Here is a 121,896-nt window from a genome sequence, read left to right as displayed (position 1 = left end):
CCTTAATGATGCAAGATTTAAGCCTCTGTCTTCCGCCTCAAGGTTCCCAGTCCCCGCTGCTCTCTGAGCTTTACCAGGGAGCCCAAGGGAGGGTAACACCAGTCTTTAGAACACCAGCGACCCAGCGGGCCTACAGCTGGCGGGCCCGACGACTCCGCGCCCGCCGCCCCTCAGCAAGCCAGGCCTCCAGAACCCGGCAGTCCTCGCCCCACCTGCAGCCAAGAGCCCCGGCCTCAAGATGGCGGCGGAGGCGGAGCCTGCGCGGCCGCCCCGGGGCGGGGCCTGTGACCGACGTGGCCGGGGGCGGGGTCAGACTGGGGGCGGTGCCAGCGGCCCAGCTCAGCCTGGCCGCCTCGGCCCAGGGGCGGGGGGCTTCGGCGGTCCTGCTGGAGCTCTCTTTTCTGCGAGGCAGGTTTGCGCCGTCGCTCCCTGGAGACGTCATGAAGTCCCCGGTTTCGGACTTGGCCCCGAGCGACGGCGAGGAGGGCTCGGACCGCACACCGCTCCTGCAGCGCGCCCCGCAGGCGGAAACCGGTGAGTGGCGGCGCTATCCAGGGGGGCTTCGGGAGGGTGGCGGTCCCAAGGTGGAGGGTGTCCAGAGCCGCTCAAGCCCTCGGGGGCTGAGATCGGGGAGCCCGATGAGGGCCCCCTTCAAGCCTCCGTCTTCTCGGATGCCCAGAAGCCCGCTGCCGGGCCCGGGAGGTGAGCGGCGCCGGGAGGCCGGGGCCGGGCGGAGGCTCCGGCGGGACCTCGGCAGGTGCAGCCCCGGGAGTCTCGGCAGGTGCAGCCCCGGGGGCCTCGGCAGGTGCAGCCGGCGGGCTCGGGCGAGGACCTGCTGGGCGCCGCGGGCGCAGGGCGCCGGGCGACCTTCCGTAGTATTGAGCTGGGGACCCTGTGGAAGAACGAACTGGGGGAGAGAACCTTGGAATGAATGGGCAGAGGGCGGAGCGGAGGACCCCGAGGAAAAAAGCGCCCTGGGGAAACCTGCAATTGAAAGCTGGAGGGCGGGACGGAGACGCGGACTCTTCCTTCTTGTCACTGCCAGCTTGCCACAGCTGCTGGTCCTCCAGCATGTGATCTGGTAGCTAGCTCCTTGGGCGTGGAGACAAAAAAAAAAAAAAAGGGACTGGGGTTAACTTTGTTGCGTATGCGGAGGGAAATTATTGGATAACTCAGCGAATATCTTGAAATTGTGCAGTAAAAGTTACGGCATACATTCCCCCTCCCCCCCCCCGCCCCCCCGGTATAGTTAGTTGTCTACGATGAAGTCGTAGCAATCTAATAAGTTAGGAAACGGGTAGGCTATCCATAGATAGGCTCAAGATAGGCTATCCACAGAGCGCTAAGGTAATTTGTCCAAAGCCTTGCAGCAAATAGAAAAGGATGTATAATACTTCACAACGCATCTTCCCTGAATTTGGGGAAATTAAAATATTTTGCTCTCATGCTTCTTTAAAAGAAATCAAAACTAAAGAATAAACCACTTTGCATGCATTCTGTAGTTTCAAAGATGCATGCTTGAGAAACAGAGCTGAATTAGAAATTTAACTTTTCTTGACCAAGAGCAGTATAACCTTTTAAGTTTGTTTTTAACATTACCAGATGGTGGCAGTAGAGGTAGCAATATTATAGCTCCATCTGGCAACTAGGTGTTTATTTTTGTGGACACTCAGGGTAAGCACTGTACCGTAGTGGCCTTTTATCTGGAAGTCGGACTTAGTTCCATAAACTGATCTTTTTTCATGACATATGAATTAGATTTCTATAATCCTCTTCTCTGAAATAATCTAGTGCGGAAACACAGAAATAAATGCCGTCATAAAGATATTCCCTAGAAACTACTATATTCTATTACAATTGGGAAATATATATATATGATCAAATTTTAGCTCAGATGTTAAACAGAGTAGTTGTCAGGAAATGCAGATTAAAACCACAATGAGCCATTACACGCTTACTAAAATAGCTAAAGTTAAAATGGCCAAAGATACCAAATACTGGCAAACTTATGTAATAACTAGAACTCATATTTTGCTGGTAAGAGTGTAAAATGGTACAAGTACTTTGGAAAACTGGCAGCCTATTAATATTTTAAAGGTAAACATGCATGACCATAGTACCACATAATGTTTATAGCAACTTTAATTCATAATATCCATAGTTAAAAACTGAAAACAACCTATCCATCAATCCATCAACAAATGACTGGATAAACAAATTGGGGTATATTCACACATACTCAGTGATAAAAAGTAACAACTGACACACGTGATGTGGCTAAATCCCAGGCACAAAGGAAACCACCATGTTAATGTAGCTTTCGGTCAGTATGAAGTTCTAAACAAGCAAAACTAATCTGTAATAACAGGAAGCAGATCATTGGTTGCATGGAAGCTACAGGCAGGAAGGAGTTGCCTGCAGAGACACTAGGGTACTTTTTGGGGTGATGGAAAAATTCTGCATCTTGACTAGGGATCACAGATATATACATCTGTCAAAATTCACCAAACTGTACACTTGAAATGGGAGCATTTTATTGTGTGTAAAATATACCTCAATAAAGTAGATTAAAAAAGAAAATTTTCATTCCTTTTGGGAAATAGAATGAGATGGAAATGAAATTTGAAAACAGTCCCTCCTTGATTCATGGGTTGAGTGTTCTTGTATAGATCTTAGCCCTGTTCCTCATGCCTTGAGGTGGCTGTCTTTATTATAACCATTTCCCCTCTTATTTTTACTCTATACATTACCTACAGGAGAGGAAAAGAAGATAAAAATAGCAGCAACACATTGTTATTTTTTGCTACTTAAAATGTAAGGGTTTTAGAGAAAAGTTTCAAGGTGTTGCATTAGTCAACAATATTTTAAATTAAGCTCTGTGCCTGGTGTGCTTTGACAAAGACAAGAGAGGAGCAATGGGAAAGACAAAGATGGGTATAACAGCTTTATAAGAGGCACCAGGGGTTACCTCCTCTTCTCGCTTGGTAGTGCCCCGGTCCTAGCTTCTGTGCATCTAATAGGAGAAACAAGATGACTATTAGTTATATTTTTATTTAAATTATGTTCTGTATGTTTACTTTGCATATTTCAGACATTGTAGGTGTTTTAAAAAAAAAACTTTCCATCCAAAATTAGCTTTTTAGTGGTGCCTGAAGGAGGAAATCTTCAGCTGACCTTAAAATCTCTCTAAATCTGTATGTTTATATACGTTTTGGCCTTCCCTGGTAGCTCAGTGGGTAAAGAATCTGCCTGCAATGCAGGAGACCCTGGTTTGATTCCTGGGTTGGGAAGATCCCTTAGAGAAAGGATAGGCTACCCACTCCAGTATTCTTGGTCTTCTTTGGTAGCTCAGCTGGTAAAGACTCTACCTGCAATGAAGGAGACCCTGGTTCGATTCCTGGGTTGGGAAGATCCCCTGGAAAAGGGATAGGCTACCCACCCCAGTATTCTTGGGCTTCCCTGGTGGCTCAGATGGTAAAGAATCCACCCACAATGCAGGAGACCTGGGTTTGATCCCTGGGTTGAGAAGATTCCCTGGAGGAGGGCATGGCAACCCACTCCGGTATTCTTGCCTGGAGAAGCCCTGTGGACAGAGGAGCTTGGTGAGCTACGGTCCATGGGGTCTCAAAGAGTCCAACACGACTGAGCATAGTATGTATGTTTTACTTATCATTTATGTTTGTTTTGGAACAAGTGTATATGAAATTAGCAGTATCTTCTCTACACCTATGTGTATAGTTTTGTTTATCAGAAGAGATAACAAAAGCTGATAAAATGTTAGTTATAACGTTATACAGCAGTTAAAACACCTTAGAGGCTAAACTACCATCTGGTGGGCATCATTTTATATATAAACAACCAAGAGCCAAAGAGATTAAGTTCCCAAAGATTGCTGTAGCTGTGTTAAAGTCTAACCAGAGTTCTAGATTTTAGTCCCATCCTCCTTCCTTGTCACAACACTGCCACATTTGTATAACATTTGAGAAATTCCTATTTGCAAAATGCTTAATCATTTTTGGTGACTTCACAAATTTGAAAGTTCAGCACTCACTCCATCATGGATAAGAGGACATGGTTTTGTTTTATAGGTAGTGCTTTTTTATTAAGAGAGCTAAAATTAAGGTATATTTCTATAGTTTTAAAGAACCTCTCAGGTTGACAGAATATGACAGAATTCTCGGTAACCTGACTGGTTTGCCTTTCAAGCATTTTGTTTTTCCATAGCCAGCTAGATTTCAGAGATGAACACCAAAGTAATGGGAGACATTGTGTTGCTGCAGATGTCATTGTTTCATTCTTTTCTCTGGCTGAGTGATATTCCATTGTATATGTGTATCACATCTTCTTTATCCATTCCTCTGTTGATGAATATTTAGGTTGCTTGAATGTCCTGGACACTGTATAGAGTGTTGCAATGAACACTGAGGATGCATGTATCTTTTTGAATTATGATTTTCCCCAGATAATATGCCCAGGATTAGGAATGTTGGATCATATGGTAGCTCTATTTTTAGTTTTTTAAGGAATCTCTGTACTGTTCTCCATAGTGACTGTATCAATTTACATTCCCACTAACAGTGTAAGAGGGTTCCATTTTCTCCACACCCTCTTCAGCATTTATTGTTTACAGACATTTGGATGACGGCCATTCTGACTGATATCTGGTTTGTAGTTTTGATTTGCATTTCGCTATTAGTGATGTTAAACATCTTCTCATGTGCTTTTTTAGTCATCTGTATGTCTCCTTCAGAGAAATGTCTGTTTAGGTCTTCTGCCCATTTTTTATTTGTCTTTTGTTTTTCTGAGCTGCATTAGCTGTTTGTGTATTTTAAAGATTAATCCCTTGTTGGTTGCTTCATTTCCAGATCTTTTCTCCCATTTTGAGGGTTGTCTTTTCATTTTGGTTATGATTTCCTTTGTCATGCAAAAGCATTTAAGTTTAATTAGGTCCCGTTTGTTTATTTTGGTTTTTATTTCCATTTTCTCTAGGAAGTGTATCAAAAAAGATCTTGCTGAAATTTATGTCAAAGAATGTTCTGCCCATGTTTTCCTCTAAGAGTTGTATAGTGTACAGTCTTACATTTAAGCCTTCAGTCCATTTTGAGTTTATTTTTGTGTGTGGTGTTCAGGAGTGTAATAATTTCATTCTTGTGCATGTAGTCGTCCAGTTTTCCGAGCACCACTTATTGAAGAGACTGTCTTTCTCCACTGTGGATTCTTGCTTCCTTTGCCACAGAGTGGGTGAACATAGGTGCCTGGGTTTATCTCTACTTTCTATCCTGTTCCATTGGTCTATATTTCTGTTTTTCTGCCAGTCCCATACTGTCTTGAATACTGTAGCTTTGTATTCTAAAGTCAGGGGGCCTGATTCCTCTAATCTAGAGATTGTCACACTGAGTGAAGTAAGTCAGGTAGAGAAAGACAAATATCATATTATATCGCTTATATGTGGAATCTAAAAAAGGGGGATACAAAGGAACTTATATACAAAACAGAAATAGAGATATAGATGAGGAAAACAAACTTACGGTTACCAAGAGGTAAGGAGGGAGGGATAAATTGGACAATTGAAATTGACATGGACACTGCTATATATAAAATAAGTAACTATGAGGACCTACTGTGTGGCACAAGGAACTCTACTCAGTACTCTGTAATGACCTATATGGGGCAAGATTCTAAAAATCAGTGGGTATATGTATATGTATAACAGATTCACTTTGCTATACCCTTGAAAATAACACAACTTGTAAATCAGATCAACTATTAATATACCCCCCAAAATGTTTTTAAGTGATGGGGGGAAGGAAGGCTTAGTGCTGATAAACCAAAGGAATGTATAGATTTTTCTGCTTAATTTAGATAGGAGGGAGGCAGGGAATTAGGCACACACATAAAAATTCCATTCCTCACACTTCCCACCAGTTGAAGGTTTATTTTTGTATGAATGAAATGTGTCTTGTATTTGATTAAATGGACTTTCAGAATACTGTTTGCACCGAAAATATGTTCATTCATGTTAGGAAAAGTCAGTTTTAGATCTCCTTAGACATTTCTTTGTGTTTAAAAGCATCTGGAGGCAGGGTGCCTAATTGCCAATCCTAGTTTCACTACCTAACCTAATCTCTCTGTGCCTGTAAATCAGAGAAAATAATATACCTAACTCATAGGGCTATTGTGAAGATTAAATAAGGTAATAGAAAGTGCTTGGAATAGAGTTTGGCATATAGTAACTGTTAATTACTATTATTATCATCAGTTAAAATTGGATTTTGCATTCCTCAGAGCAGCTGGCACCAAAAAAAAAAAGAGCCCCATTCTTCATGTCACACACTATTGGAACTTTATTTTCTAGCTTATAATGGCACATCCTCTGCTTTATTTCATTTCTTTGTTGTTTTGTTTTGTTTTTTGCCTCTACTATTCTTTTGGGGCAAGAGGCAGATGGTTACATTGAAGGTTCAGTTATACAAGCTTTGTATAGTACACACAAATATAACTTGTGTGTAATTACCGTCTTAAATATAAGGTATGGAGTGCTCATAGACAGCAACCATATTGCAGGATGAAGGGACGTGGCCTTGGGTCATGTTCTCATAATCAGTGTTAACATATTAAAGTAACTGAGTCCATTCTAGCGGTTTTTTATTTTTCTCTTTCAGAGTATAGATTTAAACAAGGCCTACATTTAATGTTGTGTGTTGGTTGCTCAGTCGTGTCCGACTCTTTGTGACCCCATGGGCTGCAGCCTGCCAGGCACCTCTGTCCATGAAATTCTCCAGGCAAATACATTTAATATTGTTGCATATATTTTAAAAATTAATATATTCAGTGCCTAACAGGAAAAAAATTAACTGAGTCCATTTTAATGGAATTTGTTTTCATGTAAATAGATATTAATTTGGGAACTAGGAATAAATAAAGACTTATCAGGAGTGGGTTACCCATAAGACAGGCTGTGTGTGTGTGTCTGTGTGTCTGTGTGTTAGTTGCTCAGTCATGTCCAACTCTCTGCAACCCCATGGACTGTATGTAGCTCGCCAGGCTCCTCTGTCCATGGAATTCTCCAGGCAAGAGTACTGCAGTGGGTTGCCATTTCCTTTTCCAGGGGATCTTCCCAACCCAGGGATTGAACCTGGGTCTCCTGCATCACAGGCAGATTTTTTACCATCTGAGCCACCAGGGAAGCCCAAGACGGCTAAGATTAGTTAAATATTTACCTTTTTTAGAAGCAAAATTTACTTTAACCATTTAGATAGGAACTCTTTTTTAATGCAGTTCCCTGGCCAAGGGGTCACTCATCCAGGCCCCCTCCTCTAGAGAAAGTCATCATCTTTGCGTAGGTCCGTGCCCTTGCCCATGAATTTTCCACCTCAGCCTCAGCCCCTCACCACCACTCAGTACGTCTCTGCTCCTCAGCCAGGCCCACTCGTCCCCAGGGTCAGACCCTCCCACCGTGAATGGAGGCCGGGCATCCTCAGGTGTTCACCAGCCTGCACTCCCCTCAGGCACCTCCTTACTCCAGCAGAAGCCCGGCCTTCTGGGCTCTCCACTCCAACTCCTCACTGCTGTCTGTTACCTACAGCAACTGGTGGGGTCACTTCCTTCATACTCTGCACTGTTGCTCCCAATCACCCCTCAACTCTCAGGGCCATTCAGCTAGACCACTCTCCCTCACATGGTCTCCCCCTCTCCCATTGCCCAGCCCTTTGCTTCATTGATCATAGGCTTTACCCACCCGACACACTTCCATCTCCTCTGCTCTAATTCCCCACTGTTATCTCGAGTGGCTTCTCACACACATCCCCTCAAGTTCTCAGACTCAGACGTGTCTGATGACTTCCTTCCCTCCTCAGTCACCCCTTGGACTTTGTCAGCTCCCATAACTGCCTTAACCTCAACTAGAATTCCTCCCTTCCTGCCTGTGTAACTGCTCCACTTTGACCTCTCTCTCATTCCATCTGAACTTTCCACCCACTGATGCCTCATTTATTTTTATGGAAGATTTCACATGGATCCAGAAGTAGAGAGAAGGTGTGTCTGTTTTATCTATTGTCAAGAGAACTTCATAGGTAGAACTGTGAACTTCCATCAAGAAACCCCTCTTGGAACTTCCCTTGTGGACCAGTGGTTAAGACTCTGCTTGCCAAGGCAGGGGACATGGGTTAGATTCCTGCTCCAGGAAGATTCCACATGCCTCGGGGCAACTAAGCCAGTGCACCACAGTGAAGGGTAGCCCCCACTCCCCACAGCTAGAGAAAGCCTACATGTAGCGATAAAAGACCCAACACAGCCAAAAATAAATAAATCAATAATTTTTTTAAAGATACACCTCTCGACTTTTTCACGCTCGCTTAGTCGTGCCCAACTCTCTGCAACCCCGTGGACTGTAGCCTGCCAGGCTCCTCTGTCCATGGAATTTTCCAGGCAAGAATACTGGAGTGGGTCACCATTTCCTCCTCCAGGGGATCGTCCCAACCCAGGGATCAAACCTGCGTCTCCTGAATTGGCAGGTAAGTTCTTTACCAGCTGAGCCACTGGGGAAGCCACACTCTCTACTTTTAAGCCCCCTAAATATTTGTATGCCAACTCTTGCAGACACTGCTCTCGGCATTGAAGGTAGACAGCAGTGAACAACATAGCTGAAAAGCTCCTGCTTTCACTGAGCATTCAGTTCAGTTCAGTTGCTCAGTCGTGTCCGACTCTTTGCGACCCCATGAGCTGCTGCATGCCAGGCCTCCCCATCCAATACCAACTCCCGGAGCCCACCCAAACTCATGTCCATTGAGTCAGTGATGCCATCCAACCCTCTCATCCTCTGTCGACCCCTTCTTCGCCTGCCCTCAATCTTTCCCAGCATCAGGGTCTTTTCAAATGAGTCAGCACTTCGCATCAGGTGGCCAAAGTATTGGAGTTTCAGCTTCAGCATCAGACCTTCCCATGAACACTCAGGACTGATCTCCTTTAGGATGGACTGGTTGGATCTCCTTGCAGTCCAAGGGACTCTCAAGAGTCTTCTCCAACACCCCAGTTCAAAAGCATCAATTCTTCTGCACTCAGCTTTCTTTATAGTCCAGCTCTCACCCTGAGCATTAGCCCTCTCCATTTTGCTTGCTTCTGGAGTCAGAATCACACTCCAGCACTTTATTTTCTTGCTCATACTCTAAACTCCTTTAACCTCTTACTTTGTCACCGCATCCGTCTCAGTATGAGCTATCTGCCTACCTGGTGCTTGCCTCTGAGTACAGGCAAGGTGTGCCTCAAGGTCAAACACAAGGGCAGATTGTTCACCCCAGTTTTGGGTGGATGTTCACTTACTGAGCAATTCTGTATGTTTCACCGGGAACGTCACACCCCCACTCTCTTCAATAGCTTCTTTTTCATCTCTTAATTTCTCATAAATGAGAAATAACCTTGATACCTAACATACATGCATGCCCAGTGGCTTCAGCCATGTCCAACTCTTTGCCACCCTGTGGACTGCAGCCCGCCAGGCTTCTCTGTCCATGGGATTCTCTAGGCAAGAATACTGGAGTGGGTTGCCATGCCCTCCTCCAGGGAATGTTCCTGACCCAGGGATTGAACCCACACCTCCTGTGTCTCCTGCACTGCAGGCTGATTCTTTACCCACTGAGCCACCTGGGAAGCCCTGATTACCTCCCTTCCTAATATCCAGAGAAAGCATTATAATAACAACAGTTCACAGTAATTGAAGCATATTATGTGTGTTCTAAATATTTTATATGTACAACCCCAGTAATCCTTATAACCATAATCTAAAACATTTAGACTGATAATTGAGCTCAATCATTATTGCCTGTTGTTTTTGTTATTAAATTAAGAAACCAGTGTTCCACTCAGTTACTGCAGCATCATAGTCCAGCCCCATCAGGTCAGCTGCTGTTTCCTGCTCCTCTTTTTTATATTAACTTGTTTTTAATTTTTATTTTTTTTTAAATTGGAGGATGATTGTTTTACAATGTTGTATTGGTTTCTGCCATTATGACAACTCGAATCAGTCATATATGTTTACATTCCCCCTCCCTCTTGAGCCTCCCCCCGCTTCCCACCCCACCTGTCTAGGTCGTTACAGAATACCATGCTGGGCCTCCTCTGTGTGTAGCAGTTTCCCACCAGCCATCTCTTCTCCACATGGTAGTGTATATGTGTCATTGCTCCTTTCTCAAGTCGTCCTGTTCATCCGGCCCTGTCCTTCCCCTGTTGTGTCCACGAGTTCGTTCTCTATATCAGTATCTCCATTTCTCCCCTGTTAACAGGACCATCAGTACTATTTTTCTAGATTCCATATATATGATGAGTTAAAACATGATATATTTTTTTTCCTCTTTCTGACTTTGTTGCTGCTGTTCAGTTGCTGAGTCGTGCGTGACTCCATGTGTGACCCCATGGACTATATATAGCACACTATCCTTCACCGTCTCCCGGAGTTTGTTCAAATTCCTGTCTGCTGAATCAGTGACGCTACCTAACCCTTCCTAACCTTTGCTATCTAACCCTTGCTATCTAACTGATGCTTCAGCCCTTCCAATGAATATTCAGGGTTGATTTCCTTTAGGATTGACTGGTCTGATATCCGTGCAGTCCATGGAACTCTCAACAATCTAGCAGGGTGGTATGGGGTGGGAGGTGGAAGGGAGGTTCAAGGGGAAGGGGACGTAGGGGTACCTATGGTAGATTCACTTGATATATAGCAGAAACCAATACAGTATTGTAAAGCAATTATCCTCCAATTAAAAATAAGTAAGTTTTTTTTTAAAAAAAGAGTCTTCTCCAGCACCACAATTCAGAAGAATCAGTTCTTTGGCACTCAGCCTTTTTTATGGTCCAACTCTCCTATCTATACATGACTACTGGAAAAAACCATAGCTTTGACTGTATGGACCTTTGTTGGCAAAGTGATGTCTCTGCTTTTTAATATGCTGTCTAGGATTGTCATAGGTTTCCTTCCAAGGAGCAAGCGTCTTTTAATTCCATGGCTGCAGTCACCATCTGCGGTGATTTTGGAGCCCAAGACTTAATAACGGGTTCTTGGTTCAGCCACCTCACTACAACTGACTCAAATTCATTCCCTTTTATGACCATTGTATATATGGGCCGCATCTTCTTAATTCATTCATCTATCAATGGACATCTAACTGTGATCAGAAATCTTTCAACAAACAAAAGCCCAGGGCCAGATGGCTTCCTGCCCCTTTCGTGCTCACTCCTCTTGTTTCCACTGTGCTTGCCCTGCCTATGTTTGCATCACTCTCCCTCCGCTAGCCTGCCCGTGGCTTCTTGCTTACGGATGACGATCCAGTGCCGTGTTCCTTCTCCCAGAGGTCTTCCTTGACCATCCCCGACCCCACACACAGCATGCTCACGTCCCTCTTTAGTCCCGCGTTACACACGTGTGTGGATTGTAGCCCTGTATCTCATCGGTATGACGTTCTCCAGGGTAAATGGGAAAGGAATTCTCTGTTACTGCCTGCCCTTCAGTAACTTCATCGAATCTACACACAACCCAGTGAGGTGGATGGCGGTCACCTCATTTGGCAGCGGAGAAGCCTGATAATGGAAACTCTTAGCGGCCGTCCCCCAAGACGCACCACCAGTGAAAATCAGAGCTGAGTTTCCACCAGCAGGTCTGCTTTGATCTAAATCAGCCTGTGTTCTTTCAGCTACACCTACTTCACATTCCTAAGTTGAAACCATGTTTTAGAAGCTGCCGTTTGTTTTGATGGGTGCTCCACTCGTTATGCAAGCATGGTTTTACTTGGAATTTGATTTCTGTATGGCGGGTGCCCAATGAATGCACTCTCTCATTGTCACGCAAGCGCACTTTTCTTGGACCAGGTTCAAACACTGGCCACATTCACAGGTACATTTTGCTCTGTCACCATGCGTTCCTTTATTCTTGTCATACTTTCTTGAAATAAAATCTTTCCAACTGATTTGTAATCTACAACCATTTTTTTAAAACTGGGAACCATTTATTTGTAATATTTCTTAAAACCTCATAGTCATATACTTTGTGACTTCTGTGTTGGCGTTTTCTTTTCTGATTATTGAATGTGCCTCCCAAAGTTAAAATTGCCTCATCTGTAACTACTAGGTCAGATTTTCAAGTAATTGCATTGGTAATTTGAAATCGTTTTACTCATTTTTTTCTCTACTTCCCAAGTTTCTGGCACCAGGGATGGGGGAAGGGATAGTTAGAGAGTTTGGGATGGATGTGTACACACTGCTGTATTTAAAATGGATAACCAACAAGGACCTAATATATAGCACAGGGAACTCTGCTCAATGTTCTGTGGCAGCTTGGATGGCAGGGAAGTTTGGGGGAGAATGGATACATGTATATGTGTGGCTGAATCCCTTTGCCACCCACCTGAAACTTTAACAACATTGTTAATCGGGCTATACTCCAATACAAAATAAAAGGCTTAATTAAAAAAAAAAAAAAACCATGCCTTGTAGTTTGCAAACTGTCCTTAATTAAACAGCTGCCAATTTGCTTGGGGTGGAGAGCAAGAGTAATTAGATTCAGGTGACAGAGGCAGTGTGAATGAAACTTTAGAAATAGAGTTTCCACAGGTCTGGATTGAACTGTGGCAGGTGGTGCCACAGTTCAAACACCAGCTCTACTCTCGAGAAACGAATCAAGAATGCCAAACGAAAAATTCTCTGTTAAAAGATGCCAATCTTTCATAAAGCTAAAATTGATAGCAGTTGTTAAGTGTGTGAGTGCTTACAGAGAAGTGAGTTGGATTACAGTACATTAATATACACTCAGTGCAGTTGTGCTGTGTTCATTAAATCTGTATCTGATTTAATGAATGGTACAGATCTGAATCTGTACCAAGACCATTGTACTGTGAAAAATATATCCTTGTGCAAAGCTAGGTCAGTGAAAATACCAGGATTCCTGAGTAGGAAACAACAGGCATATGTGTGTGTATATGTGTGTATTGTATTTGTATATGTGCATACCATGCTAATATATCACTGCCAAATAAAAGCACACCTATATCCATATGTATGTATTTAACTTGTCGTTAGCGATTGAAATAGATTTTCATATCTTTAAAAACACTCAGTGTTGGCCGAACTTACAGTGTAAAACCCTGGATTTGCCACTTTGTGGTTGTCACTTGGGGTCAGTCACCCTTAAGTCAGCTTGCTGAATTCTTATCTCCCTTCCAGTTCTTCCACTCAGTAAAAGAAGAAAAGCAGAGACAGTAGGTGCATACACCTATAATTAGAGGGAAAAAAATAGGTCAAACTCCTCCTGTCATATGATCTTCCTTTAACAGGTTTCTCCCACCCACTCTGCCTCTCCTTCTGTGTGTGTGTTGGGGGGGACACTTTCTTACTGCGCTTTTTACCGTGGGCCCTTTAAGCAAGACCAACCGAGCAACTGTCACGGGGGCTGCAACTGTCATAGAGTCTGCAAGTTTGCTTCTGGATTCTTAAATACATATAGTTCAGGAAAGGCTTAAGCATTAATCATGGCTTCTGATTCAAACCCAGCCTCTGAGGATGGTTTTCAAGGTAAGAAATTGATCATAGTGTGTGGCGGGTGGAGAGGGGGAAAGGGGGTTCATGCCCTGTCCTTAGCAGAAAGTTTTTTATGCTGAGATGTGTTTATGGTGAGAGATGACTACTAACCCATAGTTAGTATTATACACGGTATGCTGAAGAAGGACTTACTGGCCATGTTTGAGATAGTTTTTCAGCAATAGCAATGCCATTAAACCCCTTTACCTGTGTTTCTCTTATCTTGTCAGCTGACAGGGATTGGGGTTTCAGTTTTGACTCCAGAATGCAGATTTTTCTGAGCAAAGTTAATAAAACCAGTGCCTCCATGTTTTAAGAAACCATCTTAGAGTTCAGGCTCTCATATGTTAAATGTTTATCAAAGCTACAGATACCAGAACAAATTCTCCTTGATAGATGTTTTTAGGTATACTTCATCTGAGAATATTCTCAGAAAAATATTCATAATTTACTAACTTGGGTACATCTAAGAAGTGACCTTTTTAATGATTTAGACAATATGATCTAAGTTATTCTTTTCATGGAAGTTTTACCCCAAGTCTTTATTTCAGCTCCAGTGTGCTGCTCTGCTCGTTACAACCTAGCATTTTTATCCTTTTTTGGTTTCTTCGTTCTCTATTCATTACGGGTGAATCTGAGTGTTGCACTAGTGGACATGGTGGATTCAAACACAACTGCCAAAGATAACAGAACGTCCTACGAGTGTGCAGAGCATTCTGCTCCCATAAAAGTTCTTCACAACCAAACGGTGAGTGCTGTTTTTTCAAGCAGACGATCTTAATCATAAAATACTTCCAGGTAAACATATTGATGAAAACATTGAATTTGTTTGTCCTACAGAAACACAAATTCTTTCTTCATGTGAACCTGAATCATTTTCTTTCGTGTTTTCCCAGTCACTGGTTAGCTGCTGCTGCTGCACCCTGATCTGTTTGAAAAGTGACTTTTCAGTTTCCTCCATAAACATGCCATCCTTGAAGAGAATTTGGAAAAACCTGTCTGGCATACTGAGAAGCTAGATTGGTTTAGATGTCGCTAAATAGTTTTTATGGGAACAATATTTAATAGCTGTACTCTTTAAAAGGTTCCTGTTGCAGGAGAACTTTTTAAATTTTATTTATTTTTGGCTACACTGGGTCTTTGTTGCTGCGTGGGTTTTTCTCTGCTTGCAGCAAGTGGGGCTCCTCTCTAGTTGGGGTGCTCAGACTTCTCATTGCGGTGACTTCTCTTGTTGCGGAGCAAGGGCTGTAGGATGCGCGGGCTTCAGTAGCTGCGGCACATGGGCTCAGTAGTTGCAGTTCCCTAGACTCTAGAGTACAGGCTCAATAGTTGTGGTGCTTGGGCTTAGTTGTTCCACGTTATGGAGGATTTTCACAGGCCAGGGATCGTTGTCTGGCTGATTCTTTACCACTGATCCACCAGGGAAGCCCTCTGTTGCAGAAGAAGTTAAAGAATCTCAACTACAAGGGTGAAAAATAAGAATTCATCAATTTCTTTTCAAAAATCTATAACCTGTCTCACCTAAGCCACTTACAGCGTATTCTAGTGGAATTGATGAGTGCTTGTTCATCATTTGTTCAGAATTGAGTTTTACACATATTAAACATTTTATTTTGCATGGAGACAATACAGGGGGGAAAGGCTGGTGTCCTTTTACAAGCATATTTTTATCCATCTCCAGTGCTCATCAAAGAGCCAGCTCCTACATTACGTGAGTCTTCTCTGCCATTTACAGATGAGAAGACTTCCCTCTTCTCAAACAGGGAAGAGGGTTTCTGCCCCCAAACAAGCACACATACAAAAATAATGACATCAAAAATCTTTTCGTTGGACTTTGATAATGCTATTGAATTCATGTTAAGGGTACATATCACCCACTTTCCCCACCTCAACCTGTAACTGCTAGATACTTCATGAAGGCCTGGAATTTTACAGAGAAGCTACAGAATGGTACTGTAAACAAAAAGAATTATGGGTTTGCTTTGTATTTTTCCTTTCCACAAGTTCTTCTGATAATTCAACTACTTGAAAAGTTTTTAGTCACTAATTGTGTCCGACTCTTTGCAATCCCATGGACTCTAGCCCACCAGGTTCCTCTATCCATGGAATTCTCCAGGCCAGAATGCTGGGGTGGGTAGCCATTCCCTTCTCCAGGGTATCTTCCTGACCCAGGGATCAAACCAAGGTCTCCTGCATTGCAGGCAGATTCTTTAGCATCTGAGCCACCTATCTGCCCTGCTGCCCTGCTGCTTCAGTTGTGTCCGACTCTTAGCGACCTCATGGACTGCAGCCTACCAGGCTCCTCCGTCCATGGGATTTTCCAGGCAAGAGTACTGGAGTGGGGTGCCATTGCCTTCTCCGCTATCTGCCCTATATGCACAATAAAAAGAAATCCTGAATGGTTCTTAATCCTAACATGGGTTAGGTTACATGGCTACGTGTTCTAAAGATTCAGATACCAAGTTGTCAAATCTTCATATTCGGACTTCCCTGGTGGTACAGTGGATAGGAATCTGCCTGCCAATGCAGGGAACACAGGTTCGATCCTTTGTCCTGGAAGATTCTACATGCCGTGGAGCAAATAAGCCCGTGAGCCACAACTCCTGAGCCTGTGCTCTGCAATAAGAGAAGTCACTGCAATGAGAAGCCCATTCACCACAGCTAGAGGGTAGCCCCTACTCCGTGCAACTAGAGAAAGCCCATGCACAGCAACAAAGACCCAGCACAACCAAAAATATAAATAAATAAAATTTTAATGTCTTCGTATTCACCTTACTGTGTGCTGCTACTAGTTAAAAGACATTTCCTACTCACATGAGGTTTCTGGCTTGGTTTAAATTCTTGCTCTGTTGTACTGCTCTATATCCTTTTTTAAGTGCTTGCTCTGAAAAAGGGAGACATTATATTTTTGCATACTAGTAGCTAGCATTAAGTGATTACTTAGTATGTGTCAGGCCTTATTTTAGGTGCCTTTTCCATTTAATCTTCCCAGGTTACAAACCCAGTAAGTAAGAGAGCTGGCCTTGAACCCAGGCCTAGCTCTAAAGCCTGGCTTATCCTCTGAAGTATCCTGATCAGTAACTTTCTGGATCAACCCTCTGCCTTTTTGGAGCCTTCTTTGTCACAAAACATCTACAATTCATCCTGTAGTCTAGTTTTATAAAATAGCAAGCATTCCTGCACATTATGACTTTCGATGATTTTCCATTCGCTCCTAGAACCTGCATGTCTGTATCACATTGACTCACCCACCCAAGAGGAAGTCCTCATGTTCTTCAGCCTCCATCAGTGGTTCTGGGCAGTTTCCTGGTAGTCCAGTGGTTAGGACTTGCTGCTTTCACTGGTATGGCCTGGGCTCAGTCCCTGGTCGGGGAACTAAGATCTCACTGGCCTCACAGCCAAGAAGCAAACGAACAGGAAGAAAAAGAACAGTGGTCCAAAATTGCATTTATACATACTCACATGCCAGTAAGAGAAAGGAGCCATTTTATCAAGATGTTAAAAGGCTGGGTTTTTTTTTTTTTTAATTTTTTATTTGGTGGAAATTTTCTTTACAATGTTCTGTTGGTTTCTGCTGTACAGCAATGGAAATCAGTCATAACTATATACATATCCATAACCTCCCTCAGCTCCCCCCATCCCACCCCCTCTAGGTCATCACAGAACGCCAGGGTGGGCTCCCTGTGTTCGGTAGCGACTTCCCACTAACTGTTTATTTTACACGAGTGTGTATATATGTCAATGCTACCTCCTCCATTCATTCCCACCCTCACTTTCCCCTGCTGTGTCCAGAAATCCATCGTCTACTAGTTTCATCAGTACCATTTTTCTAGATTCCATATATATATGTTAATATACGATACTTGTTTTTCTCTTTCTGACTTACTTCACTGTCTATAACAGGCTCTAGGTAGAAACCTCAGGCATTGTTAGTGGGAATGTAAACTGATGCAGCCGTTATGGAGAAGAGTGTGGAGTATTCCTTAAAAAAAAAAAAGAGGACTAAAACTACCATATGACCCAGCAATCCCACTACTGGGCAAATGCCCTGAAAAAACCACAATTCTAATAGACATATGCACCCCAGTGTCCATTGTAGCACTATTTACAACAGCCAGACGTGGAGGAAACGTCCATGTCCATTGACAGATGAATGGATAAAGCTGTGATACATAAACACGATGGAATGTTACTTAGCCTTAAAAGACTTTTTTTTTCCCCCCTATTCTTTATAGGGTAAAAAGTACCAGTGGGATGCAGAAACTCAAGGATGGATTCTCGGGTCTTTTTTCTATGGCTACATCATCACACAAATTCCTGGAGGATATGTTGCCAGCAAAAGTGGGGGGAAGCTGCTGCTAGGATTCGGGATCCTTGGCACTGCTGTCTTCACCCTCTTCACTCCCCTCGCTGCAGATTTTGGAGTCGGAGCCCTCGTTGCCCTCAGGGCACTAGAAGGGCTAGGAGAGGTACGCTTTTTTCTCTCTTATTTTTCTTCTTACCCCTTCTCACTTTCTTATCTTCTTAAAGATATCATTCTTTGGCATGAGCATGAGCCCAAAAAAATGACACTGAAAGATAATAGGGATTTATTTTTTAACTAAAACCTGATTAAACCATAAAATAACATGAGTAGATTTTTGTTTGTGGTCGATGAGATCTCCAGTAGAAGCACTCCAAAATTAGAAGCTTTACTCAAAGACCAGAGAAAACATTTTCTAGGGGACACTTCGTAGCTCCCCACTGCTGCCTCTTACTGAGGAGATAGGAAGTGAAAAAGTGTTAGTCTCATTCAGGCCTTAAATAAGTAGAAGAGTAAAGTTAACATTGAGAGGAATTGCTTTATATCTGTGTAGGAAAAACACTGACTGCAGTAGTAAAATCCAGTCATATAATAACGGCTAAAAAACTTTGGAAATTGCCAAGTGCTATTTAAATTTAAGCTTTGGTCACTCATCTGAACGATCCTTATAAAATAGAGGTGTACCAAATACACTCTTCTTGACTACAAAATAAAACTAGCCCCCTAATACCAGGTTCCTCTTCTCCTTACCTAAGTAAAATACCTGTTTTACAGAAAAAGGCACAGAAGTTCTAAGAGGTTAACTAATCTTTCTGAGGCTACAACAGGTAGTGAATGGCCAAGGAGAGCAGTGAACCCACCACTTTGAATCTACCAGAATCTATTCCTTCCTGTTAGCTGTAGCATCTCTTCTCCCAAGTCTCTATGGACCTCCCTGCTTTCGCTGTTATATTTCTCCATTATCAGTAATTGGTATTTTTTTTAAATCGAGTTGTAATAGATGTACAATATTCTGTAAATCTCAGATGTACAACATTAGTCATTCAAAATTTTTATGGATTATACTCCATTTGTAACTATTATAAAATATTATATTCCCTGTGATATATAATTTTCTGACAGCTTATTTATTTTATACCTAGTGGTTTGTATTAATACCTCTTAATCCCCTGCTCCTATCTTTCCCCTCCACTAATTGGCATTTACCAGGCTGATTATGACCAGAAAACTTAAAAAAAAAAAAATACTATAAACACTCTAATTGAGTGTTTTTTGGTAGGACCATTTTTCCTGTTGATTGGGGTGAATTTGAATTTTCTTCTAGTATCCCACAGTATTAGATCAGTATGTTTAAATTATGTATTGGTTACATTTCCATTTCATTCAGGCCTTAAATAAAGTAGATGAGTAAAGTTAACATTGAGAGGAATCCCTTTATATCATCACTCAATACATTCTATTTTTTATAACCCTTACCTTGCAGTCAGTCCTTAAACCAGTTGACAGAATCCACAAATCTTTGTTCAGATTTTTAAAGTATTTCAGTATGAGGTATTTTCACTCAACACTGTAAAGGCATGTCACTCCAGGAAACCTGATTCTGGTTTGAGTCTTATCCAGAAATTTCTCTTGCAACAAAATACTCAACCGAATTTAAAACATTAACAAAACGACTTTGTATTTCATCAGAAATGCCTTTTTCCCTTCTCAGGGTGTAACATTTCCAGCCATGCATGCCATGTGGTCTTCGTGGGCTCCCCCTCTTGAAAGAAGCAAGCTTCTGAGTATTTCATATGCAGGTGAGATACCCATTTTTATAAAGATTTTTGCTACAGTTTGTTATCTACACATCAACCTTGGGGGAAAGGTATACACCAGAATCATGCAACGTCAGGTGTTTCCTTTGGGAAAAAATAGCTTTGAGGATACAACTTTGTTATTAGTGGTTTTCCTTGGCTCACTAGCATATAGCAATATGGCATAATTGACAACTGTCGTTTTCTTCATCTACCATCCTTTATTTCAAACCATGTTGCCTTTTCAGATGTTTGTATAGAGAATGCTTTAACAGAACAAAATCCCAAAAGAGCTGGAGAATTGAATACTTGTGTCCTTAAATTGTGATTTCTGGTTTGATCATCTCATAAGCATGTCATGACTTTCAATCCCTCCCTTCAGACACCTTTTTTTTTTCCCTATGCATTATTTGCTATCATTTTGATCTAGAGGTAAGATAGCATGAGCTTTATATGTGAATTATAATTCCTCCAGCTCACATACTGAATGAAAACTTTTTGCCCTGACGGCTTTTAAATGCAGTGGTTGAGAAAGACCTCTCTTGCAGTGGCTTTTAAGCTAAAATCTGAAGAATGAGATGAACCAGTCATGCAAAGGGCAAAAAGGAAAGCATTCCAGCCAATCAGAACAGCATGTACAAGGACTGTCAGGCAGGAAGTAACATAGTTTCAAAACAATGAGAAACACTGTAGATGTCTAGAACCCTGAATAAAAGAGATAACAGCAGAGGATGGGGTTAGAGAAATAGACAAGAGCCAGATTACATCAAGGCCTACAGGTCACAGGGTTTTTCCTCTCTGAAATGCAATGGGGAAATATTTTACATGAGAGATATGATCTCATGTACATTTTAAGAAGATTCCTCTTTTTTTTCTTTTAAGAAGATTCTTACAGCTGTGTGGAGATCGATGTAAGAAATCTGATAAGAAGCTCAAGAAGAGGCACTATCCGTGGTTCTCCTTTGCCTATTAAATAAAGTCTGTGCTCAAACGAGGGGTCAAGAGTCTTTCTGGTCATTACCACTTCCTTTTAGCCAGCCTAGTCCCTGGCATATAGTGCCTGGCAGGGAGCAGATATTCAACAACTATTCTACCTGTTTCTCTAGCCTTTCTTTTCCTTTCCTTCACCCAGTTGAAGTTCCCAGTCCCACTTGCCGCTTTCCTACTTTCATTCCTTACTCACCGTGTTACACCTGCCTCTATATCTTCTTTCTTATGGGACCAGATCTTGCTCATCTTTTCAAAGTCCCACCACTGCCTCTTACATCTTTTCCTGACCTCTAGAGGTCAGAGGTTATCTGTCCTAACTTTGAACTTTCATATTGCTCTGTGACACTCAACACTTTCTAACATATAATAATTATTTGATTATATTTACTTACTCTATAAGACTAAAACTTGAGACCAGAAACAATGTCTGATTATTTTACCTCACAGTGTACCTACTAAGATGTCTTCTGTCTGGTGGTTAAAATGAGTTTTAGTACTTATTTATCTGATACAAATGTGTGTAATGTATTTGGAGCAAATTAGATTACTTAAAGCTTCCCTTAAGAGAATGGATTATTTAAATTTGTATGTGACTAACTCAGCTCCTCTGGCTTCCCTGGTGGCTCAGTGGTAAGGAACCTGCCTGCCAGTGTAGGAATGGAGTTCCGTCCCTGGGTCAGTAAGATCCTCTGGAGAAGGAAATGGTAACCCACTCTAGTATTCCTGCCTGGGAAATCCAATGGACAGAGAAGCCTGGCGGGCTACAGTCCGTGGGGTCACAAAAGCATCGGACATAGCTTAGTGACTAAACAACAACAAACTCAACTCCTATGAGATTTTCTTTTTTAATTCACGTATTTCTTGCTGCCCTGGGTCTTCACTGCTGCAGGCGGGCTTTCTCTAGTTACAAGTGGGGGCTACTTTGGAGTTGCAGTGCGCAGGCTTCATTGTGGTGGCTCCTCTTGTTGCAGAGCACAGGCGCTAGGCCCACGGTCTTCAGTACTTGCGGCTGGTGTGCTCAGTACTGTGATGCATGGGCTTAGTTGCTCTGCATCATGTGGAATCTTCTAGGGCGAAGGATCAAACCAGTGACCCCTTCATCTGCAGGCGAATTCTTAACCACTAGACCACCAGGGAAGCCCCACCTTTGGGGGCTGATCGCTCTTTTCCTCATAATCTATTATCCATCCTCTTAGGCAGTAGACCTGTCCCCTATTTGTTCATTTTTCTCCAAAGTTTACAAAGTTTTGTTGTTGTTCTAGGAGCACAACTTGGGACAGTAGTTTCTCTTCCTCTTTCTGGAGTAATTTGCTACTATATGAATTGGACTTATGTCTTCTATTTCTTTGGTAAGTTTATTCAAAATGTAACCTAAATTATGATGTGAGAGGTCTGAAATGTAATAGAGGTTTAATAATTGGTTAAAATATGTATATGCCAACTCACTGAAATAACCATCTCCTAAACCACAAAGCGCTGAAACACTTACTGATAACCTGTTTTTCAAGTTTATGTGGTTAAAATGATCTGGCTAAGCTGTGACTGGCTGTTAATTTTGGAGTATTTGTTCAATAGAAAGTGCAGTTGAATCCAGGACTTAAATGCTACACTTAACTACAAAAATTGCTATGTCATTTATTATAAAAATGTAAAATTTGAAAATATTTCTTCTCAAGGAAACTAGAATACTCTCACTTGGTAATTTTAATCTTTTTTGTTTGTTTGTTTAGCCCCAAGGCCTTTCATTCCTCAGTCTCAACAGCAGGATGATACACGTTGTTAATAGGGTAGATGCCACCAAAACATTTATTCAGGAAATATGTCTGCAATCAAAACAAATAAGTAAACAAAAGCAGATACCTATGGGAATAATAGATCGTAGACATTTAGTTTTTTAAAGGTTTTGTCTGGTAGACCCTGTTAGGCAGTCATGTGGTCAAAAGTTGTTCGCTTTAGGTGCAAAATTCCCATTATAAAATAAATAAGACTAGGTTTGTAATGTATCGCCCAGTGATATTGTAGTGCATACTTGGAAGTTGCCAAAAGAATAGATCCTAAAAGTTCTTATAACAAAAAAAAATTTTTGTGTGGTGACAATGCTAGACATATTGTGCTGAAGTTTATAATTACATAATTTTTTTCAAGACATAAGTTTACTTGCTGCCTTGGTACATTCTGATTTCATTGTAACTATTATTTTTCTGTTTTAAGGCATTGTTGGAATCATTTGGTTTATTTTATGGATCTGCTTAGTTAGTGATACACCAGAAACTCACAAGACAATCTCCCCCTATGAAAAGGAGTATATTCTTTCATCATTAAAAAATCAGGTATGAATTTTGGCACATTTAAAAAAATAATTTCGGAAAGTTTTTTTTTCAGGTTTAAGATACCAGTTTTTTAATGAATATTTCTGTTGTGCACACTCTAGTCAAATTAACATACAAAGTACTGCTTTCCCCAAGATATTTTAATTCTTTCTAGCTTAAATCTATGAAAAATTACTTTTCATTTTAAACCTTCTAGAGTAATGATTTTCAAGTGACTGTCTTTCTTCTTAGGAGAAAATAAGATGTGTTATCTATAAGAGGAATCTTACAGCTACATTCTAAATGTTTGTTCTTAGGAAACTAGTGTGTTTTTATATGTGTTTTAAATGAGTGTGATTTAACAAGGCCAGCACATTTGCTAGGCTATATAATTTTCTCCTCTAGAATAGACCTTTAGAAAAAAATTTATATACACTAAAGTAAGATTTGCTTCACTTAGTTGAGCACAATAGCAAATCAGAAATAAAATCTGTCATAATTTAATACAGTAAATTCTCAAGCCCTGAAGATAAAATATTTGTCTTTTAGTGGGAATAAAAGAAGAACCTGAAAACATTAGGAAAAATTAAAATACACAGTCTTTTCTTTAGCATTATTAATGGCTTCATTGTCAGTTTATTGGTTTAAAGAACATAAAATATTTCATATAACACTTTTATTCCCCATCAAGTTATTATTATTGATATTTTCAATTCCCCACCTCACCCCTGGCTGGTACAATTGTTCTTTTATTCTGTTCTGTTTTACAATCATAAGAGTCAGTGATTTGTTGTTCTTGTTGTTATTATAGTTGATTTACAGTGTTGTGTTCCAGATGTAGAGCAGAATGATTCAGTTTTATATATATATACTCTTTCAGATTTTATTGTAGGTTACTACAATATATTGAATACAGTTCCCTGTGCTATACAGTAGGTCCTTGTTGGTCATCTATTTTCTTCTTTTTTAAATTTTTTTAATTGAAGGATAATGGCTTTACAGTATTTTGTGGTTTTCTGCCATACATCAACAAGAATCAGCCCTAGGTACACCATGCCCCTTCCCGCCCAAACCTCCCTCCCGTCTCCCTCCCCATCCCACCTTTCTGGGTTGTCACAGAGCCCCTGTGTGAGTTTCCTGAGTCATACAGCAAATTCCCGTTGGCTATCTATTTTACATGTGGTCATGTAAGTTTCCCTGTTACTATCTCCATACATCCCACCCTCCCCCTCCTCGCCTCCCCTTGTGTCCATGGGTCTGTTCTCCATGTCTGTTTCTCCATTGCTGTCCTGAAAATAAATTCATCAGTACCATCTTTTTAGATTCCATATATATGCATCAGTATATGATATTTATATTTCTCTTTCTACCTTACTTCACTCTGTATAATAGGCTCTAGGTTCATCCACATTAGAACCGACTCTAATGTGTTCCTTTTTATGGCTGAGTAGTATTCCATTGTATGTATGTACCACAGTTTCTTTATCCATTCATCTATCAATGGACATCTAGGGTTACTTCCATGTATTAGCTATTGTAAATAGTGCTGCAATGAACATTGGGGTACATATGTCTTTTTCGTTTCCTCAGAGTATATGCCTAGTAGTGGGACTGCTAGGTCATATGGTGGTATTATTCCTAGCTTTTTAAGGAATCTCCATACCATCTTCCATAGTGACTGTAATCAACTGACATTGATTTACATTGATTACAGACTTTTTGATGATGGCCATTCTGACTGGTGTGAGGTGGTATCTCATTGTAGTTTTGATTTTCATTTCTCTAATAATGAGTGACGTTGAGCATCTTTTCATGTGTTTGTTAGCCACCTGTATGTATTCTTTGGAGAAATGTCTGTTTGGGTCTTTTTCCCACTTTTTGATTGGATTGTTTGTTTTTCCGTTACTGAGTTGTATGAGTTATTTGCATATTTTGGAAATTAATTCTTTGTCAGTTGTTTCCTTTGCTATTATTTTCTCCCATTCTGAGGGCTGTCTTTTCACTTTGTTTGTAGTTTCCTTTGCTGTGCAAAAGCTTTTAAGTTTAATTAGGTCCCACTTGTTTATTTTTGTTTTTATTTCCATTACTCTAGGAGGTGGGTCATAGAAGATCTTGCTTTGATTTATGTCATCTAGTGTTCTGCCTGTGTTTTCCACTAAGAGTTTTATAGTTTCTGGTCTTACATTTAGATCTTTAATCCATTTTGAGTTTATCTTTGTGTATGGTGTTAGGAAGTGTTCTAATTTCTTTTTTTTTTTTTTGCACATAGCTCTCCAGTTTTCCCAGCACCACTTATTAAAGAGGCTGTCTTTGCCCTGTCATATATTCTGCCTCCTTTGTCAAAAATAAGGTACCCATAGGTGCGTGGGGTTTATTTCTGGGTTCTCTCTTTTGTTCCATGGGTCTATATTTCTGCTTTTGTGCCAGTACCATACTGTCTTGATGACTGTAGCTTTGTGGTATAGTCTGAAATCAGAAAGCTTGATTCCTCCAGCTCCATTCTTCTTTCTCAAGACTGCTTTGGCTATTCAGGGTCTTTTGTGTTTCCTTATGAATTGTGAAATTTTTTGTTCTAGTTCTATGAAAAATGTCATTGGTAATTTGATAGGGATCGCATTGAACCTGTAGATTGCATTTGGTAGTATAGTCATTTTTCACAATGTTGATTCTTCCTACCCAGGAACATGGACTATCTCTCCATCTATTTATGTCATCTTTGATTTCTTTCATCAGTGTCCTGTAATTTTCCGTATACACGTCTTTTGTCTCCTTAGGTAGGTTTATTCCTAGATATTTTATTCTTTTTGTTGCAGTGGTGAATGGGATTGATTCCTTAATTGCTCTTTCTGATTTTTCATTGGTAGTATATAGGGATGCAAGTGATTTCTGTGTATTGAACTTGTATCCTGCAACTTTGCTGAATTCGCTGATTAGCTCTAGTGATTTTCTCACGGTTTCTTTTGGATTTTGTATGTGTAGTATCATGTCATCTGCAAACAGTGAGAGTTTTATTTCTCCTTTTCCAATCTGGATTCCTTTTATTTCTTCTTCTTCTCTAATTGCCATGGCTAGGACTTCCAAAACTATGTTGAATAATAGTGGTGAGAGTGGGTACCCTTGTCTTGTTCCTGATCTTAGAGGGAATGCTTTTAGTTTAAACCATTGAGAACAATGTTTGCTATGGGCTTAATCATATATGGCCTTTACTATGTTGACGTAGATTCCTTCTATGCCCATTTTGTGAAGTGCTTTTATCAGAAATGGGTGCTCAATTTTGTCAAAGGCTTTTTCTGCATCTATTTATATGATCAGCCCCTGGAGCTCACCCCGCTGTGTTGCGGGGCTCGTGTGCCCTTGTCTCAGCTTCATGGGCCCGGCCTTTGCATCACGGGCTTGTGTGCGCTCGTCTGGGCTCCCCGGGCCCATCCTCTGCATCACCGGCTTGTGTGCGCTCGTCTCGGCTTCCCGGGCCCATCCTCTGCGTCACGGGCTTGTGTGCGCTCGTCTGGGCTCCCCGGGCCCATCCTCTGCATCGCGGGGCTTGTGTGCGCTCGTCTGGGCTCCGCGGGCCCATCCTCTGCATCACCGGCTTGTGTGCGCTCGTCTCGGCTCCCCGGGCCCATCCTCTGCGTCACGGGCTTGTGTGCGCTCGTCTCGGCTCCCCGGAACAATCCTCTGCATCACCGGCTTGTGTGCGCTCGTCTGGGCTCCCCGGGCCCATCCTCTGCATCACCGGCTTGTGTGCACTCGTCTCGGCTTCCCGGGCCCATCCTCTGCGTCACGGGCTTGTGTGCGCTCGTCTGGGCTCCCCGGGCCCATCCTCTGCATCGCGGGGCTTGTGTGCGCTCGTCTCGGCTCCCCGGAACCATCCTCTGCGTCACGGGCTTGTGTGCGCTCGTCTGGGCTCCCCGGGCCCAGCCTCTGCGTCACGGGCTTGTGTGCGCTCGTCTCGGCTCCCCGGGCCCAGCCTCTGCGTCACGGGCTTGTGTGTGCTCGTCTCGGCTTCCCGGGCCCATCCTCTGCGTCACGGGCTTGTGTGCGCTCGTCTCGGCTCCCCGGGCCCATCCTCTGCATCACCGGCTTGTGTGCGCTCGTCTGGGCTCCCCGGGCCCATCCTCTGCATCACCGGCTTGTGTGCACTCGTCTCGGCTTCCCGGGCCCATCCTCTGCGTCACGGGCTTGTGTGCGCTCGTCTCGGCTCCCCGGAACCATCCTCTGCGTCACAGGCTTGTGTGTGCTCGTCTGGGCTCCCCGGGTTCATCCTCTGCGTCACGGGCTTGTGTGCGCTCGTCTGGGCTCCCAGGGCCCATCCTCTGCGTCACGGGCTTGTGTGCGCTCGTCTGGGCTCCCAGGGCCCATCCTATGCATCGCGGGGCTTGTGTGTGCTCGTCTCGGCTCCCCGGGCCCATCCTCTGCGTCACGGGCTTGTGTGCGCTCGTCTCGGCTCCCCGGGCCCATCCTCTGCATCGCGGGGCTTGTGTGCGCTCGTCTCGGCTCCCCGGGCCCATCCTCTGCGTCACGGGCTTGTGTGCGCTCGTCTGGGCTCCCCGGGCCCATCCTCTGCATCACGGGCTTGTGTGCGCTCGTCTGGGCTCCCCGGGCCCATCCTCTGCGTCACGGGCTTGTGTGAGCTCGTCTCGGCTCCCCGGGTCCATCCTCTGCGTCACGGGCTTGTGTGCGCTCGTCTCGGCTCCCCGGGCCCATCCTCTGCGTCACGGGCTTGTGTGCGCTCGTCTCGGCTCCCCGGGTCCATCCTCTGCGTCACGGGCTTGTGTGCGCTCGTCTCGGCTCCCCGGAACCATCCTCTGCGTCACGGGCTTGTGTGCGCTCGTCTGGGCTCCCAGGGCCCATCCTCTGCATCGCGGGGCTTGTGTGCGCTCGTCTCGGCTCCCCGGGCCCATCCTCTGCATCGCGGGGCTTGTGTGCGCTCGTCTCGGCTCCCCGGGCCCATCCTCTGCGTCACGGGCTTGTGTGCGCTCGTCTCGGCTCCCCGGGCCCATCCTCTGCGTCACGGGCTTGTGTGCGCTCGTCTCGGCTCCCCGGGTCCATCCTCTGCGTCACGGGCTTGTGTGCGCTCGTCTCGGCTCCCCGGGTCCATCCTCTGCGTCACGGGCTTGTGTGCGCTCGTCTGGGCTCCCCGGGCCCATCCTCTGCATCACGGGCTTGTGTGCGCTCGTCTGGGCTCCCCGGGCCCATCCTCTGCGTCACGGGCTTCTGTGCGCTCGTCTGGGCTCCCCGGGCCCATCCTCTGCGTCACGGGCTTGTGTGCGCTTGTCTGGGCTCCCCGGGCCCATCCTCTGCATCGCGGGGCTTGTGTGCGCTCGTCTCGGCTCCCCGGGCCCATCCTCTGCGTCACGGGCTTGTGTGCGCTCGTCTCGGCTCCCCGGGCCCATCCTCTGCGTCACGGGCTTGTGTGCGCTCGTCTCGGCTCCCCGGGCCCATCCTCTGCATCACAGGCCTGTGTGCGCTTGTCTGGGCTCCCTGGGCCCATCCTCAGCATCGCGGGGCTGGTGGGCACTTGTCTTAGCTCACTGGGCCCACCCTTTGTATCACAGGGTTCAATTTTTATATATAGCAAACCAGGTAATAATTAAACATTTACTCATTCACGTTTCTTTTTAAGTTTTATAATTTGCTACAAAGGTCACTATAAGCTGCTGAATTGTCAGAAATATGGCACCCCTTGGTCTTCGCCAAAGGTTGGCAGAAATTTAGGAGGTATCATCAATGTAATAAAGTTACTTTGAGATCTCCGTGTTCTTTGAGATATCAATTAAATGAATACCCATTTTTCGCCCACTGAGGAACAGATTAAAAGAGTAATGCATTGTAAATGAATCTTGCCACATAAAATGTAATGTATCTTATATATACAGTAGAATATTACTTGGTCATAAAAAAGAATGAAATTTTGCCATTGCAACAACATGGATGGACCTGGACGGTATTTTGCTTTAGTGAAATAAGTCAGATTGAAAAAGACAGATACTGTGTCTTTTCATTTATATGTGGAATCTGAAAAATGAAACAAGTGAACAAATATTAAACAGAAACAGGCTCATGGATACAGAGACCCAACTAGTGGTTAGAGAGGGAAAAGTGGGTGGAGGGGGGCCAGGCAAGGTAGTTGACGGGAATTAAGAAGTACAAATTCCTAGGTATAAAATAAATAAGTAACACGGATGTACTTACTGTGCGGCACAGGGAACATAAGTCAACATTGTGTAATAGCTTTGTATTGAATTTTGAATTATTCTTTTGTACACCAGGAACTAATAATAATATTGTAAGTCAGTTATGCTTCCATTAAAAAAAAAAAAAAAAACTTGGTATGTTTTCTCAGCATTATTAATAACTTGCTTCTTCTCAGATTTCATTTTTATCATTATCTTCACTGACTTATGAAACTTATTTAGATTTCTTTTTTAAAGAGAGCTTCAAATGTGCCTATATCTGTCCATTATCCAAACCTAAGGTTAATCTGTTTTTCCATATGCTTCAGAAATTGAAATATTCAGAAGCAAGAGGAATTAAGAGAATTAGGTTTCCTAGAACTTCAAACTGCATTCTTAAACCAGATGACATTGTAGTTGAAAATGTCATAAAATACTTTGCTACATGAAGCTCCGCTTTTAATCCAATAAATGGATCCAATAAATGTTTGGCATCTGCTGTACTTCATTCATTCCTTAAACACTTTTTGAGAGCTTACTATGTCCTAGGTTCTTTGTCAGATGTGTGTGTGCTTAGTCGGTCAGTCAACCCCTGGACTGTGGGCCGCCAGGCTCCTATGTCAGTGTGATTCTCCAGGCAGAAATACTGGAGTGGGTAGCCATTCCCTTCTCTAGGGGATCTTCCTGACCCAGGGCTCAAACCCAGGTCTCCTGCTTTGCAGGCAGATTCTTTACCATCTGAGCCAGTAAGGAAGCCCCTCTTTGTAAGGTACTGAGGACCAAGAAATTGATAATCAGAGAGAAGAAATGAACAGGACATGGTTCCTGTGGGACCTGTGATATCCAGAGGGAGACAGATGTGAATGGACAGAATTTCAGGCCGACACTGCTGTCTACAGGTTACATAGTCCATCTTTGGTACAGAGAAGGCCAGAGTCTTCAGCCAGCCTGGGGATGATACTCTCCTGCCAAGGACTGTCAGCAACTTACCTGTAGTTGAACAAAAGGATTTCTTTCTTTCTTTCTTTCTTTTTAATATGGAGCATTACATGAATTTGCATGTCATCCTTGCATAGGGCCCATGCTAATCTTCTCTGTATTGTTCCACTTTTAGCGTATGTCCTGCCAAAGTGAGCATGGGATTTCTTGCTTTGTGGCAATGAAGAAGAAACCACACCATGAGGAACGAAAGGGCATCTCAGTGAGAGAGCTGAAGGCAGCTTGTTACAGTTTAGATTTGTGTTACTTGACTGTGAGGAGGGTTTAAAGAATCGCTGTTTTGCTCCAGAATTGGTGTTGTGAGAAGGCATTAGCGGTTCTGTGGCTGAGGATCTCAATTTTTATCTAGAAGGTGGGACTGAGGCTATAACTGGCAGAGAAGCCACAGTCACGTTAGCCAGGAGAGAGTTTTGCTCTTTTGTGTGGTTCATACATTCTTGTTTTCATCTGTGCTCAGAGGTGATCAAGGTGTTGTCTATCTGTCTCATTCTAACGTTCTTATTTTTTCATTTTTTAAGATTTTATTTATTTGTGACCGTATTGGGCCTTCCTGGCTGCGGGCCCTCTCTAGTTGTGGCAAGCAGGGACTGCTCTTCATTGCGGTGCATGTGCTGCTGTTTGCGGTGGCTTCTCTTGTTGCAGAGCATGGGCCCTAGAGCGCTGGCTCAGGAGTTGTGGCACATGTATTTAGTTGCCCCGCAGCATATGGAATCTACCCAGACCAGGGATCACAGTCATTGTGAGCATGCTGTGGCCCAACTGTTAGAAGCAGACCATCTCAGGTGAGAGCAATCAGAGGCTGCTTGTTTCTTTCTTACTGGTAAAAGCTTCATCTGAGCAATCTTGAAAGAAAAGTTGGAGTTAACTAGGCACATTGGGAAAGGGAGAGATGTGTGGGCATCCCCGGGCAAGGATGTGGTATAAGCAGATTCTGAGGAGAGAAAGTGATAATCGCCAGGAATCAGGTATTGCTTCAGGTAAAAGGCAAAGGCAGAGAGTGGCAGAAGCCTGATCATGGAGAATCCTGTATGTCCCACTGAGGAGCTTAGACTTTATCCTTTAGGCACTGGAATGCTGTGAACTACTTGTAAGCTTGATGCTGTTAAAGTGCTGCACTCAGTAGGCCAGCAAATTTGGAAAACTCAGTGGTGGCCACAGGACTGGAAAAGGTCAGTTTTCATTCCAGTCCCAAAGAAGGGCAGTGCCAAGCAATGTCCAAACTACCGCACAATTGCACTCATTTCACATGCCTTTGACTATGTGGATCACAACAAACGTGGAAAATTCTTCAAGAAATGGGAATACCAGACCACCTTACCTGCCTCCTGAGAAACCTGTATGCAGGTCAAGAAGCAACAGTTAGAACCAGACATGGAACAGCAGACTGATTCCAAATTAAGAAAGGAGTACATCAAGACTGTATATTGTCACCCTGCTTGTTAAACTTACATGCAGAGTACATCATGAGAAACGCTGGGCTGGATGAAGCACAAGCTGGAATCAAGATTGCCGGGAGAAATATCAATAACCTCAGATATGCAGATGACACCACCCTTATGGCAGAAAGTGAAGAACTGAAGAGCCTTTTGATGAAAGTGAAAGAGGAGAGTGAAAAAGCTGGCTTAAATCTCAACATTCAAAAAATGAAGATCATGCTTCTGGCCCCATCCCTTCATGGCAAACAGATGGGGAAACAATGGTTTGATCCCTGCTCTGGGAAGATCCCACATACCAGGGAGCAACTAAGCCCATGAGCCACAACTACTGAGCAGCAACTACTGGAGCCCGCATGCCTAGAGCCTGTCCTCCTCAACAAGAGGAGCCACCTCAATGAGAAGCCCAGCTCAACGCAACTAGAGAAAGCCCACGTGCAGCAACGAAGACCCACCATGGCCAAAAAATAATGTAAATAAATAAAGCTTTAAAAAAAACGTTGGAGCAGATTGCCATTCCCTTCTCCAGGGGCTCTTCCTGACCCAGGGGTCAAACACAAGTCTGCTGCATAGCAGGCAGATTCTTTACTATCTGAGCCACCAAGGAAGCCCTATTACAAAACAGTGACTCACAATTTTTAAAGGTTATGCTGCATTTATATTTGTATAAAATATTGGCTTTATAAAACTTTATAAAAATATTGGCTGTATTCCCCATGTTGTATAATATATCCTTGTAGCTTATTTTATACCTAATTGTTTGTACCTCTTTACCCCCTGACCCTATAATTGCCCCTCCCACCTTCCCTCTCCCTAGTGGTAGCCATTAGTTTTTTCTCTGTATCTATAAGTCAGCTTCTTTTTTGTTATCTTCACTAATTTGTTATATTTCTTAGATTCCATAAGTAAGTAATACCTTGTCTTTCTCTGTCTGACTTATTTCACTTAGCATAATGCCCTCCTAAGTCTATCCATATTGCTGCAAATGGCAAAATTTTGTTCTTTTTTTATATAACTTAGTACTATTCCATTGTGTATATACCATATTTTCTTTATCCATTCATCTGTTGATTCCCACTTAGGTTGCTTCAGTTTCTTGGCAGTTGTAAATAATGCTGCTATAAACATTAGGATGCATGTATCTTTTCCAATTAGAGATTTTTTTTTTTTCAGGTAGGTACTAAGGAGTGGGATTGCTAGGTCATTTTAGTAGTTCCCAGTTCAATTCAGTTCAGTCAACTCTGCAACCTCACGGACTACAGCCTGCCAGCCTTCCCTGTCCATCACCAACTCCTGGAGCTTGCTCAAACTCGTGTCCATCTAGTCAGTGATGCCATCCAACCATCTCATCCTCTGTCGTTCCCTTCTCCTCATCTTTCACCTTCATCAAGAGATTCTTTAGTTCTTCTTCGCTTTCTGCCATAAGGGTGGTGTCATCTGCATATCTGAGGTTATTGATATTTCTCCCGACAATCTTGATTCCAGCTTGTGCTTCATCCAGCCAGGCATTTTGCATGATGTACTCTGCATATAAGTTAAATAAGCAGAGTGACAATATACAGCCTTTCCCAATTTGGAACCAGTCTGTTGTTCCATATCCAGTTCTAACTGTTGCTTCTTGACCTGCATGCAGATTTCTCAGGAGGTAGGTAAGGTGGTCTGGTATTCCCATCTGTTTAAGAATTTTCCACAGTTTGTTGTGATCCACTCAATGGCTTCAGCATAGTCAATAAAGCAGAAGTAGATGTTTTTCTGGAATTCTCTTGCTTTTTTGATGATCCAGTGGATGTTGGCAATTTGATCTCTGCCTTTTCTAAATCCACTTTGAACATCTGAAAGTTCACAGTTCACATACTGTTGAAGCCTGGCTTGGAGAATTTCGAGCATTACTTTGCCAGCATGTGAGATGAGTGCAATTGTGTGGTAGTTTGAACATTCTTTGGCATTGCCTTTCTTTAGGACTGGAATGAAAACTGACCTTTTCCAGTTCTTATGGCCAATGCTGAGTTTTCCAAATTTGTTGGCATATTGAGTACAGCACTTTAACAGTATCATCTTTTAGGATTTGAAATAACTCACCTGGAATTCAATCACCTCCACTAGCTTTGTCCATAGTGATGCTTCATAAAGCCCACTTGACTTTGCATTCCAGGATGTGTGGCTCTAGGTGAGTGATCACACCATCATGGTTATCTGGGTCATGAAGATCTTTTTTGTGTAGTTCTTCTGTGTGTTCTAGCCACCTCATATTAATATCTTTTGCTTCTGTTAGGTCCATATTGTTCTATTCTTTATTATGCCCATCTTTACATGAAATGTTCCCTTGGTGTCTCTAATTTTCTTGAAGAGATCTCTAGTCTTTCCCATTCTATTGTTTCCCTCTATTTCTTTGCATTGATCACTGAGGAAGACTTTCTTATATCTCCTTGCTATTCTTTGGAACTCTGCATTCAAACGAGTATATCTTTCCTTTTCTCCTTTGCCTTTAGCTTCTCTTCTTTTCTCAGCTATTTGTAAGACTTCCTCAGACAACCATTTTGCCTTTTTGCATTTCTTTCCTTGGGGATGGTCTTGAGCACTGCCTCCCGTACAATGTCATGAACCTCTGTGCATAGTTCTTCAGGCACTCTGTCTATCAGATCTCATCTCTTGAATCTATTTGTCACTTCTACCATATAATAGTAAGGTATTCGATTTAGGTCATACCTGAATGGTCTAGTGGTTTTCCCTACTTTCTTCAGTTTAAGTCTGAATTTGGCAATAAGGAGTTCTTGATCTGAACCACAGTCAGCTCCTGGTCTTGTTTTTGCTGACTGTATAGAGCTTCTCCATCTTTGACTGCAAAGAATATAATCAATCTGATTTCGGTATTGACCATCTGGTGATGTCCATGTGTAGAGTCTTCTCATGTGTTGCTAGAAGAGGGTGTTTGCTATAATCAGTGCTTTCTCTTGGCAAAACTCTGTTAGCCTTTGCCCTGCTTCATTTTGTACTCCAAGACCAAATTTGCCTGTTACTCCAGATATCTCTTGACTTCCTAGTTTTGCATTCCAGTCCCCTATGAAGAAAAGGACATTTTGGGGGGTGTTAGTTCTAGAAGGTCTTGTAGGTTTTCATAGAACCATTTAACTTCAGCTTCTTCACCATTACTGGTTGGGGCATAGACTTGGATTACTGTGATAATGAATGGTTTGCCTTGGAAACAGAGATCATTCTGTCGTTTTTGAGATTGCACCCAAGTACTGCATTTCAGACTCTTTTGTTGACTATGAGGGCTACTCCATTTCTTTTAAGGGATTCTTTCCCACAGTAGTAGATGCAATGGTCATCTGAAGTTATTTTTAGTATTTTGAAAAATTTCCATATTGTTTTCCACAGCAGCTACGTCAATTAACGTTCCCACCAACAGTGTACAAGGGTTTCCTTTTCTCCACATCCTCTCCAACATTGGTTATTTGTGTTCTTTTTTGATGACAGCCATTCTGACAGATGTGAGGTGACATCTCATTGTGGTTTTGATTTGCATTTCCCTGATGATTAGTGATGTTGAACTTCTTTTAATATGCTTGTTAGCCATCTGCATTTGCTCGTTGGAAAAATGTCTGTTCAGTTCTTCTGCCTATTTTTTAATCAGATTCTTTATTTTTTTATGGTGACTTGTATGAGGTATGTATATATATTGGGTATCAACCCCTTGTCAGTCATATCATTTGCAAATATATTCTCCCATTCAGGACTGTTTTTGTTTAGTTGATGGTTTCCTTTGCTGTGAAAAAGCTTTTGTGTTTAATTAGATCCTGTTTATTTATTTTTGCTTTTATTTACTTTAGGAGATAGATTCAAAAAATATTGCTACAATTTATGTCAAAGAGCATTCTCCCTTTGCTTTCCTCTAGAAATTTTATGCTTTTCAGTCTTATATTTAAATATTTAACATTTAAATATTTTACATTTTAATTTTTACATTTAAATATTTAAATATAATTTAAATGTAAATATTAAATATATTTTATATTTTATATTTTATTTTATATTTTATATTTTATAATATATATTTTATTTTATATATATAATTTATATTTTAATTTTATATTAAATAAATATTAAATGTAAATTTAAATGTAAATATTTAAATTTAAATATTTTACATTAATATTTTAATATTTACATTAATATTTTTATTTTTGTGTATGGAGTAGAGAATGTTCCAATTTTTTCTTTTACATGTAGCTGTCCAGTTTTCCCAGCACTATTTATTGAAGTATCTGTCTTTTCTCCATTGTGCAGACTATCTTTTCTCTTTTATCATAGAGTAATTAACCATAAGTGTGTGGGTTTATTTTTGGGTTTTCTATTCTGTCCCACTGATCTATGAGTCTGTTTTTGTACCAGAACCATACTGAGTTTTTATTACTATAGCTTTGTAATATAGTCGGAAGTCAGGAAGCATATTCCTACAGCTGTTTCTCTTTCTCGATTGTTTTGGCTGTTCAAAGTCTTTTATTTTTCCATACAAACTATTAAATTATTTGTTCTAGTTCTGTGCAGAATGCAGTTGTTGTTCTGATAGAGATTGCATTGAATTGGTACATTGGTTTGGGTAGTATGGTCATTTTAACAATATTAATTTTTCCAGTCCAAGAACATGGTATATAGAGGTCTCCTTTTTAATAAATTGTTAACACATTACCACTTTACCCATTGACGTTTTCTTTCCTCAGGAGATCTAGTATTGGTTTTTTGCTTTTATTTTTTTTTCTTTACTAAGTCTTTAGGACAGGATATTTTATAACTGTTATGCTTCTCTTCTACCTTTGTGAAAGAGTATACAATTTTGCAGTCTTATGAAGCAAATAAGGGCTTTGGCTTGAATATTTAGTTGCTCTAACTTAGAACATGTGTTTCACGCAGCTTTTTCTAAACCAATTTGTTGTTTCTTACATTTGACAGGAAAACATTTTTTTGTGAAGTTACACATAGAAGATACTCAAATGTTATTGATTGACCTTACCCTTCCTATTGTCTAGAAGATTTTGTACATTTGACAACGAATACATTTTTGTTCTGTGCTTTTGTGCTTCAACTGGTATTTAAAAAAGCTGTTTGAGCTATTATTACTTATTTAATGATACATTCTCTGTATAAGATTCAAGATATCATTGATTATTCCTTCAGAAATTCCCTTACTCAAATATCTTAAAGAATTTGCTCTCAAAATATTGGCTGGGCAGATTATCTGAACAGCTAAAAAATTTCCTTTCCAGTATATTTTCATCCATCAGCAGTGGCATTTTAGAAGAATGTGGAGCTCTGCTAAGAACTTTTGTAATGCGCTTTGCCAACATTTAAGTATAATGAAGCCAATAGAGTGTGTGACATTGCATGATTGACAGGTCACCTCTGATAATAGCAAAAGATAATTTCTTATCTAGAACATCAGAAAAAGCTGTTTTGTACTTTATTAAGGTCTTGCCTTCAACTTTTGTTGTCCGTTATGGTAGCCACCAACACTTGTGGTTATTATATTTTAATTTAGATTAATTTAATTAAAAATTCATTTCCTCAGTCATACTAGCCATATTGCAAAGGCTTAATAGGGCTACTCTTTACCAAATTGGGCAGTGTAGATATAGAACATTTCTGTCACCATAAGAAGTTCTATTAGACAGGGCTATCTTAAAATCTTGAAGGATTTTTTTAATGTCTGCCACAGCTAATTGGATAGTTTATCCTAGAAACATTTAAAAATTCATTGTTAATTTGAATGTTTTATAAATGAAGGGTTTTCCCCCTAAAATATAACTTATAGTGTGGAGATATTGTAAATTGATCTCATAATTCTCATTCGGAGAAAAGAAAGCTGTTGTTTTATACCAGTTTACAAATGAACACTAACATTTACATATCATATTCTTCTTTCCAAATTTCTGACTCTGTGGGCTTCATATTCATGTAATAAATAGCTATTGAGATCCTGCTACATGTCAAGCTTATATGTTTGGCCTACAACTGGTCTTTCCCCCCAACCCAGCTTTATTAAGATAATTGACATTATGTTTAAGATATACACCTTGATGATTTGCTATACTTAATTACAAAATTGGAGAAAGGAACAGCAACCCACTGCAGTATTCTTGCCTGGAGAATTCCAGAGGAACCTGGCGGGCTACTGTCTATGGCGTCGCAGAGTCGGACACGACTGAGCAGCAAATACACACATGCACATGTTACAAAGTGGTGCCCACAGTGGGGTTAGTTAACACCTCCATCATCTCAGCTGATCACCATTTCTTTCTGTGGTGAGAACATTTAAGATCTACTTCCTTAGCAGCTTTCAAGTACATGATAGAGTAGTGTTAGCTATCGTCACCATGCTGTACTTTAGACCGTAGGAGTTGCTCATCTTGTAACTGGAAGATGAGTTTCCCCCTCTCTCCAGCCCCTGGCCACCACCATTTTTTCTGTTTCCATGAGTTTTGACTTTTTAATTAGTTTATTTATTTAGTTAGTTTTTGACTGCACTGGGTCTTTGTTGTGGCATGCGGGCTTTCTCTGGTTGTGGCCAACGGGGGCTACTCTTCGTTGCCGTGTACAGGCTTCTCGTTGCGGTGGCTTCCCTTGTGGCAGGGCTTGGTCTCTGTTCCACATGTAAGCTATACAGTATTTGTCTTTCTCTATATAACTTATTTCAGTTAGCATAATGCCCTCAGGGTCCACATGCGTTGTCACAAATACGAGGATTTCCTTGTCTAAAGCTACATGTCTAAGTCAATATTTTCCAAGGGTTCCCAGACCACGGCCAAGAAAGGCTGAAGCTGGTTGACAAGTTACTTCAGGGTTCACAGCTGGGACCAAGATCCTTTTGTCTTTTACCCAATGCACAGGCATGCAAAACCCTTACCGGGTCCCTCAGCATATGTTTGTAGATCCCACTGCCCCTGGAAAAGCGCTTTTGTCTGTGGGTGGATGCCAAATTGTTGTTGGGGGTGGGGAACAGTGGATACCAATAAGGGGCATATTATTTGGCCATCTTGCTGACATCACTGTCCACATATAGCTGGTCATGGTTGATTCTCCAAAAAAATCAGATTATAGAAAATTCAATTGTTAGACTGTGAAAATATTCTGGTATGGCTCAGTTTGCTTCAATTTTCCTTCATTTATATTAATATAAGCAAGATTATGCCTAAATACTGGTGAAAAGCTACAGAAGCTATTATCGGAGCCCTATATTCTTCTAAAGCATCACCGTCAGTAAGTGTAAATACGTAATCATAAGCATGTCTTTAAATTATTACATATTTTACATCAGATATATTTAAGTTATTTAGATCAGATACATTTAGGCTCATATTTTTCAACACAGGAGTATGATTTCATTTCTTTTGTGAGTTTCAAAGCCATGTAAAAAGAACTATATTCCAAGTTCCTTTAAATGCTAAATTCTCTAGACTGGTTTTTCCCTTCCTCTTTGTCCTAAGATTTTCAAGCAGGGGGTGATAGAGCTCAGTGCAGCACGGGGGAGGTTGCAGAATTCTTTACTACAACTGCTGCTGTGTTATGCTCAATCGTGTCCAACTCTTTGCAACCCTATGGACTGTAGCCCGCCAGGCTCCTCTGTCCATGGGATTCCCCAGGCAAGAATGCTGAGTAGCTTGCCATTTCCTTCTTCAGGGAATCTTCTTAACCCAGTAATAGAACCGGAGTCTCTTGCATCTCCTACATTGGCAGGTAGATTCTTTACCTCTAGCGCCACCCGGGGAAGCCCCAGTTATTACAACAGTGGATCCCAAAGTGTGCTACACTTTGAAATCATCCATGGATGTTTCAAAAATATGGCCACCTACCTCCTACCCATCTCCCACCCACCTCCCAACCTGATTTAATTGGTCTCGGTTGTGATTTTGGCTCTGGGGATTTTTAGCTCTCCTGGTGATTCTAATGTGCAGCAAAGTTTGAGAACCACTGCAGTGTAGAATCACCAGGGAAGCCTTTTAAAATATACACGTTGGCCTTCCACTCAGAAGTTTGACTTTGGTTTTGAATCAGCAAGTCTGGGGTAGAACACAGCCAACTGTAATTTTGAAGTGCCAAAGGTGATTCTGAAGTGTAGCTGGAATCAAGAACCACTGCTATATAAGAATAATTGTCTCCTCTCTTTCTCTTCCCACACGTCCCCTACATCTTTGATACATGGGGGGAATCAAAAGAGCATATCTACCAAATCAGATCAAAAGTCCCTAGAAAAAAAGGCCCTAAGGTTAATACTGGTTCTTCCCCTTTTTGAAATAATAGCGCACCCTAGGGGCGGAAACATAGATTGCTCCAGCTTTTGAAGAAGACAGAGCAGAGTCTCAGTATACGGGAAACCTAAGGCACTGATTTCTCAGGCCAGTGGTCTCCAGGCTTTACTTAATCATGTGTCAGTAAAGTGGGGGTCTTACCTGGTGGTCCAGTGGCTAAGACTCTGTACTCCCAATGCAGGAGGCCCAGGTTCGATCCCTGCTCAGGGAGCTGGATGCCACATTGCCACAACCCAAGATCCCAAGTGCCACAACCAAGACCTGGTACAGCCAAGTAAATCAATACGTTTTTAAAAAATACAGTGTGGGGGACAACAGTCTGGACATATGCATATTTTTATGGTTATCTACATGCACTTCTGTACTTTCATACATTATAAAATTTACATAAAGACAGACTCTTTAAAGGATGGGTAAGATGAAATAAACAATATATACATAAATTAAAATTTTAATAGAAAAAGCTTTTTGTCACTTAAAAATTAATAATAATACATTGTTTAATGGGAATAGTGTGTTTGAATACGGAGTATTGATGAGCCTGCCATCATTTTGTTTGGTGTGGTAGCTGACAAAGGGCTCATGAAGAAAAGTGTGAACTCTACTATTTTCTTAGCATTCACTCATGCTTACGTCATTAGACTTCTGTTTACCTTCTCAGATGAATCTTTTGAAGACTTTTTTTTGTCTGCACTGGGTCTTCCTTGGTGCGTGTGGACTTTCTCCAGTTGGGCCAGCAGGGGCTGCTCTCTAGGTGTGGCGCACAGGCTTCTCATTGCGGTGGCCTCTCTCGTTGCAGAGCATGAGCTCTAGGTGTGTGGGCTCAGTAGTTGTGGCAAGTGGGCTTAGCCGCCCTGCAGCCTGCAGAATCTTCCCTGACCAGCAATCAAACCCAGGTCCCTGGATTGGCAGGCAGCTGCTTAACCACTAAACCACCAGGGAAGTCCTTGTTAATTCTGTAGATCTGTTTTCATTAAAACTGGCTAATGAAACCCATAAATCCATTTTGAGAGGCAGGTATAAACTAAAGTGTGCTGTGATACTACACCGAGGGCAGACCAATAAGTAAGGGCACCGTTAAACCCCTTTTGATTGGGGAAATCAGACAATATGTGATTATCTGACATATTCCAGAGCCAACCTATTCGCTAAATATGAATAGAGCTTAATTTCTTGTTTTAAAATGAGTATCGTGAGTATGGATAGGTCTAGTATGCCTTTCCACGCTGTGGAAGATCATCTTGCTATCCCTGGGATGTTTATACCCTGCTTTGAAGACCGTTACTCCAGATGGCTACATAAAAAACCTTTTATTGCACAGTTCTTATAAATCACTATAATTGAATAAAGATTGGAGAATGAAATATGAATTCTAATAGGACTTCCAGTCTCTTACCTTGGCCCTTATGTCAGCCTCTGAATTTGATTATTATTAAACTGTCCTCTATTTTTAAGATGGAGAAATTAATACTTCAGGGGACTTCTGACACTTATAAGGCATTTTTAGTTTGACCTTTGAGCTCTAAGATTAGATTTCTGTTTTTTTCTTCTAATCTGAATCATGGAGTTTCTATTGCTATTTAAAGAGTTGTTTCAGAAACCTAAGATTTACTAGCCAAGATTGATAATGTGTTCTAGATGAAACTTTAGCTGATAAGATACAGATTTAAACATTGCTGTGCTGTACTTAGTCGTATCCGACTCTTTGAGACCCCATGGACTGTAGCCTGCCAGGCTCCTCTGCCTGCGGGGATTCTCCAGGCAAGAATACTGGAGTGGGTTGCCATGCCCTTCTCCAAGGGATCTTCCTGACCCAGGGATCAAACCCAAATCTCCCACATTGCTAGCAGATTCTTTACCATCTGATCCACCAAGGAAACCCAAGAATACTGGAGTGGATAGCCTATCCCTTCTCTGGGGGATCTTCCCAACCCAGGGATCAAACCAGGGTCTCTTGCATTGCAGGCAGATTCTTTACCAGCTGAGCTACCAGGGAAGCCCAAACGTAGCTGTAGCTTATCCCAATTACACCTGGTTTTTGTTTGTTTTCTAGCTGTCTTCACAGAAGTCAGTGCCATGGATACCCATGCTGAAATCACTGCCACTTTGGGCTATTGTAGTTGCACATTTTTCTTACAACTGGACTTTTTATACTTTATTGACCTTATTGCCTACTTACATGAAGGAAGTCCTAAGGTTCAATATTCAAGAGGTAAGAAAAAAATAAGCATCTACTTCTTATAGAGAATATACAGAATTTGTTCCTGTCTATGTGAAACTCAGTTATTTTGCATCTTCCGTTTTACTTTGGTATACTAAATTCTAGAGACTTCTCTTTTTAGCTTTGCTTGTTCCTTTCCTCTATGTGTGTTAACTCTTGATTCAGCGTGTCTTGGCTAGTACCCCCTTTAACTGTGAAGGTCTTACTAGTGCCCAGTAACATGCCAGGATCTCAGGTGACAAATACAGGTGGTACTGTGTGTGTGTGCGTGTGTGTATGTTAGTCACTCAGTCGTGTCTGACTCTTTATGACCCCGTGGACTGTAGCCCACCAGGCTCCTCTGTCCATGGAATTCTCCAGGTAAGAATACTGGAGTGGGTAGCCATTCCCTTCTCCAGGGGATCTTCCTGACCCAGGGATCGAACCCTGGTCTCCTGCATTGCAGGCAGATTCTTTGCCGTCTGAGTCGCCAGGGTAGCCCTGCAGGTGATAGAGTATTCGCTTCTAAAAGGGATGGTGGCAGGACTCTGCTGGCAGCCAAGTGGGGTGTGGGAAGACACAAGATTATTGTGCAGAGGGTGCTCTGTAGTGCTCTCTAGGCATTGGCAGAGCTATAGTTGTAAAGCTGTCTAAGTCAGACCTCCCGAAAACTGTCAGTTCCTTCTGATCTCATCAAATGGAGACAATTCCTATTATCTCTGTGTTGATGGATTTTGTCTCTAAAGAAATTGAAGAAAAACATAAAGAGAAAAAGGCATAGTTTGTAAGAAAACTTGGTAGTGTTTTTTGTCTTCATATGAAGAATGAATCAAAGGCATAAATGTTAGGAGATAAAATGATAAAACTCTTAGAAGTGTACATCTTTGTGACCTGGCACTGGACAACAGCTTCTCACATATGACCCCAAAAGCACACATGACCAAAAGAAAAAACTGATAAGTTGGGCTTCATCAGAATTGAAAGCTTTTGTGCCTCAAAGGATATTATCAAGAATGAAAGCCCACTGAATGGGAGAAAATATTTGCAAATCATATACTTGATAAGGATTAAGTATTCCAAATATGTAAAAAATTTGTACAACTCAATCATAAAAAGATAAGTAATCCAATTTTTTAAATGGGCAAAGGATTTAAATAGACATTTCTACAAAGAAAATATGCAAATGACCAATAAGCCCATGTAAAGATGCTGAACACTATTACTCAATACAGAAATGAAACTCAAAACCACTTCATGCCTATTAGAATCAAAAAAAATAAAATAAAACAGAAAATAACAAGTGTTGGTGAGGATGCAGAGGAAACAGATCCCTCATACATTGCTGGTAGGATGTAAAGTGTAGCTGCCATGGAAAACAGTTTGGCAGTTCATCTGAAAGTTAAACGTAAAGTTATTATGACCCACTAATTCCATTCCTGAGTGTATATCCAAGAGAACTGAAAACATATGTGCACGCAAAAACATGTACATGTACACAAAAGCTTAAAACATCATTATTCATAATAACCAAGAGGTAGAAACAACCCAAATGGTATCAGCTGATGAACAGATAAATAAAATATGGTATATTCCCCCATTCCCCCAAGAACTGTTACTGAGCTAGAGGGGAAGCCCTGGAAGAAAAAGCAGCAGCCTGGGTGGTGAATGTAAAGACAGTAAGGTTGACGGCAAAGCTGCAGTGGTTACATGGACCTAACGCTATCAACACTGTTAAAGTGAACCTTTCAGTCACCTCACTTCCAAAGCATTCTGAAAACATTGGCCACGTGGACCAAACCTTAAACTTCACCTAGACAGCTAAGCTGTGAAGAACTCTTCCAGCTACTTTTGAAAAACAAAATCCATTATACTGAAATATATCCACCAATTGCATTCAACTGAACTGAGGCTTTACCCATAGCTTGGGATGGATTTGTTGCAAGCAACCTCATTTTTCCTAAGCTCTCTGTTAACAGAGCTTGACTGTAGTCTCCTACCGTAGTGACAAATTGCATGCAAATTTAAGGATCAATCCACTTGATGCTTCTTTTTTGAAATTTTCCCAGGAGAACTATAAAAAAAATGCAGTATCAATAGTTGACTGGTAATTAGTATATGTACTCAATTGCCTTCCTTTATTTTTCATTAATATTTTTTTAGTTCTGTACTGAGAGACTTTAGAATCTTAAAAAAAAAATAGAATCTTTTTTCTTGACATTTTCATACCAAAACAACAAAAAAAAGGCATTTTCTTTTTGAATCAAAATTAAAATAAATGTGAATAGAGTTTGAAAATGATTCTCTTGTTATATAGAAGCTCTTTTTTAATGGCTTTTTCCTTGAAAAATCAGCATACTACATTCATGAAACAGCCTTTGTTCAAAATAAAGCTTGATTTGAGATACATTGTATTTAAAATTATAATCTCATTAATTAAAAAATTTAAAGATCTGATCATTTGCTTTATTATATAAGTTTAGTTTTGTTAGTTATAATCACTTGTACTTTTTCCTCATTTTTTCCTAATGTCCCTATTTTTTACAACTCAGTGAGGCTGAAGCTGTATCTGTTAGCCTATTTTGAATATTGCCATTTTGGAATCAATTTTTAAAATAAGTGAATACAAGGAACTATATCCTTGAACAGAATGCTTAATAACTATGGAAGATAGCCACGGACGTATATATGTGGTATAAATGTTGAAGATTTTAGCAGTTTTAGGTTGTCCGGGGAGTTTTTACCACTGGAATTTTAAGTGGAAAAATTCAGTAACTAGTGATTGTTGGTCTTAGCCCAGCAGAGGACAAGGCCAAGATCAGAAAATTCTCTTTTCTATTTGCTACAGTTATTCATGTGTAAGGTTCTGCCACAAACAACAATAGATGTGGTCCCACTCTACAGAATTCTTTTTGTTTTTAGTATCTCTTATTTAATTAATTAATTTATTTATTTGGCTGAACTGGGTCTTAGTTGCAGCATGTGAACTGTTAGTTGTGGCATGTGGGATCTAGTTCCCTGACCAGTGATTGAACCCTGGGCCCCTTGCATTGGGAGCTGGAGTCTTAGCCACTGGACCACCAAGGAAGTCCCCCACTATGCAGAACTCTAAGTGGAAGAAATTTAAAGAGGAAATTACTCAATACCAGAAAAAAGCAAAAATATTCAGCCGTGGAAGTGGAACTGGAAGCATGCAACATCTGAAAATAGATCACAGACTGTGGAAAAATTTCAGTCTTTTCTTAAGCACACTTAAATTTAAAATATTAACAAATTTTGCTGATCTATTCCATTAATAATGCTTAGATAGAATTATTACCAGATTTATTAGATAGAATGTATTTATTCGATAGATGGGATTTATTTATTAGACAAATAGACTTTACTTATTAGATAAAATTATTACCAGGATGGGGTGGACATATATACCTATGGCCGATTCATGTTGAACCATCACACTATTGTAATTATCCTCCAGTTAAAATAAATTAATTTTTTAAAAAAATAAAAAATATTTCTCAAAAGCTTAAAGAGAGTTAATAGTAGTAATAAAATCAACAACTGCAGCAACAGAGGAAAAAGAAACAAAAATCCGGAACCAACTACAGAACAAATCAAAATATAAGAAGAATAATAATTGTTTTTCCTGGATTATTACCAGATTTTAATATCAGTGATAAAATATCTTTCTACCTTTTTGGTGTTTGTAAATCTCTAACAGGTGTAACCCGTCTCTCTCAGACTAAAAAGTTTTCTTTTTTTAACTGTTTACTTTGTATTGGGGTATAACCAGTTAACAGACAGTCTTGTGATAGTTGTAGGTGAACAGCAAAGGAATTCAGCCAAACATACGTGTATCTATTATCCCGCAAACTTCCCTTCTATCCAGACTGCCACATAACGTTGAGCAGAGTTCCCTGTGCGGTCCTTGTTGGTTATCCATTTTAACTACAGTGGCGTGTACACGGCCATCCCAAACTCCCTAACTGTCTGTTACACCCATCTTCCCCTCCCCCAGCAACCATAAGTTCATTCTCTAAGTCTGTGTCTGTTTCTGAAAAACCTTTGTTTTTATCAGAATTGGATCATTGAGGCTTGGCACCTCAGGTTGTTCTTAAAGGAAAAATGAACAGAAGAAAGAAATATTTTTTTTTAGTTTGCTTTCTTCATTTTACAGAATGGGTGATTTCCTGAAAAGCAGTCATATTAAAACGAATAACACATTTCCATGAGACATTCTGTTTCATGTCTCATGGTTTTTTCGTTTTGTTTAGGAAGTGTTGTAAAGGAAGAGGGGAAAAAATAGAGCCCTCTCTAGCACCCACCACCTTTGTCCTCTGCTCGAAGCATGTGCGAGTGCTCCAGGCACTGTTTTTTTAAAACTGCATCTTCTTTATGTTGCGTACTTTAATTTCAGAACAAAATAAACAAAAAACCCCAACCTTCAAACCGCATGTCAGACGGGGAAAGGAACAGAGCTTGAGGCCCTTGTGGCCTGCCTTAGACAGAAGGACAGAAGTCAAACCATTGGACGTCAGCAGAGGGAGCTGGTGGGTCAGGGCCACTGGGGCCCCTGCCAGGGGAGCCACGGAGACCAGATACCGAGGGGACCAAGTCTGATGAGAAACTCCTCACCTACTTCTTCCATGCATCCTCGTCGCCCTGGACGGGGTCGGGAGGCGGGGTGGGGGGCCCCAGCAGCCCGGGGCTCCTCTTCTGTCACTTCACCTTCATCAGTGCCCGGCACTGACACAGTTGGAGTAGGTCTGGGCATCCTCAAGCAAGAAGCCGGAAGAGAGCAGTTTCTAACAGCATCTGGATGGTGCTCACTTTAAAATAATTCATTAAGCTGTACACTTGACTTATGTGATTTTCTCTTTTATTATAATTAAAAAATATTTTCAAAATAAATAAATTAAGACTGTCCCACGGGAGAAAGCCCTAGGCTAATAGGAAGACATCCTCTCTCACTGAAGCTAGAGCCCAAATCCCAAAATAGCATTCAAGATCACCCTAAGCAGACTAGACTGTGGTTCCCTGTGAGACAGGCTCTCTGGGACTGCATTGAGCTGAATCCCGTAATCCTAAAAACCAAACTTATTTATTATATAAAAATTAGCAGAATACTGCTATGTGTTTGCTTTCATGTGGTGGTAGGGGTATGTGTGTATGTGTGTGTGTATATGTGTTATTTTGGTTCTTCTTCCCTCCATAATTAATCCTGGATCTTCTTGTTCCTTCCAGAATGGGTTTTTATCTGCAGTCCCTTATTTAGGCTGTTGGTTATGTATGATCCTATCTGGTCAAGCTGCTGACAATTTAAGGGCAAGATGGAATTTTTCAACTCTATGGGTTCGAAGAGTTTTTAGCCTTATAGGTAGGTAAAAATGAATCATGTTGTTTTGGTTTACAATTATTTACTGTGTTTATGTTGAAAGGCAAAGTAAAAGTGATAATATTAGTTATTTGTTCACATATCAGAACAATATATTTTAATGCATGTAGTACATGTCTGTATAAGATGGTTCTTTTTGAATGATGCATTTTAAGGATTAAGATTTATAATATCCTGTTATCTCTACCATACTCTTACAACTATAAAAAAAAAAATGGCTTGCTTTGCTGAGTATCTTCCCCTGCATTTTTATAAATCATTTTGTTTTCAACTCTAAGTTTGCAATGAAAATAAGAAAGTCTCCATCCCTTTTCTATTTTAAATTTCAATCAAAAATATATATTAGCATCATTATAGCATTATGGGTCCCCATGAGGACCCATAAATCAAAGAACTCAAAGGAACCTTAAATAATCATATGTTTCAGACTCTGATTTCAGAAAAGTGAATTTTAAAACGATGTAAAACAACTAATAAGTTCCTTGGTTGCAGTATCGACAAATACAACATTTCCATCATCACAGAGAGTTGCTGATGGCCCTGCTATAGGCTCAGGAAACACAGCAGCTGCTCATTACGTCCCTTCCTGTATTACTTTTATGTTATGCTTAACTGCCTGTAATAATCTCCACGTACCACTTTGAGTTGTCAAAACCTAGATGGAGTATTTTCCTAACCTTATCTAACAGAGTTTATTGTTTAGTTTACCTTCTTTGGTTATGTGAATTTTGAATCATATTCTGAATCAACTGTTGCCTCTCTCTGGAGCCATATGTTTTAGTCATTCTCTTGCTCTTTTCTCAAACATTGTAGAACTTTAGCTGAGTCCTGGTCACATGTAAATTTAATAACATTGCATAAAGAGATTTTTTAACTTTTATAATAGTTGCATTAATCCTGTATATTTTCCAGCACTTTTTATTTCAGTTCAGTTCAGTTCAGTCGCTCAGTCAGTCGTGTCTGACTCTTTGCAACCCCATGGACTGCAGCATGCCAGGCCTCCCTGTCCATCACCAACTCCCGGAGCTTGCCCTAACTCATGTCCATTAAGTCGGTGATGCCATCCAACCATCTCATCCTCTGTTGTCCCCTTCTCCTCCCGCCTTCAATCGTTCCCAGCATCAGGGTCTTTTCAAATGAGTCAGTTCTTCGCATCAGGTGGCCAAAGTATTGGAGTTTCAGCTTCAGCATCAGTCCTTCCAATGAATATTCAGGACTGATCTCCTTTATTTGTGAAACTATAATTGAAGCTGAGTCTTCCAGGCAGTACAATGTTTCTACAGTAGGTGACAGTAATATCAAATCTCAGATTTATACTGTATTAAAGAGCAAGCAAATACTAATGCTGGGGCTTCTTCTTTTTTTCTTTCTATAATGTTTTAACTCCAGGGATGATTGGACCTGCGGTATTCCTGGTTGCCGCAGGGTTTATAGGCTGCGATTATTCCTTGGCTGTTGCATTCCTAACCATATCAACAACACTGGGAGGCTTTTGCTCTTCTGGATTTAGCATCAACCATCTGGACATTGCACCTTCGTGAGTACTGATTTGCACTATTTATAATAGCCAGGACATGGAAGCAACCTAGATGCCCATCAGCAGATGAATGGATAAGGAAGCCATGGTACATATACACCATGGAATATTACTCAGCCATTCAAATGAATCAGTTCTAATGAGATGGATGAAACTGGAGCCCATTATACAGAGTGAAGTAAGCCAGAAAGATAAAGACCAATACAGTATACTAACGCATACATGTGGAATTTAGAAAGATGGTAACGATAACCCTAAATGCAAAACAGAAAAAGAGACACAGAAGTACAGAACAGACTTTTGGCCTCTATGGGAGAAGGCGAGGGTGGGATGTTTCGAGAGAACAGCATCGAAACATGTATATTATCTAGGGTGAAACAGATCACCAGCCCAGGCTGGATGCATGAGACAAGTGCTCAGGCCTGGTGCACTGGGAAGACCCAGAGGAATCGGGTGGAGAGGGAGGTGGGAGGGGGGATCGGGATGGGGAATACATGTAAATCCATGGCTGATTCATGTCAATGTATGACAAAAACCACTACAGTATTGTAAAGTAATTAGCCTCCAACTAATAAAAATAAATGAAAAAAAAAAGATATAAAGAAAAAAAAAAGATTGGTTCAGATTAGCTTTAAGTTATTTAAATTACTAATCATTATTTAATCATTACTAATCATTAATTGTAGTGAATTATGCATAACATAAACTTTACTATCGATACCATTTTTTTAATATTTTAGAAGTTCTAATGTATTTTTATTTATTTATTTATTTTTGAACTTTTAGTTTTGTACTGGGATACAGCCAATTAAAAACGTCATGTAAGTTTCAGGCGAACAGCAAAGGGACTCAGCCAAACTTATACATGTATCCATTCTCCCCCAACCCCCCTCCTACCCAGGCTTCCAAATAACATTGAACAGAGTTCCTTGTGCTACAGAGTAGGTCCTTGTTGGTTATCCATTTTAAATATGGCAGAGTGTACATGTCCATCCCAAATTTCCTAATTATCCCTTCATTAAGTGCATCCATTCACATTGTCGTGCAACCATCAACATGATCCATTCAAGAACTCTTTTTTTTTTTTTTCTTATTTTTTAAAAGTACCTATTTCTTTTCTTAGTCATGCTGGTTCTTCATTGCTGCTCAGGCTTTGTTCTAGTTGATGAGAGCAAGTTCTGCGCTCTGGTTGCAGTGTGCTGGCTTCTTGTTGCATTGGCTTCGCTTGTGGACCAAGGGCGTTAGGGTACGGGCTGGCTCAGGAGTTGTGCACACGGGCTCAGCTGCCCCGAGGCACATGGGTCCTCCTGGACCAGGAATCGAACCCACGTCTCCTGCACTAGGAGGCAGATTCTTTACCACAGAACCACCAGGGAGGCGCGTTCCAGAACTCTTCTTTTATCTTCCCAAGCTGAAACCCTGGACCCATTAAACACTAACTCCCATTCTTCCTCCCTCACCCACCCCCTGGCAACTGCCCTTCTACTGTTTTCTTGTGTCTATGAATTTGACTGCCCTAAGACTGACTTAAATCCTTAAACGAGGTTTCAGTTTACATAATAATTAAAGCCCGAAGTTGTTTTTAAATTTACACGTTTAACTATCATCACCTCTGTAAAAACATTACATACACCGCCCAGCTAGAATAGGACCTCGGTGAAGGCAGAGTTCTTCGGAGTCTTAATGTTCTCAGGACTCACCAAGGAGCTCGGCCCATGGCGAGCATTTAGTTGGATGGATGAATGCCGAAGACCAGACCGAGTTGTTTGTCCAGTTATGATCTTACCTATTTGCAAATATATTTGTTTAGTACTTGATAGCATATAAACCATCTTCACAAACATTATCTTGTTTGATCCTTAAAGCATTCCTTTGAGAAAGGCATTCTTGACCTAGTTTATGACTGAGAAAACTCAGATTCAGAGAAGTCAAGTGACTCATCTTGTATCACCCAGCTAATAAATGATAGAGCCAAAACTTCCCCTAGGATCCTACTTTTAAGCCCAGAATTCTTTCAATAGCTATTTCTCTGGAAATATTCTTTGGACCACATTCTTCTAGAATTCTTTTGTGCCAGTTGACACAAGGTAGAGGGGACTGTGTGAATATTTTAACCCAGAGGATTTGGTGCACTTAATTTTTTTGAAATAATGAATATGAATTTATTTTTAGGGAAAAGACAAGTAGCCTCCTACCTACCCCCTACCCCCAATTTTTCATACCTAAACTACCTCAGAATCTTCCTATTCCTATTAATCCTCAGTCTCCCATCCCTTCAATAAATACTTCTAGATAAGCACCAATAAACTGATGCTCATAGAACTTGCGTGGACCTTTTAAATCATTCTAATCCAGTCTCTTCTTTTGTATAAGAAGTTCAAGAAGGCGCCACAGGATCAGAGTCTATGTATGCCTGGCTCCAGGCAGATTCCTGTCTGCTATTCCACAATGCCTCTACTGGGACTCATTCTCAGCCTCCAGTCCATTTCCTTTCCTCCCCATCCATATGAATCCTTCCCAGCTTACATCCCAGTTCTTCATTAAGCCTTTCCAGACACTTGTGCTTTTTTTCTCTTCCTTTTCTCCGTTTATAATTTTATGCTGGATACCATAGCTTAATTTGTAATTACTTCTGAATGTAACTCTTCTCTTGCTTCTCTCCCCAATCTACTTGGGAACTTCCTCAGACTGAGACATCTTATATATCCATATCACAACTTCTGCACAAGGAGAAGCACCCCCAGTCCATACTTGTTGAGTGGTTGATTTATATGATCATACTAAAAAAAAAATAGGAGCTTCCATCTGCATACTCTTAACAGTGGGGAACCAAGGAAAGAAAATGAATAACACTTGGGTATTGGGCCAAGAAACGATTTGAAACAAAAGAGAGCCAAGCAAAAGCTCTGGTGCTGTCAGCTCTGCGAGTTCAGGGCCCAAGTCTGTCCTGTTAACCCCCGGCCTGGTACTGTGCAGGGCCATCGGCAGTGCTGTCAATCAATTATATGCATGGAAGAAGGAAAATAGATTTTCTTTTTTTGTTATTTTATTTTATTTATTTTTGGCTGTGCTGGGTCTTTGTTGCCATGTGGGCTTTCCTTGAGTTGTGGCGAGCGGGGTCTACTCTAGTTGCGATGTGCAGGCTTCTCGTGATGGATTCTCTTGCTGTGGAACAAAGCTCTTGGGCACATGGGCTTCAGTAGTTGCAGCTCCTGGGCTTTACAGCGCAGGAATAATAGTTGGGGTGCATGGCCTTAGTTGCTCCCCAGTATTGGGATCTTCCAGGACCAGGGATCAAACCGGTGTCTCCTGCGTTGGCAGGCAGATTCTTTACCACTGAGCCACCAGGGAAGCCTGGAAAATAAATTTTCATATTCAGTATCATGTCAGAATTCTTTCTAAAAAACTATCTGTGTATTGACCTTACTGTGTGTCAGTCAACACTTTGCTTTAATGCTCTTTCTTATGAGAAACAGGGGAAGAGTTTTGTGAACTTTACAAGCTAGAAAATGTTAAGTATACATATTGTTGAGTTTAGAACTAAAGGAGTTTTAGAATTCCCCAGTGGTCCAGTGGTTAAGGCTCCTCACTTCTAGTGCAGGGTGCACAAGTTCAGTCCCTGGTAAGGGAACTAATAATAAGATCCAACATGCCATGCAGCACAACCAAAAAAAAAAACTTTTTTAATTAAAAAAAAAAACTAAAGGAGCTTAACATAGTGAGAAAAGAGAAGAAGAATACTTGAAAAGTAAATTAACCTCAAGAAAACCTTGTTAAATATAGTGACAGTTTGAAAGATCAGATATAAACATAACAAATAAGAGCCTGCTGCCGTGGAAGGAGTGAAGGTGTAAGAAGCCATTTCAGCAGGAGGGCCTATTCGGGAGCCCGAAGGCCTAAACACGTCTCTGCCCGGGGCTTGAAGCGGACATGGTATTTACGAAGTAGACTAAGTCTCGTTACAGAAAAGGATTCAAGGAGTAGCAATAATTAAAGGACTGAAATACGTTCCCGTATGCGATTGATTAGAAAAGGAATCTGGAAAGGATTTCCCTGGAAGTAAGTTAAACGAGTGACATTGTTTTTATAAACAGTGTAGACACTACAATGTATAGTCTATACATGTAGTATATACAGTGTATAGTTCATACATGCAGTGTATAGTTCATACATGCAGTGTATATACAGTGCATAGTTCGTACATACAGTGTATACAGTGTATAGTTTTATCATAGAAAGTTAGAACTAGGAAAGATTTAGAGTATTCTTATCTATGCAGACTGCGGTCCATGGACCACTGGCATTCACTACATGAGAGCTTATGCAAAATGCAGATTCTCAGGCATCTCTCCAGACTTAGTGAACCAGAATCTGCATCTTTAGATCCTCAGGGATCTAAAGGATCCTGTATATCCCTTGTACTTTCAAGCATGAGTCTCAGGGTTGGCCCAGTCCTCTAGTGCAAACAACAAATGTCTGTATAATATCAGTTGTACATTCAACCCTCCACATGGCAGTATAGAAAATAAAACCCAGCTCCTGCTCACAAAGGCAATCAGTCTAGTTTGGGAAAGAACAATAAAAAATAATTGTAATAAGTTATGATGACAATTCATTCTTTCAACAAATACTTAAAACATGCCTACCCACCAAGTGTCAGCCAAAACAGCCCAGCCCTGGCCCATGGAACTCTTAGTCTAGGGTGGTAGACGTGAAAGAAACTAATAAAAACTAACTTTTTGAAGAGAAAGTAAGAGAATATAATGGGGGTATAAGGCAGATCAGGGAGCAAGGGAGGGTCTCTCTGAGGAAGTGATACTTATTTAAGCTAAAGCCTCAAGGATAAGCAAGAAGTTCGGCAAAACGGAAGTAGTGTTCTTGACAGAAGAATTTACATGACAGGAAGAGGAAATTGGTGTGTGTCTCAGTCTGCTTGGGCTGCCGGAATAAAACACACAGACTGAGTACCTTTTTAAACAACAAATTTCCTCACAATTCTAGAGGCTAGAATCCCCATATTTAGGTGCTGACACCTTGGTTTCTGGTGAGGACACTTCCTGGTTTGCAGAAGGGTCAGCTCCTTGCTCTGTGCTCACACGGCCTTTCCCTCGGTACGTGTGAATGGGTGTGTGCAGAGAGGGAGCTCTGACATCTCTCACTCTTCTTATAAGGGCATCAGCCTTGTCAGATCAGAGTCCCACCCCTTATAATCTCATTTAACCTCTATCACTTCGTAAAGAGCCTGTCTCCAAATGCAGTCACATTGAGGGTCAAGACTTCAACATATGAATTTTGGAAGCACATACACATTCAGTCCAAAACTCTATATTTCACTTAACTGAGAGGTCACTTGTGGCTGAGATGCAGGGAAGAAAGCCACTGGTGAGTAAGTAGGGGCCTATAGTAAGTATTTTAAATTGTATCCAAAGCAAGTAGGAAGTGACCTTCTCTGGTCACTTTTAAGGTCACTCTTGTGTGAACAAATACAAGCAGAGGAAACCAATTAGGAGGCTATTGCAGTAACCCAGATAGGAGGTGGTGATGGCCTGGAATGGAGATAGGAGATGTAAAGAGGTAGATAGAGTTGAGATCTTTGTAAATACAATAGAAGTGACTTGACAATAGATGAGACCTGAAGAGTAAAGAAGATACCCATGATGATGCGTGCACGCTCAGTCGCTTCAGTCGTGTCCAACTCTTTGTGACCCTATGGACTGTAGCCTGCCAGGCTCCTCTGTCCATGGAATTCTCCAGGCAGGAATACCACTGGAGTGGGTTGCAATGCCTGCCTCCAGGGGATATTCCCAACCCAGGGATAGAACCCACTTCTGCATCTGCTGCACTGACAGGCAGATAGATTCTTTACCCACTGAACCACCTGCTGTTGTTGTTCGGTCGCTCAGCCGTGTCCGACTCTTTGAGATCCCATGCCCTGCAGCAAACCAGGCTTCCCTGTTCTTCACTATCTCTTGGAGCTTGCTGAAACTCATGTTCATTGAGTTGGTGATGCCATCCAACCATCTCATCCTCTGTCATCCCCTTCTCCTCCTACCTTCAATCTTTCCCAGCATCAGGGTCTTTTCTAATGAGTCAGCTCTTCACATGAGGTGGCCAAAGTATTGGAGCTTCAGCTTCAGCATCAGTCCTTCCAATAAATATTCAGGACTGGTTTCCTTTAGGATTGACTGGTTTGATCTCCTTGCAGTCCAAGGGACTCTCAAGAGTCTTCTCCAACACCACAGTTCAAAAACATCAATTCTTTGGTGCTTTATGTCCAAGTCTTTATGATCCAACTCTCACATCCGTACATGACTACTGGAAAAACCATAGCTTTGACTACACAGACTTTTGTTGGCAGAATAATATCTCTGCTTTATAATATGCTGTCTGTGTTTGGCATAGCTTTTCTTTCAAAGAGCAAGTGTCTTTTAATTTCATGGCTGCAGTCACCATCTGCAGTGATTTTGGTGCCCAAGACAATAAAGTCTGCCACTGTTTCCATTGTTTCCCCATCTATTTGCCATGAAGTGATGGGACCAGATGCCATGATCTTTGTTTTTTTAATGTTGGCTTTAAGCCAACTTTTTCACTTTACTCTTTCACTTTCATCAAGAGGCTCTTTAGTTCCTCTTTGCTTTCTGCCATAAGGGTGGTATCATCTGCATATCTGAGGTTATTGATATTTCTTCCAGCAATCTTGATTCCAGCTTGTGCTTCATCCAGTCTGGCATTTCTCACAATGTACTCTGCATATAAGTTAAATAAGCAGGATGACAATATACAGCCTTGACATACTCCTGAACCACCTGGGAAGCCCATTATTCACAGGACTAGGTTGTATTACATTTTTGACCCCTAGTCTTTCTCATTAAGTAAACTGTGAGCTCCTTGAGAATAAGAACTATGTTTAATTCATTACTGGACATGAGAGTCCTCTGTAGTGGTGGACACAAATGACATACTTAAGAATTTTTTGTTAAATGGGCTACCACAGCGAGAAGCCCATGAACTGCAATGAAGAATATCCCCTGTTTGCCACAACCAGAGAAATGCCACGCAGCAGTGAAAACCCAGCTCAGCCAAAAATAAATAAATAAATAAATAAAATTTAAGAATTATTTGTTAAATGAATGGATGGATGGGTGGGTGACAGCAATAACTGGTGTTTACTATTAAAATGGCTTAAACTGTTGGATCTCCTTCGTGCATTGGTTAGAAACTGTGATAAGAATTGACTATGTTCCAAGGAAGACATTAGGGTGAGTGATGTATTTCTTACACAATTGAGGAGTATCTTCATAATCAACAATTATAGTTCATCCTTTTCCCTCTTACTCTGTGAATAGTCAATAAATTGTGGGAAAATAAGACATAATTTTTAAAAATGTATTCAACAGATTATTTATTGAGCATCTACTGTCCAAAGTGGTATGTGTCCTGGGCACACCCAGACTCTATTCTCAAGGAGGTTAAAATAATAAACTATAGTTTATTTTTTTTTAATTTGTGTTGGAGTACAGTTGATTTACAATGTTGTATTAGTTGGACAGCAAAGTGAATCAATTTGCTGTATATGTATGTGAATCTGTTATACATATCCATATATCCTCTCTTTTTTAGATTATTTTTCCATGTAGGTCATTATACAGTATCGAGTAGAGTTCTCTGTGCTATATAGTATGGCCTTACTCGTTATTTTTTTTATATATATAGTAGTATATATATGTCAGTCCCAGTCTCCCAGTTTATCCTTCTCCTTTCTCCTCCCGGTAACAATAAGTCTCTTTTCTACATCTGTGACTCTATTTCTGTTTTGTAAGTAAGTCCATTTGTACCGTTTTTTTAGATTCCACGTGTGTTATCATATGATATTTGTCTTTCTCTGACTTATTTCACTCAGTATGACAGTCTCTATGCCCATCCATGTTGCTGCAAATGGCATTCTTTCTTTCTTTTTTATGGTTGAGTAATATTCCATTATACATATGTACCACATCTTTATCCATTCCTCTGTTGCTGGATATTTTATATATCTGTAACAATACCTTATTGAAAACAGTCATCACTGAATTCAGTCTGTAGGAAAGATCAGTTTTCTCATGCTTAATTTTTTGCTACAAGCCCCAGCATTATAGATTATAACATTCCAATGTTAAGTACTGATTTGGAACCAGACAAATTGAGTAACATTTTATGGTCTTTCTTTCTTTCTTATCTATAGAGTAAAGATAACCTTCCTCATGGGGTTCATTTTACTGTTAAAGTAAGATAAGATAGAAAAACTACTTAGAACCCTGCCTGGCATAAGGTTTTTCAATAGGCAATCAGTCCTGTTAGCATGTAAATATATGTGACATGGTATTTTCTAAGCCTTTTCTTCTGTGGACTAAAATAGATATTTTCTATGGATAATTTTGTTACTCAGATTCCAAAGGATTTGAATAGATTTTTAACTGTTAATCCCACAGAATTCTAAGACTCCAATAGCACAGAATCCAGACTGAGTCCATACAGCAATTTTTTTCCCCCAGGCTCTCATCAATCTTTCATGGCCTTTCCTTGCCCAGTGTAATATAAGTACTTGAATGAGCTTCTTGGTGCTGACATTTAGAATTTCACAACATTCATCTGCACTTAATATCTGTCACAGAAAAGGCCTGGCAGCATTGCAGTCAGTTCCTCCTACTGCCAAGGTGTTAATGCTTTAAAAAAAAAAAAAAAAAGGACAAGTTCTGCCAAGCTTGGTTAATTTAAGATCTGCTCCCTGAAGGGCTTAAGCCAAAAAGTTCTGAGCTCTTTCGTTTTGTTGTTGTGCACTGTTTACATCGGTTTTTAGCATAAATATTTGTGATATTTATAGATAACTGAATTGGGTTCAGCAGGATATTTTATTTAGGCACTGTGTCGATCGACTCAGGATGCCATAAAAATACTATGTGGCTGAGTAGCTTAAAAAACAGAAATTGATCTTCTCGCAGTTCTGTAGGCTAGAAGTCTGAGGTCAGGGTGCCTGCTGGGTTGCGTTCTGGTGAGGGCTCTCCTCCTGATTTGCAGACAGTCACCTTCTCACTATGTCCTCACGTGGCCTCTCCTCCATAGGAGCTCTCAGAAACAGAGAGAGGACTCTGCCTTTCGTCCTCTCCTGGTAAGGCCACCAACCCTATTAGGTTGGGAGCCCATCTTTATGGCCTCACTTAGCCTCAGTTACTTCTTAAAAGCCCTGTCTCCAGATGCAGTCACATTGGAAGTGGGGGTTGGGGGAGGACATGATTCTGTCCATAGCAGGCGCTTTTCCATGTCTAACCTGGGGCGAGGAATTTCAGGTCAGCGGTCTGCAGCCGAGGCACTGAGGATCCTAAACCTGACAAAAACGGGATCATCCCACAGTAAGATTATACGGCCTAATAAATGCCAAGCTTCTTTAATTTTGACCACAATTTTATTTTATAGTATCACTGATTATCTCATTAAAAAGCTCTAATTGGCCTTTGTATGTAACTTGGTGGCTTTTGGGCTTCCCTGGTAGCTGGTAAAGAATCCACCTGCGATGCAGGAGACCCCAGTTTGATTCCTGGGTGGGAAAGATGCCCTGGAGAAGGGATAGGCTACCCACTCCAGTATTTGTGGGCTTCCCTGGTAGCTCAGATGGTAAAGAATCCACCTGCAATGAGGGAGACTTGGGTTTGATCCCTGGGTTAGGAAGATCCCTGGAGAAAGGCATGTCAACCTACTCCAGTATTCTTACCTGGAGAATCCCCATGGACGGAGGCAGCTGGCGGGCTACAGTCCATGAGGTCGCAAAGAGTCGGACACGACTGAGCGACTAAGCACACAGCACAGGTGACTTTTATAAAAAAAATAATTTATTCGATTAACTAATTTTTAACTCTACCACCAGCATTGAGTTTTCATGCTAAAAATATCAAACCTAAATCTAATGAACCCTCTAGGATCTCAAGTCTGTAGTCTGCCAGGACCCTTTGGACTATAGTCTGCCAGGCTCCTCTGTCCATGGAATTCTCCAGCAAGAATACTGGAGTGGGTTGCCATTCCCTTCTCCAGGGAATCTTTCTGACCCAGGGATTGAACCTGGGTCTCCTGCACTGCAGGCAGATTCTTTACCGTCTGAGCCTCCAAAGAAGCCCATAGATACTAGTGTACAGGAAATACAGGGGACATAAAGTGAAAGTGAAGTGGCTCAGTCGTGTCCGACTCTTTGCGACCCCATGGACTGTAGCCTACCACGCTCCTCAGTCCATGGGATTTTCCAAGCAACAGTACTGGAGTGGATTGCCATTTCCTTCTCCAGAGGATCTTCTCAACCCAGGGATCAAACCTGGGTCTCCCGCATTGCAGGCAGACGCTTTACCGTCTGAGCCACATAAGACTATATCAAATGATGCCTCAGTCTACAAAATTTAGAATGTAGGGCCGGTTACAAGACAAAATCCCAAGTTATTCAGTTAATACACACAACTTAGAATACTGTTCAGCAACCCTAGCATGTAATCCAAAATGTTGCATACTGTATAATCCTTTGGAATCAAGTCCCAGGAGAAGGTACTTTGTCCCTTTGTCTCCAGGGGACAAAGCTCCAGCAGCCAGTGCAGCCAGAGCCCCATAGGACCAGGCATGGGATCTGAACAACTTCAGGTCACACACCATTTCTCTGGTCAGCATATATTGAATGAGCATATATGTTGCACTGGAAATAATAAAGGAGAATAAAACGTGAGTTTTCAGGGAGACTATGTGGTCAAAATTAGCAAACTTGAATTAGAGAATGATTCCCTCCTAAAACATGAAGTACCAGCTTTGAGGACAATAAAGATTCTGAAAAAAATTTTTATCAATAGGCATTTTTGTCATACACACACAGTATTTATAAACTCAGTTTGTCTATGTCTGGGACAATATGCAGGGATTTAGCTACAGGAAGATATGTAATAAGTTCAACAAATAAGTTGTGAAACTGTGCTTGGTATCTCATTTCTATAATAATATATTGTTATGTTATTAGATATATTAAAATATATACAGGAAAAAATTAGGATATTTACCAAAATGTTACTGTTGATTATCTATACATAGAAGGATTATAAGTAATTTTACTTTCTTCATAGTATTTTTCTTATTTTAAATTTTTAACAATGACATAAATTTTGTAATCGGGAAATAAATTCTTTTTTTAACTTAAAAAATTTTAAGATACATGAAGCTTCCTATCTAGATACCGTCTTGTATGAAAATCATATCTCGGCACATCTCCATTTCACTGTAAAAGGGATCATTTCAGTGGCCATGTTCCTCTATATGATGTTAGAACTATTGAAATGCAAGGTTTTCAGCAGCTAACTATTTAGTCCTATTTCAGTAAGACATTGCATTTAGACATAAAATTTCACAAGAATACAGCATGGGAATGTAGCTATCTATGGACAGAAGCTACTTAAATGTGTAACACAGGGAATGCCTGGTGGTTCAGTGGTTAAGACTCTGCACTTCCATTGCAGGGGGTACAGACGAGTTCAATTCCCACCCTCCCCCAAAAAAATGTGTAACACATTAATAAACCTCTATGAAAATGTTTCTGCAGGTATGCTGGTATTCTCCTGGGCATCACAAATACCTTTGCCACTATTCCTGGAATGATTGGGCCCATCATTGCTAGAAGTCTGACTCCTGAGGTAAGTAGATAACTTACTTATAAACCAAAAAGGTCTAAGCAGTTTATTTGAAGCTGCACATCTATATTAAAGTTGAGTATATTTAATAAGGGTAAAATGCTGAATGCCTATTCTTGTGCAGTTATTTACAGCAACGAAAACCTAAATGCCTTAGTAGGTGGGAAAGTATATTTCAAAGAACATTCTGAATTTTAGACAGAACAATAGAACAAAGTTAAATGAAGATCTTGTAACTGAAATAGCGCAAGTCCTTAAAAGTTGTGATATTATAGCAGATACATGACTTGTATCTTTGGTTTGAACAAATAAATTTGGCAGTGTAGAATTATTCAAGAAATGGAACCACAAAGGTATCAGGCAATCATGTGCGAATGAACAAAAACAGTTGAAATTATCAAGAACATTTAGAAGAACAGAAGATTTAGGAAGATGTATAGATGTCTTTGGGCTTCCCTGGTGACTCAGCAGTACAGAATCCGCCTGCAGTGCAGGAGACACAGGTTCAATCCCCGAGTTGGGAAGATCCCCTGGAGGAGGGCGTAACAACTCATTCCAGTATTCTTGCCTGGAGAATCCCATGAACAGAGGAGCCTGGAAGGCTACATACAAGTCCATGGGGTCACAAAGAGTCAGACATAACTGAAGTGAGTTAGCAGGCATGCATAGATGTCTTCACATATTCAAAAGATGGTGATTTCTCTCAACAGTTCCACAAAAGCAGATAGAAGTTACGAGGAGATAAATAGCAAATTTTCTGTTTAAAGCTGTTACTGTGTGGAATGGGCTGCCCTGTGACATAGTGGGCTTCCCTGGTGGAAATAATAATCTACCTGCAATGCAGAAAACACAGGTTCAATGTGGGTTCAATCCCTGCATTGGGAAGATGTCCTAGAGAAGGAAAATGGCAAGCCACTCCGGTATTCTTGCCTGGGAAAGCCCTTGGACAGAGGAGCCTGGCGTATTACAGTCCATCAGGTTGCAAGAGTAAGACACAGGGCTTCCCTGGTGGCCCAGTGGTAAAGAGCCCGCCTGCCCGTGCGGGAGACATGGGTTCGATCCCTGGTCTGGAACAGTCCCACATGCCGCAGAGCACCTAACCAGTGCACCACAGCTACTGAAGTCCATGCACCTGGAACCCATGCTCCACAACAAGAGAAGCCGCCACAACGAGAAGCCTGCATCTAGAGGGTAGCCCCCGCTCGCCACAACTGGAGAGAGCCTGTACAGCAACAAAGACCCAGCAAGGCCAAAATAAATAAACAAAAATTTAAAAAAAGAGAGAGAGTCAGACACGACTTAGCAACCTAACCAACACCACTGTGAATTAGTGAGCCCTGAAGTAGTCAAACGTATATTCAACTGGCACTTTTTTTTTTTCCTCTCTTCTATTTTATTTTTTATTTTTTTAATTTATTTATTTTAATTGGAGGCTAATTACCTTACAATATTGTAGTGGTTTTTGCCATACATTGACAAGAATCAGCCATGGGTGTACATGTATTCCCCATCCTGAACCCCGCTCCCACCTCCGTCCCCATCCCATCCCTCTGGGTCATCCCAGGGCACCAGCCCTGAGCACCCTGTCTCATGCATCAAACCTGGACTGGCGATCTGTTTCACATATACATGTTTCAATGCTATTCTCTCAAATCATCCCACCCTCACCTTCTCCCACAGAGTCCAAAAGACTGTTCTGTACATCTGTGTATCTTTTGATGTCTCGCATACAGAGTTATCGTTACCATCTTTCTAAATTCCATATATACGTATTAGTATACTGTATTGGTGTATTTCTTTCTGACTTACTTCACTCTGTATAATAGGTTCCAGTTTCATCTACCTCATTAGAACTGATTCAAATGTATTCTTTTTAATGGCTGAGTAATATTCCGTTGTGTATATGTACCACAGCTTCCTTATCCATTCGTCTGCCGGTGGACATCTAGGTTGCTTCCATGTCCTGGCTATTATAAACAGTGCTGTGATGAACATTGGGGTGCATGTGTCTCTTTCAGATCTGGCTTCCTCGGTGTGTATGCCCAGAAGTGGGATTGCTGGGTCATATGGCAGTTCTATTTCCAGTTTTTTAAGCAATCTCCACACTGTTCTCCGTAGTAGCTGTACTAGTTTGCATTCCCACTAACAGTTTAAGAGGGTTCCCTTTTCTCCACACCCTCTCCAGCATTTATTGTTTGTAGACTTTTGGATAGCAGCCATTCTGACCTGCGTGAGATGGTACCTCATTGTTGTTTTGATTTGCATTTCTCTGATAATGAGTGGTGTTGAGCATCTTTTCATGTTTCTTGTGTTTGTTAGCCAATCGGTCTTCTTTGGAGAAATGTCTGTTTAGTTCTTTGGCCCATTTTTTGATTGGGTCATTTATTTTTCTGGAATTGAGCTGCAGGAGTTGCTTGTATATTTTTGAGATGAATTCTTTGTAATTTGCTTCATTTGCTATTATTTTCTCCCAATCTGAGGGCTGTCTTTTCACCTTGCTTACAGTTTCCTTCATTGCACAAAAGCTTTTAAGTTTAATTAGGTCCCATTTGTTTATTTTTGCTTTTATTTCCATTACTCTGGGAGGTGTGTCATAGAGGATCCTGCTGTGATTTATGTCATAGAGTGTTTTCCCTATGTTTTCCTCTAGGACTTTTATAGTTTCTAATCTTACATTTAGATCTTTAATCCATTTTGAGTTTATTTTTGTGTATGCTGTTAGAAAGTGTTCTAGTTTCATTCTTTTATAACTGGTTGACCAGTTTTCCCAGCACCACCTGTTAAAGAGATTGTCTTTTCTCCATTGTATATTCTTGCCTCTTTTGTAAAAGATAAGGTGTCCATAGGTGTGTGGATTTATCTCTGGGCTTTCTATTTTGTTCCCTTGACCTATATTTCTGTCTTTGTGCCAGTACCACACTGTCTTGATGACTGTAGGTTTGTAGTATAGCCTGAAGTCAAGCAGGTTGATTCCTCCAGTTCCATTCTTCTTTCTCAAGATTGCTTTGGCTGCTATTCAAGATTTTTTGTATTTCCGTACAAATTGTGAAATTATTTATTCTAGTTATCTAAAAAGTACTATTGGTAGCTTGATAGGGATTGCATTATCTATAGATTGCTTTGGGTAGTATAGCCATTTTGACAATATTGATTCTTCCAATCCATGAGCATGGTATATTTCTCCATCTATTTGTGTCCTCTTTGATTTCTTTCATCAGTGTTTTATAGTTTTCTGTATACAGGTCTTTTGTTTCTTTAGGTGGATATACTCCTAAGTATTTTATTCTTTTCATTGCAATGGTGAATGGAATTGCTTCCTTAATTTCTCTTTCTGTTTTCTCATTGTTATTGTATAGGAATGCAAGGGATTTCTGTGTGTTGATTTTATATCCTGCAACTTTACTATATTCATTGATCAGCTCTAGTAATTTTCTGGTGGAGTCTTTCATGTTTTCTATGTAGATGATCATGTCATCTGCAAACAGTGAGAGTTTTACTTCTTCTTTTCCAATCTGGATTCCTTTTATTTCTTTTTCTGCTCTGATTGCTGTGGCCAAAACTTCCAAAACTATGTTGAATAGTATTGGTGAGAGTGGGCACCCTTGTCTTGTTCCTGACATTAGGGTAAATGCTTTCAGTTTTTCACCATTGAGTATAATGTTTGCTGTGGGTTTGTCATATAGAGCTTTTATTATGTTGAGGTATGTTCCATCTATTCCTGCTTTCTGGAGGGTTTTTATCATAAATGGATGTTGAATTTTGTCAAAGGCTTTCTCTGCATCTATTGAGATAATCATATGGTTTTTATTTTTCAATTTGTTAATGTGGTGCATTACATTGATTGATTTGTGGATATTGAAGAATCCTTACACCCCTGGGATAAAGCCCACTTGGTTATGATGTATGATCTTTTTAATATATTGTTGGATTCTGTTTGCTAGAATTTTGTTAAGGATTTTTGCATCTATGTTCATCAGGGATATTGGCCTGTAGTTTTCTTTTTTTGTGGCATCTTTGTCAGGTTTTGGTATTAGGGTGATGATGGCCTCATAGAATGAGTTTGAAAGTTTACCTTCCTCTGCAATTTTCTGGAAGAGTTTGAGTAGGATAGGTGTTAGCTCTTCTCTAAATTTTTGGTAGAATTCAGCTGTGAAGCCATCTGGTCCTGGGCTTTTGTTTGCTGGAAGATTTCTGATTACAGTTTGGATTTCTGTGCTTGTGATGGGTCTGTTAAGATTTTCTATTTCTTCCTGGTTCAGTTTTGGAAAGTTATACTTTTCTAAGAATTTGTCCATTTCTTCCAAGTTGTCTGTTTTACTGACATATAGTTGCTGATAGTAGTCTCTTATGATCCTTTGTATTTCTGTGTTGTCTGTTGTGATTTCTCCGTTTTCATTTCTAATTTTGTTTTGATTCTTCTCCCTTTGTTTATTGATGAGTTTGACTAATAGTTTGTCTATTTTATTTATCTTCTAAAGAACCAGCTTTTAGCTTTGTTGATTTATGCTATGGTCTCTTGTTTCTTTTGCATATTTCTCCCCTAATTTTTAAGATTTCTTTCCTTCTACTAACCCTGGGGTTCTTCATTTCTTCCTTTTCTAGTCGCTTTAGGTGTGAAAAGTGAAAGTGGAGTTGCTCAGTCGTGTCCGACTTTTTGCAACCCCATGGACTGTAGCCTACCAAGCTTCTCTGTCCATGGGATTTTCCAGGCAAGAGTACTGGAGTGGGTTGCCATTTCCTTCTCCAGGGGATCTTCCTGACACAGGGATTGAACCCAGGTCTCCCTCATTGTAGGCAGACACTTTTACCATCTGAGCCACCAGGGAACCCAAGCTTACTCATGCTTAAAATACGGAAGCGGAAAGCTAACCAACATCCAGGTGGCAATTCAAACTAATTTCATCTCTGAGGAGACCTCATCACAGGTAGCATTAAGTGATACCACTGTCACTTACCAAGAGAACACTCCTTCCCCCTCCTTGAACTAAGAGGGCAATCACTAAAATAGTAAACACCTTCACATGTACTACTCACACATATTTCAGAAAATTCAGCTCACTTCAGCCTATCATATACGTTTTTTCTAAACTTAGAATTGCTTTAGGTGTAGAGTTAGGTTATTTATTTGACTTTTTTTTGTTTCTTGAGGTAAGCCTGTATTGCTATGAACTTTCCCCTTAACACTGCTTTTACAGTTTCCCATAGGTTTGGGGTTGTTTTGTTTTCATTTTCATTCTTTTCTATGCATATTTTGATTTCTTTTTTGATTTCTTCTGTGATTTGTTGGTTATTCAGAAGCGTGTTGTTTAGCCTCCATATGTTGGAATTTTTAATAGTTTTTTCCCTGTAATTGACATCTAATCTTACTGCATTATGGTCAGAAAAGATGCTTGTAATGATTTCAATTTTTTTTAATTTACCAAGGCTAGATTTATGGCCCAGGATGTGATCTATCCTGGAGAAGGTTCCATGTGCACTTGAGAAAAAGGTGAAATTCATTGTTTTGGGGTGAAATGTCCTATAGATATCAATTAGGTCTAGCTGGACCATTGTGTCATTTAAAGTTTGTGTTTCTTTGTTAATTTTCTGTTTAGTTGAGCTATCCATAGTTGTGAGTGGGGTATTAAAGTCTCCCACTTTTATTGTGTTATTATTAATTTCCCCTTTCATTCCTGTTAGCATTTGCCTTACATATTGCAGTGCTCCTATGTTGGGTGCATATATATTTATAATTGTTATATCTTCTTCTTGGATTGATCCTTTGATCATTATGTAGTGTCCTTCTTTGTCTCTTTTCACAGCCTTTATTTGAAAGTCTATTTTATCTGATATGAGTATTGAGACTCCTGCTTTCTTTTGGTCTCCGTTTGCATGAAATATTTTTTTCCAGCCCTTCACTTTCAGTCTGTGTCCCTTGCTTTGAGGTGGGTCTTTTGTAGACAGCATATATAGGGGTCTTGTTTTTGTATCCATTCAGCCAGTCTTTGTCTTTTGGTTGGGGCATTCAACCCATTTACATTTAAGATAATTATTGATAGGTATGGTCCCATTGCCATTTACTTTGTTGTTTTGGGTTCATGTTTATACAACCTTTCTGTGTTTCCTGTTTAGAGAAGATCCTTTAGCATTTGTTGAAGAGCTGGTTTGGTGGTGCTGAATTCTCTCAGCTTTTGCTTGTCTATAAAGCTTTTGAATTCTCCTACATATCTGAATGAGATCCTTGCTGTGTACAGTAATCTAGGTTGTAGGTTATTCTCTTTCATTACTTTAAGTAAGTCCTGCCATTCCCTTCTGGCCTGAAGAGTTTCTATCGAAAGATCAGCTGTTATCCTTATTGGAATCCCCTTGTGTGTTATTTGTTGTTTTTCCCTTACTGCTTTTAATATCTGTTCTTTGTGTTTGATCTTTGTTAACCTGATTAATATGTGTCTTGGGTGTTTTGCCTTGGATTTATCCTGTTTGGGACTCTCTGGGTTTCCTGGACTTGGGTGGCTATTTCCTTCCCCATTTTAGGGAAGTTTTCAGCTATTATCTCCTCGAGTATTTTCTCATGGCCTTTCTTTTTGTCTTCTTCTTCTGGGACTCCTATGATTCAAATGTTGGGGCATTTCACATTGTCCCAGAGGTCCCTGAGGTTGTCCTCATTTCTTTTAATTCTTTTTTCTTTTTTCCTCTCTGCTTCATTTATTTCTACCATTCTATCTTCTACCTCACTTATCCTATCTTCTGCCTTCGTTATTCTACTATTGGTTCCCTCCAGAGTGTTTTTGATCTCACATATTGCATTATTCATTATTGATTGACTCTTTTTTATTTCTTCTAGGTCCTTGTTAAACATTTCTTCCTTGTCTCCAGGCTGTTTATCTGTAACTCCATTTTGTTTTCAAGATTTTGGATCATTTTTACTATCATTATTCTGAATTCTTTTTCAGGTAGACTCCCTATCTCCTCCTCTTTTGTTTGGTTTGGTGGGCATTTATCATGTTCCTTTACCTGCTGAGTATTTCTCTGCCTTTTCATCTTGTTTAGATTGCAGTGTTTGGGGTGGCCTTTCTGTATTCTGGCAGTTTGTGGTTCCTCTTTATTGTGGAGGTTCCTCCCTGTGGGTGGGGTTGGACAAGTGGCTTGTCAAGGTTTCCTGGTTAGGGAAGCTTGTGTCAGTGTTCTGGTGAGTGAAGCTGGATTTCTTCTCTCTGGAGTGCGGTGAAGTATCCAGCAGTGAGTTTTGAGATGTCTGTGGGTTTGGTGTGACCTTTGGGCAGCCTGTATATTGAAGCTCAGGGCTCTGTTCCTGCGTTGCTGGAGAATTTGTGTGGAATGTCTTGCTCTGGAACTTGTTGACTCTTGGGTGGTGCTTGGTTTCTGTGTAGGTATGGAGGCTTTTGGATGAGCTCTTATCGATTAATGTTCCCTGGAGTCAGGAGTTCTCTGGTGTTCTCAGGTTTTGGACTTAAGCCTCCTGCCCCTGGTTTTCAGTCTTATTCTTACAGTAGACTCAAGACTTCTCCATCCATACAGCACTGATGATAAAACATCTAGATTAATGGTGAAAAGATTCTCCACAGTGAGGGACACCCAGAGAGGTTCACAGAGTTACATGGAGAAGAGAAGAGGGAGGAGGGAGATAGAGGTGACCAAGAGGAGAAGAGGGGGAATCAAAAGCGGAAAGAGCAATCTAGCAAGTAATCAGTTCCCTATGTCAACTGGCACTTCTTGAGTGCTTATTTATGTGACAGATACAAAGGATTTGAAGGCAAAATTGCAAATTCTACATTTGAGAAGCTCATTATTTGAAGGTTGTATGTAATAAAAAAAAAAAAAAAAAGTACAGTGTGACAAAGGCAGGAAAAAAACGTGCGCAGAGTGCTGTGGGCACAGAGAAGGGAAGAGCCAGTTTGTGGGGATGGAGCCTGGAGGGGTGAGCCGGGGTGTGGGAGGGCCCCCACCCCCCACCAATGTTCAGGCGCTGCCCCAGAAACACTGTGGACCCGGGGCTGGTCTGCACTGAAGCCAAAAGGCTGCCTAAGGCCAGATCACTAAGCAGGGACTCTGAGTTATATAAGAAACCAAATTCAGCAACCTCAAAGGCCCTTTCAAACTCTATTTTTCCTACTGTTTAAGAAAAATCTAAAGGACTAGTGAAATTGGATTCTTCAAGAGGCTTATTTAAATCTCTATAAATAGAGTTAATTTTCTGTCTCTGTGATGAAATTAACACTATCCAATCCTTAGGATTTTCAGGCTATGCCTACAAATTGTCTTATTACCAGAAACTCTGACTTCAAACATGTGTATTCACTGCAGGTGGCGCTGTCTACCATTTCTAATTCCTTACTCAAGTCAATCAGTGCCTCCTTGTTACGATTTTCTCTCACTTAATGGAAAGGAATATTGGAACGTCTCAGCATGGTCAGGTCACAGATGTTTCGCCTTATCTTCCTGGAGCATTGTGGCAACACAAGAACCTAAGTCAGCACACTACCATGAGTAATTCCATACATTCTCAATAGCCCTGGCACTTCTGCTGGGAAGATACAGACTCCTGAATTCAAGTCTTGAATGTTTGTAAAGTGGAAATGAACTGGATTTCAGATATGTTGTCTAAGCATTTGTTTAATATTATTAGAAGGCCATTCTTGTAACTTACTATTTTATTTTTTTATACTTGTATTTATTTTTGGTTGTGCTGGGTCTTCATGGCTGTGCGTGGGCTTTTGCTAGTTATGGCAGGCAGGAGCTACTCATTGCGTTGTATGGGCTTCTCATCGCAGTGGCCTCTCTTGCAGAGCATGGGCTCTCGGTGCGAGCTTCGGTAGTAGCAGCACCTGGGCTCAGCAGTTGCGGTTCCAGGGCTCTGGAGCTTGGACCCAGTAGTCATGGCCCAGAGGCTTAGTTGCTCCACAGCACGTGGAATCTTCCCAGGCCAGGGATCAAACCTGTGTCCTCTGCATTGGCTGGTGGATTCTCACCCACTGTGCCACCAGGCAAGTCCAAAAGGCCATTAGTTTTTTTAAAAAAGGAAAAGCACATTTGCCTTTACAATTGTAATTACTTACAATTAAAGTTTACTGCACAACCGCAAAAGTTTTGTGGAATGAGTCAGAGCATAAATGATGAAATAGGGAGTTCCCTGGAAGTCCCATGGTTAGGATTTGGCACTTGCTGCCATGGCCCAGGTTCAGTCCCTGGTCAGAGAGCTGCGATGCCACAAGCTGTGTGACATGGCCAAAAGTTAAGAAGAAAAAGAATGAAATAAAAGGTCAGAGCATGCCTGAGGTTCAGTTTTGTTACAGACAAAACAGTATTCTCTAAAAACTAGTGGAATTTTTTTTGTTGAGAGGCAAACTAGGAGCTTTGTGAATTTCTGATACTATTGATTGATTTTAAGTCACACATTGCCTCCAGATAACACTGAAGAGTTATTTCAACCTGTAGATCACACAGAGCAGCTTTGTCTTGGAATCCTAAGACGCTGTCTTAAACCTGTCTCTCTGATTTATAACTATAATTACTGACCGACTTCCACCCTAGGATGATAACACATTGTTAGCAACCATATCTAAATAGTCCCTAAAATTTAAGAAGCAGTTCTAAGGTTTTTTTTTCACCAAAATACATTCATCTCAGGTAAGCATAATTAACCACAGAGTGCTCCTTTCTTTCTTTTTCCTTTTTTCCTAAATAAATCACTTCATGACAGCTTCCAACTTCCTGGTTTCCTTTTTCTTCCTCATTGCCGGTTCTGCTGCTTGTTTTGTTTTTCTTTTTAAGTGCTGCAAATGTAGCACTCTGGATACGCTGAAACTGTGAAAATTTTTTTTAAAAAAAAGGTTATTAAAGATAGTCACATGACCCAGAGATTTAGGTAACTACTGGATATTTTTTACATAAATTATTTTTATTGTATGAAAAATGTCATAATTCATAATGATTAGACTACTGGATATTTTTGTACTACTGGATTACACACTGCATCTTTTTGATCTCTCACTGACAAATCCCTCCACATCATGTATTGAGTGCCATTCAAGAGCCCTGCAGGATCTTTCAAGCCAGGTCTCAAACTTGAACTTAAAAGTCCATCTTAACTCATCCTTATTTGATCTGCCTCTGACACCTCCCACATGAGAACTTAGGAGGTGATGTGCTGACATAATACTAATACTTTCCTAGTAACACATGATTCAAGGACATACCCATGTTTTATTTTTAGTAAACTTTTTCTTGAAGTATAACATGCATTTTTAAAATGCACAAATCCTAAATACATAGTAGGACAAATTTTCACAAAGTTAAAACATCCATGTAACCCGTGCCCACCCAATCAAGAAACAGAACGTTATCTCCTTTGCACAGTGGTCAGGCATCCCTTCCTTTCTCTTTCACCCCCACCAAGAGGAACCACTATCCTGACTTCTTAACACCAGAGATTAGCTTTGTCTCATTGGCTTTATATCAATAGAATCACTCAGAACTCTTTTGTGTCTGGCTTCTTTTGCTTAACATTTGGTGAGCTGTATCGATGATGTTGTGGGTCACCCATTCTCATTGCTGTATAGTATTCCATTGAATACATATGCCACAAGTTCACTGTCGATGGACATTTGTGTTGTCCAGGTTTTATGAATAATGCTACTACTATGTAACAACAGTCTTGAGACACCATCTTTTTTAAAAAGTGAACTACAAACAAGATATTTTTGTATTTGCATCTTTTTCTCTCTTTCTCTGCAGAACACTATTGGAGAATGGAAAACTGTTTTCTGCATTGCTGCTGCTATCAATGTATTTGGTGCCATTTTCTTCACACTATTCGCCAAAGGTGAAGTGCAAAACTGGGCTGTCAGTGATCACCGAGGACACAGGAACTGAAGGAACCAATAAATAATCCTGTCTCTACTAATGTATCTTTGTTTATCATGTAACCTAAAAGTGCCTTTGATATTTTAATGTGTAAGCAATCTATATACAAGAAAAAAATTGTACTGTATTAGAATTATAAGGCTTGTAATCATGAAATGTCACTAGTTGCCAGATAAGCAAAATTAGCTATTTTTAATTATTATTAACCCATTTGCTGGAACTTATAATTCAGGGTCACATACCTGGCTGCAAGTCAGGCAACCCGCAATAGGGGAGTTCTATTTATTTATAAGACCATACCTAAAAAGATAAGCTGAAATAGACCCGTCTGTACCTTTGCTTAATTAAAGTGGATAATAATTCTCAGGTCTTGTTAAACATCTGTTTTTGTACACTTTCCCCAAAAAATTATTTGTCATCAAGAATCCCTGACTGACTTAGATCTCTAACTTGAGCCTCTGCACAGAGCTGGCAGCCACTGTATCATTCAGCCTGGCAACTTCACTGAGGGAAGCATGCCCAGGCAGCTGCCACACATCCCCTCTCTGGCTTCAGGGACAGTGCCCAGCACTTAGGCAGCATCCAAGACCAGGTCAGCGCCAAGGCTTTGGATGGTATTCTTCCCCTGGGGCTGTTAATGTGTGGATGAAGCCCTGAGCCAACAGGGACAGCACGATCCACAGTCATGGTTTCCATGCACCCTCTCCCTTCCCTTCCCAGCACACTGGAGTACTGCCTGGCATGTAACCTGCAAAAGAAAGTGTGATGCCCAATTAGCCACATATAACATCATCCCTGATGATCCTACCTTCACGTGGATCAGAGTATAAATCTTCAAGTCCTGTGTTCTAGAAGCTACACCAGAATAATTAAAAAGAAGAAAAACATTTTCACATTTTTTTTTCCTGTCTGTCTTAAACCTAAGTGTCTGGTTGCAGTTCAAGGTTAAAGTGACTTCTACTTCCATATCACCTGTAACCAGTGGTGTAATCATCTTTAGTGCTGGTTTCTGAAATTTTATTTTTCTAGTTTTTCCTGGACCATCTTCCAGTGGTTTTGAGCATGCTTTGAGGGTATTTATGTGATTTAGAACTTGATTTATGTTTCGTTGTGTATGTTCAACACTACCTGTAACATTTTAACTAAAGCTATTTAATTAATATGACGTGTATACATTCTGTAAATTAATGTTTAAATCTGTAAATAGCTTTAAGATGCTATGGTGATATTTCTTTTATAAATTATCAAAATAAACCTTTTTGGAATGATTTTTTTTTTTTTTTTGATCTGACAGTTCTATGATATCTTTGTGTATCCACAGTGGCTGTTTTACATCTTTCCTGCTGTCTTCCTCAAACCACTGTCGACCTCTGCATGCATCTCTACCATCACCTGGGCAGAATACTTAGGTCCTCTGAGTGATGCAGCATCACAAACCCCTATGGCCATCAGCCTGCCCTTCCTGCTCTCAAAAGGGTCCACTCTTCCCACTAAAACATGTGCATGCATTAGTGATTATATCTTCTCCACCTTCACTATACCTTGCTTCAGTAATTCCTCTTTAATTTGCTTCCTCAGTCTCTACCTGTCTTCATGTTCTTTCCCTTTTGTCTCAAAGACACACAAAAGCCTTCTCTAGCCTTTAAAAAACAAAAATAGCAGGGACTTCTCTGGTGGTCCAGTGGCTAAGACTCTGCACTCACAATGCTAGGGACCGGAGTGCGATCCCTACTCAGGGAACTAGATCCCACATGTCCCAACAAAGATCAAAGATCCCGTGTGCCCCAACTAAGACCTGGCCAAATAAATAAATACTTTAAAAAACACCAAACTCTCCCAGGAACATAAAAATGGTCCAGCTTTCACTGCCAGGGGCTGGAGTTCAGTCCTTGTTTAGGGAACTAAGATCCTGCGAGCAGTCCTGCTCGGCACAATAATAGGTAGATGATAGATAGACAGGGCTTCCCTGGTAGCTCAGACAGTAAAGAATCTGCCTGCAATGCAAGAGACCTGGGTTCAATCGCTGGGTTGGGAAGATCTCCTGGAGAAGGAAATGGCAACCCAATCCAGTATTCTTGCCTGGAGAATCCCATGGACAGAGGAGCCTGGCGGGCTACAGTCCATGGGGTCCCAAAGAGTCAAACACAACTGAGCGACTAACACTTTCACTTTTCACTTTCAGATAGATATATACGCATATATATATATATATGGAATATTTCTAGAGTAATACTCAAGAGACTGGAAACAGTAGGTCCTTCTGTAGAGAAAAGGCAGTCTACAGGGTGGGGAGGTGGAAAGGAGATTCATTTTCACCTTATGAAATGCAACAGTGTAACCTAGTCACATAAAATCATCACTTTAAAAAACAAGACACCTGTTACTCAAGCTACTGTGTAATCCCCACCAGGCTTTTCACTGCCTAATGGACATCCCCAGTGAGCTGTCTTCACTTCACCTGAGAAGTCTAAATCCAGCCTCACTCCCTCACCCCATTCCCCCAGTAAACAACCGTCCCGTCCCCATCACGATCCTCACTCCTGTTAAGAGCTTCAGCTCCCTGTCACTGAGGCTCGGGCTTGAAGTCATCTGTTATTCTCCCTCCTCCCTCATCTCCCACCTCACCCTCAACCCTGTTTATAACTAACCACCTGTATTTTCCACTCCAGTCTTTCTAAGACCCTGGATTTTTTTTTTTTTTAATCTCTTTTGCCATTTCCCAAATAAGATCTTTGCAGCTTTTCTTTCCACCTGGAATAGATAAGTAACCTCACTGCTTTTAGTCTGAACCTCTTCTGTCTGACTTCCCACCTGTGCTGGGTTATTAGTCCAAGTACACCCCACTTCCCAGACCAGGATGCTCCCACAGGGTGGGACCCTCCCACCCCACTTCCCTTTGCCCACCCAACAATTCCTTTACCTAGCATGCTGCAGGCCAAGGGGTGGCAGAGAGCTGAGGAGACTGAGCAGCAACATTTTAGTTGCTTAACGAATACTTAGTAAATAACCCTTTGTTAAATGTATTGACTTTTTTAAACTCATTATTATTTTTTCAATAGACTGTTTTCTTCTCAAAAAAGAAACTGAATAAATGTTAACACTCAATGCAGAAAGGATATGCTAACCTCAAACTAAGTTATAAGTGGCAGTCATTGGTGAATGGTTTTGAAAGTATTTAAGAATAGCTCAGTCCAATATAAGCAAAGTAATTCTCCTCCCACTTCTACAGCTAGTATTTTCCACACATTCATCACGTGCTGGGCTTGTTCTTGTACCTGCAATACAGTGTGAAAAGGGCGAACCCCTTCTCCAATGGAGTTCACATCCTGATTTATCAAACCTTTTCCCTCATAGGGTCCAGCCTTGGCAACCTCCCATGGAGACTGTCATTATCCACCTAACAGTCAAATCCAGGGCAAACACGCATGCCCGCTGCCCTCGGGAAGCCAAGTTATGAAAGAAACAGAGGCAACGCTGGAGTCAGCAGTTTGTATTAACCATTGTAATGTCCTTCCTACTTCAGCCTTTGCTTCATTATCAAGAAATAAGAGATGTTTGAATTTAGATCCTATTGCAAAGTAAACGATTTCTGAGGGAAGTTTATCACTGTTAAATAAAATTGCCCCAACAGAAAAATAGTGGTCAAGTATTTAAATTTAAAGGCAGGAAGAGCCCTATAGGAAATGACCTGGTTCCTCTTCCTCTCAGGAAAAGCATGTTACTGCCTCAGATGACTAGATATGAGGTGAACATCTAATTTCCGTTTAAAAAATAAATAATCTTTTTCATAGAAATGTAAAGTGGATCACAACGCCTTTTCAAATGCCTCTGTCTTTTAGAGCAACCGAAAGAAAAGCCAGTTACAGAAGTTGGTGCTTTAAGAGGGTGACACAGAAAGTAATTTCTTGGAGCTCTGCTATGGCAAGCTTTGAATACAGGAAGTACTGAAACCAAATGAAAAATTTTCCTTCCACCCTTTTCCATACTGGAGTGGGTTGCCATTTCCTTCTCCAGGAGATCTTCCCGACCCAGGGATTGAACCCGGGTCTCCAGGGAGACACTTTACCTTCTGAGCCACCAGGGAAGTCCTAAAAGTTTGTGCTCTCAGAGGGTGACACAGAAAGTAATTTCTTGGAGCTGTGTCTGCTATGGCAAGCTTTGAGTACCAGAAGTACTGAAACCAAATGAAATGTAACCCATTCTCCTGCCACCCTTTTCCGCGTGCCTTGATGAGGAAGAACACTAGTAGTTTCCCGAGTGCTTACTTTCACTTTACCTTGACACAGGGGGAGGAGGAAGCTGACGTCAGGCCCAGCCAGTCCTGTGCCTCTCGGTGAGAAGCCACGATTGCACAACTGAGCTAGAAAAGTAGTCGTTTCCTCTCACACAGTCTCCCTGCGTGATAGGCTGCACTTGGGACAGGGAATCCCCCTTCTGTCCTAAACACTGTGTTAAGTCTCTTCCTGTCATGCTGTCTTCAGCAGAAACCACTGAAATATGCTAGCCCTTCGAGGGTCACTGCCTCTCGGGGATCAAGTGCATACTGGCCTCATGTTGCATTAGAGCCATTAATAGCCCCTCACTTTGAGCATTTCACAATTTCACCTTCGCTCCACAGCTTGAAATGTGAGCTCCCCACAGAAGTTTGGTTGAGACTGAAAGTGATCGAGATAGGATATACAGCCTGGTCCTTTTAATGCTCAAGAACTGTTTGTGAAAACTATTGGGATGCTGTCAGAGGACATTCCAATCAGTATATTGTATAAATTACCTATACAATATGTATGATGTGCGTGCATGCTAAGTCACTTCTATCGTTTCTGACTCTGTGACCCTAAGGACTGTAGCCTTCCAGGCTTCTCTGTCCATGGAGATTCTCCAGACAAGAATACTGGAATGGGTTGCCATGCCCACTTCAAGAGGATTTTCCTGACCCTGGGATCGAACTGGTGTCTCTTGTGTCTCCTGCATTGACAGGCAGATTCTTTACCACTAGCACCACCTGTGAAGCCCAATACGTATGATAATGCACTTTTTTTTTCCACAACAAAGTTACTTTAGGTGTCTGCTGAGCTTTGAGTTGTTCTGTCATTAGCAGCAGGGCATTCACAGAGGTCTCTTTTTGATCATCATCAGCTACATGAGCATACGATAGGTGACAGCATGCGTATACCACTGTCACATAGACTACCTCACTTAGTATCCACAGATATACCCCCGAATATGCAGGCAACAAGACTTAAAGCTGGGATCCAAGATATGTACTCTGTTAATGAAGAGGTTTTTGTGGCTTACAGGGACCTGCTCCAGCAATCTTGGCTCCCTGTGCCAACTTCAACCAAATAAACCCATTGACTCAAACTATTACATTGAGTTGGGAATTTTGTATCACTATCTCAGCTCCATGTATGATATTAGGAACTGGACATGGAACAACAGACTGGTTAGGAAAAGGAGTACGTCAAGGCTGTATATTGCCACCCTGCTTATTTAACTTATATGCAGACTACATCATGAGAAACACTGGGCTGGAAGAAGCACAAGCTGGAATCAAGATTTCCAGGAGAAATATCAATAACCTCAGATATGCAGATAACACCACCCTTATGGCAGAAAGTGAAGAGGAACTAAAAAGCTTCTTGATGAAAGTGAAAGAGGAGAGTGAAAAAGTTGGCTTAAAGCTCAACATTCGGAAAACTAAGGTCATGGCACCTGGTCCCATCACTTTATGGGAAATAGATGGGGAAACAGTGGAAACAGTGGCTGACTTTATTTTATTGGGCTCCAAAATCACTACAGATGGTGATTGCAGCCATGGAATTAAAAGACACTTACTCCTTGGAAGGAAAGTTATGACCAACCTAGATAGCATATTAAAAAGCAGAGACATTACTTTGCCAACAAAGTTCTGTCTAGTCAAGGCTATGGTTTTTCCAGTGGTCATGTATGGATGTGAGAGTTGGACTGTGAAGAAAGCTGAGCGCTGAAAAATTGATGCTTTTGAACTGTGGTGTTGGAGAAAACTCCGGGGATTGTGATGGACAGGGAGGCCTGACGTGCTGCGGTTCATGGGGTCGCAAAGAGTCAGAAACGACTGAGCGACTGAACTGAACTGAACTAGTCTATGTTTATTCTATAGCAGTATGAATCTTTTTAATGTTTTCTAGAAAACCCAAGCATGTTGATATGATTCAGTTGCTTCTATGGAAAAAATGATCATTCATTATTTCTATTCCTGAAATAGAAAACATTTAAAAAGGGGAAGGAACAGAAGAGCCAAGCATACCAATAGTGATTCTGCAGCTACCAGTCTTGCTATCAGCAAAGATGGGTGATGGTTAGAGCCCACTGTCCATGTCTGAGGAGCTCAAAGCAACCCTGAGAAAGAAAATAGGAAACTTGAGAAATCAGACTCCCTGACTTCAGACTACACAATTAAGGTAAAGGAGCGTGGTATTGGCACAAAGACCAGTGGAACAGAATAGGAAGCCCCCAAACAAGCCCATACACGTATTCTCAGTTAGTCTAAGACAAAGGAGACGAGAATAATATTGAATATTGAAGTCTCTTCAATAAGTGGTGCTGGGAAAACTAGACAGTTACATATAAAAGAATGAAATTAGAACATTCTCTAGTTTATTATTTATACAAAAATAAACTCAAAATGGATTAAAGACCTAAATGTAAGACCAAAGACTGTAATACTCTTAGAGGAAAACATAGGCAGAAAAGTCTCTGACATAAATCACAGCAATATCTTTCTGAAGCCACCTCCTTTGTTGTTCAGTCGCCCAGTGGTATCTGACTCTTTGCAACCCCATGGCCTACAGCTCACCAGGCATCCCAGTCCGTCACCATCTCCCAGAGTTTGCCCAAGTTCACCTCCTAGAATAATGAAAATAAAAACAAAAATAAGCAAAGGGGACCTAATTAAACTTAAAAGCTTTTGCACAGCAAAGGAAACCATGAACAAAATGAAAATACAATCCTCAGTATGAGAGAATATATTTGCAAATGAAGAAACCAACAGGGGATTAATCTCCAAAATGTATATTTTGTTTAAACAGCTCATGCAGCTCAATATCAGAAAAACAAACAAGCCAGTCAAAAAATAGGTTGAAGATCCAAATAGATATTTCTCCGAAGAGGACATATAAATGGTTAAAAAGCACAAGAAAAAGTGCTCAACATCACTAATTATGAGAGAAATGCAAATCAAAACTACAATGAGGTGTCATCTCACACCAGTCAGAATGGCCATCAACAAAAAGTCTACAAACAGGAAGTGCTGAAGAGAGTGTGGAGAAAACAGCACCCTCTTAAACTGTTGGTGGAATGCAAATTGGTACAGTCACTATGAAAAACAATATGGAGGCTCCTGAAAAAACTAAAAATAGAGCTACCAAATGATGCAGCAATCCTATTCCTGGACATATATCTGCAGAAAACCATAATTTGAAAAGATACATGCCCCCCAATGTTCATTGCAGAACTGTATACAATAATCAAGACATGGAAGCGATCTAAATGTTCATCAACAGAAGAATGGATAAAAAAGATGTGGTGCATATATACAGTGGAATACTGCTTTTGTTGACATGTAGTTGCTGAGTCATGACTGACCCTTTTGTGACCCCACAGACTCTAGCCCGCCAGGCTCCTCTGTCCATGGGATTTCTCAGGCAAGAATACTGGAGTGGGTTGCCACTTCCTTCTCCAGGGGATCTCCCCGACCCAGTGATCAAACCCTTATTTCCTTCACTGCAGGTGGATTCTTTACCACTGAGCCACCAGGGAAGTCAACAATGGAATATTACTCAGCCATAAAAAGAATGAAATAATACCATTTGCAGCAACATATATGGACCTAGAAATTATCATACTAAGTGAAGAAAGTCAGACAAAGACAAACATTGCTTATATTTGGAACCTAAAAAATGATACAGATAAACTTATTTACAACAGACTTACAGATTTCGAAAATAAATTCATGGTTACCAAAAGGTTTCAAAAGGTGGCAGGGGAGAGATAAATTAGGAGTCTGAGATCAACAAATGCACACTACTATAAAATAGATAATCAACAAGAACTTACAATATAGCACAAGAAACTCTATTTGATATTCTTTAATGACTTACATGGGAAAAGAATCTGAGAAAGAATGGATATATGCATATGTACAACTGAATCACTTTTCTATACACCTGAAACTAACACAACATTGTAAATCAACTGTACTCCAATATAAAATAAAAATTAAGTTAATTTTAAAAAATCACGTTTGGTTCCCCTCTGGGCTTGGACCTAGTTTGAGGTGATATGGCTAACTGTACCAGGAAGGTCAGGACCACTGTCGGTTCAGGACGATGTTGACATAGTACCTCCTGCAGGAAGATAGTGAAGAAAATCAGCCTGCACGCCAAGGACACCTGCTCCTTCTGTGGCAAAACCAAGATGAAGAGGAAAGCTGCAGCTCATGCATGAAAACGGAGGCTGGCGATACCTGGACCACACCACCCCTGGTGCCCTCACAGGAAAGTCGCCTTAGAGACTAAAGGAATTGAAAGAACAGTAGAAGCAACACCATTGGAAACATCACCAGCCTATAATAAAAGAGTTAATTTATATAACAACTACTGCAACAATAAACTGTGTTTGAACACTGTCAATGGAAATACGAGTCATTACAACATTTTTGGAGAGTAATTTGGTAGTAAGTCGAAATTAAACATATTCATTAAACCAGAAAGTCTGCCTATGGTAATCTAGCCTAAAAAGTACCTGAACAAGCACCAAGCATTTTTTAGACTATTGTCAGTTTTTCATCAGTAAGGAAATTGCTAAAGAAGTTATGGTACATTCGTATAAGAGAATACCATTAAAAAGTAAGCATGCTGAAATAGAGACATAGGAAAATGTCCATATAATTTGTTTGAAGATGAAAAAGAGCTATCTAACAAAACACATTATCTTATTATATTTTTGTTAAGAAATAAATTATGGATGTGTTGATATATATATGGGAAAAGATCTGTTAGTAGTAGTAATATAAAATTAGTGAAAAGAAAAAAATACTGTAAAATATCTTCAGCATTTAGGAACGGGGAAAAATTATCTTTTTTTTTATCATTTATTTTTTGGCTGTGCTGTGTTTTAGTTGAGGCACATGGGGTCTTGTTAATCGTGGCATGCAGAATCTTTAGTTGCGGCATGTGGGATCTAGTTTCCTGACCAAGGATTGAACCTGGGCCCCCTGAATTGGAAGCACAGGGCCTTAGCTACTGGACCACCAGGGAAGTCCCTAGGAGTAAAATTAAATGGTTTTCACTACATCAAGTACTTCTTTCAGTAAAACATACCAAAGTTAACAGATACTGGAGTAGAGGAGATTGCAACATCTTGTCCATAGAAGAGATTAATATCTAGACTATTCAAAGAGCTCCAGATCGACAAGAAAAAGTGAGAAAACCCAACAGAAAAATGAGCACTGAAGAGGCAATTCACTTAATAGAAGACAAGATGTCAAACAAGTATATGAAGAGCTGATTAAATTCCCTTGTAGAGACTGGTCCAGTGGTCCAGCCAGGTGGTCCAGTGGCTAAGACTTTGCACCCCCAATGCCAGGGGCCTGGGTTCCATCCCTGGTCAGGGAACTAGATCCCACATGCCGCAACTAAGCGTTCAACTAAAAATCCTGAGTGCAGCAGCTAACTCAGCACACCCAAACAGATAAATATTTTTTTTAATAAACACATAAAAGACTTCCCTAGTGGTAGAGAGGATAAGAATCCTCCTGCCAACGCAGGGGACACAGGTTCCATCCCTGGTCGGGAAAGATTCCACATGCTGTAGAGAATTCAACCAAGCCCCAATGTGCCACAACTACTAAGCCTGAGTGTTACAACTACTAAGCCCAAGTGTTGCAACTACTGAAGCCTGTAAGCCCTTGAGTCCATGTTTCACAAGAGAAGCCACGGTATGAGAAGCCCATGCACTGCAACCAAGGGTAGCCCCCAATGGCCGCAACTAGAGAAAGCCCTTGAGCAGCAACAAAGACCCAGTGCGGCCAAAAATGAAATAAATAACTCTAAAAAAAAAAAATACAAAGGTTATTTTTTAAAAAATAAATGAATTCCCTTGTAATTAATAGAAACAAAAAGAAATGCAAATTAAGATATTGCTTTCAAACCACCAAATTAATAAAAATTAGAAAGTTTGATGCCATCAAGTGTTGGCAAAGGATGTGAGGAAGTGGAAATTACTGTCCACAGGGAGAAGGGAATATAAACTGATGTATCCATTACAGAAAGCAAAATGATTGCATTTAAATTAAATAAGAATATGTCCTTTGCCCCAGTACATTGCCCCACATCAGAGTATTTGTACCAGAGTAATTCTTGCTCAACTCCTGAAGGGAATGTATACACCACACCGCTCCTTGTGACAGAGCTGGAGGTGAGCCCATTAGGGAAATAGATAAATAAAATGTGGTGACTCTTACTGAGGAATAATATCACCCAAGAACATGCAGAGACCTCAGAAAGTGTTGCATAAGAAGACTTAATAGCACAATAACCACTTCTAAACATTAAAAACCCATACCAAAGTGTGATATTTTCCAGAGATACTTGCATAATGTAGAACATATAAGGAACACAAGAGTGAGTGGTGACACAGGGGAGGAAAATGAAAGCAGAATTAGAGAGAAGAAAATTAAAACTAAAAATAAAAACAGTGGGCTTGCCCCGAACCTAAGGTTCTATAAACAGAAGAGTATTAGATAAAAATAATCTTTAAGCAGGTACTATGAAGGTGTTGAAGATGGGCAGGGGGAGAAATACTTCACTTTCTTCTGTTCACTCTTCTTCTGCATTCTTTAATTTTTTTTTAGAATAATTGTTCATTACTTTGATAATTAAAAATAGAAATATTAAAAAGAGTAGTCTTTCAGAATATTAGGGAAATGTTCATAATATGAGGTATAGTGTGATTCAATTTACTTTTGTTTAATAACAGATTTTTGAGATATAATTCACACACCATAAAATTCATCTTTCTTAAAGTGTACAGTTCAGTAGTCATTAGTACATTACAGAGTGGTGTGCCCATCACATATTTAATTCCAGAACATTTCATCAGCCCAAAAGGAAGCTCCATCTCCCCCAGCTCCAGGCCCTGCCAGCCACTAATCCAGTTTCTGTCTCCAGTGTGCGGTCTGTGTGTCTGGCTTCTTTTTAGCATAATGTTTTCAAAGTTCATCCACGCTGTAGCATGCATCCACATTTCATTTTTTTCAGTCCCAGACAATATTCCATTAAATGGATAGATCACTTTTTGGTTATCCAGTCATCAGCTGAATTCTCTCCACTTTTTAGCAGTTAGGAATAATGTTGCTATGAACATTCATGCACGGTGGTTTGGGGGGGGTGCGTATATTTTCATTTCTGTTGAATATAGCAGTTCCATTTTTGTTTAAATAAAATAGGCATAGAAAAAAAAAAAAAACTGAACACACACACACCAAAATGTTAACAGAGGTTATTTCTGGACAGGTAATTATTTTTTTTCCTCCTTTGAGCATTTTTATTTATTTAAAATTTTCGAAAATAAAGATTGATTGTTTAATCAGGAAAAAAACATATTTTTTTAAAAGAAAAACAAAAACAAAACCTCAGTGTCAGCCCCGGAACTGATCCCCTGTCCTCCCCTGTCCCCCCCGTCCCCCTGTCTTTCCAACACCAAACTCAGAGCCGCTGGCCCTGGAGCTCTTGGCTGGAAAGTTCCACGTCCCCCCACCCCCACCCCACGCCGCCGCCAGCATCACCACTGTCAAACATTACACCTCACCCTGGGCGTAAAGTGGCTTCTGTGGCTACAAAGTGGCCCTTGTTGATATTCCTGTCAGCCACAGGCCTTGCCAAACGACCCATATTCACTTGCCAAAAATAAAACAGGATACCGCGGAGGCTGCCGTTCAGTTCAGGTATCTTCTTCGCTCCCTATCCCGGGATAATGTCCATCATTTCACTCTAACAATTTCATAGTTTTAAAGAACTGATTATTAAAAGCATGCGTGCGCGCACACACACACACACACACACACACGCCTCTTCGGAAGCTTGGACTCCGCTGCAGTTTCACTGTCCTGAAACACACACACACACACACACACACACACACACACACACACACGCCTCTTCGGAAGCTTGGACTCCGCTGCAGTTTCACTGTCCTGAAACACATACACACACACACACACACACACACACACACACCCCTCTTCGGAAGCTTGGACTCCGCTGCAGTTTCAGTGTCCTGAAAACCACTTAACGGGGCGCAGATCGGTTTGCCTGGACACCAAAGAAGTGCTCCAGATTTGAGCCACTGGGTGGCGAAACGAGAACTGTGGGCGCTCCCCGTTAGGGTGGGGCGGAGCAGATATTTCCAGCTCTCAGGAAACTGGAGTTTGACTCATATTTTAGCTGACTCGTGAATCAGAACCATCAAAGGCTAGATTTCTTTTGTCTGAGCAAGGAAGATGACTCTTCGGGCAGCCATCCCCGCGCTCGCGGAGAGAAGACAAAAAGAGAAGAATTCGGCATGACTCAGCCCCGCCGCCCGCGGGCGCGGGCCGCGCCAACAATGGGAAGTCACAGCGGGGTCTCGGGACTGGGCTCCGGGCACCCAGGACGCTTAAAAAAAAAAGTGACTATTACTTAATCCTCTTTTCTTTTTTAGCCTAAAATGCAGAATTAACTTTTCAGATTACTGTCCACTGATGATACTTCGTAAAACCCACAGTAGTCGGGGGACCGTATTCCCAAAAGCCAGGGTCATCGTGGCGGGAGAAAGGCGCCTGGAGACCCCTCACCCCCCAAATCTACTCCCTTTCCCCCCCCCCCGGGGGGGGGGGGCGGGCAGGACCCTCATGTTCTCTTCACCCACCAAAAACTATCCTGAAAAGAACCCACACCACAGCCTCAGCGTCCAGGCGCAGTATGAAGGTTCGGATCTCGAAGGGAAGAACTTGCCCTAAGGCGGGAACGCGGTCTCGGGGAAGAAGCTGGTCCCGGGCCCGGTGGTGAGGAGCTCTTTTCTGGAAAGAAAAAGAAAAAAAAAAAAAAAAAAAAAGCCGTCGTCTATTACAAACGTGTTGACCTTGGAGTATCTTGTCTGGGACTCAGTGACTCTCGAGGAATATGGCAGCTGCCGCCAAGAGTCGAAAAATCAATAGAAGATGTTTCATATCCCTATTTCTGCCCTCGGCCAGCTTGCCGATGCGCAGGAAGAAAAGCGTTGCTGGCCGGAGCAGGGGCTCCGAGCGTCCCGGCGGAGCTCCAGCAGGGCCCCGGGCGGCCGGGCTCACATCTTCCCATTCCCCAGCCGCCGGGGCACCCCAAGCGGCTGCAGCCCGCAGCGCCCCGGCGCCGCTAGCCCGGGAGCAGCCGGAGGTCCCAGAGGCGGTGCTGCGCTTTGGGGCGAAGATTCAGGAAAGGGGGTGTGCGCACCGGGGTTGGGGGGGCGGGAAGTGGGGGTTGGCCACTTCCGCGTTCCACCCGCGCTGGCCGGCACTCTGCGCCCTGCTCAGGACGGCTTCCTGCCAGCCCAAAAGCCCAGGCTGCCATACCAATCCATACCTTGCTCCCCTAAAATCTCCCTCCCAGCTTCCAAGAACACCTCTCGGATACCCTAGTATATAAGAGTCCCTCTCTGAGATTTCTCTATGGTTTAGTATCCGAAACCAAGAATTGTAAGAGATGCAAGTAGAAATTATCATACTAAGTGAAGGAAGTCAGAAAGGGAAAGGTAAGTACCATATGCTATCACTTATATATAGAATCTTAAATATGACACATGGGATAGTTCCTGGAGGTCCAGTGGTTAGGATTCCTTCCACTGCAGGGGGCGCAGGTTAGATCCCTGGTTGGGGAACTTGGATCCTACAAGCCATGCCACCGAGGCAAAAAGGAAAATACATTTTAAAATATGATACAAATGAACCTATCTAGGAAACAGAATAAGACACATAAAGAATAGACTGGTGGTTGCCAAGGCGGTGAGGGGAGGGAGAGGGGTGGATTGGGAGTTTGGGATTAGCAGATACAAACTGGTGTATATAGAATGGGTAAGCAACAAGGTCCTCTTACCTTACAGCACAGGAAACTATATTCGTTATCCTGTGATAAGCCATAATGGAAAAAAATTAGGAAGGATATATCGGGCTTCCCTGGTGGATCAGTGGTAAAGAATCCACCTGCCAAGGCAGGAGGTGTGGGTTTGATCCATGGTCCAGGAAGATCCCATGTGTTGTGGAGCAGCTAAGCCCAAGCCCCACAATTACTGAGTCCTTGCTCTAGAATCCGAGAGCTGCAACTACTGACCCCGTGTGTCGCAACTACCATAGCCCGTTGGGCCCAGAGCCCACACTCCTGGCAACAAGAAAAGTCACCGCACTGAGAAACCTCACAGCGCAACTAGATAGAGGGCCATGCATAGTCAACGAAGACCCAGCATAGTCAAATAAATAAATAGTAAGAGAAGAAGAATGTGTATACATATATAACTGAGTCACTTTACTGTACCGCAGTAATTAATACATCGCAAATAAACTATAATAAAAATAAATTTAAACTTTTTTTAAATATAGTGAATGATCAAATGGCATTCAGTATTCCCACACAGAAAATTTCCACTGGTATCAATATCTCATTTGTGCCACACTCTGTCAGACAAGAGTCATAGAGAGCTAAAATGCTAAATTTTATAGATCGGTTCAAAGTTGAACTTTAGCAGTTACCACAAAGCTTGAAAAAATATAGTCATCTCAGAATCTCACAAGGATAGGAAATTGTTAACAACAAAATTAAAAACTATAAAAATAAAATGGGAAATACCCATATTATACTTGACATGAGCCATACTTTTTTTTTTTCTTTTTATAGAATGCATGTAAATCCCCAATTGTTTTATATATAAGAGGAGCCTGGTGGGCTACAGTCCATGGGGTTGAAAAGAGTCAAACATGACTGAGTGACTCACACACACACACACACACACACACATATATATATGGGCGTGGCACTAGTGGTAAAGAACCCGTCTGCCAATGCAGGAGACATAAGAGCCTCGGGTTCCATACCTGGGTCAGGAAGATCCCCTGGTCATGGCAATCAACTCCAGTATTCTTGCCTGGAGAATCCCATGGACAGAGGAGCCAGGTGGGCTACAGTCTATAGGGTCACAAGGAGTTGGACAGGACTGAAATGTGCGCAAGCAACCTATATTTTTAACAAATATTCTAAGGATATCCAGATTGCCTAGTGGATTACAGTGATATAAATATATACAATTTTCAGTTGACCAATTTGAATAACATATTTCTACTTCCTGAGTTCTCTTTAAACTGTCTTAAGAAACAGACTTTCTCTTTAATCGAAAGTCTCTCAGTCGTGTCTGACTCTTTTCTACCCCATGGACTATATAGTCCATGGAATTCTCCAGGCCAGAATACTGGAGTGGGTAGCCTTTCCCTTCGCCAGGGGATCTTCCCAACCCAGGGATTGAACCCAGGTCTCCAACATTGCAGGTGGATTCTTTATCAGCTGATTCTTTATCAGCTGAGCCACAAGAGAAGCCCGAGTTTCTCTTTAAATAACAAATAAAAATCAAGACAGAAGCAAACAAAACAGACTTCTGAGAGGGAAAAGGATACTATTAATGAGTCACCCAAACAGTGGCAGAAAACCCATCTGGGGCAAGCCAGGTTCACCTTGGGAGATCTGAGCAATTTATCTGAATTCAGAAACTACTCCTTACCCCTCACACTCCCAGTGAAAAGGAAAGAGGGTGGGAGAGAGGCAGGTGGAGGCACAATTTTAAAAGAAAAGAAAGCCCAATTCAGTGCTGCATTTTGAAAAGACACCTATTTCATTGAGAGCTCCTACAGTTAATTAGTGTGTTTTGCACTGCTTTTGTTGGATACTTGGAGATTTATTTGTAAACTCTGCAACAATTTCTGTGGACATCAGCAAAGCTGGGTTAGCAAGTGTGGCAGGAAATTAGGAACTAGCCTGACTGGGTCAGACTGACGTGACAGTGGTATTTCTTCCTGGGGATGCTCTTTGTGTGTTATCTTTATATACACAGAACTATTGTGCATGCCCACTAAGTCTCTTCAGTCATGTCCAACTCTGTGCAACCCTTTGGACAGTAGCCCACTAGGCTTCTGTCTCCGTGGAATTCTCCAGGCAAGAATACAGGAGTGGATTGCCACGCCCTCCTGCAGGGAATCTTCCCCAGGATGGAACCCACATCTCTTATGCCTCCTGCTTTGGCAGGCAGGTTCTTTACCACTAGCACCACCTGGGAAGCCCACACAGAGCTATTACCTACCTATAAACACATTTGGAAAAAAGTAGTTATTTTAGCAATAGCTTCCTAGTTGCCTAGTTCTGTGTAGTCAACAATACTTAACCAATTGTCTTTTTAACAAACTCACATTTCAAACCATGGGCATGCTGAGTACTCTGAGGAACTCACTTAATCTAAGTCATTTAATCCTCACAATAACCCCAGGATGTAAGTGTAATGTTATCTTTCACATTTTACAAATAGGGAAACTGAGGCAAAGAGAGGCGAGGTAAATTGTCCAAAACCTCACCTCTAATACATTGTGCAGGTGGGAGTAGAACCCAGGCGGGTCTGTGCCAGAGTCCACCAATCCAAGCACTAAACTGTGCTGATCTGATCTGCGAATGCTTCCTAAGGGCAATAGACACGTGAAGCGGCTTACTGAAGCTCATTTGCTAAAGATGTGTTAGCAAAAATGTGTTCCAGTGCTGCCCATACCTCTCTAACAGATGTTTTCACCAGCCATCCTAAAATAAATCTGTTGCTAGTATTTACCCAGCAGTGTAAATTTTGAAGCAGTGTGACCCAGTCTTTCTCTTTAACTCTCAGTTTCAGCTAAACTAAAATTCCAGTCCATGTTTTCCTGCCTCAGCATTCTCTCTGTGCTTTTCCCTCCACCTGGAATGCCCCCAAGGTGACTCTCCCCAACTGCCTTCTTTTTTTGAAACCCCGTCTACTCAAGGCCCAGCTCACACTGGCATTCCATTGTCACACTAGACAGAAACTCTCCAAAGTCTGAAATCATACAGCTGCTATTATCTGCACCACTCACATGCCTACATATCTTATCTCCCCTGCTCAATCAGCAATTTCTTTCCCCCACAATACTTAGCAAGCACATTTTCCCATAAATAGTTCCCTGAATGTATAGCCCTACATTGTTTGTCCTTCATTCATCCTTCCTACTAAATATCTACATACATAGATAGATAGATTATATACATATTTATGTAAAATTTCAAAAAGAAAAGACATCCTCCTAAAAGAACCACTATCTTATTCAGGTATCTTTCCATCTCCAGTTCTGAAAGTTCTAGAAGTTCAGTTCAGTTCAGTCACTCAGTCATTTCTGACTTTTTGCCACCCCATGAACTGCAGCACACCAGGCCTCCCTGTCCATCACCAACTCCCAGAGTTTACCCAAACTCATGTCCATCGAGTCGGTGATGCCATCCAACCATGTCATCCTCTGTCATCCCCTTCTCCTGACTTCAATCTTTCCCAGCATCAGGGTCTTTTCCAATGGGTCATTTCTTCAAATCACGTGGCCAAAGTATTAGAGCTTCAGCTTCAGCGTCAGTCCTTCCAATGAATATTCAGGACTGATTTCCTTAACCATTGACTGGTTTGAGCTCCTTGCAGACCAAGGGACTCTCAAGAGTCTCCTCCAGCCCCACAGTTCAAAAGCATCAATCCTTCAGCACTCAGCTTTCTTTATGGTTCAGCTCTCACATCCATGCATGACTACTGGAAAAACCATAGCTTTGACTAGATGGAACTTTGTCAGCAAAGTTATATCTCTGCTTTTTAATATGCTGTCTAGGTGGGTCATAGCTTTTCTTTCAAGAAGCAAGCATCTTTTAATTTCATGGCTGCAGTCACCATCTGCAGTGATTTTGGGACCCAAGAAAATAAAGTCTCTCCCTGTTTCCATTGTTTCCCCATCTATTTGCCATGAAGTGATGGGACCGGATGCCATGATCTTCGTCTTCTGAATGTTGAGTTTTAAGTCAGCTTTTCACTCTCTTTTTCACCTTCATCAAGAGGCTCTTTAGTTCCTCTTCACTTTCTGCCATAAGAGTGGTGTCATCTCCATATCTGAGGTTGTTGCTCTTTCTCCCTGCAATCTTGATTCCATTGTGCTTCATTAAGCCTGGCATTTCTCATGATGTACTCTGCATATAAGTTAAATAAGCAAGGTGACAATATGCAGCCTTGACATATTCCTTTCCCAATTTGGAACCAGTTTGTTGTTCTATGTCTGGTTCTAACTGTTGCTTCTTGATCCACACACAGGTTTCTCAGGTGGTCTGGTATTCCCATCTCTTTAAGAATTTTCATACAGTTTGTTGGGATCCACACAGTTTAGGTTTTAGCGTAGTCAGTGAAGCAGATGTTTTTCTAGAATTCTCTTGCTTTTTCTATGATCCAGCGGATGTTGGCAATTTGATCTCTGGTTCCTCTGCCTTTTCTAAATCCTGCTTGAACACCTGGAAGTTTTCAGTTCATGTGCTGTTGAAGCCTAGCTTTGAGCATTACTTTGTTAGCGTGTGAGATGAGTGCAATCGTGCAGTAGTTTGAACATTCTTTGGCATTGCCTTTCTTTGGGATTAGAGTGAAAACTGACCTTTTCCACTCCTGTGCCCACTGCTGAGTTTTCCAGATTTGCTAGCATATTGAGTGAAGCACTTTAACAGCATCATTTTTTAGGATTTGAATTAGCTCACCTGGAATTCCATCACCTCCACTAGCTTTGTTCATAGTGAATCTTCCTAAGGCTGACTTGACTTCGCATTCCAGGATGTCTGGCTGTAGGTGAGTGATCACACCATTGGGGTTATCTGGGTCATTAATATCTTTTTGGTATAGTTCTTCAGTGTATTCTTGCCACCTCTTCTTAATATTTTTTGCTTCTTTTAGGTCCATACCATTTGTTTTATTGTCTCATCTTTGTATGAAATGTTCCCTTGGTATCTCTAATTTTCTTGAAGAGATCTCTAGTCTTTCCCATTCTATGTTTTCCTCTATTTCTTTGCACTGATCACTGAGGAAGGCTTTCTTATCTCTCCTCGCTATTCTTTGGAACTCTGCACTCAGAAGGGTATATCTCTCCTTTTCTTCCTTGCCTTTCACTTCTCTTCTTTTCTCAGCTGTTTATAAGTCCTCCTCAGACAATCATTCTGCCTTTTTGCATTTCTGCTTCTTAGGGATAGGTTTGGTCACCGCTTCCTGTACAAGGTCACAAACCTCCACCTATAGTTCTTCAGGCACTCTGTCTATCAGATCTAATCCCTTATCACTTCCACTGTATTATCGTAAGGGATTTGATTTAGATCATACCTGAATGGCCTACTGGAAGTTCTGGAAATAGACCCTTGTTTTTTCTAAGCCACTACTACCCAACAGAAATATAAAGTGAGTCGTTGTGTAATTTAAAATTTTCTAGTAGCCACATTAAGAAACCGAAACTAAAAGGGAGAAATTCGTTTTAATAATAAATTTTATTTAACCCAATAAACTCAAAGCTTGTTAACATTTTCAGTTCAGTTCAGTCTCTCAGTCGTGTCCAACTCTTTGTGACCCCATGAACTGCAGCACGCCAGGCCTCCTTGTCCATCACCAACTCCTAGAGTTTACCCAAACTCATGTCCATTGAGTTGGTGATGCCATCCAACCATCTCATCCTCTGTTGTCCCCTTCTCCTCCTGCCCATAATCTTTCCCAGCATCAACACGTAATCAATATTTTTAAAAAATTAAATCAATATTTTAATTGTGTGTGTGTGAGAGAGAGACACAGAGAGGGAGACAGAAAGAAGTTTTGGGAATCCGATGAGTATTTTATGCTTAGAACCTGTGTTAATTCAAACTGGGCACATTTCAAGTGCCCAGCGGCCACATGAACCTAGTATCTTCCATACTGGATTAGGCAGGCCTGAGCCCATCAACACGGCCTTCTCATGGCAACCCATATTAAGTCCAGACTGGAGACCTTAGTTCGGTTGATGAGACTAAAGCAGAAGATTTATGATTCATACTTGGGAGAGATTTCCACCTGCTGGTGATGGCCAGGGAAGCCTCTAGCTCTGATCATTTGGCAGCCTTAGTGAGAAGAATCTCAGAGACATGAGGGGCAACCAGCAGGATTGGTGGTAGGATGTCACCACCCCTGAAGATGATGGGAGTGGGGAGACGGAAGGAACTCAGGCTCCTTAGTGACATCACTGAGCCACTGATCACACAGGGCCTGGAGCTCATCCTACTTCTGGTTTTGAAAAAGAATACATTTCCCTTTTATTTAAATCAGACTGAGTCAGAGTTTTCTGTAACATCCCAATATCAGAGCCAACCCTTGGATCCAGTGTTGTAGCCTTCTCTGGGGCCAGGCTACTTCATCAGGATGCTTTTCAAGAATTATTTTTAGCTAATTCTTCTGGATTCCACTTAGAGTCTTTCAGTAGTGTCAAACTGGCAACTGCTAATGGATTGGGGGGTGAAGATCCTCAAAGATGCTGGTACTTGTGAAGGCCTCACCCAGTAGGTGAGGCAGAGAATGTACAGCCTCATCATCTCAGGGCAGACACTGTTAGCACACTGCCTTCTCAAGCTGGCCGGCACTTGCTCCATCTGCCTGGGCAGGTATTTGTCATAACCTTTCATCACCTCTCCTGGAACCCACAGGCCCTGGGACTGGCCCAAAGCTGGACAAGCAAGAGCCTTTGGCCAAGAAACAGCTCAGGAAGCCACACTTTCTTCTAGGATATGGCAACTTTTTAGGGCAGCTTTTCCCTGTTGAAGACAGGACAGGGTGCCCTAGGCCAACTGCTGGTGCAAGGAATTTGGAAGAAAGATCAGAAAGACAGACCGAGGGCTTTCCTGGTGGTCCAGCGGTTAAGAAGCCACCTGTCGGACTTTCCTGGTGGTTCTGTGGATTAGAATCTATGTGCCAATGCAGAGGATACGGGTTTGACCCCTGGTCTGGGAAGATCCCACATGCCGCGGAGCAACTAAGCCCGTGGGCCACAACTACTGAGGCCACATGCCGCAACTACTGAAGCCCATCTGCCAAGAGCCCATGCTCTGCAAACAGGAGGGGCCACAATGAGAGGCCCCAGGCAGTGAAACTAAAGAGCAGCACCTGCTCGCTGCAGCTAGAGAAAGCCCATGCCAGCAATGAAGACCCAGCGCAGTCATAAATAAGTAAATAAAAAGAAAGACAGACAGAGTACTGACAGCTTCGGGGCCATAAACTGAAGAGGAGTGGAAACAAGAAAAATGGGCAGAAAAAATGCCCGCCAGGGAGTGAGATAAAATTGCTCACAAGCGCATCTCGAACAAGCAGCAGCAGTGTGTGAACACACCTGCTGCAAGGCAAACAGACCTTAGGATTCATGACAATGCACAAGTCTTACAGCCCAAAACTAGGGATGACAGAGCCACAGATTGTTGCCCCTTCAGTCCATCTGTGTTGGAAAACACACCTTGGGCACCAGTTGATGAAAAATGAGCAACATCGTAGAGTGAGAAGAATGTGGCTCCAGGACCAGAGAACTGTGACTGCGGGTGGTAACTGGTGGACAAGGCCTCCACGAGCCTCAACTTTCTAGTCTCATGAAATGAGCATTATTGTCTCAGTCTCACAGCTCTAAGAAGCTTATGTTCTAAAATGCACCTTACTTATAGCACATCAGCTATAAATGCCATAAATGTCACTGTTATGATTCCTTTAATAAGGAAAAAAATACCTCTCATGGATTTTTCATGCCCAGGAGCCACTGCCATTAATGCTGCTTCTGAAGGATAATTGACAAATATAAGTGTTTTTAATAAAATCATATGTTCTTGCAGCATTTTTTCCTATCAACTTACTCTCTCTGTGCCTCTCTTTCCTAATTTACAAAATGAGCCTTCAAATACTTGTCCTGCTGGGGCCTGGAGTGGTGGTCAGATGAGATTATAGAGCCAAATGATTTATTTAGATTTAGAGTTTATACATCAAGCGTTACCTCCCTCCAAAACATTTATAGCATCTCATTGAAAAAATCTTGCCAGGGCACAGAATCTAACTTTTGTTTTATGTACTATTTTAGACAGTGGAAAGTATAGAAAATTAATGACATCCTTATTACTATCTGTTAAATCTGGATGACAGCTAATGTTTAAACATTTCATTTAAAAAATTTTTAAATTGTAGTTTTTAAAAAAAATCTATGTCAAGGAAATTCCTTGATGGTTCAGTGGTTAGGACTCTGTGCTTCCACTGCCAAAGACCTGGGTTCAACCCTGACTGGAGAACCAAGATCCCACAAGCTTTGCCGTGTGGCCAAAAATAGATAATATAAAATAAATCATTTAAAAGATCTAGTCAAATATCAAGAGCTCTCCAGGTGGCTCAGTGGTAAAGAATTTGCCTGCAATGCAGGAGACGAAGGTTCAATCCCTGTGTTCGGAAGATCCTTTGGAGAAGGAAATGGCAGCACACTCCAATATTCTTGCTTACGAAACCCCACGGACAGAGGAGCCTGGTGGGCTACAGTCCACGGGGTCGCAAAAAGTGAGACACCACTTAGCGACTGAACAACAATAGCAGTCAAGTATCAGCATCATCTCTTGGATGCCTTTTTAGCCTCCCAGCCCTCCATACACTTCATTCTCAATACTGAGTTAGTTGTGTTTTCTCTGTGACACTTTGAGATGGCTTCTGTTTAAATCACTTATCATACTTCGGTATTAACTTCTCATTACCCCAGGTTTTGAGCTCTTTGCAAGCAGGATCAAGCTTTCATCTCTGTCTCCTCATCAAGACTCATGCTTGGTACATTATGGGGCTTAGTAAATGTCCTGTTAACTCAGTGAATTAACATGAATGAAAGACTTGGTTTCCCTCTGTCTTTACCAACAACCAGAACCTTCTTTCTTCTCTAGGACTGTTTCTCCTCTCCCTTTCTCTTTTGTACTAGACATGAGTTCCTCTGAATGTTGCAACTATATGCCTTAAGAAAAATCTGATAGCCACACACCAGATAAGAACTATGCTTTGATTAAAATTGATTTAGATATTGCTCTAGACTGAATGTTTGTGTCCCCTTCCCACCAATATGTATATGTTGAAACTTAATCCCCAGTGTGATGGCGTTTGGAGGTGGGCCTTTGGGAATTGATTAGGTCATGAGGGAAGAGCCCATAAATGGTATCATTGCCTTTAGAAAAAAGACCCCAAAGAGCTATGTGAGGACTCAGGAGAATGACAGCTGTCTCTGAACCAGGAAAAAGGCTTTCACTGGACATAAAGTCAGCCAGTCTTGATCTTGGACTTCCCAGCCTCCAGAATTGTGAGAAATAATTGTTGCTTATAAACCATCCAGTCTATGGTAGTCTATTATAGCAGCTCAAATAGACTGAGACACACATACCAAAAATACATAAGGAAAGGCAATTAAAACATCACTCTTTCTGTAGCTGTTCAACACTACAAATACAAGTCTGAAAAACAGACTCTTTTTTTTTATTTGCTTACTGTTTTATTTATTTATTATTTATATTTATATACTTATTTATTTTTGGCTGTTCTGGGTCTTCATTACTGCTCACCAGCTTTCTCTATTGTGGTGTGTAGGCTTCTCATTGTGGTGTCTTCTCTTGTTTCTGAACACAGGCTCTAAGGCCCCCTGGCTTCAGTAGTTAGGGCTCAGCATGTGTTGTGGCACATAGGTTTATCTGTCCCAAGGCCTGTGAGATCCTCCTGGACTGGAAATCCATGCTCCTTTCATTGACAGGCAGATCTCAACCATTGGACCATCAGGGAAACCCCATGAGAATTTCTTAACATTGATAATCAAAAAAATCAGTTTCAAGGCATGGGTCTTCTCCTCAGTGGACAAAAGGCATACATACTTGGAGAAGACTTACACTGTTTGGTCTACAGCAATGAACTCCTTTTGACAAGATTATGTTCTTTTTCTTATTACACTCATAATATTCAAAGAACATGACTAGAATAAGTTAGTCAAGTCTATCTACAACCATCCTACAGAGTACTGGGTGGTTTCGAGCAACTAAACTGCTCTTCCTAATACACATTTAACTGAATACTTGTTCTCAGTTTCATTATAAAGAAATGCAGTTGTCTTTAGGTTAAAATTACTATGCTATTAACCCCACAATTAGTTATCGCACATTTCCTGAAATTTTCCTACTTCAAATTTAACCAATCTGTTCCAAATGATATTATCCAGAACAAAAGCTGGTATATCTGGTTCCAGGTGCAATTGCTTCTTTTGATGTCCTTGCTTATCTTTCCCGTCCCATCTGCTGTGGCTCCCTTGCCACGCCCTGGAGGCAACCATACTAAGTCACTCTCTTTCTGATCTCCCTGCCTTTACAGGTATTGCTTCTTTGACTTAGATTAGAATGTCTCCACTCATCCCCCACGATCCACTGTCAACTCCTCAGGATCTGCTCTGAGCACTCTGTACTCCATCAAGCATTGTTCAGTTCAGTTCAGTTCAGTTCAGTTGCTCAGTCGTGTCCGACTCTTTGTGACCCCATGAATCGCAGCACGCCAGGCCTCCCTGTCCATCACCAACTCCCGGAGTTTACTCAAACTCATGTCCATCGAGTTGGTGATGCCATCCAGCCATCTCATCTTCTGTCGTCCCCTTCTCCTCCTGCCTCCAATCTTTCCCAGCATCAGGGTCTTTTCCAATGAGTCAACTCTTCACGTGAGATGGCCAAGGTATTGGAGTTTCAGCTTCAGCATCAGTCCTTCCAATGAACAGGCATTGTACATACCTCTATTTCAATGCACACATCCTTGCTTCCTTGTCTTGTCTTTTCTCTACCCCGAATGCCCCTAGTGATCTAAAATGATCACCTGCTCATCTTTGTAATTCTATTGCCCAACACGGCATCTGACCCTGAATCAATGTTTAGTGAATGAATGGCTGAGACTGAACAAATGAATGAACGAATGCATATGAGTCAGCAAAGCTGCATTTACTCAGCAGGATAAAGACCCTTAGCCAGATCATGGTCATCCTAGATTTCATGGAATTTGGAACCAGGCATGCCCAGCTGGTCTGTTGCATGCCCAGGGGCTGCAAGAACCCACTTTCTTCCTTTGTGAACAATCCTCAGTCTAAACACTGTCAGTTCTACCCACTTTCCCACTCCCCCCCCCCCACTTTGCTTCACTCCTTCACTCATCTTCCAATTTCCCATCATGCCATCAACCTCTGAGCCATGTCTAGATAATATGTGTAACAGATAAATGAATGCAAACTGAAGCATTACCTGTGCACTTTGTACTCTCTTCTCTTACGTAACTTCAAATTGCCACCAAGTAGGGTGACCATGGGAAACCTGACTCCTTCTGTGAGCTCAGAACAAACCAGGGACCCCTCAAGAAGTTCCCTCTCCCAGGAATCCATAGTTCCCTTGAGGTAATAAGAAGTCAAATTACACAAAGCAAAAGTAGCTTATGTTTTTAAAATATTTTATGAGACTATTGCCATTTGCAACAATTATATAACACTCTAAAAATATTTTTCATGCTTTATTTTGCTACCTTATCCTGGGGTTGATGCTGTGAAACGGGTTTTTAAAAATCAGGAATTATCATTATTTTAAAAGTTAGAAAACAAAAGTTCAGTGAGACTCATGATTTCCAAAGGCTTGGCGGAGAGGGAGCTGCGTTAGGTCGGATGGTTGTTGCTGAGGACCTGTGGCGACAATCCCCAGAGAGAACTTGGCATACTTTCAATATATTTGTTTCTGTTTGAGTTAATCCTCCACAAATACATTTAATCATGTAACATCTCACCTCCCCAATCATTAAACTATTTCAGTGGTCCCAGAATAAAGTAAAGACTCTAGGATTTTAAGGTTGCCAGGGTCTGACTCCAACTTCACTGATGTAACAGCCTCTGCACAGCCTTTAAGCACTATTCTCTGTAAGGTACAAAGAGGATTCAATCATACACAGATGAAGATAAACATAGCTCCTCCCTTTCAGGGAGTTTACATTCTAATTTAACTTTCTACCGTATTTCCCATGTGTGTGCTGTGCTTGGCCCCTCAGTCATGTCCAACTCTTTGCAGCCCCATGGACTGTAGCCCGCCAGGCTCCTCTGTCCACGGGGATTCTCCAGGCAAGAATACTGGAGTGGGTTGCCATGCCCTCCTCCAGGGGATCTTCCCAACCCAGGGATCAAACCCAGGTCTCCCGAATTGCAGGCAGATTATCATCTGAGCCAGCAGAGAAGTATCTATAATACTCCTTCCTCAGGCCAGGCTGGTCTGTACGGTGATTTACAGTCTTGGCCAGGTGACTCAGGGGTAAAGAATCCACTTGCCAGTTCAGGGGCCAAAGGAGATGCAGGGTCAGTCCTCGGGTCAGGAGGACCCCCTGGAGAAGGAAACGGCAGCCCACTCCAATATTCCTGACTGGGAAGTCCCATGGAGAGAGGAGCCTGGCAGGCTATAGTCCATGGGGTCGCAGAGTCGGACACGACTGAGCACACACGCATGAATGGACGGCCCAGACCTCCTACTGGTGTTCGACTCATCCCTCCTCTGGAAGTGTCTCTCAGGGAAAGGGGAAGTGAAAGTTGCTCAGTCATGTCCGACTCGTCTGGATCCCATGGACTATACAGTCTATGGAATTCTCCAGGGCCAGAGTACTGGAGCAGGTAACCTATCCCTTCTCCAGGGAATCTTCCCAACCCAGGGATCGAACCCTGCATTGCAGGCAAATTCTTTACCAGCTGAGCCCAGGCGTCCTTCAAAACCTGACTCAAAGAAACATCACTGTCCCACCACCAACCTGTCCCACATGCCTGGTATGTCCTTCAAAATACTTCAGTAGGAACTTCCCTGGTGGTCCAGTGGTTAAGAATCCGCCTGCCAACGCAGGGAACACAGGTTCGATACCTGGTCAGAGAACTAAGATCCCACATACCTTGGGACAACTAGCCTGAGTGTTGCAACTGCTGAAGCCTGAGTGCTCTAGAGTCCACGCTCCACAAGAGAAGGTCCCACAGTGAGAAGCCCAAGCGCCACAACAGCGAAAGCCCTCGGGCAGCAAGGAAGACCCAGCACAGCCATAAATAAATAAATAAAATAGTTTAGTAGGAGAGGGATGGGTAGGAGGGAGTATGAGAAAAGAATACTGGCCATGTGTTATTATAGCTGCATCTGATGAATGAGAACATGGGAAACGGGGGTGGGGGAAGAATTCCATTGTTCTCCCATTCCTTCTACTTTTGCCTGGTTGAACTTTTCCATAATAAAAAGCTTAAAGCGTATGTATACAAGTAAACACTTTAAAACCAAAGTGCTTTAAAAATAAATCATATGTATTTCTGCCAGCCTTTCTAGTCAGAGTCACTTTCTCCATTCTCTGTGCTCATTCAACATGTTTTTGTTTTTGTTTTTTGCTATCTTCCCTTTAGACCGCCAACTTCTTGAATACACACCCTTTCCTTGTCTTATCTATCTACATATCTTGGGACATAGTACATGCTCCACTAGATGAGCAACTGCAAAATAGTTCTTAAATATGTAGCTTAACTCGCTAGTCGTAAATCGGGACTAGAGCCTCAGAGAGTGAAAATATTGTGATTTTTTTTTTTTTAGATTTTTTTTTTCGGTTGTGCTGGGTCTTCGTCACTGCTCGTGGGCTTTTCTCTCGTGGCAGCGAGTGAGGAATACTCTCTAGTTGCAGTGTAGCTTAATGTGGTAGCTTCTCTCATTGTGGAGCATGGGCTGTAGGCTCAGAGGCTTCAGCAGTCGTGGAACATGGGCTCAGTAGCTGTGTTGCACAGGCTTAGTTGCCCCAAGTCATGCAGGATCTTCCCGGACCAGGGATCGAACCGGTGTCCCGGCATTGCACGGTGGACTCTTAACCCTTGGACCACCAGGGAAGCCCAATATTGTGATCGCTCATGGCAAGTAATAAGAATGCATAGTTGTAGTGGTGGTCATTTTGTAATGTATAAAAATATCAAACCACTATATTGTACTTGTACACCTAAAACTGATGTAACATATTTCAATTTATCAAAAAAGAGTTGCTATTCAGTCGCTAAGTGTCCAACTCTGGCAACCCCATAGACTGCCACATGCCAGGCTGTCTCCTGGAGTTTGCTCAGATTCGTGTTCATTGACTCAGTGACTCTATCTAACCATCTCATCCTCTGCCGCCCCTTTCTCCTTTTGCTTTCAATGTTTTCCAACACCAGGATCTTTTCCAAAGAGTCATCTCTTCCCACCAGGCAGCCAAAATCCAATGAATATTCAGGGTTGATTTCCTTTAGGATTGATTGGTTTTATCTCCTTGCAGTCCAAGGGACTCTCAAGAGTCTTCTCCAGCACCCCAATTCAAAAGCATCAAATTCTTCGGCCCTTAACCTTTATGGTCCAACTCTCACATCCATACATGACTACTGTAAAAACCACAGCTTTGACTACATAGACCTTTGTCAGCAAAGTGATGACTCTGCATTTTAATATGCTGTCTAGGTTTGTCATAGCTTTCCTTCCAAGGAACAAGAATCTTTTAACTTCATGACCGCAGTCACTGTCCACAGTGATTTTGGAGCCCAAGGAGAGACCAAAAAAATCTGTCACTGCTTCCACTTTTGCCCCATCTATTTGCCATGAAGTGATGGGACCCAATGCCCAAGGCCGTGATCTTGGTTTTTTCGATGTTGAGTTTCAAGCCAGTTTTTTCACTCTCTTCTTGCACCCTCATCAAGAGGCTCTTAATTCCTCTTCACTTCTGCCATTAAAGTGGTATCATCTGCATAGCTAAGCTTCTTGACATTTCTCCTGGCAATCTTGATTCCAGCTTGTGATTCATCCAGCCTGGCATTTTGCATGATGTACTCTGCATTTAAGTTAAATCAGTAGCGTGACAATATACAGCCTTGTCATACTCCTTTCCCACTTTGGAAGCAGTCTGTTGTTCCATGTTCAGTTCTAACAGTTGCCTCTTGACCCACATACAGGTTTCTCAGGAGGCAGGTAAGATGGTCTGGTATTCCCATCTCTTTAAGAATTCTCCACAGTTTGTTGTGATCCACACAGTCTAAGGCATTAGTGTAGTCAGTGAAGCAGAAGTAGATGTTTTTCTGGAACTCCCTTGCTTTCTCCATGATCCAGCGGATGTTGGCAGTTTGATCTCTGGTTCTCCTGCCTTTTCTAAACCCAGCTTGTACATCTAGAAGTTCTCAGTTTAGGTACTGCTGAAGCCTATCTTGAAGGATTTTGAGCATAACCTTGTTAGCATGTGAAACAAATGCAGCTGTATGGTAGTTTGAATATTCTTTGGGATTGCCCTTCTTTGGGACTGGAATGAAAGCTGTGTTTTCCAAATTTGCTGACATATCGAGTGCAACACTTTAACAGCATCATCTTTTAGGATTTTAAATAGCTCAGCTGGAATTCCATCACTTCCACTAGTTTTGTTCATAGAAATGCTCCCTAAGGCCCGCTTGACTTCACACTTCAAGATGTCTGGCTCTAGGTGGGTGACCACACCAACATGGTTATCCAGGTCGTTAAGACCTTTTTCTTTTTTTTTTTTTTTAATTTTTTTTTATTAGTTGGAGGCTAATTACTTCACAAAGACCTTTTTCCATATAGTTCTTCTGTGTTTTCTTGACACCTCTTCTTAATATATTCTGCTTCTGTTAGGTCCTTATATTTTCTATCCTTTATCATGCTCGTCCTTGCATTAAATGCTCCTTTGATAGCTCCAATGTTCTTGAAGAGGTCTCTAGTCTTTTTCATTCTACTGTTTCCCTCTATTTCTTTGTATTGTTCATTTATGAAGGCCTTCTTTTCTCTCCTTGCTATTCTCTGGAACTCTGCATTCACTTAGGTATATCTCTCCCTTTCTTCCTTGCCTTTCACTTCTCTTCTTTCCTCAGCTATTTGTAAAGCCTTCTTAGACAACCACTTTGCCTTCTTGCATTTCTTTTTCTTTTGGATGATTTTGGTTACTGCCTCCTGTAAAATGTTATGAACCTCCATCCATAGTTCTCCAGACATTCTGTCTACCAGATCTAATCCCTTGAATCTACTTGTCCCTTCCACTGTAAAATCATAAGGGATTTGATTTAGGTCATATCTGAATATTCTAGTGGTTTTCCCTATCTTCTTCAATTTAATTCTGAATTTTGCAACAAGGAGCTCATTGTCTGAGCCACAGTCAGCTCCGGGTCTTATTTTTGCTGACCATATAGAGCGTCTCCATCTTTGGCTGCAAAGAACATAATCAATCTGATTTTGATATTGACCATCTTGTGATATCCATGTGTAAGAATCATCTCTTGGGTTGTTGGAAAAGTGTATTTGCTATGACAAGCATGTTCTCTTGACAAAACTCAAAAAAGAATATATAGTTGCAAACTCTAGTGCCTTCAAATTAAAATACATTAAAGTCTTCCATGAATTTGCCTAAAGATTTAAAAGCAAATTAGTAAGTGGTCAAATGGCACATTTCTTTCTGCAGTGTATCTTTGAGGAGAACTATAGCTTTATCATCTTATTTACAACTATTCTAGGATTTGCAAAAGTACATTAGCAATATATTTGAGCTATTATTTCTCCAAACTGCCCAGCAGCAGTGCTTCAGTAGCATGGACATTCCTGCTTGTCAGGAAGCCTCTTTTTTTTTTTTTTTTTTTTTGGTCTGCAAATCTTAAAATGGAGAGTGGAGATGGGAAATTGGTACTAGCTAATTCGATTATCCTCCTGTTCAGCTCTACTAAAAATGCCATGGCAAAACACTTTAAAATAAGCAGCACAGAGTTATATGTTAACTTGTGTATGGAGTCCTATTCACTGCATATTTATATGCAGGAATCCCAGAGGCCTGGGGCAGGAATGTGTGGCTGCCTGTGCACAGTTAAATGGCAAACATTCTTTACATGTCTGCAGACCCTGTCCCTCCCCACTCTGTCTCCTAATTTTAAACCACCCAACTCCCTAGTCCCCAGACTTGCCCTCCACCAAACCTTCACCCATAACAGCACACTCCTACAACAATACCTCTTAAACTTGAATGTGCAAACAAATCATTTGAAATCTTGCTAAAATGCTGATTTGGATTCAGCAAGCCTGGGGTGGGGCTGGAGAGTGTGCCTTTCAAACAGATTTCCAGATAATACTCCTTGCTTCTGGTCTGCAGACCATACTTGGAGCTGTAAAGCGCTATAGCAGGAGTCAGAAGACTTTCTGTAAAAGGACAGATAATAAAATGCCAGGATTTGTGGGCAACAGGCCTCTGTTCAACTACTTGATTTTGCCCCTGCAACAAGAAATCAGGCAGACAACAGGTAACTGAAGGGGTGTGGCTATGTTCCAATGAAACTTAATTTATGGGCCTTGAAATGTGAATTGCATAGAATTGTCACAAGTTAGGAAATTTTAGTCTTCTTTTGATTTTTTTTCCCCTACCCTTTAAAAATGTAAATACCATTGTTACCTCAGGACTGTACAAAAACAGGTTGGATTTGATGGCTGCACCAGAGTTTGTTAATCCCTGCTCTAATGTGCAAACTTTGGAAGCACAGACACAAATGTGGGCCCTTGCTCAGCCTTATACGAACTCTGCTGCTCACTCAGTTATCTGATCTCTCAGAGTCTCCTTTTACAAAGCTTTAAGTGGAAGCAAGGGCTTCCCTGGCAGTCCTGTGGTTAAGAATCCGCTCTGCAACTCGGGGAACACAGGTTCGATCCCTGGTCTGGGAAGATCCCACATGTCACCAAGCAATTAAACCCTCAAGCCACAACTACTGAAGCCCGCGAATCCTAGAGCCCTGCTCAGCAACAAGAGAAGTCGCTGCAATGAGAAGCCCGTGCACCACAACTAGAGAGAGCCCAAACACAGCAACGAAGACCCAGCGCCGCCAAAATAAATAAATAAAGATAAACTCTAAATGAAAGTTCTTGTCCTCTTAGGGCTGTTGGGTCAAGTACCTGGCACAAATCAGGGCTTTAGTAGGAAGAAATCAGGATTGTTATTGGCATGTCCAGGCTAACTTCCTTAGACATTATTTTCTTCAGATTTTTCACCCTATAAAATCTTCTGTGATTCCTGATCCCAAGGCTCTCCGTGATCTTAATTCACTCCCTTTCCCATTGTATTCCCTGAGATTCCCCACTGTCAGCTGAATCAAGCCAATCTCCCATTGTTTCTGGCTTCACCTGACCTCCCCTCTCTGTCTTCCTCCTCTCATTTGCTTACTACAAACTAAGAAGCTAGGGCCCAGTTCAGTTCTGTCTCCTCTATAAAAACTGACCTTAGGGTTATGATTGTTTTCTACAGTCTATTTTCTACATACTGTATCCCATACCAGATGTTATGAATTTCTTGGCTAAGAATTATTTGAATAGCATTTGCCTGGCCAAGGCAGCAAAATATGTCCATATTGGTACTTTTTATAAGAATTACGAGACAGCTTTTGGCCATATTTATCCATTGTAATTTGGGTTCTAAGCTTTCCAGATATAAAGATTTTTTAAAAACCTAGTATTTGACAGATCTTCAAGGCAATTTCTTCGTTAAAAATGACTAGATAGGCAAGGGGCAGGGAGGTCCTTAAAAAAAAAAAAAAAATGACTAGATAATTTAAAACTGACAGTTTTCAATGAAGTATAACTGATATGAATTAAATTTTAGTAACTATAGATGTGGTTTTCTCAAATCTTGGTCTCAAATTCTCCTAGGATATTTAATTGAAATGTGTATTGAGTCCCCACCCCAGAGACTGGCCCAGTTCATTAGTTCTTGGGGTACACAGAAACCTAAAATTGAAGATGAGTAGCAGGAATAATGAGAAACATTGAAGAACATTTTGCCCCTTTTGTAGAACTACAAAGACGCTTTTCACCTGTGTTTTTTTTGTTTTTTTTTTTTTTAACACAAATCAGATAACCTCATTCTTTTAAAAACTGATTAATAATTTTTGGCTGTGACGGGTCTTAGCTGCAGCATGCAGGATCTTTTGTTTTGGAGCCCCAGCTTAGCTGCCTCCTGGCATGTGGGATCTTAGTTCCCCAGTCAGGGATCCAGCTCTCATCCCCTGTACTGCAAGGCAGATTCTTAACCATCGACCACCAGGGAAATCCCTCACCTTTAATAACTGATTCAAACCAGGATCTGAGTCACGAATTTGAAGTGCCTAGTGGCACCCTTCTGTAAGTCTAATTTTGATATGACTCATTTCCTAACTTAAGAAAAGCACCCCCCTCTTCCTCCCACCAAGCTCATATAATCATTGACACCAATGACTTTGACCAAAGTTCTTAGAAGATTCATAATGAATCATTAAAAGAGATGAGAAAAAAAAACAAAACAGTAATCACTTGGCCCTCATGAGTTCATGAAATATACTGCATTTTCTTCTGTGACTGATTTGTTGATCAGAAGAAATGCAACAACATCGTGTATCTGAAATTCAGTATTGTATTTGAGGAGAGGAAAGGAGGATTGTAAAAAGCCCCAAAAGATTGATCAATGTTCTTGAAAAATGAGATGGATTCCTCCAGAATGGAGTGCATTCCCCATTAATGGAAGCATTCCAAAGTAAGTTGGACAGTTAATTGGCTAGGATGATGGAAGCAGATGAATAGTATCGATTTAACTGAATAGATTTAAGATCCCAAGTAAGATTTACTTATTTTGTTTTATGATACTTTATAGTCATTCTCTGTGGACAAATAAGAAAATACCTGATGGTGCTTACATAATTATAGATATAAACTTTAGAGAGTGAATACTAAATTCCCACAACTATAAAGTCCATGAGCAGAAATCCAAGACCTTTCTTGCATTATGCATCCTTTTGTCAACTACAAGTTGGCATTTGCCAGTGACTAAACAACAAGGGCCTTTGCCATCTGCATCTATGGGCCTTGAACCCTGTGCAGCTACAGCTGCTGGCCTTCCACACTCCCCGAAGGGGATTCAGGGTGGAGAGTGAGGCACTCTGTGCTCCAGGTAAGCTGGTGGAACAGCTCGTTAGATAGATATTTTCAGTAACTGATTTCATGATCCCAATCCTTGTATCCTCTCACATCTGGAAAAGCATTAAATCCCTTCACAGTGACATCAGCTCTTTGTGACTAGCAGAAAACCTTTTGTAAAGTGAGCGCTTGCTAACATTGAACTCGCCCTTTCATCAAAATCTTATATATTGACCTTCCCCCACTGCTTCTTTGGAGCAGTCTATCAGAGCTATCTGAGGTACTGTCTACTGGGCTGCAGTCCCTATTTTGCCCCAACAATGTTATGTTAAATTTAACTCACATCTCTCACATTGTGCATCTCTTTTTAGCTGACACCTTAAAAAAAACCAATAATAATAATAATAATAAAAAGATCCTAGTGAGAATGAGATCATGTTCATTCTGTTTGGGGAATAGTCAAGCCATAGCAAGGATCAATACTTTGTTTGCCCATTCCCTATTCACTTTCTGGTAAGATCAGTAAGGTTGTTGCCCCAGAAGTGCTCCCATATACTCGCAAATTGGTTCCTAGGTAGTCATGTACTATTAGATACTCAAATGGGCCTCTGAAAATTTCCATTGGCAGGTGAACAATATTGTGGACATCATTATTTTCCAAGTGGCAACGATATGAAGTTATGAAGGGGCATTTGTCAAATATCTGGAGTCATTGTTAAAAAGTTGTCTTCCATGACTAAGAAAATTCTAAACCTTAGAGATAAAACTTCAGTTATTCTACTTTAGGACACAGGGAGCTCAGCTTGTGCTCTGAGATGACCTAGAGGGGTAGGATGGGAGTGGTAGTGGGGAGATAAAAGAAGGAGGGGATATATGTAAACCTAGAGTTGATTCATGTTGTAGGACATCGGAAACTAACACAACATTGTAAAGCAATCATCCTCCAATTTTTTTAAAAAAAAACTTCAGCTATTAGCATGGATACTTAATTTTTTAACATTTCCCTCTGCAACACAACAGGAGGTAATTGAGTGATGGGATTAGGGTGCTTGCTGAAATTTTGATTCTTGGCTACCTAAACATGATTTTTTGGTTTCTGTAAGGCATTAACTTTGCATAACCGATGCTGAAGAAGCTGAAGTTGACCAGTTCTATGAAGACCTATGGGTTTCCCTGGTGGCTCAGACAGTAAAAGAATCCTGCCTGCCATGCAGGAGACCTGGGTTTGATCCCTGGGTTGGGAAGATCCCCTGGAGAAGGGCAGGGCAACACACTCCAGTATTCTCTCCTGGAGAATGTGAAGACTTACAGTATCTTCTAGAACTAACACCAAAAAAAAAATAGATAGCCTCTTCATCACAAGGTATTGGAATGCAAAAATAAAAACTCAAGAGATACCTGGAAAAACAGGTTAGTTTGACTTTGGGGTTACAAAATGAAGCAGGGCAAAGGCAACATAGTTTCGTCAAGAGTCACTAGTCATAGTAAACACCTTTTTCCAACAATCCAAGAGACAACTCTACTCATAGACATCACCAGATGTCAATACTAAAATCAGATTATGTTCTTTACAGCCAAAGATGGAGAAGCTCTATACAGTCAGCAAAAACAAGACATGGAGCTGACTTGGTTTAGACCTTGAGCTCCTTATTGCAAAATTCAAGCTTAAATTGAAGAAGATAGGGAAAACCACTAGAACATTCAGATATTATCTAAATCAAATCCCTTATGATTATACAGCAGAGGTGATGAATAGATTTAAGGGATTAGATCTGGTAAAATGCCTGAAGAACTGTGGATGGAGGTTCATAACATTGTAAAAGAAACAGTAACCAAAACTATCCCAAAGAAATGCAAGAAAGCAAAGTGGTTCTCTGAGGAGGCTATACAAATAGCTGAGGAAAGAAGTAAAAGGCTAGGGAGAAGAAGTAAAAGGCTACCTAACTGAATGCAGAATTCCAGAGAATAGCAAGGAGAGATAAGAAGGTCTTCTTAAATGAACAATGCAAAGAGATAGAGAGAAACAATAGAATGGGAAAGACTAGAGATCTCTTCAAGATAACAGAAGTATCAAGGAAACAGTTCATGCAAGGATGGGCACAATAAAGGGCAGAAACAGTAAGAACTAAGAGAAGCAGAAGAGATTAAGAAGCGGTAACAAGATACACAGAAGAACTATATAAAAATGGTCTTAATGACGAAGATAACCATGATGGTGTAGTCATTCATCTAGAGCCATACATCCCGAGTGTGAAGCCAGGTGGGCCTTAGGAAGCATTAATATGAACAAAGCTGGTGGAGGTGATGAAATTCCAGCAGAGCTATTGAAAATCCTAAAAGATGATGCTGTTAAAGTGTTGCACTCCATATGTCAGCAAATTTGGAAAACCCAGCAATGGCCACAGGACTGGAAAAGGTCAGTTTTCATTCCAGTCCCAGAGAAAGGCAAGACCAAAGAATGTTCAAACTACCATACAATTGCACTCATTTCACATGCTAGCAAGGCTATGTTCAACATTCTTGAAGCTATGCTTCAGTAGTATGTGAACTGAGAATTTCCAGATGTATAAACTGGGTTTAGAAGAGGCAGAGTAACCAGAGATCAAATTGCCAACAGTCAACTGCCAAAACTGGAGAATGCAAGGGAGTTCCAGAAACATCTACTTCTGCTTCACTGACTATGCTAAAGCCTTAGACTGGAGGATCACAACAAAGTATGGAAAACTCATAAAAAGATGGGAATAACAGACCACCTTAACCTACCTCCTGAGAAAACCCGATGTGGGTCAGGAAGAAACAGAACTGGACATGGAATAAAACTGTTTCAAACTTGGGAAAGTAGTACCACAAGGCTGTATATTGTCATCCTGCTGATTTAACTTAATATGCAGAATATATCATGCAAAATGCTAGGCTGGATGAATCACAAGCTAGAATCAAGATTGTCAGAAGAAATCTCAATAATCTCAGATATGCAGATGACACCACTCTAATGGCAGAAAGTGAAGAGGAACTAAACAGCCTCTTGATGAGGTTGAAAGAGGAGAGTGAAAAAGCTAGCTTGAAACCCAACATTGAAAAGTCTAAGATCATGGCATTGGGTCTCAACATCTCATGACAAATAGAAGGGGAAAACGTGGAAGTAGTGACAGATTTTATTTTCTTGGGCTCCAAAACCACAGATTTTGGATCTGTGACCACAGTCATGAAATTAAAGGACACGTTCCTTGGAAGGAAAGTTGTGACAAACCTAGACAGCTTATTAAAAAGCAGAGACATCACTTTGCCTACAAAGGCCCGTATAGTCAAAGCTATGGTTTTTCCAGTAGTCATGTATTGATGTGAGAGTTGGACCATAAAGAAGGCTAAACACCAAAGAATTGATACTTTCAAATTGTGGTGCTGCAGAAGACTCTTTAGAGTCCCTTGGATCGCAAGGAGATCAAACAAGTCAATTCTAAAGGAAAAGAATTCTGAAAATTTTTTGGAAAGACTGACGCTGAAGCTCCAATACTTTGGCCACCTGATGCCAAGAACTGATTCAGTGGAAAAGACACTGATGCTGGAAAAGATTTAAGAAAAAAGAAGGGGGCGGCAGAGAATGAGATGGTTAGTTAGTGTCACCAACACAATGGACATGAATTTAGGCAAACTCCGGAAGATAGTGGAGAACCCTGAAGCCTGGTGTGCTGCAGTCTGTGGGGTTGCAAAGAGTCAGACATACCTTAGGGACTGAACAACAACAGCAATCATTCACTGGAGCACTAGAGTAGTGGGGAGAGAGCAAATGAGCCAAGATGGCGTGTTCAGGCTTTCTCACCCCGTTTTGTAAATAATGACTATGTAACAGCTGAGATCATTTAGAGCACTGCGCATGTGCATCACCAGGTGCTTGCTTGGTGGTGGGCTATTTTGTGCTGTAAGCATATATGAGCTTCACCTAAAACGCTGAGGGATTACTGCTGGGTCAGGGCTGTGTCCCTTTGGTCAGCCACGAGGGGAGAGAATATAGCGTGTTTGCTGCTACAGCTGCTGTGCCAGCCAGGAGAGAATAAATGGGTCTGCATTTCCTGTGGCTCTTCAAGTCTCCTTTCAGGGTCTTAGCTCACACCTTGACTACCCTGGATTCAGCAAACAGTGCACACAGTAAGATACAGAAAGACAAATGGCACTGTGAGCAGGATCAGCAATACGAGAATGTTCGGTGGGCTATTTTTCCTTTTTGGCTGAACCTTGAATGGTATGCAGGATCTTAGTTCCCCAACCAGGTATCGAACCCATGCCCCCTGCAGTGGAAGCATAGAGTCTTGACCATTGGACCTCTGGGGAAGTCGCTAGGCTATGTTTTTAAGTTTTTCTAAACTGGAAAAAATCAGGATACAGATTACTATTGATTAGAGATTCTGGTCTCATGTACATTTTTTTCTCAGGTATAAATGTAGCAGCAGTGGGTGAGGTTCCAAATTTGTTTGCTTTTGGTTTATATTTTTACCGGGCAATTCAAGTTAAGTGATTCCTATCAGTGTAAAACCCCATTTAAAGCTTAATTTCCATGTCACATTGAAATCTCACCCACTAGCCTATTTTTAGCCTCTAATGTAAAAGAGTAACCCCAAATCAAAAGAAAGTCAAGGGCAGATGTGGTCTTAGTAGCTTTAAAAAGGGTGAGCCCTTTCTAAACTGATAACAACGATTAATGCAATTGTACCCACAGCCACTTACAGGGTGAAATTGCCTCCAATTATTTTCCCATTTTTCTGCAGAATTTTCTGCTATTAGCATTGATACTAAATTTTTTTATTTTTAAAATTTTTATTTTATTTTATTTTTGGCTGTGCTGGGTCTTCGTTGCTGTGCAGGCTTTTTTCTAGTTGCGGTGAGCCAGTCACAGGTCAGGAGCTTCTCATTGTCGTGGCTTCTCTTGCTGCCAAGCATGGGTACGAGGGCACCTGGGCTCTGGTAGTTGTAGAAGGTAGGCTCAGGAGTTGTGGTTAGGGGGCTCTAGAGCCCAGGCTCAATAATTGTTGCGCAGGAGCTTAGTTAGTTGCTCCAAGGCATAAGGAATCTTCCCCAACCAGGGATCAAATCCCCGTCTCTTCATTGGCAGGCAGATTATTTACCACTGTGCCACCAGCAAAGCCCAGTACAGGCTTAAAATATTTAAATGAGGCTTTTACACTTCTAACAAATACTCAGGCTTGAGATTGCTAAAATAATCCCCATAAACCTAAAAATGAGCACTGCATTGGGTGCTAAAATTAATTTCTCTATTAGTGAGAAGGATGCAGCTTGCTGATTTTCAATTGTTAAGCTTTGTGCTCTCCGGTGAGCACAGCTCGGAGCCTCCAGGAGGCAGCCATGGCAGCGAGTCCTGCTCAGGGAGTCTTCCCCAGGGAAGACTTGGCTTCTCCCTCTGTACTCAGAGCACAACTATAGCTGAATCTCAAAGGCAGGCTGAAAAATTAACAGTCTCCAGAGTAATGAAGAAAATGATCAAGGCCGCTTGGGGGACTGAGAGCCTGGAGTGCCGGGCCCCAGTTTCGTTTGCCTTTGCGGATGTGCTAGGCTGTTGGCAGCTCTCTGGGACTTTTCTCCATTCTTGCTCGGAGGACAAAGCTGAGTGATACTGCAGAGGTTACAGATCATAATGAGAGCCTTCCCCAAATGCAAATCAGTGTACAGCTGTTTGGGCTTTCTCTATGGCCTTTTAATAACTAAGCAGCCTGGCTTCTTTGTGAGTATGCACTTTCTAAACTGTCTGATTTCTTCACCTCTGTATTATATGCTTCAGGGGAAAATGGAGATTTTGAAAAACTGTGACCGGCTCCAAAACGAAGGGACTGGCTCTCTCCTTGCCCTGTAGAGATGCTAAAAACAGCAGTGGAGTTACAAAGAGGAATCCCAACCCTCTGGGGAAGAGGCTATACATGAAGGCAGTGTGGTTTATACTCACATTGCAAGACCAGACAGGGGCTCTTTCATTCCAGCAAATGTCGTCCAGCTGCTTCCGCAGCACAGAACTGACAGGTGGGGGGGAGGAAGATAGGATCAGCAAGAGAAAAAGGAAAATGGGGCTGTTCATGCTGATATAGGATAGAACCAGCACAACATTGTAAAGCCATTATCCTCCAATTAAAAATAAATAAATTTTTTTAAAAATTAAAGAAAAAAAAGCTGTTGTCAGAAAAAAGAAAAATGAGGCACAATGGGGAATAAAAAACACCTAGAGAAAGTTTTAATTTTTCTTTGCTATTTTCAAAAACTACACCTAAAAGGTGAAGAAACACAAATATAAAGTAACAAGTCTAGAAAACATAGGCGGAACGCCCTTTGCCATAAATCACAGCAAGATCTTTCTTGATTCATCTCCTAGAGTAATTGAAATAAAAACAAACATAAATAAATGGGACTTAATTAACCTTAAAAGCTTTTGCACACCAAAGGAAAGCATAAACAAAATGAAAGCACAACCTTCAGAATGGGAGAAAATGTCAGTTGCAAATGAAGCAACTGACAAGGGACTAAACCGCCAAAAAATATACAAACAGTCCATGCAGCTCAATATCAAGGAAAAAAAATAAAAACGGTCAGAAGACGTAAATAATCATTTCTCCGAAGAAGACATATAGATGGCCAAAAATCGTATGAAAACATGCTCAACTTCACTAATTATTAGAGAAATGAAAATAAAAACGACAATGAGGTATCACTTCACACCCATCAGAATGGCCATCATCAAAAAGTCTACAAAAAAAATTGCTGGAGAGTATGTGGAGGAAAGGGAATCTTCTTACACTGTGAGTGGAAATGTAAATTGGTACCGCCACTATGGGAATAGTACTGAGGTTCCTTTAAGAAAACTAAACATAGAGCTGCCATGTGATCCAGCAATCTCACTCCTTGCTTTTATCTGGAAAAAGCCATCACTCAAAAAGATACGTGCACCCCAATGTTCATGGTAGCACTGCTTACAATAAACAGGACATGGAAGCAATCTAAATGTCCATCAGCAGAGGAATGGATAAAGAAGATGTGGTACATATATGTTGCAGGAAAGGGGACCCCTTCCGAGGCCTGAGAGTAGGTGTTTGTCCAACACTCAGAAATGAATTGTCACGTGCTGACAGAGCAGGAGACTTTATTGGGAAGGAGCTCCCAGGCAGAGAGCAGCAGCGTAAGGGGACCCAAGAGAACTGCTCTGCCTCGGGTTTTATGGTGATAGGTTAGTTTCCAGATTGTCTCTGGCCAATCATTCTGACTCAGGGTCCTTTCTGGGGACTCTTGTGTCACTCAGCCAAGATGGATTCCAGCCAGAAGGATTCTAGGAGAATTGGCAGGTCATATGGACTGGCATCTCCTCTCTCCTTTTGACCTTTTTTTTCCCCCCATGCTTGAATATACAAAGAATTGTTTGAGGAGCTGTTTAAATGGGCAGCTTTCCAGGCCCTTCCCCAGAGATTTTGATTTAGTTGTTATAAGGTTGGGCAGAATCCCCAAATTTGCATTGTTAGCCTGTGTCCTGGATAATTTTAATGCAAATCGTCATGGACCACACTTTGAGAAATACTGCTTGGCTTTAAAATTTATTAGTACTTAAGTGTGAGGAAAAATACACTTTAGATAAATTGGGAAGAGTTTTAACATTTCTTGCTAAGTATCATGTTGTTGTTCAGTTGCTCAGTCATAACCAACTCTTTGTGACTCCATGAACTGTAAGGATTCTCTGTCCCTTATTATCTCCTGCAGTTTGCTCAAACTCGTGTCCATTGAGTTGATAATGGATGTTGGCAAAAGGCTTTGGAATCTGTCAGATCTGGATCAAAACCTGCCTCTATTTTGTAGCTAGCTATAGATCAGTAAAAAGTTAATCTTTGTTTCCTCACAGGCCAACTGGAGATGAAAAACACATCGCAATTCCAGGCACTTTTGTGAAGATTAAATGATATAGCATTTGTAAAGCAGCTGGGATACAGTAAATAAATGCTCATTTCTACATATCAAAGGTTTATCTGTTTGCAAACAGTTTATTGGGGAAAGTTAGATACTACCATAAAGACTATTTTTTAGTGATTAAACTTTTATTTATTTTAGGTTGAAATATCCCTCAGGATATCTAGGATGGGCTTCCCTGATAGCTCAGTTGGTAAAAAATCTGCCCGCAATGCAGGAGACCCCGGTTCAGTCCCTGGGTTGGAGAAGGGAATGGCTTCCCACTCTAGTATTCTGGTCTGGAGAATTCCATGGACTGTATAGTACATGGGGTTGCAGAGTCGGACACGACTGAGTGACTTTCACTTTAATAGCAAAAGAGAAATCAGATGGAAGGGAATGCTTGGGTTTTGCATTTCAGACATTAGAATGTTTCTGTTATAATATTTTTCCTTTTCTTATTATAATACCTCAGTTGTTTAAAAACATGAATAATGGATTTTTTTTTTCCACCCTGAGTGGTTTGTGAGATATTGGTTCCTGACCAGGGATCTAACCTGGGCCTTTGTCAGTGAGAGTGCTAAGCCTTAACCACCAGATTGCCAAGGAATTCCCAATACAGTAATGGAATTTTTTAATGGCTTATATTTTGCAGGTCAATTTGAAAAAAACAATTTTACTGCACTAACATTGTGAATAAAATTGAAACTACTGATTCAATTTGTTCCATATGAGAACAAATATTGATTGTTAAGTTTACACATAAGGTAGTTAAGTTCTTGGGGTAACTTCTAGGGTTATTACTTCTAACAATAAAAGGTCAGTAGGATTTCATGGGGCTTACAAAAAGCTAAGAAGAAAAAGGGTTACAAAAAGGGAAGAAAAATAGTTAAGATGTCATTAAAAGACTTTCAAACTGTATTTTAGAATAATTTTAGATTTACAGAAGATTTGCAAAGTAGTGCAGAGAGTTCCCATATACTCTTATTTGTTGTTTAGTCACTAGCTTGTATCCAACTCTTTCATGACACCACGGAATGAGGACAGACAGGCTCCTCCGTCTATGGGATTTCCCAGTCAAGAATACTGAAGTGGGTTGCCCCTTCCTCCTCCAGGAGATCTTCTTGACCCAGGGAGGCAAATTCTTTACTGCTGAGCCACTGGGGAAACCCATGCTCTCATTTAGTAGAATATTTATTTTTAAAAATAACCTAAGTATTTTGTTATGCATGAATACTAATCACAACATCTGGTAACATAATCCTGAAGACTTGGCTGGCCACCCTAGGCTAGCTTCTTTTCCATCTCACTGTACCTCAGGACAAAGCTTTTCAGGGGATGGTACTGTTCTCTAAGCCCTTTATTATAAATTCTAGGAAATTTGGCTCCAAGTAACAGCCACACTGGTTGAATACCTTAGGGGAAGCTCAACCTTGACCTTTAGATGACAATGTTAATGATAACTAGCATGGCCTCAATTAAAGAAGCTAGCATGCTTTAAAAACAAAAAATCTATATAGGAGGCATTCTGGTTTCTTCCCATTCTTCCTTAAACAAATCTTTTGTCACATCTTCTAGAGACAGACTTAAATGATGTCTGCACATAATGACAGGCATCATACCGAACCATTGTAACTCAGACTGGGACTTTAACCCAGCCAAAACCCACTTCTTCCAACCGATATCACATACCTGGTTTCAGGACTAATGAAGCTCAGGTTCTTGATGTCTCATGGCAGAAAGAATTCAGTGAGAGACAACGTGATAGGTAAGAAATGGTTTTATTTAGAGAGGAAACACACTCCAGAGAGTGTGGATCATCTCAGAAGGAGAGAGAACCCTTGAAAGATGGTGTGGTTGGCTTTTATGAAGGGACTTCCTGACTCAGTAAAGAATCTGCCTGCAATGTAGGAGACCCAGGTTTGATCCCTGGGTCGGGAAGATTCCCTGGAGAAGGGAATGGCAACCCACTCCAGTAATCTTGCCTGGAGAATTCCATGGACAGAGGAGCCTGGTGGGACACGCCCGAGTTGGACACGACTGAATGATTAACACTTTCTACTTTCACTTTCATATCTTATATGGGCTGGGTAATTTCACAGGCTAATGAGTGGAAGGATTATTCCAAATATTTTGGGAAAGGGGTGGAGATTTCCAGGAATTGGGCCACTGCCCACTCTTTGGTCTTTGCTAGTCTTGGAACTCTTCTGGTGCCTGCGGGTGTGTTATTTAGCCTGCTATGTGTTCAGTTCGGTTCAGTCCAGTCACTTAGTCATGTCCTACTCTTTGCAACCCCATGGACTGCAGCACTCCAGGCTGATGTGTTCAATGAGCATATACTGAGGCTTGAGGTCTAGTGGTAGTCGACTCATCTACCATCTTGGACCCATTTGGTTCTAATGAGCTTATGTCATGTCCTCAGGCTAGGCATTGCTTGCTCTTAGCTCCCAGAGGCTGTCTGCGTCCTTTGTCACATGGCCCCTCTGTCTTCAAGTGCTCCTAATCCTCCTCATACTTCAGACCTCTCACTTCCTCTTTGGCCGCCAACCAGAGAAAACTCTCTAATTTTGAAGGACTCGTGATTAGGTCAAGCCCATCCGGATAGTCCATGTTAGGGTTGACAACTCCATGTATCGTAACCCAGTCATGATGAAACTGCTGAATGGTTTCAAACATGTCCATCCCTCTGGAAATAGAAAGTGGTTCTTTTTAGAGAAAAACCCTTTCAAAGATGACAAATATCTAGAGAGAACTGAACCTACATCTACCTGCCTGAAGAGGAAAAACATTTCCTCTTTCATTCTGTATGTGGTAAAATGTCCTTTCAAACATTTGCCCCCAGTTTAACTTTTAACTGGTTTTTCAGGCCTTAAATCCTCCTCACAAGTATTTGTTAGTACAAGTGTGTCCTAATCAGTGTTGGAAGTTGTAAAGGTGGACTCAGGGACTTCCATGATACAACTTCAAACTGTGTATTCAGCTTGATTTTATTACATTTTTATTTTTTATCCATGCCATGCAGCTTGTGTGATCTTAGTTCCCTGACCAGGGATTGAACTTGGGCCACCGCAGTGAAAGTGGTCCAAGTCCTAATGACTGGACCGCCGGGGGATTCCCAGCTTTGTTTACAGCATTTCTCCAACTCAGTGCTATTGGCCTGTTGGGCTGGATAATCCTTTACTGTGGAGGCTGTCCTGAGGGAGCCCTGTAAGACAGGAACAGCCTCTCTAGGCTCTCTTCTACCTGCTCCATATACCAAGAACATCCCCAGGTCATGACAATAAAAAATGTCACCAGACATTGCTACCCATCCTCTGGTTGAGAACCAGTGTTCTAGAACCACTCAATCCTAGGACTACTCAACTTTCCTTAAACAAACCATGTCTTGAATTATTACTGCTTTCTCAGCCTCAAATGACCATAGAAATCCTTTACATCTTTTAAGACCCATATTCTCTGTGAGGAATTCTCTGAGAATTCCTCAGGTGCAGAGAATCCAATGGCAAACCATATATACCAGGTCCCTCCTTGCCTTCTTAAGACCTGTGGGATTTATGGGGTTTGTAGGGGAGGGGTCAGTTTGCCTTATAAACTAAGTCAATTGCGCCGAAGGAAGACAATACAGAAACTTTTGTATCAAAAAAATTTATGCAGCGACTTCCCTGGTAGTCTAGTGGCTAACACTCTGCTCCCTACGCAGGGTTCGATCCCTGGTCAGGGAACTACTAGACTCCTTATGCGGCAACTAAGAGTTTGCAGGCTTAGTTGTGGCATGTGATCCCACGAGCTGCAATGAAGATCTGGTGCAGCCAAATAAATAAATAAATGACAACAAACATATATTTTTAAAAATGTTGTGCAAAGGAAACTGTCTTAGATTTGGGGGATAAGGAAGCAATAGAAAGGTGACTGAGCTGAGCTCTTAACCAAGTCAGATTTCACCACAAATGAGGGGTTCACCCAGGTCCTGGTGGGAGCTGGGAACATTTCCAGACACTGTTGTCCTGAAGGAATTTACAGTCTAGGAGTAAGAGGGCCAGGTTAAGCGTGCTTTCATTGTGGCAAATGATATGCAAAAACAGGGAGAGGCCTAGAGGAGGGCATTCAGTCCAGCCTGGGGATTCAGGAAGGACCTCAAGAGGCTTCGTCACTCCACCTCACAGGCTAGAAACTGATGCTTACACCCCTCACCCAAGATCAAGGGGCTCAGGAGGAGAACAGCCCTGATCAGCCCCAGATCTCTGCAGCCCAGAGCCCTGTTCCTTCTACTCTCCAGGCTCCTCCTTGCAGCCCCAGCACTCAGCTCATTTCTCTTGTTTAGCACTGACTTCATCCCAACAGGCATTATATGGCAGTACTTCCCCTAATTAGAGGATACTATATGTAATTTTGCTTAATGACAGTTCCATCAGTTTTATATGTGCCAAAAGTAATTTGGAAAATTAACATCACTTTTAAAAAACAACATTATCTATGTGACTCTGTAAAAGATTGTCAGTTCCTTCTCAAGGGCCCCTGAACAATAATGCTTAAAAAGTTTGCTTAGGGACTTCCCTGGTGGTCCAGTGGTTAAGACTCTGCCTACCAGTGCAGGGGATATGGGTTTAATCCCTGATCCAGGAATATCCCACATACCTTGGAGCAGCTAAGCCTATGTATCACAACAAGAAAAGTCACTGCAATGAGAAGCCACAACTAGCAAGTAGCCCCAGCTCATTGTAACTAGTGACAGGCCGTGTGCAACAATGAAGACCCAGCACAGCCAAAAACAAAATAAATAAATAAAATGAAAATTTTTTTAAAGTTTGCCTATTTGTAAACTGAGGATAGCAATACCAACACTTAGAATAACAGTAAGGATTAAATTAGTTAATATTCATAAAACACTTAGAAGAGTTCCAGTGTAGGTATGGGCTCAGTAAATGCTATAATGACTGAATCGGGGGAGGATTCATGGGTGGGTAGAAGAAACAGGCGCTTCCCTGGTAGCTCAGCTGGTAAACAATCCACCTGCAATGCAGGAGACCCTGATTCAATCCCTGGGTCAGGAAGATCCCCTGGAGGAGGAAATGGCTACCCACTCCAGTATTCTTGCCTGGAGAATTCCATGGACAGAGAGGCTACAGTCTATGCAGTCACAGAGTCGGACACGACCACGCAAATAACACACACATTTGCTAAGCAGACATCAGGCAGCAATGTCTAGGGTCTCCCCCGAGGGCCTAGGTGAACCCCTAACTCCTAGAAAAATCAAACAAGAAAACATAGTACAAACTCAAAAAAGGAAGAGACCAGGGCTCGTTAGGAGGGCTACTGGAAAACACATGAATTTTGGAATGATTTTTAACACCAAATGAAGGTTTTTATGATTGATTCTCAAACTGAAGAGAGTGTACATGTGTCAGTGTGTGTGCTAAGTTGTTTCAGTCGTGTCCGACTCTGTGCTATGCTATGGACTGCAGCCCGCCTGTCTCCTCCTCTGTCCATGGGATTCTAAGGGCAAGAATACTGGAGTGGGTTGCTGTGCCCTCCTCCAGGGGATCTTCCCGACCCAGGGATGGAAACTGCGTCTCTTACATCCTCTGTATTGACAGGTAGGTTCTTTACCACTAGTGCCACATGGGAACATGTGTCAGTACAAGAAATTTATTGGAGGAAAAGCAGACTGAAGTCCTAGATTCCCTCTCTATTACATTAATTCGATCATTCATTCAACAAATGTTTGTCGACCATCTACTATGTACTCCTGCAGACGGTGAAGGACAGGGAAGCCTGGCGTGCTGCAGTCCATGGGGAAACAGAGTCCCACATGGCTGAGCGACTGAACAACAATGGCCATGTGCCAGGTACCAGATACTGTGGACAGAAAAAAGAAAGTCAGGCAAGGTTCCCGCTCTCATGGATTATACATTCCAGCAGACAAGATGAAACTGAAATATCAATAGTAGCCAATGCGTAAGACAATTACACGTTCTGATAGTGTCAAGAAGGAAAGAAAGAAGGAGCTACAATGGAAAAGCACAGTGACAGGATCCCTCTGAGAACATAGCATCTGGAATGAGACCAGAGGGAGGAGCTGGAACCAGCCATGTTTCAACCCTGCCCTTGGCTCATCTTAACAACTCCTGTGGCCATAGAAAGGTTATGTGAGCAAAATGTTCCTGCACTGATTGTTTCATTTTATGACAGTTGATTAACACAAGATGCATTTTCTCCCCCAGCTTTCATAGAATCCTGTTTTCTAATTCCAACTGAGCGTTCTGAGAGTGCAGGGCCCCAGTTTCCATTCTATGGCGGCAATTTTCTATGTTCTCTGGCATTCCCGCCACATAATGGGTGTGCCCACATCTGAAGCGGGTTTCTGTAGGCAACTTTTGCTCCAGGTTAAGAATCCAGTAATAGGTTCCTCCCGCCGTCTGGCTCTCATCTACTTCCTTTATTGTTAAAGTTTAGTGTCGGAATAAATGTTTCTGAATTTAGGAAGGCTTTACCAGAGACTAATTTTGTAAAAAAATGCTATTTTTTTTTATTTGTTGTTCATTTAGACATTTACTTAGGGGTGTATATGTATATATATTTTGTATATATAAAGAAGTAAAAAATACGCCTATATATATAGTGGGGTATTTTTTGCTTCCTTTGGATTATTACATTTTTTTTCCCCATTTATTTCCTTAAAATACAATGAAAATTATGAATTTGTTGTAAGTACCAACAGGAAAGTAAAACTTTAGAAAGTCTCTTCTCATTAGTTAGTTGTAATGTTTTTAAGATTTATGAATTATGAAATAACTTTTGTCATCATTAATGATGATGACTACAGTCTGTTAGACTTTCACTGTGTGCCAGACTGCGTGCTAAGCATTTCGCATTACATTATTTCATTTAATCTATTAAGTATTACATTCTGTTGCAAGTGAAGGAACTGAAGCTCAATAAATAAAGCTCAAGGACTTGCCTCAGGACACAGAGTAAATGTTAGAGGCAAGAATATTCAGGGATTGTCGTTTTAGTCGCTAAGTTGTGTCCAACTCTTTGTGACCCCATGGACTGTAGCCAGTCAGACTCCTCTGTTCATGAGATTCCCCAGGCAAGAATACAGGAGTGAGTTGCCATTTCCTTCTCTAGAGGATCTTCGCAACCCAAGGATCAAACCTGTGTGTCCTGCATTGGCAGGCAGTTTCTTTACCACTGAGCCACCAGGGAAGCCTGATTAGTAAAATATGTCATTAAGTAAGGTAATATTATAAATGGGATAATGCTTATATTAAACATTAACGAGCTGCTCAAAAAGAAACAATGGAATGATTAAAGCAGTATACATTAAATCATTGTTATAAGGAAATGATAATTCCACCAAACAGTATTTGCCAAGTCTGTTATAATCACTTAAAATAATTTTCTTTCCTGAACCACTCGGATTGTGGGATCTTAGTTCCCTGACTGGGGGTGGAACCCATGCTCCCTTGCACTGGGAGTATGGAGTCTTAACCAACAGACCACCAGGGAAGTCCCATAAACTCTGCTTTTTATTAAAGTGTTTAGCCCATTAATTTTTTTTTTTTTTTTTTTTTTTGGCCATGCCATGCGACATGCAGGATCTTAGTTTTCTGACCAGGGATGGAACGTATGTCCCCTGCAATGGAAGTGTAGAGGCCTAACCTCTACACTGTCAGAGCATTCTCCCCATTAACATTTACTGTAATTATTGGGTTTACATCTACCATTTTACTATTTTCTTTGTTCCTTCGGCTTTTTGTTCCTCTTCTTCTTTTGGATTGTTTTGGACATTCTTTAGAATTCCATTTTATCTAATGGCTTTTTAGCTGTATCGCCTTGCATTTGTTTTTACTGTTTGCCCTAAGGTTTACGGTACACACCCTTAACTAGAAACCTTAAAACTGGATTGGCCCATTCACCTTCCATACCTGTCCTTTAAGCTATAATTGTTTTTTGGTTGTTGTTGGATTGGGCTTTTTTTCTTTTTGTCTGTGCTGGGTGTTTGTTGCTGTGTGAGGGCTTTCTCTAGTTGTGATGAGCCGGGGCCACTCTCTAGTTGGGGTGCTCAGGCCTCTCATTGTGGCCACTTCTCTGTGGCACACGGGCCCTAGAGCACTGGCTTCAGTACTTGTGGCCCAAGGGCTGAGTTGCTCTGCAGCTTGTGGGATCTTCCCCAACCAAGGATCCGACCTGTGTCCCCTGCATGGACAGGCAGATTCTTTTTTTGTTTTGAGATTTGTTTAACTTGTTTTCTTATTTATTTTTGGCTGTGCTGGGTCTTTGCTGCTACTCTCAAGCTTCCTCTCGTTGGGGCCAGTGGGG

The 121,896-nt window shown here is 41.4% G+C and overlaps 1 protein-coding gene and 1 non-coding gene across 6 annotated transcripts; one reads left to right on the top strand and one right to left on the bottom strand.

Moving 5' to 3' along the window:
• The first annotated feature begins 316 nt into the window (after positions 1 to 316).
• Positions 317 to 72,810, top strand: SLC17A5 (solute carrier family 17 member 5). Of its 5 annotated transcripts, XM_061132045.1 has the most exons (12): positions 317 to 534; positions 8,466 to 8,513; positions 14,112 to 14,308; positions 17,796 to 18,029; positions 19,575 to 19,662; positions 21,912 to 21,998; positions 22,861 to 22,979; positions 41,920 to 42,078; positions 47,308 to 47,440; positions 48,848 to 48,995; positions 60,592 to 60,682; positions 71,414 to 72,810. In XM_061132045.1, exons 1-12 carry the CDS (start codon positions 441 to 443, stop codon positions 71,549 to 71,551), a joined length of 1,536 nt encoding a protein of 511 aa, XP_060988028.1. In that variant the 5' UTR covers positions 317 to 440; the 3' UTR covers positions 71,552 to 72,810. The 5 variants fall into 5 exon arrangements, with proteins under 5 accessions (XP_060988028.1, XP_060988029.1, XP_060988030.1 ...); XM_061132046.1 differs by lacking the exon at positions 8,466 to 8,513; XM_061132047.1 differs by lacking the exon at positions 41,920 to 42,078.
• Positions 30,163 to 30,267, bottom strand: LOC133048356 (U6 spliceosomal RNA). The gene has a single exon (XR_009691018.1). It is a non-coding gene; the product is annotated as a U6 spliceosomal RNA (small nuclear RNA).
• Positions 72,811 to 121,896: the final 49,086 nt, after the last annotated feature.

The sequence above is a fragment of the Dama dama genome, chromosome 28 (assembly GCF_033118175.1).
Source record: "Dama dama isolate Ldn47 chromosome 28, ASM3311817v1, whole genome shotgun sequence".
NCBI lineage: Eukaryota > Metazoa > Chordata > Mammalia > Artiodactyla > Cervidae > Dama > Dama dama.
The sequence above is the reverse complement of the archived record's forward strand: the minus strand, read 5'-3'. Positions and strand labels throughout refer to the sequence as shown.

What these genes read in the sequence shown, in the direction of transcription:
- SLC17A5 (XM_061132045.1), top strand. Translation starts at nt 441, where the DNA reads ATGAAGTCCCCGGTTTCGGACTTGGCCCCGAGCGACGGCGAGGAGGGC. An exon ending in TGCGTCTCCTGAATTGGCAG is followed by an intron (nt 8,514 to 14,111) that starts GTAAGTTCTTTA and finishes TCTTTATTTCAG; the next exon opens with CTCCAGTGTGCTGCTCTGCT. An exon ending in AAGAGTTTTTAGCCTTATAG is followed by an intron (nt 47,441 to 48,847) that starts GTAGGTAAAAAT and finishes TTTTAACTCCAG; the next exon opens with GGATGATTGGACCTGCGGTA.